General features: G+C 40.8%; 12 protein-coding genes across 12 annotated transcripts; 9 read left to right on the forward strand and 3 right to left on the reverse strand.

Moving 5' to 3' along the window:
• Window positions 1-290: 290 nt before the first annotated feature.
• On the forward strand, window positions 291-10,878 carry LOC105009882 (olfactory receptor 2AT4-like). The gene is made up of 6 exons (XM_020047892.3): window positions 291-437; window positions 922-974; window positions 1,874-2,095; window positions 2,473-2,589; window positions 2,963-3,160; window positions 10,596-10,878. Exons 1-6 carry the CDS (start codon window positions 291-293, stop codon window positions 10,849-10,851), a joined length of 993 nt encoding a protein of 330 aa, XP_019903451.1. The 3' UTR covers window positions 10,852-10,878.
• Window positions 10,879-14,821: 3,943 nt separating this feature from the next.
• LOC105009710 (olfactory receptor 2AT4-like) lies at window positions 14,822-20,930 on the forward strand. The gene is made up of 6 exons (XM_013140730.1): window positions 14,822-14,968; window positions 15,245-15,297; window positions 18,424-18,645; window positions 18,933-19,049; window positions 19,395-19,592; window positions 20,675-20,930. Exons 1-6 carry the CDS (start codon window positions 14,822-14,824, stop codon window positions 20,928-20,930), a joined length of 993 nt encoding a protein of 330 aa, XP_012996184.1.
• Window positions 20,931-29,534: 8,604 nt separating this feature from the next.
• LOC114839520 (olfactory receptor 146-like) lies at window positions 29,535-35,780 on the forward strand. Its single transcript, XM_029121112.1, has 6 exons — window positions 29,535-29,681; window positions 29,929-29,981; window positions 31,292-31,513; window positions 31,790-31,906; window positions 33,638-33,835; window positions 35,525-35,780. The coding sequence occupies exons 1-6, from the start codon at window positions 29,535-29,537 to the stop codon at window positions 35,778-35,780; spliced, it is 993 nt and encodes a 330-aa protein (XP_028976945.1).
• Window positions 35,781-49,511: 13,731 nt separating this feature from the next.
• Window positions 49,512-62,456, forward strand: LOC105028500 (olfactory receptor 2AT4-like). The gene is made up of 7 exons (XM_010901272.3): window positions 49,512-49,682; window positions 49,921-49,973; window positions 50,852-51,073; window positions 51,387-51,503; window positions 52,505-52,702; window positions 55,511-55,742; window positions 62,367-62,456. The coding sequence occupies exons 1-7, from the start codon at window positions 49,536-49,538 to the stop codon at window positions 62,454-62,456; spliced, it is 1,059 nt and encodes a 352-aa protein (XP_010899574.2). The 5' UTR covers window positions 49,512-49,535.
• A 5,563-nt stretch (window positions 62,457-68,019) lies between these two features.
• LOC109615930 (olfactory receptor 2AT4-like) lies at window positions 68,020-74,562 on the forward strand. Its single transcript, XM_029121110.2, has 8 exons — window positions 68,020-68,160; window positions 68,542-68,594; window positions 70,468-70,689; window positions 70,862-70,978; window positions 71,097-71,294; window positions 72,863-73,079; window positions 74,178-74,317; window positions 74,547-74,562. The coding sequence occupies exons 1-8, from the start codon at window positions 68,020-68,022 to the stop codon at window positions 74,560-74,562; spliced, it is 1,104 nt and encodes a 367-aa protein (XP_028976943.2).
• A 2,717-nt stretch (window positions 74,563-77,279) lies between these two features.
• On the forward strand, window positions 77,280-84,503 carry LOC105028502 (olfactory receptor 1500-like). The gene is made up of 7 exons (XM_034293018.1): window positions 77,280-77,426; window positions 77,575-77,627; window positions 77,825-78,046; window positions 78,422-78,538; window positions 79,201-79,398; window positions 79,762-79,993; window positions 84,135-84,503. Exons 1-7 carry the CDS (start codon window positions 77,280-77,282, stop codon window positions 84,501-84,503), a joined length of 1,338 nt encoding a protein of 445 aa, XP_034148909.1.
• Window positions 84,504-85,497: 994 nt separating this feature from the next.
• LOC105028503 (olfactory receptor 2AT4-like) lies at window positions 85,498-89,246 on the forward strand. The gene is made up of 6 exons (XM_013140733.4): window positions 85,498-85,644; window positions 86,103-86,155; window positions 87,417-87,638; window positions 87,937-88,053; window positions 88,170-88,367; window positions 88,991-89,246. Exons 1-6 carry the CDS (start codon window positions 85,498-85,500, stop codon window positions 89,244-89,246), a joined length of 993 nt encoding a protein of 330 aa, XP_012996187.2.
• A 3,395-nt stretch (window positions 89,247-92,641) lies between these two features.
• On the forward strand, window positions 92,642-99,136 carry LOC105028505 (olfactory receptor 2AT4-like). Its single transcript, XM_029121108.2, has 6 exons — window positions 92,642-92,788; window positions 93,424-93,476; window positions 96,706-96,927; window positions 97,387-97,503; window positions 97,621-97,818; window positions 98,881-99,136. Exons 1-6 carry the CDS (start codon window positions 92,642-92,644, stop codon window positions 99,134-99,136), a joined length of 993 nt encoding a protein of 330 aa, XP_028976941.2.
• A 5,011-nt stretch (window positions 99,137-104,147) lies between these two features.
• LOC114839519 (olfactory receptor 2AT4-like) lies at window positions 104,148-113,351 on the forward strand. The gene is made up of 6 exons (XM_029121111.2): window positions 104,148-104,294; window positions 104,851-104,903; window positions 108,948-109,169; window positions 109,682-109,798; window positions 109,915-110,112; window positions 113,096-113,351. The coding sequence occupies exons 1-6, from the start codon at window positions 104,148-104,150 to the stop codon at window positions 113,349-113,351; spliced, it is 993 nt and encodes a 330-aa protein (XP_028976944.2).
• A 3,274-nt stretch (window positions 113,352-116,625) lies between these two features.
• Window positions 116,626-119,104, reverse strand: LOC105028494 (cytochrome c oxidase assembly factor 4 homolog, mitochondrial). Its single transcript, XM_010901266.3, has 2 exons — window positions 118,999-119,104; window positions 116,626-117,498 (listed from the first exon to the last, which is right to left on the reverse strand). The coding sequence occupies exon 2, from the start codon at window positions 117,489-117,491 to the stop codon at window positions 117,234-117,236; it is 258 nt and encodes an 85-aa protein (XP_010899568.1). The 5' UTR covers window positions 117,492-117,498; window positions 118,999-119,104; the 3' UTR covers window positions 116,626-117,233.
• Window positions 119,105-126,499: 7,395 nt separating this feature from the next.
• or108-1 (odorant receptor, family D, subfamily 108, member 1) lies at window positions 126,500-127,459 on the reverse strand. The gene is given in 3 exon segments (XM_034293019.1): window positions 126,500-127,052; window positions 127,054-127,172; window positions 127,175-127,459. Coding segments are annotated over 3 exon segments (957 nt in total).
• Window positions 127,460-133,897: 6,438 nt separating this feature from the next.
• LOC105028507 (olfactory receptor 2AT4-like) lies at window positions 133,898-134,878 on the reverse strand. The gene has a single exon (XM_013140736.4). The coding sequence runs from the start codon at window positions 134,876-134,878 to the stop codon at window positions 133,898-133,900; it is 981 nt and encodes a 326-aa protein (XP_012996190.3).
• Window positions 134,879-143,532: the final 8,654 nt, after the last annotated feature.

The raw sequence follows: 143,532 nt of genomic DNA on the forward strand, positions 1-143,532 counted from the left end.
ACAACTGAGATGTTTACACCATTAGCTGCTGGATATGAATGTGAAACAAGCAACGTTGCTCAGGGCAACTGCATTGAATATAATATTATATAATATGCAATTTACCTTTATTATTTTTGTACCATTTTATTAAATGTTGAACTTCAATGATGCATTTATTATACTTTACGCAACCAGAGAATTAGTTTTAAGTATTGGATTGATTTATTAATGTGTATTGATGTATTAACGGATTTATGTATTTTCAAGCCTAATACCACCCAGAGGGAACTGATTCCACACCAGCCAGGATGAGTTCCCTGACCTCTAACCTTAGTCTGACAGAGAACATCACCACCATCATCCGACCCCCTTACTTCTACATCAGTGGATTCACAGGGATCCCACACATGAAATACTACTATGTCTTCCTCTCCCTGGTATACATCATCACTCTGGTTAGTCCACAGCTCTGGTCCAGGGATTAATGAGAGGACCAACCATAACGACTGGACCAACCATAGTTCAGTTAGCCATTGGTCCAGTTAATACCCTTGAAATGTTTTACTTCCTTATAACAACAACGCCTAAGTGTAGTGGAATATACAGCTCCGGAGAAAATTAAGTGAGCACTGCACCTTTTTCTTTCCTTTCCAAAAAAGTCGAAAAGGAAGGCTTTGAGTGAGGAACAGAAGGGTTAAAATTAAGAGACCACTGCAAACTGAATGCTTCCTCACTCAAAACCTTCCTTTTGCACTCATTTGGACAGGAAAGAAAAAGGTGCAGTGGTCTCTTTAATTTTTTCCAGAGCTTTATGTAGATATATATGAATATGTACTACCGGGGCGTTTTGGGGCCATAACTGCTTCTTGAAAAATATAATCCTTCTTGTGGATCAACAGCACATTAAGTATTTTAAATGTATGTGTGTGTTGGTTCTAGATGGGCAATACCTTCGTCATGTTTGTCATCTCCATGGACCGCAGTCTCCACAGGTAATTAGTTCTCTTTTAACCTGAGTATCTCCTTTGTTATGAAGATTAAGTCTTTAAACTTCACTGAATTTGAGAATGTGAGTCCGTATTGCTATACAGCATATTGCTTCATTTCTTCCAAGTATATAGAAACTCTATGTTTAGTTCAGTCCCAATATCTAACCTGAGAAACAGCAACACAGTAAAGGGTCTGGGAGCAGCACAGTCTCTCCTGCAGAGCAAATGTCTGGCTGGTGGTTCCGTCCAGACACCCCCCATCAGGTCAGGGATAATAACTGGTTTCCTTCTCAATGACACTTCAGAATGCAAAGTACTAGTAGGTCCAACGAGTTGCCTCATATACAATAATATAATGCTAATATCACAACAATATATGTTGTGACATTTTTCTGCATGTTAGAAACCAAAAAATAGAAATGGATTGAAGAAATCTATCTTTACCAAACTTACCTGTCAGTTTAGGACTGATCATGTACTTTGAGGAAATGTTAATGAAATGTATATTTTGTTGTGACCATATAAACGAATGGATGTGTTCTAGACAAATATGCCCATACCAACTATTGGATGATAAGCCCATCAGGAGTTCAGGTAAAACTTTTAAAGACATATTGAAATGTAATAGTGTGTTATCCCCTATCTCCATTGCCAAAAATGGAATGTGAAAATGCATTTTCAAATTTCATAGACAGACCTCATAGAAGATAAATCATGGTGAAAACACATATTTTATGTCTTAACATTAGATATGCTTTCCCTAAATGCACTGATTTGTGTTTCTGGGGTTGGATTAATGTCATTTTTCTGTCAGTGTAAGATGAAACTGTAGATATTCCTTCTAATAACATTGATCCAGCATTTCCCCGTAGTAATAATGAAGTTATATGTTTTCCTTACAGCCCCAAGTACATTGTAGTGTTCAACATGGCCCTTACAGATGTATCTGGGACCACAGCCTTGGTCCCCAAGCTCCTGGATATGTTCCTGTTCGACAGACAGTTCATCTCCTACAACCAATGTCTCACCAACCAATTCTTTGTCTTCATCTTCCACATCATGCAGTCCTTCAACCTCACCATCCTCTCCTATGACAGACTGGTGGCCATCTGCTGCCCACTCAGGTCTCAGATGATAAATGCAATGGAATAGTTACATTTAACTGAATTCAGTCTATGTTGATAATTGCCTCCAGTGGGATTAACAAAGTACTGTATTTTGAATTAAACATATTAACTGAGCATTTAGAAACACCACATGAATGAACTAAATCTTTCTCGTATTCCTGTTTTTATTGTTTGTTGTTGTAATGCAGGGCACCACTGTAAATGAGACCTCAGTCTCAGTTGGTTTTCCCTGTATAAATAAAATAAATCTAATAAAAGTAAGGATGTAATATTGACAGAGGCCTCAGTCCAATCATATGTGCACTACTACTATAGTAATTCACTCTGGATAGGAGCATCTGCAAAATATTTACCAGCTTTTTTTTCCACTACAGGTACCACATGTTAATAAGTAACAGGTCCATATTTCAGCTGACCGGTGCTGCCTGGGTGTTGGCTTTGTTAGTTGTTTTGATGGCTACTGGATTGATCACCCGCCTCTCCTTCTGTGGGTAAGTACCCCAGCGGCTTATTAGGTGGACCTGTGGCTGAAAGGTTACCAGTTTGAATCTCAGACTGGTGATGTGATAAAAAAAAATGTAGGATAAGACACACTCCTGTTCCTCCTGTTGTAACACACAGACAGAAACAGAGACCATGAGGTGACTTGAAGAAGAAAATCATTTTTGATTCCCAGGGGTGTGGTTTTGTTCCCTCAAAATAATAATAATTGCATTCATAATTAAAATTGTTATTATTATTTTGTTCCCTGAAAATAAAATATCATGCCTCAAATAACAGTTTTTAGGGACCATTTTGTATATATCTTAACTCGAGGCTCGGTGGAAAGTAATATTTTTATTATATTTTTGTCTTGTATTGTAGGTCTGTGGTGATCAACAGCTTCTTCTGTGACCATTATCCTCTGTACATTCTGGCAGCCCCCTGTTCTGACGTGCTCCCTAACCGTGTGATGTCAAACCTCCTCCCCTGTATAGTCCTCTATATTCCCATGATCTTCATCATAGCATCTTACATCTGTATCATCCATGCCCTCTTCACCATCACGCATCCCCAGGACAGGTGAGAAGGAATAATGATCTATGCTATCTACCTGTATTTAAGAAAATGTTATTCCCTTGAGACACAGGTCTAGTCTGGATCATGTTCATAATGATAAAATCATTAGTTTATGTTGCTAAACATTATGGTGAATTTGTTGGTAAATATACAAATATATTTACATAGAGAAAGACATTTTTAAAATAGTAGTAAATAGTGGCTATTCCATGTGAGAAATTGCCAAGAAATTCTTAGGGAGTTTTTCCTAGCCACTGAAATTCAACACTACTGTTGTTTGCTCCTTGAGGTTTAAGGCCGGGTGTCTCTGTAAAAGCACTTTGTGACAACTGCTGTTTTAAAAAGGGCTTTATAAATACATTTGATTGATTGATTGATTGAAGATCTTGTACAACGCTGTGTACTACTCCCTTCACAGAACAGCACAAACTGGCTCTAACCAAAACAGAAAGACGAATAGGAGGCCTCGGTGCACAACTGAGCAAAAGAACAAATACATTAGTGTCTAGTCCTCAACTGGCAGCATTATTAAATAGTTCCTGCAGAACACCAGTCTCAACCTCAACAGTCAAGAGGCGATTCTGGGATGCTGGAATCCTACAGTAGACAGAGTTGCAAAGAAAAAGCCATATATCAGACTGGCCAATAAAAGCAAAGATTTAGATGGGCAAAATAACACAGATGCTGGACAGAGGAAGATTGTGAAAGTGTCATGGACAGACAAATTTAAGTTTGAGCTGATCTGTTCACAAAGAAGAATATTCATGAGACGCAGACCAAGTTAAAAGATGCTGGAGGAGTTCTTGACGTCAGCTGTGAAAGCATGGTGGCGACAATGCGATAGTCTGGGGGTGCTTTGTTGGTGGCAAAGTGGGAGATTCCTACAGAATAAAAGGGATCTTGAAGAAGGAAGGCGATCATTCCATTTTGCGTCCAAATACTATGGACGGCACTTGATTGGAGCCAATTTCCTCCTACAACAGGACAATGACCCAAACAAAGCTCCAAAATATGCAATAACTATTTAGCGGTCAGCTGGTATTTTCTTTATAATGGAGTGGCCAGCACAGTCACTGGATTTCAACCCTATTGAGCTGTTCTATGAGCTGCTTGACTGTATGTTATGGTAAAATCCAATTTCTGGGAGATGCTTCAGGAAGCATGGGGTGAAATCTCTTCAATTTACCTCAAGTGTGTAATTGCTGCAAACTGAGGATTTTTCTACAATGTTTGAAGGACACAATTATTATTTCAATTAAAAATTATTAGTTGTAACCTTGTTAATGACTTTATTTCCTAAAAACGCTGCTACATTTCCTATTCAATTAAATTTCATGTATGTTTCCATGGAAAACAAGGAAATTGGTATGTGACCCAAACTTTTGAAGGGTAGTTCTATAGAGTACAGTGGGTATAGTAAATCACCACCCCTTTTCAAAATGTTCAGTTTTTGTTCAATCAATCAATCAAATCAAATTTATTTATAAAGCCATTTTTACAACAGCAGTTGTAAAAAAAAAAAAAAAAACCCGGCCTTAAACCCCAAGGAGCAAACAACAGTAGTGTTGAATTTCAGTGACTAGGAAAAACTCCCTAAGAAGGTCGAATTTTAGGAAGAAACCTAGAGAGGACCCAGGCTCAGTGGGGTGACCAGTCCTCTTCTGGCTGTGCCGGGTGAGCTATTAAGAGTCCAATTGGAATAATAAATACATTTCTCTGGGCTAAATCCAGAGTCTATTTGATTTTAGACTAGGTCAGAAGTATGACCAGGTGGACAAGGACAGGGACATCAACGGCCCCCCCAAACCAGGTAATCCCCCCAAACCAGGTATCCCCCAGCACAATAATATAGCAGCGTAACACCTTGGAACTGAGACTGGGGGGTCCGGTGACACTGTGGCCCTACCCGGGGGAGGCCCCGCACAGGGCCCAACAGGCAGGAAATCAATCCAACCACATTGCCAGGCATCAACCAAAGGGACCCCCACCAACCGCAACCCCCCTGAATGAGGGCCGAGTATTGCTAGCAGCGTACAGTCCAATTGCACAAGTGCGCAACAGAGAGTCAACAACAAGCCAGTGACTCTTCCCCCGAAAGGCATTGGAGGGAGGGCATCCCAGTGGCGACGAGAGCCCACCTGGCAAGACAGCATGGGTGGACAGTATCAAGCCTACTGGTCACCTTCACGCCCCCGGGCCAGGCTACACCTAATTATAAACCGTGCTGTAGAGATGAGTTTTTAGTAGACACTTGAAAGTTTGCACTGAGTTTGCATTTCTAACCCTAATTGGCAGATCATTCCACAGGAGTGGAGCTCTATGAGAAAAGGCCCTTACAGCTTGTTGCCTTACAGCCTGAAATGAAAACACATAAAATCTGATATTCAAACAGTATCCCAAAATTTTCAAGTGGATTCTTTTTATACATGAGTGGGACATGTCCCCCACACTTCTTGAAAATTGCATTTTGTCCCCCCCCCAACACAACTCTATTATATGAATACGATTTATTTTTCTTAATTCTCACTACGTTAGATGTAGTTCCCTACATAGGAACCTGCATTTGACATGTTGACCTAATGTGGGTCTTATAGATCAAACATTATCATCAGGTTCTTCAGGTTTCAATGTAGATCAAGCTGTTCATGTCATATTCTGTATTGTATTTAGCAGGATCAGATGGTGACCATGACAGGTAGTGATAGGCAAACGAGGCTTCATTAGCATTATTTTAGTAGCAGGATATTATGCTGGCAGCAATAAAAGCCATAATTGAAATTCATAAGGCAATATAGGGAATTTTGTGAGATTTTTAGATTTTCTTTCACTTCAAAATGACTTTCTTTTTACTTCCAGTTGTAAGGCAAACATTTTGGAAGGGGCTGATGACTTTCTATATTCTTTGTATATAAGCAATTTTACCCATCCCAGAATTTTAGAAAGACATAAGAAAATGTAAATAATTTGGTTAAAAAACCCTTTAATGATGATAACAATTTTGAGGACCGTGACGTCGCCCTGTATGGCGCAGCTGGGGTTGGCGTCCGTATGCGAGCGCCTGGTGGCCGGGCCTTTCCCCATGGGGTCCGGCCGGGTTCAACCCGAAGGAGCGACGTGGGGCTGCCTTCCCGTGGGCTCACCACCTGCAGGAGGGACCATAAGGGGTCGGTGCGTAGAGGACCGGGCGGCAGTCGAAGGCAGGGGCCTCGACAACCCGATCCCTGGACACGGAAACTAGTTCTAGGGACGTGGAACGTCACCTCGCAGGCGGGGAAGGAGCCTAAGATTGTGCGTGCGTTTGAGAGGTTCCGACTAGAGATTGTCGGGATCACCTCTACGCATGGCTTGGGCTCTGGAACCACACTCCTTGAGAGAGGATGGACTCTTCACCACTCTGGAGTTGCCCATGGTGAGAGGCGGCGGGCTGGTGTGGGTTTGCTTATAGCCCCCCAGCTCTGCCGCCATGTGTTGGAGTTTACCCCGATGAATGAGAGGGTCGTTTCCCTGCGCCTACGGGTCGGGGATGGGTCTCTTACTGTTGTTTGTGCCTACGGGCCGAGTACCCAACCTTCTTGGAGTCTCTGGGAGGGGTGCTGGAAACTGGGGACTCCATCGTTCTACTGGGGGACTTCAACACCCATGTGGGCAACGACAGTGACACCTGGAAGGCCGTGATTGGGAGGAAAGGCCCCCCTGATCTGAACCCGAGCGGTGTTCAGTTATTGGACATCTGTGCTAGTCACAGTTTGTCCATAACGAACACCATGTTCAAGCATAAGGGTTTCCATCAGTGCACGTGGCACCAGGACACCCTAGGCCGTAGGTCAATGATTGACTTTGTTGTCGTTTCATCTGACCTGTGGCCGTATGTCTTGGACACTCAGGTGAAGAGAGGGGCGGAGCTGTCAACTGATCACCACCTGGTGGTGAGTTGGATCCGATGGCGGGGGAGGAAGCTGGACACACTCGGCAGACCCAAGCGTACTGTAAGGGTCTGCTGGGAACGTCTGGCCGAGTCTCCTGTCAGAGAGATCTTTAACTCCCACCTCCGGCAGAGCTTCGACTGGATCCCGAGGGAGGCTGGAGATATTGAGTCCGAGTGGACCATGTTCTCCACCGCCATTGTCGAAGCGGCTGCTCTGAGCTGTGGCCGTAGAGGCGGCAATCCCCTAACTCTAACCGGAAGTAAGGGATGCCGTCAAGCTGAAGAAGGAGTCCTATCAGGCCTGGTTGGCTTGTGGGACTCCTGAGGCAGCTGAAGGGTACTGGCAGGCCAAGCGGACTGCAGCCCGGGTGGTTGTGGAGGTAAAAACTTGGGCCTGGGAGGAGTTCGGTGAGGCCATGGAGAAGGACTATCGGCTGGCCTCGAAGAGATTCTGACAAACCGTCCGGCGCCTCAGGAGAGGGAAACAGTGCCTTACCAACGCTGTTTACAGTGGAAGTGGGCAGCTGTTGACGGGCAGTGGAAGGAGTACTTCAAGGATCTCCTGAATCCCGGCATCACATCTACCGTTGAGGAAGCAGAGGCTGAGGGCTCAGAGGTGGACTCGTCCATCACCCGGGCTGAAGTCACTGAGGTAGTCAAGAAACTCCTCGATGGCAAGACACCGGGGGTGGATGAGATCCGCCCTGAGTACCTCAAGTCTCTGGATGTTGTGGGGCTGTCTAGGTTGACACGCCTCTGCAGCATCACGAGGCGGTTGGGGACAGTGCCTCTGGGATGGCAGACCGGGGTGGTGGTCCCTCTTTTTAAGAAGGGGGACCGGAGGGTGTGTTCCAACTACAGGGGAATCACACTTCTCAGCTTCCCCGGTAAAATCTATGCCAGGGTACTGGAGAGGAGAATACGGCCGATAGTAGAACCTTGGATTCAGGAGGAACAGTGTGGTTTTCGTCCGGGCCGTGGAACACTGGACCAGCTCTATACTCTCTACAGGGTGATGGAGGGTTCATGGGAGTTTGCCCAACCAATCCACATCTGTTTTGTGGATTTGGAGAAGGCATTCGACTGTGTCCCTCGTGGCATCCTGTCGAGGGTGCTTCGGGAGTATGGGGTCCGGGGTCCTTTGCTAAGGGCTGTCAGGTCCCTGTACAACCGAAGCAGGAGCTTGGTTCGCATTGCAGTAAGTCAGACTTGTTCCCGGTGCATGTTGGACTCCGGTTCTGTTCATAATTTTTATGTAAAGAATTTCTAGGTGCAGCCAGGGGCCGGAGGGTGTCAGGTTTGGGGACCACACGATTTCGTCTCTGCTCTTTGCGGATTATGTTGTCGTGTTGGCCCCTTTAAACCAGGACCTTCAGCATGCACTGGGATGATTTGCAGCAGAGTGTGAAGCGGTCGGGATGAAAATCAGTACCTCCAAATCCGAGGCCATGGTCCTCAGTCGGAAAAGGGTGGCTTGCCCACTTCAGGTTGGTGGAGAGTTCTTGCCTCAAGTGGAGGAGTTTAAGTATCTAGGGGTCTTGTTCACATGTGAGGGAAGAATGGAACGGGAGATTGACAGACGGATCGGTGCAGCTTCTGCAGTAATGCGGTCGATGTATCGGTCTGTTGTGGTGAAGAAAGTAAACCAGAAATCTAAGTTCCTACTCTCACCTATGGTCATGAGCTTTGGGTCATGACCGAAAGGACAAGATCCCGGATACAGGCGGCCGAAATTAGCTTTCTCCGCAGGGTGGCTGGGCGATCCCTTAGAAATAGGGTGAGAAGCTCGGTCACCCGGGAGGAGCTCAGAGTAGAGCCGCTGCTCCTCCACATCAAGAGGGGTCAGCTGAGGTGTCTTGGGCATCTGTTCCAGATGGCTCCTGAACGCCTTCGCAGGAAGGTGTTCCGGGCCCGTTCCAACGGGAGGAGACCCCGGGGAAGACCTAGGACACGCTGGAGGGACTATGTCTCCTGGCTGGCCTGGGAACGCCTCGGTGTCCCCCCGGAAGAGCTAGAGGAAGTGTCTAGGGAGAGGGAAGTCTGGGCATCTCTCCTTAGACTGCTGCCCCCGCGACCCGGCCCTGGATAAGAAGATGAATGAATTAATGAATTTGGAAAAATAAACATTGTCACAGAAGAAAACTTTCAATTTCAAATATATTTGTACCATACCATACCATCTTCTTCCGCTTATCCGGGGCCGGGTCACGGGGGCAGTAGTCTAAGCAGGTATAGCAGAGACATAGTCCCTCCAGCGTGTCCTAGGTCTTCCCCGGGGTCTCCTCAGCTCTTTCTTCACCATGACAGACCGATACATCGACTGCATTACTGCAGAAGCTGCACCGATCCGTCTGTCAATCTCCCGTTCCATCCTTCCCTCACTCGTGAACAAGACCCCTAGATACTTAAACTCCTCCACTTGAGGCAGGCACTCTCCACCAACCTGAAGTGGGCAAGCCACCCTTTTCCGACTGAGGACCATGGCCTCGGATTTGGAGGTACTGATTTTCATCCCCACCGCTTCACATTCGGCTGCACACCGTCCCAGCGCATGCTGAAGGTCCTGGTTAGAAGGGGCCAACACGACAACATCATCTGCAAAGAGCAGAGACGAAATTGTGTGGTCCCCAAACCTGACACCCTCCGGCCCCTGGCTGCACCTAGAAATTCTGTCCATAAAAATTACGAACAGAACCGGTGACAAAGGGCAGCCCTGCCGGAGTCCAACATGCACTGGGAACAAGTCTGACTTACTGCCGGCAATGCGTACCAAGCTCCTGCTTCGGTTGTACAGGGACCTGACAGCCCTTAGCAAAGGACCCATTCGACTGTGTCCCTCGCGGCATCTTGTGGAGGGTGCTTGGGGAATATGGGGTATATTCCCCAAGCACCCTCCACAAGATGCCGCGAGGGACACAGCTCCGAGTGGCCGCTTCGACAATGGCGGTGGAGAACATGGTCCACTCGGACTCAATATCTCCAGCCTCCCTCGGGATCCAGTAGAAGCTCTGCCGGAGGTGGGAGTTAAAGATCTCTCTGACAGGAGACTCGGCCAGACGTTCCCAGCAGACCCTTACAGTACGCTTGGGCCTGCCGAGTCTGTCCAGCTTCCTCCCCCGCCATCGGATCCAACTCACCACCAGGTGGTGATCAGTTGACAGCTCCGCCCCTCTCTTCACCCGAGTGTCCAAGACATTTTTTTATTCCTGGGATGAGTAATATTGCCAATATTCTTCATTTTCTGGTCTAATTTCTTTAGTTAATAAATGCACTTTTAACTGTTTTGCACTAGACCCCTGTCATTCCCACACACAATCTTCTGTATCCCCTATCTGCTAGCCAAAAAAAAGGCATCCCTACTGAGTGGTGCTTCTAATGGCATCACAGTACTGAAAGGAGTGATTATTTTGTTTTCTGATAAAAATGTTAAGAAATATTTATGCCAATAAACTGACTATACTGACATATTTCTATATATGTCTTTCTACCTCTCCCTTTTCTTCTCTGTTTCAGATACAGGGCCATAAAGACATGTACCGCCCATCTGATACTAGTGGCCATTTACTATCTGCCCGTTAATATCACCTACCTTTTTGTCTCCTTCATCCCCACCAACATACGGATTCTCAACCTCTCCCTGACCTCTGTGCTGCCTCCCATGCTCAACCCCATCATATACGTTCTGAAGACGGAGGAGTTCAAGGTATCGGCCAAGAGGTTCCTCAAAAGAGTAGCCCAGAGAGCTGTGGGTCCACTGATGATAACATGAAGAACCAAGTGTTGTCAAGTTTATTTAGATTCCCTATTTCTATCTCTCATTTATATATTATGCTTTTGACTCGTACTATATATACTGTATATATATATATATATACAGTGGGGAGAACAAGTATTTAATACACTGCCGATTTTGCAGGTTTTCCTACTTACAAAGCATGTAGAGGTCTGTAATTGTTATCACAGGTACACTTCAACTGTGAGAGATGGAATAAAAAATCCAGAAAATCACATTGTATGATTTTTAAATAATATATTTTTATTTTATTGCAAGACATAAGTATTTGATCCCCTACCAATCAGTAAGAATTCTGGCTTTCACAGACCTGTTCGGTTTTCTTTAAGAAGCCCTCCTGTTCTCCACTCATTACCTGTATTAACTGCACCTGTTTGAACTTGTTACCTTTATAAAAGACACCTGTCCGCACACTCAATCAAACAGACTCCAACCTTTCCACAATGGCCAAGAGCAGAGAGCTGTGTAAGGACATCAGGGATAAAATTGTAGACCTGCACAAGGCTAGGATGGGCTACAGGACAATATGCCCGCAGCTTGGTGAGAAGGCAACAACTGTTGGCGCAATTATTAGAAAATGGAAGAGGTTCAAGATGACGGTCAATCTCCCTCGGTCTGGGGCTCCATGCAAGATCTCACCTCGTGGGGCATCAGTGATCATGGGGAAGGTGAGGGATCAGCCCAGAACTACACGGCAGGACCTGGTCAATGACCTGAAGAGAGCTGGGACCACAGTCTCAAAGAAAACCATTAGTAACACACTATGCCGTCATGGATTAAAATCATGCAGCACACGCAAGGTCCCCCCGCTCAAGCCAGCACATGTCCAGGCCTGTCTGAAGTTTGTCAATGACCATCTGGATGATCCAGAGGAGGAATGGGAGAAGGTCATGTGGTCTGATGAGACAAAAAGAGCTTTTTGGTCTAAACTCCACTCACCGTGTTTGGGGGAAGAAGAAGGATGAGTACAACCCCAAGAACACCATCCCAACTGTGAAGCATGGTGGTGGAAACATCATTCTTTGGGGATGCTTTTCTGCAAAGGGGCCAGGACTATTGCACCGTATTGAGGGGAGGATGGATGGGGCCATGTATCGCAAGATCTTGGCCAACAACCTCCTTCCCTCAGTAAGAGCATTGAAGATGGGTCGTGGCTGGGTCTTCCAGCATGACAACGACCTGAAACACACAGTGGCTCCGTAAGAAGCATCTCAAGGTCCTGGAGTGGCCTAGCCAGTTTCCAGACCTGAACCCAATAGAAAATCTTTGGAGGGAGTTGAAAATCCGTATTGCCCAGCGACAGCCCTGAAACCTGAAGGATCTGGAGAAGGTTTGTATGGAGGAGTGGTCCAAAATCCCTGCTGCAGTGTGTGCAAACCTGGTCAAGAACTACAGGAAACACATGATCTCTGTATTTGCAAACAAAGGTTTCTGTACCAAATATTAAGTTCTGCTTTTCTGATCTATCAAATACTTATGTCATGCAATAAAATGGTAATTCATTACATAAAAATCATACAATGTGATTTTCTGGATTTTTGTCACTCACAGTTGAAGAGTACCTATGATAAAAATGACAGACTTCTACATGCTTTGTAAGTGGGAAAACCTGCAAAATCCCACTGTATATATAAATAGCTTCGTCATGTTTGTTAAAGTGGAAGTATATAACACCATGATAACGTATTGGAACGTATAGCATTATCTTCCTTTTACTACTAAAAAATATATGAATATCAGATAAAAGGATCCTTAGTGAACAAGAAATGTACTATGTTGATAATTATTTAATTTATTAACAACATTTTGCAACACCCAGTTCAACTGTGTGAAGACGTTGTTTCCCCCTTACACTCAGTAATAAAACAATTCCTGTAGCTGTACATTACTCTCCTTGCTGTTGAGAAACTCACTGTTATCTGTTTCTGGGGCGAGGGGATTGTTCAGTTCACAAATTCCTTAGAAATTATTTTTGTACTTATCTTACATTTATATTAAAAAATCTTACTCAAGTATTTTGTAGTGTGTTTAAAGGTAGTGAAATCTTACTAATGACTTAAAATAAATGTTCTTTTCATTGTAGAATTAAATAATTTCTGGTATTTTCTACTGCAGATTGATATTTAGTATTTTTCTTTTTATATAATAACAATCATTATTATTATTTTTAAATTCTTACGTTTTGCCGAAATACCACCAGTACATTAACTTTCCTACCCATTCTACACATTTCAATTCTTTCTATATTTTGGATTCATATTTTTCTTAATTCTTACTGTGTAGAAGAATTGCTCAGAATGATGGTATGTTATTTGGTTCATTTGATAAATAAAATATTTTTACATTGACAATGCCCGGCCTCATGTGGCCAGAGTGTGTAGGCAGTTCCTGGATGACCTGAATCCAATTGAGAACCTCTGGGACATTATGTATCGTTGCATCAAACACCGCCATGTAGTGCCACAGACTGTCCAGGAGCTCACTGATGCCCTGATCCAGGTCTAGGAGGACATCCCCCAAGAAACATTCCCCATCTCATTAGGAGCATGCCCAGACATCGTCCGGAGTACATACAGGCACGTGGGGGCCATACACACTACTGAGTCACATGATGAGTTGTCGTAATGAAATTCACGCAAGTTGGATCAGCCTGTGATTTCAATTGTTTACTCTTTTTTTTGGTGTGAGTTTAAATCCAGCCCTCTATTGGTTTGTGATTTTGGTTCCCATTGACTGTTGTTACATAATTTAGTTGTCAACAAATTACACAATGTACAATAAAGATTTTGATCTTTAATATATTTTGTTCATCAAGACTAGACGTGTGATTTAAGTGTTCCTTTAATTGTTTTTTAAGCATTTCATGACACAAGACTAGTTCTCGAGCAGCCTGTAGCACACAGCAGTTTTATCATGTGTTACAATAAAAAAAGGTGGGGTTTTATCCGAAAAATATAACTTTAATGGCTCACAGTAGGTGGCAATTGTAAAGTACTTTATTAATTAGGTCAAACTCTTTAATCTGTGTAAACTGGGAGTTTTCACAGCACAAACATGTTGAAAGCTTATGTAAGCAAGACATTTCGGTTTTTAATTTCCAGTATTTCCCATCAGAAGAGCAATGTTACCATATGTACAAAATGTAAAGTTTGTAGGTCAAACAAACATGGGCAGTTACAGAACATATGGGTGAATACTTTTGCAATTGCCAGCTATGAGTTGATGCTGCCATTATTTTTGATTTTTAAGTTATTCATAGTCACTGATTTCTGATTGACAAGTTGAAAAAATAAGAACAAGAATACATTTCTCAGTCATTCTGCCTGTGAAACTATAACGGGTGTCTTGATGAGTCATACATGTGACTTGTGTTGTACACAAACACAGTGGCCCAGAGGTGACATCCACCATTGGGGTACAGATATAATAGAGGAGGTGGTGTCAGAGCCAGCACCACTAGTTGGTCTTCAGTCCAACACACATCATCAGACTACTGAAGGTAGGACTGGTAAGACCAGGTAAGACACATTTAACACAGTATGTAGTTCTACCATGTAAGACTTTCTACTGTATTGTGGGTTCTTCAGGAGGGTGCATCAGTTTTACATTGTTAAGTACTGTATCATTAATTTGATTTCTTTAGAAACAAGTGACAACTGCAAGTTAAGAAAGTGCTTTACAAAATAAAATGTGATTACATAAATGTTAATATTCAAAGTGCTTTTAAACATTCATGCAGAAGAGATACTTAAATGTTGAACTTAAACAAAATACCTTGACATTGTTGATGTACAATATACACTTCAGGCTACTTTACACGACTTTAAAATTAGCTTGAAGTAATGTATCAGGGTTTTAATTTATTGATATGTAATGATGTATTATTGGATTCATGTTTTTTCATGCTTCTTATCAGCTGGAGAGAACTGATTAAACCCCAGTAAGGATGAATTCCCAGACCTCTAACCTTAGCCTGACAGAGAACATCACCACCATCATCCGACCCCCTTACTTCTACATCAGTGGATTCACAGGGATCCCCCACATGAAGTACTACTATGTCTTCCTCTCCCTCGTATACATCATCTCTCTGGTTAGTCAATTGGTTTGGTCAAGGGGTTAATAAGTAGATCTGCTCCAGTGGGATAACATGTGGTAAGCGTCCGCTAGTTGGTCCAGTTAATAAGCTTGAAAATGTTTTACTTTTATATAACATGCACACTTAAGTATATTCGAATGTATAAAGAATATGCATCTATACTTTTGTGCCAACTGTTTTGGGGCCATAACTGCTTTTGGAAATATGTAATACCTTTAGGGGATTAACAGTTCGTTAAGTGTTTAAAATGTATGTGTGTGTTGGTTCTAGATGGGCAATATCTTCGTCATGTTTGTCATCTACGTGGACCGCAGTCTCCACAGGTAATCAGTTTGCTTATATCCTGAGTAGCTTACTTGTTAAGAAGATGCCATGCGTCAAAATTCCCAAGAGACTTGCATCTTCTAATTCATTGGACGTGACAATGTGAATCTGTGGCAGTAATACAATACAGAATAATGCTAATTTTATCCATCCATTTGGTCGATGGCCAGATATTTGTACATATTTTCATGACACCTTCCAGATTCACCCCATCAGTTCAGGGCTCAATAAGACCTCTGTATCAAAAGTACTACTAGGGCCAGCAATTTGGCCTAATATTTGTTTACAGATTTCAAATGAAAAACTATAGATCTCAATCACTTCCTACCTTCACTGTGATTTTTGTTAAAAGGGTAATCTAACACAAATTACACATTCATATGATATGCAGTCAAATAATGCTAATATATCACAACAATATATGTTGCAATCTTTCTGCATGTTATAGTATGGTAGCAAACAAAAAGGTAATATTGATTGAAGACATCTGTTGAGTCTCATGTTGATTGCAAAAGCCATGCTGCAAAGCTCAAAATTTCAAATTTCTATGATATGCATTGTTTAATAATGGTAATATATCACAATAATATATGTTGTGACATTTTTCAGCATGCTGCAGTATTTTAGCAACCAAAAATGTAAATAGATTGAAGAAATTCACCCAGCATTGCTGTCTGTATGCAATCTCTGGATGGCAGAGTAAATGCATCCCTCAATGGATGGTGTGCTAAACCCGATTCCAAAAAAGTTGGGACACTGTACAATTGTGAATAAAAACAGAATGCAATGATGTGGAAGTTTCAAATTTCAATATTTTATTCGGAATTCAACATAGATGACATATCAAATGTTTAAACTGAGAAAATGTATCACTTTATTAAGGGAAAAATAAGTTGATTTAAAATTTCATGGCATTAACATATCTCAAAAAAGTTGGGACAAGGTCATGTTTACCAGATTGCAAACGTCTGGGGACTGAGGAGACAAGTTGTTCAAGTTTATGAATAGGAATGTTGTCCCATTCTTGTCTAATACAGGCTTCTAGTTGCTCAACTGTCTAAGATCTTCTTTGTCGTACTTTCCTCTTTATGATACGCCAAATGTTTTCTATGGGTGAAAGATCTGGACTGCAGGCTGGCCATTTCAGTACCCGGATCCTTCTTCTATGAAGCCATGACATTGTAATTGATGCAGTATGTGGTCTGGTATTGTCATGTTGGAAAATGCAAGGTCTTCCCTGAAAGAGACAACATCTGGATGGGAGCATATGTTATTCTAGAACTTGGATACAACTGTCAGCATTGATGGTGCCTTTCCAGATGTGTAGGCTGCCCATTGTGATGGTAATTCCATCGATCGACACTCTTAAAGGAGTAAGAAACAGAGACAAAATTCTCTGGGCACATTCAAACAGTTTATTAATTATTTGCAAAACACCATGCCACACTCACTCATGCAACCCCATACCATCAGAGATGCAGGCTTCTGAACTAAGCGCTGATAACAACTTGGGTTGTCCTTGTCCTCTTTAGTCCGGATGACATGGCGTCCCAGTTTTCCAAAATAAACTTCAAATTTTGATTAGTTTGACCACGAACACTGTTCCACTTTGCCACAGTCCATTTGAAATGAGCCCAGAGAAAACGGCTGCGCTTCTGGATCCTGTTTAGGTACAGCTTTTTTTTTTACGTATAGAGTTTTAGCCGGCAACGGTGAATGGCACAGTGGATTGTGTTCACCGACAATGTTTTCTGGAAGTATTCCTGAGCCCGTGTTGTGATTTCCATTACAGTATTATTCCTGTATGTGATGCAGTGCCGTCTGAGGGCCCGAAGATCACGGGCATCCAGTATGGTTTTCCGGCCTTGACCCTTACGCACAGAGATTGTTCCAGATTATCTGAATCTTTGGATGATATTCTGTATTGTAGATGATGATAACTTCTAACTCTTTGCCATTTTTCTCTGAGAAACTCCTTTCTGATATTGCTCCACTATTTTCGCCGCAGCATTGGGGGAATTTGTGATCCTCTGCCCATCTTGACTTCTGAGAGACACTGCCACTCTGAGAGGCTCTTTTTATACCCAATCATGTTGCCAATTGACATAATAAGTTGCAAGTTGGTCCTCCAGCTGTTCCTTATCTGTACATTTAACTTTTCCGGCCTCTTACTGCTACCTGTCCCAACTTTATTGGAATGTGTAACTCTCATGAAATCCAAAAAGAGCCAATATTTGGCATGACATTACAAAATGTCTCACTTTCAACATTTGATATGTTATCTATATTCTATTGTGAAAGCCCATCAGGATTTAAGGTAATTGTTTAAATGTGATAGTGTGTTATCCCCCATCTCTGTTCCCAAAAATGTAAAGTCAGGATGCATTTTCAAACTTCACGGACAGACCACATACAGTGGATATAAAAAGTCTACACACCCCTGTTAAAAAGCCAGGTTCTTGTGATGTAAAAGAATGAGACAAAGAAAAATCATGTCAGAACTTTTTCCACTTTTAATGTGACCCATAATGTAAACAATTCAATTAAAAAACAAACTGAAATCTTCAAGGGGGAAAAATGAAAAATATAAAATCTCACAATAACCTGGTTCCATAAGATTGCAGACACTTAAACTAAGATGTGCCATGCTAATAGACTCCTACCCAAAAAGACTGAGTGCTGTAATAAAATCAAAAGGTGCTTCAACAAAGTATTAGTTTAACCCTAAGTGGGTGTGTACACTTATGCAACCAGGTTATTTTATTTTTCCCCCTCGAATATTTCAGTTTTTTAATTGAATTGTTCACATTATGGGTCATATTTAAGGTGGAAATAGTTCTGACATGATTTCTCTTTGTCTCATTCTTTTACATCACAAGAACCTGGCATTTTAACAGGGGTGTGTAGACTTTTTATATCCACTGTAGATGTTTAATTATGGTGCAACAACATATTTGACCTCCTAATATAAGGTATTCTTTCCCAATGTAATGATTTGTGATTCTGGGGTCAGATTTATGTCCTGTGTGTGTGTCAATGTTTAATGAATCTACAGGTATTCATTCTAAAAACAATGATCCAACATTTCCCGAAAGTGATAATCATGTAATATGTTTTCCTTACAGCTCCAAGTACATTGTAGTGTTCAACCTGGCCCTTACAGATGTATGTGGGACCACAGCCTTGGTCCCCAAGCTCCTGGATATGTTCTTTTTCGATAGACAGTTCATCTCCTACGACCAATGCCTCACCAACCAATTCTTCGTCATCGTCTTCCTCTTCATGCAGTCCTTCAACCTCACCATCCTCTCCTATGACAGACTGGTGGCCATCTGCTGCCCACTCAGGTGTCAGATAATGCATCCAATCAAATAATTACATTTTATTGAATTAAATATGTTGATGCCCTCTTGTGGGATTTAAAAAGTACTGTATTTTGAATTTAACATATTTACTGAATAATTAAAAATACATTTCTTATAAATGGATTAACTAAATCGAATATAAGTAAGGATATCATTTTGACGGAGGACTCAATTCAATCCTATGTGAATATGTGCACTTAGTAGTTTAACTCCCTCTGGATAGGAGCATCTGCTAAATATTTAACAGCTTATCTCCTCTGTCCGTACAGGTACCACATGTTAGTAAGTCACAGGTCCATGTTTCAGCTGACTGGTGCTGCCTGGGTGTTTGCTGTGTTAATAGTGTTGATCCCTGTTGGATTCATCACAAGCCTCTCCTTCTGTAGGTAAGGTTACCGGTTAACTGGTGATGGGATGAAAACAAAATGAACAGAAAACACATTCCTGTTCCAAATGTGTCACGTTATTTGCAGTAGTTTGTTCGCTCAAAATACAATTTGAGGCCTTAAAATAATTATTTATTTCCTTCAAAATAGTATCTTGAGGCTTCAAAATAATTTAATAATATTTTGTTCCCTCAAAGAAATGAATAATTATTTTGTATGTAATTTTGATCATTATCATTTTTCTACTGAAAATGCATTTAAATAAGGATTCTCAGGGAAAATCATTCTACTGTCACCTGTCAACTCGGGGCTCACTGGAGAATAAACATATATTGTCTTGTGTAGGTCTGTGGTGATCAACAGCTACTTCTGTGACCATTATCCTCTGTACAGTCTGGCAGCCCCCTGTTCTGACGTGCTCCCTAACCGTGTGATGTCACACCTCATCCCCTGTATAGTCTTTTTTATTCCAATGATCTTCATCATAGCATCTTACATCTGTATCATCCATGCACTCTTCACCATCACACTTCCCCGGGACAGGTGAATAGGAGTACTGACCAATGCTATCTACCTGTATTGTTCATTTTCTTCACAATCCTTTTCACCAGACTTGATTAAGCCCATAAAATACTTTATTCTTAAACCATTTGAGCCTGTCTGAGCAGTGATAACATTATGGCACACTTCCAGACCAGATAAAGTTCATAATGATAAAAGACAAAAGACAAACAAAACAAAACAAATGAAAATGTCAAACAACATTGATTATGTTAAAACGTATTGTAACTTTAATGGTAAACATACAATCATATCTACATAGAGAAAGCAATAAAAAAAACAACTGTAGGATATTGCTGCATATTTTTTTTTTTGATTCTTTAGATTAGATTAGCAACACAAGGCATCACACATCCTTGTTTTCGAAACCAGAGCACAAGAGGTCAATTAGTGATGGCCAAACAAGGCTTCATTTGCATTATTTTAATAGCAGGATGTTATGCTGGCAGCACTCAGATTTTCTTTAACACAATAAAAGCAATCATCGAAATTCATAAAGCAATATAGTTAACAATATAGTCTGGAACAAAGAACAGACACGAACAATACTGGAACAGACATTAAACATAAAATGTACAGACTAGATTGCTAACTATATAGCCTTATATATTTCAATTATGGCTTTTATTTTGCAAAAGAAAATTTGAGTTAGCGCTGCTAGCATAATATCCTGCTGCTAGAAGAACGGTTATGAAGCCCCGTATGGCCATCCCTAGTGTCTGTACTGTATACAGTATAAGCAATATAATGACATGAAAACATAAATAATTTGAAAAAATAAACATATTTGCCACAGCCTCAAAACAAGTTTTAGTTTCAAATGTATTTACGTTTTCTTATGTCATTCACACAATTTATTCATTGAGTAATATTCTGCATATTCACTATTTATTTTTTGTACTTCTGGCATTCCCAAACACAATTTTCACAATGTCTGGTATCTGCTAGCCACAAACACATCCCTAATCAAAGGTGCTTCTCTTGACATCATCACAATAATGATAATTTTGTTTCACATTTTCTATATATCTCTTCCCTCCTCTCCCTCCACCTCTCTGTTTCAGACACAGGGCCATCAAGACATGTACCGCACACCTGATACTAGTGGCCATTTACCATCTGCCCGTTAATATCACCTACCTTTTTGTCTCATTCCTCCCCTCCAACATACGGATTCTCAACCTCTCCCTGACCTCTGTGCTGCCTCCCATGCTCAACCCCATCATATATGTTCTGAAGACGGAGGAGTTCAAGGTATCAGCCAAGAGGTTACTTAAAAGAGTAGCCCAGAGAGCTGTGGGTCCACTGATGTTAACATGAAGAACCAAATGTTGTCAAGTATAATTCACTGATTCGCTCTAACAGTAAAGGTTGCTTGCAATGCCAAGTCAAAGTAGCCAATCCATTTATTTATTCAAAGATCCATTTTTTTTATTTTTTTAAAGCTCAGTTTTTGTTGTCTTCTGTTGTATGAATACAAAGTAAATTTAATTTGCTATTTTACTTTCTGAATAAAAAGCTTAATTTTTCAAAAGAGTAGCCTAATTCACCGACTCATAGAACCTAAATGCTGAATGTTACTGCCAACACATGATAAATAAATTTAAGGAATACAACCATTCACTTTCTGAAACTAAAGACAAGTGCATGAGATGCTTTGCATATCATTGAATCAGAGAATTTGTTTATCTTGAAATAAAAATAAACATATTATTTCCTGCTGCATCTCTAAGTATGTCATTATAACAAGATAGTTATCTTGTCATAATGAGATAAGATAAACTGAGACATGCAGCACAAGGTTTTTTTTAAGTCTATTTTGTTATTTCGAGATACTACTGTACCTCATGCTGAGCTCAGTTTCTGTGGCCAACCACTCCGTTTCTGGTTCTCCATAATGCTTCTTTGTGCTTCTTCAGATGACCTTGGACAACATATCTTGAATCTCCAGTGTGCTGCCACATTTCTCCTTATGTTATTACATAACATATAACATTCTTTGACAAAATATAAACGATTCTCCGAAACATTACATTTTTGGGCAAAATAATATTTGTAAATCTACAAATGGCTCTTTTCTACTGACATACTAATGCAGAAGACAAAAAAAAGTATGACTAGTTTTGTGTAAAAACTGTAGGGTGCCTAAGACTTTTGTTGGGGTTGTCCATGTCAACTGAGGAAGAATGTATTTGCTGCAATAAATGGGATTATGGACATAATAGTCAAATCTAGCATATGATGACTGCATATATTTCATGGACCACAAAAGATTTAGCAGGATCAAGATGGTAAATTAGTTCACTCTATTGATTTGTGCCTTGTTTATTTCTAAGTCAACATCAGTGTAGTCTGGATGAGTACACTGATGCTGTGACTTCATACATCAGCCTCTGTGAGGACAGCTGCATAACAATTTCACAATGTTTGTGACTTCTCTGTTCTGTCCTCCAATTCACTCACTCGTCACACCGTAGGGTTGTGGATGAATGGATGATTTATTTTCTATAGCAATGGGACATGGAACAATGTGAATTACTTTGGTTTCTCAAGGGATAAAAGAGCTCTCCCACAGATATTCTCTCTGAAAATGGGATAGATTTCCCCACAGATTTCTAAGTTTAATCACTGTTTTAAATGATCATATAAGTGGTTATATGGTGGTTATATTTAATTCAATAATACAATGAAAATAAAAAAAGTTAGGTCACTATAAAAAAATAAAAAAATAATTGGACACTGACACAAGTTTTGTAATTTTGGCAGTGTATCAAAATATATTCAAGTTACAATTAAATAATAAATATGGCTTAAAGTGCAGTTAAATAATTAATAAGACTCTCAGCTTTAATTTAAGGGTAGTCACATCCAAATTGGAGGAAGGGTTTAGGAATTACAGCTCTTTAATATGTTGCCCCCCTTTTCAAGGGCACAAAAAGTAATAGGACAACTGACTCAAAAGCTGTTTCATGCGCAGGTGCGGGCCATTCCTTCATTATTTCTTCATCAATTAAGCAGGTGAAAGGTCTGGAGTTGATTCCAGGTGTGGCATTCACATTTGGAAGCTGTTACTGTGAACCCACAACATGTGGTCAAAGGAGCGCTTAATGCAAGTGGAACAAGCCATTCTGAGGCTGCAATAAATAAATAAAGTTCTGAAAGTTAGAAGGAACTTTAGAAGTGGCCAAATCAACAGTTTGGTAAATCCTGAGAAAAAAAGAACACACTGGTGAGCTCTGCAACACAAAAAGGACTGGACATCCACGGAAGACTACAGTGGTGGATGATCATAGGATCCTTTCCTTGGTAAAGAAAAACCTATTCACAACTTCCAGCCATGTGCAAAACACTCTTCAGGAGGTAGGCATATCATTATCCATGTCTACCATAAAGAGAAGACTTCACAAGAGCAAATACAGAGGGTTCACCACAAGGTGCAAATCATTCATAATCCTCCAGAATAGAAAGGCCAGATTTTGCCAAAAAATATCTAAAAAAGCCAACCCAGTGCTGGAACAACATATACAGTGGGGAGAACAAGTATTTGATACACTGCCAATTTTTCATACATACAAAGCATGTAGAGGTCTGTCATTTTTATCATAGGTACACTTCAACTGTCCACACACTCAATCAAACAGACTCCAACCTCTCCACAATGGCCAAGACCAGAGAGCTGTGTAAGGACATCAGGGATAAAATTGTAGACCTGCACAAGGCTGGGATGGGCTACAGGACAATAGGCAAGCAGCTTGGTGAGAAGGCAACAAATGTTGGCGCAAATGACCTGAAGAAAGCTGGGACCACAGTCTCAAAGAAAACCATTAGTAACACACAGGATTAAAATCATGCAGCGCACGCAAGGTCCCCCTGCTCAAGCCAGCGCATGTCCAGACCCCTCTGAAGTTTGCCAATGACCATCTGGATGATCCAGAGGAGGAATGGGAGAAGGTCATGTGGTCTGATAAAACAAAAATAGAGCTTTTTGGTCTAATCTCCACTCGCCGTGTTTGGAGGAAGAAGAAGGATGAGTACAACCCCAAGAACACCATCCCAACCTTGAAGCCTGGAGGTGGAAATATCATTCTTTGGGTATGCTTTTCTGCAAAGGGGACAGGACGACTGCACTGTATTGAGGGGAGGATGGATGGGGACATGTATTGCGAGATTTTGGCCAACAACCTCCTTCCCTAAGTAAGAGTGTTGAAGATGGGTCGTGAGTAAGAGCATTGAAGAACGACCCGAAACACACAGCCAAGGCAACTAAGGAGTGGCTCTGTAAAAAGCATCTCAAGGTCCTGGAGTTGCCTAGCCAGTCTCCAGACATGAACCCAATAGAAAATCTTTAGAGGGAGCTGAAAGTCTGTATTGCCCAGCGACAGCCCTGAAACCTGAAGGATCTGGAGAAGGTCTGTATGGAGGAGAGGGCCAAAATCCCTGCTGCAGTGTGTGCAAACCTGGTCAAGAACTACAGGAAGCGTATGATCTCTGTAATTGCAAACAAAAGTTTCTGTACCAAATATTAAGTTCTGCTTTTTCGATGTATCAAATACTTATGTCATGCAATATAATGCAAATTAATTACTTAAGAATCATACAATGTGATTTTCTGGATTTATTTTTTAGATTCCGTCACTCACAGTTGAAGAGTACCTATGATAAAAATTACAGACTTCTAAATGCTTTGTAAGTGGGAAAACCTGCAAATTCGGCAGTGTATCAAATACTTGTTCTCCCCACTGTATGGTCTGATCAGATTGAGCTAATATCTGCAAAATTCATTGGATGGCACTTCACTTTACAGATGGACAATGACACACAACAAACTGCAAAAGCAACCCAGGAGATTTTTAAGGCAAAGAAGTGAAATATTCTGTAATAGCTGAGTCAATTACCAAATCTCAACCCAGTTGAGCATGCATTTCACTTGCTGAAGACGAAACTGAAGTCAGAAAGACCCACGAACAAACAACAACTGAAGACAGCTGCAGTAAAGGCCTGGAAAAGCATCACAAAGGAGGATCCCAGCATTTGGTTATGCATTCCAGACTTTTAGCAGTCATTGCCTGCAAAGGATTCTTGACACAGTATAAAAAAAGAACATTTTATTTATGATTGTGTTAATTTGTCCAATTAAATTTGAGGCTCTGAAAAAGATTTCAATTCCTAAATGCATCCATCCATCCATCATCTTCCGCTTATCCGGGGCCGGGTCGCGGGGGCACCTGTCTAAGCAGGGATGCCCAGACTTCCCTCTCCCCAGACACTTCCTCCAGCTCTTCCGGGGGGACACCGAGGCGTTCCCAGGCCAGCCGGGAGACATAGTCCCTCCAGCGTGTCCTAGGTCTTCCCCGGGGTCTCCTCCCGGTGGGACGGGACCGGAACACCTTCCCGGGAAGGCGTTCAGGAGGCATCCGAAACAGATGCCCAAGCCACCTCAGCTGACCACTCTCGATGTGGAGGAGCAGCGGCTCTACTCTGAGCTCCTCCCGGGTGACCGAGCCTCTCACCCTATCTCTAAGGGATCGCCCAGCCACCCTGCGGAGAAAGCTGATTTCGGCCGCCTGTACCCGGGATCTTGTCCTTTCGGTCATGACCCAAAGCTCATGACCATAGGTGAGAGTAGGAACGTAGATTGACTGGTAAATCGAGAGCTTCGCCTTGCGGCTCAGCTCTTTCTTCACCACGACAGACCGATACATCGACTGCATTACTGCAGAAGCTGCACCGATCCGTCTGTCAATCTCCCGTTCCATCCTTCCCTCACTCGTGAACAAGACCCCTAGATACTTAAACTCCTCCACTTGAGGCAGGCACTCTCCACCAACCTGAAGTGGGCAAGCCACCCTTTTCCGACTGAGGACCATGGCCTCGGATTTGGAGGTACTGATTTTCATCCCCACCGCTTCACATTCGGCTGCACACCGTCCCAGCGCATGCTGAAGGTCCTGGTTAGAAGGGGCCAACACGACAACATCATCTGCAAAGAGCAGAGACGAAATTGTGTGGTCCCCAAACCTGACACCCTCCGGCCCCTGGCTGCGCCTAGAAATTCTGTCCATAAAAATTACGAACAGAACCGGTGACAAAGGGCAGCCCTGCCGGAGTCCAACATGCACTGGGAACAAGTCTGACTTACTGCCGGCAATGCGGACCAAGCTCCTGCTTCGGTTGTACAGGGACCTGACAGCCCTTAGCAAAGGACCCAGGACCCCATATTCCCCAAGCACCCTCCACAAGATGCCGCGAGGGACACAGTCGAATGCCTTCTCCAAATCCACAAAACACATGTGGATTGGTTGGGTAAACTCCCATGAACCCTCCAACACCCCGTAGAGGGTATAGAGCTGGTCCGGTGTTCCACGGCCCGGACGAAAACCACACTGTTCCTCCTGAATCCGAGGTTCTACTATCGGCCGTATTCTCCTCTCCAGAACCCTGGCATAGACTTTCCCGGGGAGGCTGAGAAGTGTGATCCCCCTATAGTTGGAACACACCCTCCGGTCCCCCTTCTTAAAAAGAGGGACCACCACCCCGGTCTGCCATCCCAGAGGCACTGTCCCCGACTGCCACGCGATGTTGCACAGGCGTGTCAGCCAAGACAGCCCCACAACATCCAACATGGAAGGAGTACTTCGAGGATCTCCTCTCCTCAATTCCTAAATGTTTCATACAATATTTTTGTTCAACCCCATGATTTAAAGCTGAAAGTCTGCACTTCAACTGTATCTTGGTTGCCTGTAAAGAATTCTCAACAAAGTATTAAAAATTAACATTTTATTTATGATTGTGTTAATATTTCCAATTACATTTGAGCCCTTGAAAGGGGATGTTTATGAAAATTGTAGCAATTCCTTAACGTTTCATAGGAAACTTTTGTTCAACACCTTGAATTAAAACTGAATGCCTGCACTTTAATTGCATCTCAGTTGTTTTATTTCAAATCCATTTTGATGGAGTACAGAGCCAAAATAATGAATATTGTGTCAGTGTCCAAATATTTCCGGACATAACTGTACATAATCTCAAGATGTCTAATTCATACACTGAATCAGATTGAACTACCATCATTCATTTTAGTTTAATAAAAACACACAAAATGGGCCTGTAAAGACTAAAAGTCACATTCTACCAGTAAAAAAAGAGTGCGCACGTTAATTCTTCAACTAGGAACCAGGCTAACAAGCTAGCTGATGCCCATGAACAAATAAAACAAGCAATAAATTACACGCTGCAATGGGACATGGAACAATGTGGATTACTTTGGTTTCTAAAGGGATAAAAGAGCGGTCCTACAAAAGACATTTTCAGTTCCAACGGTGCAGTACTTAGCTAGCATGGAACATACAGTATGGAAATGTAGGATTCTTAAGATCTAGAAACCATCAAAGAATCACATATTTGAAGCCAAATTAGCTCCATTGTTACCAGCATCAAATCTCTAATGTATGACAGAAATGTGAATCAATGAAAAACAATTTTATGACCGTATTTTATCCCAAGACCGTGCAACTCAAGTCAACCACAGACATTCTCTCTGAATATGCAGTAGATTTCCCAGAATTACACATTTTAGATATTAGCTCTAATAAACAATTTAAGCACCTTAATTGGCCAGGATGATCGCAGATAACCCATTTTATGCCACCATTTTACAGATCCTACAGGTGCTGGTCATATAATTAGAATATCATCAAAAAGTTGATTTATTTCAGTAATTCCATTCAAAAAGTGAAACTTGTATAATGTATACATTCATTCCACACAGACTGATATATTTCAATTGTTTATTTCTTTTAATTGTGATGATTATAACTGACAACTAATGAAAACCACAAATTCAGTATCTCAGTAAATTAGAATATGGTGAAAAGGTTCAAAATCGAAGACACCTGGTGCCACACTCTAATCAGCTAATTAACTCAAAACACCTGCAATGGCCTTAAAATGGTCTCTCAGTCTAGCTCTGTAGGCAACACAATCATGGGAAAGACTACTGACTTGACTGCTGTCCAAAAGACGACCACTGATACCTTGCACAAGGAGGGCAAGACACAAAAGGTCATAGCTAAAGAGGCTGGCTGTTCACAGAACTCTGTGTCCAAGCACATTAATAGAGAGGTGAAGGGAAGGAAAAGATGTGGTAGAAAAAAGTGTACAAGCAATAGGGATAACTGCACCCTGGAGAGGATTGTGATACAAAACCCATTCAAAAATGTGGGGGAGATTCACAAAGAATGGACAGCAGCTGGAGTCAGTGCCTCAAGAACCATCACGCACAGACGTATGCAAGACATGGGTTTCAGCTCTCGCATTCCTTGTGTCAAGCCACTCTTGAACAAGACACAGCGTCAGAAGTGTCTCGCCTGGGCTGAAGACAAAAAGGACTGGACTGCTGCTGAGTTATGTTCTCTGATGAAAGTACATTTTGCATTTCCTTTGGAAATCAAGGTCCCAGAGTCTGGAGGAAGAGAGGAGAGGCACAGAAACCATGTTGCTTGAAGTCCAGTGTAAAGTTTCCACAGTCAGTGATGGTTTGGGGTGCCATGTCATCTGCTGGTGTTGGTCCACTGTTTTAGACCCCTTCATGCTTCCTGCTGCTGACCAACTTTATGGAGATGCAGATTTCATTTTCCAACAGGACTTGGCACCTGCACACAGTGCCAAAGCTACCAGTACCTGCACACAGTGCCAAAGCTACCAGTACCTGGTTTAAGGACCATGTTATCCCTGTTCTTAATTGGCCAGCAAACTTGCCTGACCTTAATCCTATAGAAAATCTATGGGATATTGTGAAGAGGAAGATGCGATACGCCAGACCCAACAATGCAGAAGAGCTGAAGGCCACTATCAGAGCAACCTGGGCTCTCATAACACCTGAGCCGTGCCACAGACTGATCAACTCCATGCCACGCTGCATTGCCTTCAGGCAAAAGGAGCCCCAACTAAGTATTGAGTGCTGTACCTGCTCATACTTTTCATGTTTATACTTTTCAGTTGGCCAACATTTCTAAAAATATTTTTTTGGTGAGTGGTCTTAAGTAATATTCTAATTTTCTGAGATAATGAATTTGGGATTTTCATTAGTTGTCAGTTATAATCATCACAATTAAAAGAAATAAACATTGGAAATATATCAGTCTGTGTGTAATGAATGAATATAAAAGTTTCATTTTTTGAATGGAATTACTGAAATAAATCAACTTTTTGATGATATTCTAATTTTATGACCAGCACCTGTATATACATTGTTACATGCAACATGTAAGGTATCTAGTGCAAACATGCAGTTATGGTACACGGGGAAGAATGCTTCTAAAAGTGCCAGCTATGATTTAAGAAGATGAAATCAATTTTGATCAAGTTACTCATTGCCTCTTATTCCTGTGTGATGAAAGAAAATGTTTAAATACATTTCTCAGTGATTCTGCCTGTGAACCCATAGGTTTTCCTGACGAGCCCACATACAAATAAATTAAATGACGTGTTGTACACAGATACTGTGCCCCAAGGGTGACATTCTACTAAGAATACATCATTGGGTTGCAACTATAATAGAGGAGGTGATGCCAGACCCAGGACCACAAGTTGGTCTACAGTCCAACACACATCATCAGACTACTGAAGACAGACTGTGGTAAGACCAGGTAAGACACATTTAACACAGTATGTAAATTCTACCATCTAGGATTTTCTACTGTATTGTTGGTTCATCAGGTAGCAGTTTACCTAATGGGGGGAAATAATGTTAGGTTAACATTAATATTTAATGTACAATTAATTTGATATCTATAAAAGCACTTTGTGACAACTGATAGTGTAGCAAGTCCTTAATTAAATGTGAATAAATACGTTTTGATATTCAAACAGTTATTTTTTACAAGATCATGAATCTTTTTTTAAATCAATACACCACCAGCCAGGATGACTTTCCTGAACTCTAACCTTAACCTGACAGAGAACATCACCACCATCATCCGACCCCCTTACTTCTACATCAGTGGATTCACAGGGATCCCCAACATGGAGTACTACTATGTCTTCCTCTTCCTCGTGTACATCATCTCTCTGGTTAGTCCACAGCTCTGGTCCAGTGGGTTAACATGTGGCCAGCTTCAGCTATTTGGTCCAGATAATAAGCTTGAAAACATTTTAATTTATTTTAACAAGCACATCAAAGTGTAGTAGAATATATAGTGTGCATGTATATTTATTATAGTGCCATTTCAGGCCATGACTGCTTTTTGAAAAACGTAATACTCTTTTGGGGAACAAGACTTTATTAAGAATTTAAAATTGATGTGTGTGTTGGTTCTAGATGGGCAATGCCATCGTCATGTTTGTCATCTTCATGGACCGCAGTCTCCACAGGTAATCATTAATCTTATATCCTGAGTAGCTCCCTTGTTAAGAAAAAAACAGGCTTGTGGATTAGAAAATCCAAAAGAAGCCTGAGTCTTCTAATTCCATTGGATGTGAGAATGTGAATCACTAATACTATACAGGATAATGCTTCCTTAATTCATCCGTATATTTAGAAATCTTACATTTAGTTCAGTCCCAATACCCAACCTGAGAAACAGCAACACACTAGAGAGTCTGGGAGCAGCAGTGTCTCCTGCAGAGCAAATGTCTGGCTACTGGTTCTCCCTCCAGACCTGGCAATCTGACTGCTTCTTAATGACACTTCTGAATCCAAAGTACTAGCAGGTCCAGCAAGTAAGCCGCAGCTTTTAATTTTTTTAACTACAGATCTTCATGATATTCTATTAGTTCTGTGATTATTGTTGCGGTAAATTCTCTGATTATCCCCCCACATTCCTATGATACGCATAGTTAAAAAATGCTGATATACCACAGCAGTAAATGATGACATTTTTCTGCATGTTGTAGTATGTTAGAAACCAAAAAGTGAAATGGACTGAAGAAATCGGTTGTGTCCTGTGTTGACTTCAAAACCCTCAGCAAAGCTCTCTCTAGAAATGTTTCCCTCAGTGGATGGTAAACCATTAGTAAAAAGCAATACAAAGTCAATATTAGCATGCTATATAGTCAGACAATTGTACATTTGCTTGACCAAAATTCATTGTAAATTTAGGGGTGACCATGTACTTTGAGGAAATTTAATGAAAGTTAAGTTGAAAAAGAAAATTTTGAGTGAGGAACAGAAGCGTTCCATTTGCAGTGGTCTCTTAATTTTAACTCTTCTGTTCCTCACTCAAAACCTTTCTTTTCAACTTTTTTGGAAAGTAAAGAAAAAGGTGCAGTGGTCTCTTAATTTTTTCCAGAGCTGTATATTTTGTTCTGAAAATATGAAGGGATGTGTTATAGACAAGTATGCCATTACTATCTATTGGCTGATTTAACAATCTGGAGTTCAGGTAATTGTTTTAGAGGCGTAATGAAATGTGGTAGTGTTATCCCCCATCTCCATTCCTAAAAATAAAAAGTGAGGATGCATTTTCAGATTTCATGAAGCTTAATCATGGTGAAACAACATATTTTACCTACCAACATATTTTTAATACAACAGGCTCTTCCCAATGCACTGATTTGTGTTTCTGGGGACGGATTAATGTCCTGTGTCTGTCAGTGTATAATGAAACAACAGGTAATTATTCTAATAACATTGAATCAACATTTCCCCATAGTGATAATCAAGTAATATGTTTTCTATACAGCCCAAAGTACATCGCTGTCTTCAACCTGGCCTTCACAGATGTGTGTGAGACCACAGCCTTGGTCCCCAAGCTCCTGGATATGTTCCTTTTCGGCAGACAGTTAATTTCCTACGACCAATGTCTCACCAACCTATTCTTCGTCATCATCTTCCTATTACTGCAGTCCTTCAACCTCACCATCCTCTCCTATGACAGACTGGTGGCCATCTGCTGCCCACTCAGGTTTATAGATACAATAAATCATTTGTAAATTGAATTCAGTATGTTGATAATGACCTCTTGTTGAATTTACAAATTACTGTATTTTGAATGAAACATATTTACTTAATATTTTAAAACACATTTCTTGTAAATGGATGAACTAAATCTAATATAAGTAAGTATATAGACAGAGGACTCAACTCAATCCTAAGCGATTGTGTGCCCTTACTAGGTTTACTCACTCTGGATAAGAGCATCTGCTAAATATTTAACAGCTTATTTCCTCTGTCCACACAGGTACCACATGTTAGTGAGTCACAGGTCCATGTTTCAGCTGACCGGTGCTGCCTGGGCATTGGCTTTGTTAGTTGTTTTGATCTATGTTGGATTAATCACCCGCCTCTCCTTCTGTGGGTAAGTATCCCATTGGTTAATTAAATGGAACTTTAGCCAAAAGGTGACCGGTTTAATCTCAGACCAGTGATTGGATGAAACAATTTTACATAAGACACACTCCTGTTCTTTATAACACATTTCATATGAAGCCTACTTGGAGAAGAAAAATAACACTGGACATTAAAATCATTGTATATTGATATAAATAAATAAATAAAATAGTGTGATTTAGCAGTCACTCTGATTTTGGATACACTACCCCTAGTCACATACTGAGCACACTAACAGACAGGGCTCAAGGGATAGACCCAGGTGCAGACACAGGTGAGCAGGTCCGATGCTGTTTATTAGGAGGGGAGAGGCAAAGGAGGTCAGAGACAGGCAGAGATTCGGTACACTGGAACTCTGGATCGACGGGCTTACGAGACAGACGGGCTGCAGGCAGGAACGTGGTCGGGGACAGGCAGAGGTTCGGAACACGGGAACACTGGAGACAATACAGGGAGAAGATAGGAGAAACTCAAGGACTCTTGGAAAAGCACAAGACGAACTGGCACAGGAACAAGGGAAGGATAAAATGCTCAGGGGATGATGGGATGATGAGAGGCCCCAAAGACACCACAGGAGGAAGGCATCAGGGCGCAACACTAACGTCGGTGGCTTCCCTCAAGTATTGCGGATTGTTGCATTGGTCCGGCAAGGATACTTCCATCCAGAGCATAATGTTAAAATTAAGTTGGTTACCACCAATAGTATTACATCTACAGTGATTTCTCTGATATTAAAAAAGTTGGCCATGTTATCTCCGGCTGTAAGAACACAACCTGGAGGCAGAGGTATGGTCCCAGTTGCTGAGTGTGCAAAGGTAGATTTAATAAACAAATCCAGAGGCAGGCAATAGACTTGGTCAGGAGAACAGGCAGTGGTCGATACACAGGTAATCCAGGTAAGAACAGGGCAACAGTACCAAAGGAGCAAGCTAAAGACAGACTGTCCTATACAAATAAACAGGTAGGCACATGGAAAAGCACAGGCATAAACACAGAAAGACTAGGTAAACTCAAATACACCAAAGACAGGCTAGGGTCAAACGGGTAGATAGCAAACTCAGTTTTAGAAAGGGCTTAGTATGTTGTATGCTATGAACAATACCTCACACAGAAAGGAGTACCACCTTTCTTTGCCTGCCCCAGCAGGAAGAAACTCACTGAGGGTAAGCACTTCAATGCAGCGCTGGTGTTTTCTCACGCAAGCATTATGATTGGGGCATTAATGTTAGCTAAATAGCATGTAACATTATGTATTGCTCACCGATCGCAATAAAAACAACCTTTCTGAAACACTTTTGAACCAGACGGGAGCTAGTTTAAAAGTGTGTCAGTTATGTTTATTACTATAGATAAAATATATATATAATGTCACATGTTACTTAGCTAACTTTAATGCCCCTGGGATTCATAAATGCTGGTGTGAATGAGCAGCGGCTCTTCATCGAAGACCAGATTGATGTGTGATGTCACTTTCACGTGCACTCTATCCCTTCAATCCTGTTATTTGCAGTATTTTGTTCCATCAAAAACATTACATTCCCGCAAAGTAGTATTTTGAAGATTATTTTGAATCTTTGGAGCCACCAAGAAATGAAGTAAATGAAATAAATGACTCAAATAAGGATTCTCAGGGAAAACTGTTTCTTCATGTCAACTTGGGACTCAGCGGACTGTACAATTATATTGTCTTGTGTTTTAGGTCTGTGGTGATCAACAGCTACTTCTGTGACCATTATCCTCTGTACATTCTGGCAGCCCCCTGTTCTGACGTGCTCCCTAACCGTGTGATGTCAAACCTCATCCCCTGTTTAATCCTCTATATTCCCATGATCTTCATCATAGCATCTTACATCTGTATCATCCATGCACTCTTCACCATCACACATCCCCAGGACAGGTGAGAAGGAATAATGATCTGTGCTGTCTACCTGTATTTACTTGTATTCACAAATGTTATCCCCTACCTTTTCACAAGAGTTGATTAACCCCACAAAATCATTCATTTAAAACATTTGAGCCTGTCTGAGCAGTATTTATCTAGTACCTTTAAGGGTAAAACTACAATAATGTATGCACAAAGAATACAAAAAGATTGAAGATTATTGCTGGCTTATTGTTTACTTGTCCTTCAGCTATTCAACAGTTGTATTGGCTGTGTGCTTTGGGTCACTGTCGTATTGAAATGTGCCAGGACTTTGAAATAGCTTCTCATTTTCATATTTCTGGTCAAGTTCTGCAGGTTCTCCTCAAGAATCTGTCAGTATTTTGCACTGTCCTTTCCCGTTTTATCCTAACATGTGCTCCAGTCCCTACTGAAAAGAAATAACCCCACAACAAGATGCTGACAACCACTTGCTTTACTGTAGGCCTGGTGTTCTTTGTGTGGTAAAATGTATTGGGTTTTTACCAGACTTTTGTTTTGTGTTCAGGCCAAAAAGTTCAACTTTGGTCTCATCTCACCACACCTCTTGCCACTTGGCCAAGGAATCTACAATATGCTTTTGGAAAAGCTTAAAGGAGACTTGATGCTGCCTTTTTTGAGGAGATTTCTTTTCTTGCCACCCTTCCATAGAGGTCTGATTTGTGGAACACTTGCAATATTTTGGGCATGTGAACTATTGGCCAGTCTTTACCATAAAGGCCTGAAGTTCCTTCCAAATCACCATTGGCCTCTTGGTAGCCTTTCTGATCAGTCTCCTCCTTGCCCGTTCATCTAGTTATGTGGGATGGCCTGATTTGTGAAAAGTCTAGGTGGTTCCATACACCTTCCACTTCTTACCAACGATCTTAACTGTACTGCAACAAATAGACAAAGCCTTTGCCATCTTTTTATATTCATCCCCTGACGAGTCTTTCCACAACTTTATCTTTTGAGAAGAGCCCATAGTAGATTCTTTGCTTTGAATTGCACTACCTAGGAGTGGAGTCCTCTATGAACAACTTCTTTCTTTCTAAACTAATCACTAGTTAGTACAATTGATCACAAATCAAACAAAGTGGCTTCCATTTGTGATCTGAATGGGGGTTGGTTATATTTCAATAATTCTAAGGGGGTGTGTTCACTCATCCAAATAGGGTTTTTTACTGTTTTTATTCTACTCAATTTTCAGATTTCTTTTTTGGTTACTTGGATCTGGGTTAGTGTGTGTAAATAAACCTGGAAAAATCAGATTTTGTGTTTTCATTTCAGGCCGTAAGATAACAAAAGGTTAACATTTTGTAGATAAGCAATATTACCCATCCTAGGATTTTAGAATTACATATGAAAACATACATAATTGCCACAGTCTCAAGATAAGTTTCCATTTCAAATGTTGTTCCCAATTCCTGGGTAATATTGCTGATATTGTTCATTATTTATCTACCTTCCTCGGTTACTAAGTTCACCACTATTTTTGGCACTGGACCTCTGATATTTCCATTCACTATTGTTGTGTCAATTATCAGCTAGCCACAAACACATCATTAATCCGTGGTGCTTATATTGGCATAACAAGTTGTGAATATTTTGTTTGAGATATTTTCCAATAAACTAACTCTTCTGACACATTTTCTATGTACCCTGTCCTCTACATCACTCTTTCAGATACAAGGCCATAAAGACATGCACCTCACACCTGATACTAGTGGCAATTTTTTATCTACCCATTAATATCACCTACATTTTCGTGTCCTACATCCCTGCCAACATACGGATCATCAACCTCTCCCTGACCTCTGTGCTGCCTCCCATGCTCAACCCTATCATATACGTTCTGAAGACGGAGGAGTTCAAGGAATCAGCCAAGAGCCTCCTTAAAAGTGTAGTCAAGAGAGCCGTGGGTTCACTAACGTTTACATGAATAATGTGTTTTCAAGTTTATATTCATTTTTTTATTTATATTCACTTTTTCTAGCTCTCTTATTTATTATGCTTTTAACTCGTACTGTATATGTAATGCTACCACTTAAGCAGAAGCATACAGCACCATGAGAAAGTATTTGAACGTATCAGATGTTTTTCCTTTGACTATCTGAATGTTATCAGATCAATGTTATCAGATTAATCAAAACCTGTTCGTACTGTATCTTACGCTGATATTGATATTTTTAACTCAAATAATTATTTTCATTTTATAATGAAAATGTTTCCAGCATGTTCTACTGCAGGTTGATATTTTGGAATTGTTTTTTTTTCATTGACTGATTAATTCTTCTTAGATAAACAAAGTTCAAACGGACATTTCTCAATTATTTTCTTATTTTCTTTATTGCAAACACTACTCAAAAATCTTTTGACAAATTTGACCATAAAATATTGTCAAAGAATTCTTGACAAATCTTGATGCATTTTTTTTTTAACATGAGTAGATCCAGTGGATATGAAAAGTTTACACACCCCTTTTAAAATGCCAGGTGTTGTGATGTAGAACAATTTGACAAAGATGAATCATGAACTTTTTCCACCTTTTATGTGACCTATAACAGGCACAATTCAATTGAAAAACAAACTGACATCTGTGAGGGGGAAAATAAAAAACTCACAATAACCTGGCTGCATAAGTGTGCACACCCTCTTATAACTGGGGATGTGGCTGTGTTCAGAATTAACCAATCACATTCAAACTCATGTTAAATAGAAGTTATTACACACCTGCCATCATTTAAAGTGACTCTGATTAATCACAAATAAAGTTAAGCTGTTCTAGTAGGATTTTTCTGACATTTCCTTAGTTGCATCTCAGAGCAAAAGAGTTTCCAAAGCATCAGAGGTGGCCCGCTGGCTATCCTTTAATGTCTGTAAATCTACAAACTTGGTACAGTACTGTATGTGTTGGTGTTGGCAACGTCAACAGAGGAACAACGTACAGTTAGGTCTGGAAATATCTGGACACTGACACAATTTTCATAATTTTGAACAACCCAGATACAGTTGAAGTGCAGACTTTCAGCTTTAAATCATGGGGTTGAACAAAAATATTGTATGAAACATTTAGTAATTGCAATCATTTTCAGGGCCTCAAATGTAATTGGACAATCATAAATAAAATGTTAATTTTTAATACTGTGTCAAGAATCCTTTGCAGGTAATGACTGCTAGAAGTCTGGAACGCATAACCAAATAGTTTCCTCCTTTGTGATGCTTTGCCAGGCCTTTACTACTGCTGTCTTCAGTTGTTGTTTGTTTGTGTGTCTTTCTGCCTTAAGTTTTGTCTTCAGCAAATTAAATACATGCTTGATTGGGTTGAAATCAGGTGACTGACTCGGCCATTACAGAATATTCCACTTTGTTGCCTTAAAAACTCCACAAATATGTCTTGGTGACACTAGCAAACTTGAAGCAGACGTCTTCGCTAGCAGTTGTAGTGTTAAACTAACATTGAAAAACCTTCAAGTTTTTAAACAAAATTAGACCAGGTAATCTACAAAAATACCTACAGCACCCGCAAGAAAAACAATTACAGACATACGATGCATGCACATTGCCTCACATGAAGCGCATATCATCCACCTTTTTTGGAGCTGAACATCGCACAAGTTGGCGATTGGATTTCAACATCGCAATTTTGATTACATTTCGATTATTTGTGCAGCCCTATTATACACTTCAGAAATAATCCGGCTGCTTCTGTCTTCTGTCACATCATCAAAAAACACTAGTGACCCAGTGCCATTGGAAGCCAGGAAAGGATCCTTTGATCATCCAACACTGTTTTGTTCTGTGGACTTCCAGTCCTCTTTGAATTCCAGAGCTCACCAGTGCATTCTTTTTTTCTCAGAATGTACCAAACTGTTGATTTGGCCACTCCTTGTGTTCCTGCTAGTTCTCTGAGGGATAATTTTTGGCGATCAGGTCAATTACCGTACCGCATATTCCGTTTATTACAAAAGCTTTTGGAGACAAGGGTCGCCGCACAATGTCTAAGGATCAACAGTCAAAACATCATTTTATACTTCCACTACGCCCAAAAGATAGAGGCGTTAAGTTACAAAGCAAGTGTGCCATTGGCCCAATCCCAGTTCTATTCTTTATAGGATAACTGCAAGTATCCCCTTGCCCCCCTTGTGGTTTCTGTCTTGCCTGTCAGACTATGTGTGTGTGTCTCTAACCTGTGTCCTGTTTCTCAAAAGACAGACATACTAAATCTTTCTCTCCCCGGCAACCGCTTGAACAGTGTTTCCTATTCTCCTACTTGCTCCTTCAGTTTCAGCTCATTACAAACATTTAATATTTTGTTTCATTGGTTACAACAGCTTATAACAGTTCACTAACTTATACAATCAATACATCTACATTGGTTACAACAGCTTACAACAGTTCACTAACTCATACAATCACTACATCTACAATTCCCCCTTTTGATCTCTCCCCAGAGAGATCACCCCTATTCGCCAAGCTCCAGTTCTCCCGGGTCATGCTGCTCCAGTAGAGGCATCAGCATCCCTGATGGCGGTCCTGGAGCCTTCTCAATGGCTGTAGAGATCACTCTCATGGCAAGCCCTCTTATGCATGGGATACAACAACACCCACAAGTAACCATTATAGCACCAAATGTAGCAAGCGATAAAAGAACAGACATTATCAAACATCTCCACTGGCCGAACATCGAGATCATCCATTCCTCCAGCGGATTATCTATCCCAGAATGCTCATATGTGACCCCTTGACATAGTCCAATTCAATCCCCCAAATTTCCTCAAACAGGTGTCCTCAGGTGGGGTCGCAAACCTCTTCGCTGGGGGAATGAAGACCCGATGCCAACCTGGGAAACCTGTAACAACATACAACACACATCATTATTCCACCAATTCCCATATACCATTTAATTCTACTATCATCTCCCCAGACCATTCTCTGTAACCCTGTCATCTTGGTACGAGTGGTATGAGCCACTCAGTGTCCTATACCCCCTTTTGTTACAGTATTCTTCAGTTCTTTCCCCTAAGAGTCTATTCCCCTGACGCCGTCCTTTAACTCCTTCACTCGCTCGTGGTCCCGCCGTGTCCTGGGATCCGCTCCTGGCACCGGTCCGGCTGGTGTTGGTCCTTCTTCCGTCCACACTGGGGAAAGCTCCTCCTTCCCGGTTTGGATGAGGTCCGTTAGCGACCTTCCTGGCTCCTGCGCTGGTGTACACTGGCTCCAATGGTACCACGTCTCTCCTTTGTCCCTCAGGCGGAACGCATGACTCGTTCTCTCCACCACCTGATGAGGACCCGTCCACCTTGGCTCCGACCACTTTCGCTTGATGAACTTCAGCAACACCCACTCCGCCTGGGGCAGGTTCTGGTCCAGCGGGTGCAGGTCCCTCCGTTCTCCAACTCTATTGGTGAATTCTGAAACGAGAGCTCGCAATTCATCAAAATACACTTTATGGTCTTTGGGCCACTTTTCCCCTTCCGGGACCGCAGGCCCCGCGGCTGGTCCTGGAAACTGTCTCCCCGTCAGCAGCTCGTATGGGGTGAACCCAGTGGTCTGATTTAACGAGCATCGAATCGTCATGAGTGCCAGTGGCAGTGCATCCACCCAGTTCAATTTAGTCTGTGCACATATCTTAGCCAACTTGTTTTTTAAGTTTTGGTTCAAGCTTTCTACCTTTCTCTGGGACTGTGGATGGTACACAGTGCCAAAAGCATGTTCTAGGCCCAATAAGCTCTCTACCTTCTGTAAATCACTGTTCTTAAAGTGAGTCCCATTATCTGACCTAATTTTCTCTGGGAAGCCGTGTCTGGGAATGTACTGGTTCACTAAACACTTGATCACTGTCTGACTGTCCTCCCTTCTTGCCGGCCAGGCTTCTGGCCACCCTGTGAACATGTCCACACACACTAACATGTAGCGGCACCCCCGTACTGTTTCCCCCATGTCCGTGTAGTCTATCACTATCTCTTGTCCAGGTCTCGTCGTCATGGGGAACGCCCCCATCTCAGGTTTGATCGTCGGTTTTGGGTTGTGGTGTGTGCAGATGGTGCATGTCTTAGTGTAGTTACGTACCATGTCTACCATAAACGGGTGCCACCAATGGCACAAGTTCCTCAACATCTGTGCTGGCCCTACATGGCCCAACCCGTGGGCTTCTGTAAATTTATCTCCCCGCATGGCTGGTGGAAGTATTACTCTACCGTCTGGCCCCTCTCCAGAGCCCGCTCGTCTCTGTTGCTCGTCTCTGTTGCTCGTCTCTGTTGCCAAATTGTTTTCTCTTGTGGGGAAGCCCCCTTTTGATGTCTCACTAGCCCGTCTCTCTCAGGGCCTTCTCCCCACCCCACTTCCTCTTCTGCTCTTACCACCATCACTCGCGGAGTGTACCCTGCTGCCTGTTTTGCTGCTGTGTCTGCCGCTTGATTTCCCTGAGCTAGTACACTATTTGAATTATCGTGTCCTTTGCATTTTATGATGGCTACCTTTTTGGGCAGGTCTAGGGCCTGTTATGGAAATTTTGAACTAAGGTACATTTGAGAAATGTCTGTCTTTCTATTGGCTGGTATGTAAATCTTTACTTTGATTGTGACACACATGTCTGTATAATATCAGAGGATTATTAGGTATTTGGGCCATGTCCTCCTGCCTAGACAAAGAAGGGTGTCAGTCCTTTCTGTTCTTTAGGAACGTAGGAGAGAGGGATCTGGTATATGTCTTAGGGGTCATTCTTGATTGGTCACAATGGGTTGTGGGGTTAATCATCTGCCGACCTGGAGGTTGTCTAGATGCTTTAAGTTTCCCTTAAGGGTTGAGAAAGTTAACCACATGAGGGAAGACACCATGTCCCTTGTGTCAAGCCCAGGACATGTGATAGAACAAAGGGCATGTGTTTGATTGACTTGAGACCGATGGGCAACAACTTACCACACCCCTTTTTCTATGTAATAAATATGGATTGTTCATGTATGGAGTTAGAGACACCTCAGACGATTATGTGTGTGTAAGCGGTTGACGTGTCTCTCATAATAGTCTCTGTGCATAATAGTTAATAAAACGGTTATAATGTACAAAGATCATTTTGTCTCTGTGTCCCTTACCCTGAGTGTCGATACATTGGAATTTCCATCACAGGCCTCAGCTAGTTCTCTCATCTCTGCCTCGTGTTTAATCGGTTTGTCTCCTGCTGTTCTAAACCCCGCTTTTAACCACTGTCCTAGCTCCACGTGCCCTGTGCCTACTGCGTAGGCCGAATCTGTGTAAATGTTTACTCTCGTTCCCTGGGCCAGTCTGAGGGCCTCTATCAGTGCTCTCACTTCTGCTTTCTGGGCTGATTGCATCCCCTGGAGCCTCTCTGCTTTCAGCGTGACTAAACCCTCTGGTGTTAGCCCGTCTTGTTCGTGTCTGAAACTGCACCCATCAGTGAAGAGGTCCTCTGCCCCTGGGAGGGGTTCTGCCTCCAGATCGGTTTGGGTCTTACTCTCCCTCACTACCTCTTGCGCGCACTCATGTGGTAGCCCCGTCCCCATTCGGTCTGCAATATTTATTCCTTCATGTGTGAAAATCAAATTTGGAGCCCCGAGAATTTTGCTTAGGTGTTGTTGCCTGAGGGAAGTCATAGTGAACATCTGTGAATTTACATACGCCACTACACTGTGTGTTGTGAGTATCTGAAGGTGATGCCCCATCACTATGTGTGCGCATTTTTTAATGAGTCTCGCTACCCTCGCTGCATGCTGTGTGCAGGTGGGGTGCCTTTTTCCGGTTTTGTCAAATCCTACGCTTATGTACATAAGGATGTTCCTATCTCCCCCTTTTTTCTGAAACACGACCCCGTTCATGACTTGTCCTCTTTCAGAAACATCTAGAAAAAAGGGTTTTGTGTAGTCGGGTATGGCCAGATCAGCTGCGGTGGCTAGTTATTGTTTCAGCAAAATGAAGGCCTGGTCGGCCGTGCAAGTCCAATTGAGAGTGGCTTTAAGTTTACGTATTTCCTGCTCCTTAACTAGCGCCCTAAGTGGCTCTGTGAGCCCTGAATAGTTTGGGATGTAGTTGCGACTGTACCCCGTGAGCCCCAGGAATGATAGCATTTCCTGAACTGTAGTGGGTTTAGGATGGTGGAGGATGGTTGTGCGGTGAGCTGGGGAAAGCCCCGCTCCCTTCTGCCCAGAAAGGAGACCTGCGTCCTTACCAGCTGTAGCTTTTCTTTTGACACCTTGAACCCTTTCTCTGTGTTGGGTTCAGTTCACCAAACTTCTATATAGTCTAATTTGTCTAATGAGAAAGAACCACACCAAGAGTCAGAAAGACGTTTTAGAAGTCACTTCTGCAGAAGGGAGAGAGCCGTTGATCTCCACTGAGCCAGGAACGAGCCTGCCTGTAGGATTCAACTCAGCCACTCACACTTCTCCATGGGTGGACTCGTTTTTATTTAGAAGCACAGCGTTCAGTAGTCATAACACACATGTCCTTTTCCTCTTGGTTATCTCTAGTTGTTATTGCATACTGGAACATCTTGTTATTGCTCAAAGGTTGTACTGTCTCTGAGCGTTATAGGTAGGAAGCATGTTGTTTCATATCTGACAGTAATGAAAACCACATAACTGTTTCAATTGGAACATGTTATTCTAGGCTTATACTGAACATAATTTAGATAGATTGGTGAAAGCTTTCACAATGATTGAGACAGATCCTATATGAAACATTAACTTCTTACACTCTGCCAGTCTGGTGAGGACCGTCATTGTAGCTTGGATGCAGGCGGCCACCGTCGGGGCCGCCAGCAGCAGATCATCTACGTACTGGACCAAAGTTAACCCTGTCGGCAGGCAGCATCCCTGCAGCGCTTCTCTCAGTACCTGGTTGAATATGCCAGGGGAAAACGCGAATCCCTGTGGTAGTCTTGTGTATCGCCATAGCCAACCCCTATGTGTGAAAGAAAAAATATCACGAAGTTCCTCTGCTAGTGGGAGACAGAAAAAAGTGTTAGCCAGGTCAATACAGGTGAACCATTTTTGACCCGGGGTCAAATTAGTGAGTGCTACATACGGGTTAGGTACCGGTATAGTGGGTGTGAGTAAAATGTTGTTAATAGCTCTGAGATCATGGGCCATACGGTATTTCCCTGTCCCTTTCTTTTCTACCGGGAGGATAGACGTGTTCCACGCGGAACCTGACTCCTCCAACACTCCTGTGGGCCACAAACCATTCAATGTCACATCCAACCCTTTTCCCTCCCATGATCCCGAGTTATCTCCCTTCGCTCTAAATATACCCAATCCGTCCCTGGTGCCTCTAACCGATACGTCTTACAGCTGGGTGAGTACCATACGTTTGGTGCCTGAGTGAGTGTCCAATCAGTGCATTCGACCGCCCTTTTAACCATGGGCCCCAGGTATTTTTCTTGGTGTTTAGGATGCAGGGCCAGTGACACATGCTGGACGGACTCCTCCGCCATCATGTACCACTGATCCTGCTCCTCTGTCAACTGTACATCTGCCGCTACCCCTTCAGGGCCTACATATATGAATTTAGACCCGACCTGCCACGTGTCCCCACACACTACATCCCCAAACCCCTCTCTATACACCTCATCGCCCTGCCGATCATAAAATAGGGTTACATGTGGGGGGTCTGGCGGAGGAAAGTACGGCTCGAGGAAGGAGATCCACGGCCTCCACTTGAAGTACTGGGACAAAATACCCTGTTTGTCCGGCTTTTCCGGTGTCAATAGTCCCCCAGTATATCTCTGCTATTTCACCCTTCACCGGTTGTACCAGGTACTGCCCTTTGCGTGTGGTTTCAGGTCCGCACACCACCGATGTCCCGTCTGGTAACCTGACAGTTAGTCCATCTGGAGAACATAAGATATTAGCCCCCAGTTTTATCAACAAGTCTCTCCCCAATAAGTTCACTGGTGTGTTTGTCGACACCACATACGGATGGCTGAGGGCCTGTTTACCCAGTATCGTTTTAAGAGGAAATGTCACTGGCAAAGTCTGTCCCACTCCTTCAAACCCCACAACTTCCACTGTCTTGGAGGATAGTAGTCCTGTGACGGGAGGGGCGGTGATGGTGGAAAAAGTGGCACCTGTGTCAACCAGAAAGGGGAAGTCCTTCCCGTCGACATTCAGAGACAGCATAGGGTCTGCCCTTCCTCCGCTGTCCCCTCCCCTCCCTGTAGACCGTCATGCCTGGTCCCACCCTCCCTCATAAGAGAGTGGGTATTGTCCAGGTGCACTAGGTGGTGGGACGGCATGTGGGTTGGGAACTGGAGCTGCCCCTTCGTTTGGGTATCCTCTGCCCCTTGCAGTGTTCTGTGGGCACTCTCTGGACCAGTGGTTCGGGTCACCACACATAAAGCAGACTCCGTATGGGACTTGGGCTCCCGGAGCCCCTCTGCCTCTACCCCGCCCCCTCCCCCTACCATAACCTCCCCTCGGAGTCCCTGATCGATAGGGCGCGGTGAATGCCCCCCGGCCACTGTGAGGTTGGGGTGCCTATGTGGGAACAGGGTATAAATCGGGTGTTTCTTTTTCCCTTCATTGAACCTCACTTTGGCTTCACCCAGCTGTAAGCGCAACAGGTTCTCTTTCAGTTCCTGTATCTGTTTGTCTTTCTCTGTCTCCTCATCTTTAGCCCTCTGTAAATTATGCACTATGTGTCTTTCCCATACGTGTGATTCACTACCCGGCAAGTCAGGATTTGCCATCATTGCCTCTTTTATTTTCTCTGGAAGTCCCTCTAAGACCGCCCTTCTAAACCACTCCTGCTGCAGACCCCCCTTCCCCGGGTGGTGCCCTGTATGTTTGGCCCATGTTTCTTTACATACTTCTAGATACTGTCTAGGGTGTTGCTCTTTTTTCCAAGGTATCTTGGGCATCGGGGCCCCAGCGGGCAAGGGAAATCGTTCCCTCAGGGCCATGGCTATGCGCCCGACCACCTGACTGAAAGGGGTGTTGTCAGGGCTCCGCCTAGTGGCGGCCCCTTTTTCTATCTCAGTCATAGCCTGGGCGGACACGGCTTGGGCGGCTACTGCCCTCCAGTCCCCCAGTGCCAACATTTGACCAGCTGTGAGTTTATCAAATTGTGACAACCATAGTCCACCTCCCTCTCCCATCGGGGGTAATTTATCTACCAGTGCCTGTACGTCTCCCAGCCCCAATGGTTTATATCGTGGTTCGCCGCCTCCCACTCTAAAGAGAGGCAGCTGAAACCCAGCACAACCAGCTTCCCTTGCTTGTGACCGCGTATACATTTTATTTTGAGTCTTTTGAATTGATTCTACTGCGTCATGGTGTAGTTTATGTTCTGGTGGGGGCGTACGCGGCAGAGGGTATACGTCTACGTCTCCCTTACTCCCATCTCCACTACTGTCTGCGTCGGGGTCTTCATCTGAGTCAGTCCATCTCCCTACTGCATTGCCTGTGAGTACCACCCGTCCTCTATGTGAATTTCCTTTGTTCTGCCTAGTTCTGGTCCTTCTCACTGTGTCACTATCGTCCGACCCCGACTTTAAGTCCTCACCTAACCTGCCTTTAGTACGGCCTGACCTTCTCTTTATGACCCCTGTAATCCCATCCTGTTTATTCTTTCCTAGTTGTCTCCCCTTCTCGCTCCTCTCATCGTATATCCCGTACTCTCTCACTGCCCTTGCCTTGAACGGTTTCACCTCCCCCTCAGTGTCTGTCTCGCTCCCTGACTCTGCCTTCCTACTCAACTTTCTCTTATCTTGCTTTCCTGTGACTTGAGTTATGGGCTTGCTGTTTTGTGTGTCTAAAGACAATATACCACTCTCTAAACGTAACACTGGATATAATGGTGCACGCTCTGTACCAAGCACCAAGTCATCTTCATATGCTGGGGGTTCTATCTCTCCTCCCTTTTTCTCCTCCTTAATTTTCTGTCCCTTTTTCTCTTTGTTCAAATGGTCTACGCCCTGACACCATACTGCTAATTTACATGATTCTTTTCTGTGCTTTTCCCATTCCTTCTCCTTTTCTCTATATCTCCCTCTCTTGACCAAATTTGCTATTTCCTTCTTGTCTCTAACTCTATCTCGATTTTTAGAACAATCCTTCTCCTTATTCCACAAAATAACATGTAATGGTCTCCTTTCCTCCATCCTTAATCCTGCCTCACTCACCACTTGTCGCAATTTCTCTTCTATCCCTTCTTTTTCTTTCTGAATTGGGTCCATCCTGCCTACAACCGTCATTACATTTGCCACCTGTATCCCCAATTGTTTCCACTTTCCCGTACCTGGACCCCACCCATCGTCATCAACTTCTCTCTCAAACTCCCCGTCCATTTCAACCTGACGTATGTTACTTTGAGTCCCAGACTCAGAATAATTAACAAATGATTAACGGGTCCCTGACCCAACACTTTTGGGACTTGAACCCAGTTCTCTTATAAAAAATTCGGGGAGTTCCAAACTCCCTGGGCCTCTAACCCAGCTGAACTTTTACACACAATAAGTATTTCGAGGTGCCCCTAAGTCCTCGGGCCTCTAACCCGATTGGTTGCCAAGACTCTAACTCGCAACTCTCCACCGTACCCGTCGGGAAGTGGCGTAGGGTAGTCAACCCCAGAACGATTTACGGGCCTCTAACCCAACTTACAGTGAGACTCTAACTCACACACCGTTAACGGGCCTCTAACCCGACTTACAGTGAGACTCTAACTCACAGACCGTTCCTCTGACCCCCTGAATTCAAACCAGTCCCACTACGTTTTTCACAGGTCCACAATTTAGTTCACAGCCAATATGCAGATTTAGATATAACAGGCTCTGCTAACCTTTATCATGAGCCGGCTCGGAACCTGTGAATCTCGCGTAGGTTGTCTGGACCAGATCGAATTCCTTCTCCTTTTTCCAATCCCGGATGAGCCCCCAAAATTGTTGAAGTCTAACACTTCCCCGAGTTGGTTTGTTGGAAAGGAGAATAAAACACCAGGAGTCAGGTCAATTACCATACCGCATATTCCGTTTATTACAAAAGCTTTTGGAGACAAGTGTCGCCGCACAATGTCTAAGGATCAACAGTCAAAACATCATTTTATACTTCCACTACGCCCAAAAGATAGAGTCGTTAAATTCACAAAGCAAGTGTGCTATTGGTCCAGTTCCAGTTCTATTCCTTATAAGGATAAACGCAAACATCTTCTTGTCCCCTTGTGGTTTCTGTCTTGCCTGTCAGACTATGTGTGTGTGTCTCTAACCTGTGTCCTGTTTCTCAAAAGACAGACATACTAAATATTTCTCTCCCCGGCAACCGCTTGAACAGGGTTTCCTATTCTCCTACTTGCTCCTTCAGTTTCCGCTCATATTACAAACATTTAATATTTTGTTTCATTAGTTACAACAGCTTATAACAGTTCACTAACTTATACAATCAATACATCTACATTGGTTACAACAGCTTACAACAGTTCACTAACTCATACAATCACTACATCTACACTACCTATCCTTGACTCAACTCGCTTAATGGGGAACAGTTCTTTACTGGGTTTAATGAACAGCCGTGTCCGTAGATGGCGCACACACATAGTCTGACAGACAAGACAGAAACCAGAAGGGGGCAAGAAGATGTTTGCATTATCCTTATAAGGTAGAGAATTGGAAGTGGGCCAATGGCACACTTGCTTTGCTAACTTGACGCCTCTATCTTTTGGCCGTAGTTGAAGTATAAAATGCTGTTTTGACTATTGATGCTTAGACATTGTGCGGCGACACTTGTCTCCAAAAGCTTTTGTAATAAACGAAATATGCGGTACGGTAATTGACCTGACTCCTGGTGTTTTATTCTCCTTTCCAACAAACCAACTCGGGGAAGTGTTGACTTCAACAGTACCGTCTTGCTCCCAGGTTCAGTTTGACAGTATCATAACGCCTGCGTTTTGCCCTGTTTGTCAGCTGCTGCTCCATACAGCTAATTGAAAGCATTTCAGAGATCTGTTGAGCAACAGACTGATTTTGGATAACACTAGATTTAGGGGTAGCTTACTATTTATTCTTGCTTATTAGTAGTCAGTTTGAATCGCTAGCCAGGGAGGGATTGCTTTCTTACAAAAGAGGCATTCAAACCTTGCTAGAAGGAGCAAGATACACAGGTAGGTGTTGTCGCAAGAATAATGTTTGAAAGACAACCTCTGTATCTTCACGTCTTATGTAAAACATTTCACAGATATATTTTCTTAACACTTTATAACAAAATAATTCATGAAGAAACTAGGAATAAAGAGGCAGCCCCACAGCATGATGCTAACACCACCATGTTTGACGTTAGGTGCTGTGTTGGATGATGAGCCGTGTTGGCTTTTTGGAATTCAGGCGAAAATGTTCTAGCTTGGTCTCATCTGACCGTTTCACATCTCCCTACATGGCGTTCGGCATTTTGAATGTCTTCGTGCAAAACTTACATGGGTTTGGAGTTTTTTGGGGAAATTGCGTCATCCTACCCCGCAGTGGAGCTTGTGTAAAATATGTGCAGTGGTTGTATTGTGCAATATGAGTGGACAGTTCCTGTCAGAAATTCCTACAGCTCATATCAACTTGGCTTCACAGGTGGCTAGCACTGTGTCGCTGCCTTTACACACAGGCCTTCCATTAACATTTCTACTCACACCTTCAACAAGACCTCTAACACTAATGAGTTCACCATTAACTGCTAGTCTGTCAATGAATATATGCTATATTCACAGTAAGATTGATCGTTTTTGTTGTACCGAAAATTGTAATGAAAATTATACATGCAGTACAATAAGCCAAGGCAATTTCTTTAATCTGTGTTAACTGGGATCTTCCACAGTGTGAGGTCTGGGAAGTGCCCTGTTTCCCTTCGTGCCTTGAATGTAGCCTATCCCTTCCCCATTATCGTTTACACCTGTGTCTCGTTCAACCCCTATATGAGTTTTGTGTTTGCTGTCAGTCTGTGTTTGCTGTGAAATCATTACAAAAGGTGGATTGCTTATTTAAGAAACACATTTCAGTTTTTTATTTCCTGTCAAGTATTTCCCATCAAGACTTCTTTTACAATACATGAAAAACATCTCTAGGTCAAACATGTGCAATTATGGTACATAGGGAAGCATGCTTTTATGAAAGTGCCAGCTATAAGAAGATGACATCGTTTTTGATCAAGTTACTAATGCCTTCTGATTTCTGTGTGATGACAGAAAAAAAAAAAAAAAATCTCAGTGATTCTGCCTGTGAACCCATGTGTTTTCCTGATGAGTCCACATGCATATAAATTAGATGACGTGATGTACACAGATACGGTGGCCCAGAGGGGACATCCTACTAGGGACACACACTTGGGTTGCAGGTATAATTGAGGAGGTGGTGTCAGAGCAGGAACACAACTTGGTTTAGAGTCCAACACACATCATCATACTACTGAAGACACTGTGGTAAGACCAGCTAAGACACATTTGATACAGTATGTAGATCTACCATGCAAGACATTGTACTTTATTGTCGGTTCATCAGGTAGCAGTTTACCTAATGGAGAAACATAAAGGCAACATTAGTTTCACATTATTATTTCTTGTACGATTAATTTGATATGTAAAAAAGCACTTTGTGACAACTTATAATCTAGCAAGTCCTTAATAAAATAAATGTTGATATTCAATTATTAATTTTTTACAAGATCATGTATCTTTTATTTTTTTAAACAGTCCACCAACTGCCAGGATGACATTCCTGACCTCTGACCTTAGCCTGACAGAGAACATCACCAACATCATCCGACCCCCTTACTTCTACCTCAGTGGATTCACAGGAATCCCCCACATGGAGTACTACTATGTCTTCCTTTCCCTCGTATACATCATCTCTCTGGTTAGTTCTGGACCAGTGGGTTAACATGAGGTTAGCTTCAGCTAGTTGGTCCAGATAATTAGCTTGGAAATATTTTACTTTATTGTAACATGCACTTCAAGTGTAGTACAATATATATACAGTGTGTATATTTACTATAGTGTCATTTCAGGACATAACTGCTTCTTGAAAAACGTATTACTTTTTTGGGATCAGCAGTACATGAAGTATTTAATGTTGATGTGTGTGTTGGTTCTAGATTGGCAATGCCGCCGTCATGTTTGTCATCTTCATGGACCGCAGTCTACACAGGTAATTAGTTCTCTTATCCTGAGTAGCTCACTTGTTAAGAAGATGCAGTTTCTAATGACATGGTTGTGGATTAAAATGTCCAAAAACAGCCTGAGGCTTCTAATTTCATTGAATTTGAGTGTGAATGAGTATGTTGACAACAACGGCCAAGCTCTCAATCTAGGCAACATCTTGATGGTTAAGTAATTTTTTCCGTCAGTAGATGGTATGCCATTAGTAAACGAACCAATACAAAGTTAATTTTAGCATGTGATATACAGTGGATATAAAAAGTCTACACACCCCTGTGAAAATGCCAGTTTCTTGTGATGTACAAGAATGAGACAAAGATAAATCATGTCAGAACTTTTTCCACCTTTAATGTGACCTATAACGTGAACAATTCAACTGAAAAACTAACTGAAATCTTTGAGGGGGAAAAATGTTAAATAAAAAACTCACAATAAACTGGTTGCGTAAGTGTGCACACCCTCTTATAACTGGGGATGTGGCTTTGTTCAGAATTAACCAATCACACTCAAACAAATTTCAGCTGTTCTAGGAGGATTTTCCTGACATTTTCTTAATTGCTTTACTTGTTTTAAAGGCGTTATGAAATGTGATAGTGTGTTATCCCTCATCATCATCTCTAAAAATTAAACATGAGGATGCATTATCAGATTTCATAAACAGATGACAGAAGTTAAATTATGGTGAAACAACATATTTTACCTCTGAATATACAACAGGCTTTCCCCAGATGTACTGATTTGTGTTTCTGGGGACGGATTCATGTCATGTGTCTCTCAGTGTATGATGAAACTATATGTATTTTTTTTTTATCACATTGAATCAACATTTCCCCATAGTAATAATAAAGTTATATGTTTTCCTTACAGCCCCAAGTACATTGTAGTGTTCAACCTGGCCCTTACAGATGTCTGTGAGACCACAGCCTTGGTCCCCAAGCTCCTGGATATGTTCCTTTTCGGCAGACAGTTCATTTCCTACAACCAATGTCTCACCAACCTTTTCTTCGTCTTCGTCTTCCTCTTCATGCAGTCCTTCAACCTCACCATCCTCTCCTATGACAGACTGGTGGCCATCTGCTGCCCACTCAGGTTTCAGATAATAAATCCACTGAAATAATTACATTTAAATGAATTCAATATGTGAGGGTTAGGGTTAGGAAATGGTAATTACCTCTTGGGGGATTTACAAAATACTGTATTTTGAATTAAACATATTTACTGAATAATTAAAAAGAAAATTCTTATAAATGGATGAACTAAATCTAATATAAGTTGGGATATAATATCGACAGAGGACTCCATTCAATCCTATGTGAATATGTGCACTTACTAGTTTAACTCACTCTGGATAAGAGCATCTGCTAAATATTTAACAGCTTATATTTAACCACTGTCCATACAGGTACCACAAGTTAGTGAGTCACAGGTCCATGTTTCAGCTGACCGGTGCTGCCTGGGCGTTTGCTGTGTTAATTATTTTGATCCCTGTTGGATTCATCACACGCCTTTCCTTCTGTGGGTAAGTATCCCAGCGGTTAATGAGATGGAACAGTTGAACATTGGATGAAAATTTATAACATAAGACACACTCCTGTTCCTTGTAACACATGTCATACGGAGCCCCTGAGGGTACTCTGAGAAGAGAAAAAAAAGCATTGGACATTAATGTCATTGTATAGTGATAAAAATGTGATATAAATAAAATAATGTGATTTACATAGCAGTCACCCTGATATTGGATACACTACCCCTAGTCACATACTGAGCACACTAACTTTAGTGGCTTCCCTCAAGTACTGCGGACTGTTGCATTGGTCCAGCATGTATACTTCCATCCAGAGCATATTGTTAAAATTAAATGAGTTACCACCAATAGTATTGGATCTTCTCCGATATTACATTTTTTATCTCTGACAGTGACATCCTAACACAGCTGTCGTTGTAAACTTTTTTGGCTGCCCCAGCAAAAAGAAACAGAGGTAAGCACGTCAATGCAGCGCTGGTGTTCTCTCACTCAAGCATTATGATTCCCAGGGGTATTAACGTTAGCTACATAGAATGTAACGTTATATATTGCTCACCGATCGCAATAAACACAACCTTTCTTAAACACTTTTTAAGCACTAGTTATAATGTGTGTCAGTTATGTTTATTACAATTGGTAAACAATATATAATGTCATATGCTACTTAGCTAACGTTAATGCCCCTGGGATTCATAAATGCTGGTGTGAATGAGCAGCGGCACTTCATCGAAGACCAGATTGATGTGAGACATCACTTTCACATGAACTCTATCCCTTCTATCCTGTTATTTGCTGTATTTTGTTCCCTCAGAATACATTCAATTCCTGCAAAGTGGTATTTTGAAGGTTATTTTGAAGCTTTGGGGCAGCCAAGAAATGAATAATGAATTTCTTTTTTTCCATGAAAATACATTTTCATGGCTCAAACAAGAATTGTTTCTTCATGTCAACTTGGCACTCAGTGGACTGTACAATTATATTGTCTTGGGTTTTAGGTCTGTGGTGATCAACAGCTACTTCTGTGACCATTATCCTCTGTACAGTCTGGCAGCTCCCTGTTCTGACGTGCTCCCTAACCGTGTGTTGTCACAGCTCATCCCCTTTATAGTCTTCTATATTCCCATGATCTTCATCATAGCATCTTACATCTGTATCATCCATGCACTCTTCACCATCACACTTCCTGGGGACAGGTGAGAAGAAATACTGATCTATGCCATCTACCTGTATGAATGTTATCCCCTAACTTTTCATGAGAGTTGATTAACACCTAAAATGTATTAATTTTAAACCATTTGAGCCTGTCTGTGCAGTATTTACCTTTTGGCGCACTTCTAGCCCAGATGAAGTCATAATGATAAAAGACACAGACAAACAAAACAACTGGAAATGAGAAGCAACAATGATTGTGTTAGCATAAAACATACAGTAACTTTATTGGTAAAACTACAATCACTTCTAGAAGAATACAGTTTTTAAAAATATAGTAGAATATTGCTGGCTATTTTTAGAATAAAGTTTACTTGACCTTCGGCTACTGTACAGTTGTATAGGTAGTGTGGCAATTTCTTTCTGGTAGGGGGCTGCAGGTTCCCCTCATGAATCTGTTGGTTTTTGCACTGTCAATTTGCCCGATCATCTAGTTTTGCAGAATGACCTGGTCTAGGGGATACAAGGTCTGGGGGATGCCATATGCCTTCCACTTCTTAATAATGGTCTTAACTTTACTCCAACAAATATTTTTATATTGCAAAGGCTTTGAGCCTTTCCACAACTTTATCTTGTTGATCTTAAGAAAGTACCTTTCCGCCCATAGTGGATCCTTTGCTTTGAATTGCACTACTTAGCAGTGGAGTCCTCTATGAAGGTGACTAATCACTAGTCACAACAACTGATCACAAATGGAAGCCAATTAGCATGATTTGTGTTCTGGATGGAGGTTGGTTATATCTCAGCAAGTTTGCAATTGGAATTCTGAGGGGGTGTGTTCTCTTATCCAAATAGGGTGTTTTATAGTTTTTATTCTACTGAATTTTCAGGTTCCTTTTTTTGGTCACTTAGATGTGGGTTACTGTGTGTAAATATACCTGGGAAAAGTCATATTTTATGTGTTTTCATTTCAGGCTGTAAGGTACAATAACAAAAGGTGAACATTTTGTACATAAGCAATATTACCCATCCCAGGATTTTAGAATTACATACAAACCTGATTCCAAAAAAGTTGGGACACTGTACAATTGTGAATAAAAACAGAATGCAATGATGTGGAAGTTTCTAATTTCAATAATTTATTCAGAATACAACATAGATGACATATCAAATGTTTAAACTGAGAAAATGTATCACTTTAAGGGAAAAATAAGTTGATTTTAAATTTCATGGCATCAACACATCTCAAAAAAGTTGGGACAAGGCCATGTTTACCACTGTGTGGCATCCCCTCTTCTTTTTATAACAGACTGCAAACGTCTGGGGACTGAGGAGACAAGTTGCTCATGTTTATGAATAGGAATGTTGTCCCATTCTTGTCTAATACAGGCTTCTAGTTGCTCAACTGTCTTAGATCTTTTTTGTTGCGCCTTCCTCTTTATGATGCGCCAAATGTTTTCTATGGGTGAAAGATCTGGACTGCAGACTGGCCATTTCAGTACCCGGATCCTTCTTCTATGCAGCCATGACATTGTAATTGATGCAGTATGTGGTCTGGCATTGTCATGTTGGAAAATGCAAGGTCTTCCCTGAAAGAGACAACGTCTGGATGGGAGCATATGTTGTTCTAGAACTTGGATATAACTGTCAGCATTGATGGTGCCTTTCCAGATGTGTAGGCTGCCCATGCCACACGCACTCATGCAACTCCATACCATCAGAGATGCAGGCTTCTGAAATGAGCGCTGATAACAACTTGGGTTGTCCTTGTCCTCTTTAGTCCGGATGACATGGCGTCCCAGTTTTCCAAAATGATGCCTGCGCTTCTGGATCCTGTTTAGATACGGCTTCCTTTTTGACCTTTAGAGTTTTAGCCGGCAACGGCTCGTGGCACGGTGGATTGTGTTCACCGACAATGTTTTCTGGAAGTATTCCTGAGCCCATGTTGTGATTTGCATTACAGTATCATTCCTATATGTGATGCAATGCCATCTGAGGGCCCGAAGATCACGGGCATCCAGTATGGTTTTCCGGCCTTGACCCTTACGCACAGAGATTGTTCCAGATTCTCTGAATCTTTGGATGATATTGTGCACTGTAGATGATGATAATTTCAAACTCTTTGCAATTTCTCTCTGAGGATCTCCTTTCTGATATTGCCGCTCTGAGAGGCTCTTTTTATACCCAATCATGTTGCCAATTGACATAATAAGTAGCAAATTGGTCCTCCAGCTGTTCCTTATCTGTACATTTAACTTTTCCAGCCTCTTATTGCTACCTGCCCCAACTTTTTTGGAATGTGTAGCTCTCATCAAATCCAAAATGAGCCAATATTTGGCATGACATTACAAAATTTCTCACTTTCAACATTCGATATGTTATCTTTATTCTATTATGAATTAAATATAAGTTCATGAGATTTGTAGAATATTCCATTCCTCACAATTTGTTCAGTGTCCCAACTTTTTTGGAATCGGGGTTTCTAAGAAAACATAAATAATTTAACAAAATAAACATAACTGCCACAGTTACAAGATAAGTTTCCTTTTCAGATGTTGTCAATCAATTCCTGGGTAATATTGCTGATATTGTTCATTATTTTTCTAACTTACTAAATTCACCACTATCTTTAGCACTGGACCTCTGGCATTCCCACACACCATGTTGTGTCGAATATCTGCTAGCCACAAACACATCGCTACTCAGTGGTGCTTCTATTGGCATCATAACAATATTGAAGGGTTTGATTATTTTGTTTGAGATAAAAATGTTAGGAAATATATATCCTAATAAACTTAATAAGTATTTTTTATGTATCTCTTTCCAACCTGTTGTCTGCATCTCTATTTCAGACACAGAGCCATAAAGACATGCACCTCACACCTGATACTAGTGGCAATTTTCTATCTACCCATTAATATCACCTACATTTTCGTCCTCTTCATCCCCACCAACATACGGATTCTCAACCTCTCCCTGACCTCTGTGCTGCCTCCCATGCTCAACCCCATCATATATGTTCTGAAGACGGAGGAGTTCAAGGTGTCAGCCAAGAAGCTCCTCAGAAGAGTAGCCAAGAGAGCCGTGGGTCCACTGATGTTAACATGAATAATTAAGTGTTATTTTGTTATTCACTATTTCTATCTATTATTTATTATAATTTTGACTCATACTGTATATGTAATGCTACCATTTACGTGAAAGCATACAGCGCCATGAGAAAGTATTTGAACAAATCAGATTTTCTTCCTTTCACTATTTGAATGTTAACAGAAATTTAACCAAAACCTAATAGCAGATAGGGACCCTATGTGGATGATTATTTAATATATTTAACAGAATTATTCTGCACTCAATTTCACTGTGTAAAGCCTTAATTGCCCCTATACACTCAGTTAATAGGGGCAACAAAAATTGGATTGTTCAGTACATATTCCTTTTACGATTTCTGTTCTTATCTATATTTAATCCTCAAATAATTATTTTCATCTCAGAATTAAAATGTTTCTAGAACGTTCTATTGCAGGTTGATATTTTGGAATTGTTTTTATTATCGTGTTTCCATGTACATTGACTGATTCATTTTTCTGTCAGGTCCTGGCTATGCCCCTAGCCATCTCTGCGCTGAGCTCGGGGCATAGCCAGGACAGGACAGGAGGTGGCTCCTCTAGCCACCTCCAATCCTTTTGGTCTCCCCAATTGGAGGCAGGTGTTGGTCATTGCCTCCAATTGGGGACCCTATTTAAGTCCTTTGATTTTGCCATGCTGGTGTGGTTCATTTTGGTTTTCCTGTGTATCTCTGCGCCTGTGTCCTTCCACACTCCAGCACGTGACATTTTCTTAGATAAACAGAAAGCAAACAGATATTTTTCAATTATTTACTTATTTCCTTTTTTGCAAACAAAAACCATTTACATGAAAATTATTTCTGTCATTTCTAAAGCTGGATACCCATCGCAGGCCAGGGCCTAGCAGGTATAGTTCTGGTAAAGTCCACATGTTTTCCAGAAATCCCCCATTAGATCCTGTGATTTCTTTAGTGGGAGAAATATAGGATGAACTTTTCCACCTTACCCTTCTAGCCACTGTACTATGCAAAGCAAGACTTTAAATAAGGTATTATGGTGTATATATACAGTTTTGCTCAAAAGGTTGCATACCCTTGGAGAATTGGTAATATACATACCATTTGTACACATGAGTGAGCGGGCAAAACATGTCTTTTATTTCTTATGGGATTGACATTCAACTGTATGTCATAACAGAATGGCACAATCATAAAGCAAAATCAATAAAACAAATGCCCTGTTTAAAAGTCCACATACCCTTAGTTCTTGATATTGTGTATTGCCCCCTTCAGCATCAATGACAGCGTGCAGTCTTTAGTAATAGTTGTCTATGCAGGTGGTATAGCTGCCCATTCATCTTGGCAAAATGCCTCCAGGTCATGCAAAGAATTCGGGGCCTCTTTGGTCATCTTGCATGAACCGCATGTTTGAGATCTTCCCAGAGTTGCTTGATGATATTAAGGTCAGGAGACTGTGATGGTAACTCCAGAACCTTCACATTTTTCTGCTGTAACTACTGGAGGGTGAACTTGGCCTTGTGCTTAGGGTCATTGTCATGCTGGAAAGTCCAAGAGCGTCCCCATACGCAGCTTTTGTGCAGAAGAATAAAAATGGTCTGCCAGTAACTTGTGATAACATGCTGCATTCATCTTGCCATGAATGTTTACTAGATTCCATGTGCCTTTAGAGCTCACACACCCAGAAATATTAGTGAGTCACCACCATGCTTCACAGTTGGGATGGTATTCTTTTCACTATAGGCCTTGTTGACCCCTCTCCAAACATAATGCAATGTTTGTAACCATATAGCTCTATTTTGGTCTTGTCACACCAAAATTACAATGTGCCAGAAGCTATGAGGCATGTCAAAATGTTGTTTTAACCAGGATTTTTTGTCGCATTGGCGCAGTAGAGACTTATTTCTGGCAACTCGAACATGCAGCTCATTTTTGTTCAAGTATCATTGTATTGTGCTCCTTGAAACAACCACACTCCTGAGGTTACTGTGGGTTTTTCTTTGTATCCCGAACAAATCTTCTGGTAGTTTTGGCTGAAATCTTACTTGGTCTACCTGACCTTGGATTGGTATGTGTCACGTCCTGGCTTTGCCCCTAGCCATCTCTGCACTGGGCTGGGGCCATAGTCAGGACAGGACGGAAGGTGGTACCTCTAGCCACCTCCAATCCTTTTGGTCTCCCCAATTGGAGGCAGGTTTTGGTTTTGTCTCTCCTTTGGATACCCCACGTCACTGGTTGCTGCTTTTGTTTTGTCTTCCCTTTTTTTGATTAAAACATGGATTACACCCTCCATTTTGACTCTGCGCCTGTGTCGTACCACAACCTCATCCGTGACAGTATGAAGAGATGCCAGAATTTTCCACTTCTTTATAAGTGATTGAACAGTATTGACTGACATTAGCAAGGCTTTGGATATCTTTTTATATCCTTTTCCATCTTTATAAAGTTCCATTACCTTGTTACATAGGTCTTGACAGTTCTTTTCTGCTCCCCATGGCTCAGTATCTAGCCTGCTCAGTGTATCCATGTGAGAGCTAACAAACTCATTGGCTATTAATAGACAGACACTAATTGGAATTTAAATCATGGATCGTGTTGCACCGGTAGAGGTAAAGAAAACTATGAGCAAACAGAAAACACCATGGAGAACCACCATGATGGTAAGCACCCTGAAAAGATAATGTAGGAAAGGAGAATGTAAGTGGAGGAAAATGAAGCTTCAAATCCACTATGACATCTATAAAAGAAATATTGGTAGATTCAACAATGAGTTATATAAGGCGAGACAGCAACATTTATCAGGTATGATCAACAAGAATATCAACAATGCCTTTTTTTTTGCTTTTTGCCATGGTCGACAAGCTTACAAACCCCCAAAAGCAGGTACTGTAGCATCAGAACTCATGTCCACTGTGAAATGTAATGAACTTGTGTTTCTTTACTGACATTTTTTTAAGTATTAGACAGACCACCAGAATTACAGTCTAACCACCAAGACATAACTTTGTTATAATGTCGCAATTTAATACAATTGATCAATAATCCCTACATCTTAAAGCTTCCCCATGTTGTCTCGACACACTGCCATCAGACTCAAATATTTTTTTTAACCATGGACATACAGCAAATAGTTAATAGCTGTCTGTAATCAGGCATTTTCCCAACGTCTCTAAAAACAGCTGCCTTTAAGCCCCTGTCTTCAATCAACTCAGCAATTTTGTGAACTCAAGTGGTCTCTTAGACAGTTCTTAATAGACTCTGTGCACCGCTTTCCGCTTTTGTCTAGAAGTCGGTATTGCAGTTTCCGGTTTACTTACTAATACTCATCCGCATTAGTAAATACCTAAACTCACAATAAGATGAGTGATGCTGTTGTACGGGGAAAAAATAAATATAATGTACGTGACTCATTTAAGTTTCAAGGTGCAAGTGGGGCATCATTTTAATCAGGAAAATGTCCTCTTTTTAATAAAATATGGCTTGCGCCATTCAATGACTTCAAACTAGACTAGATTAGAAATTGTCAGAAAAGGCGATTTTTTTTTAAAATATACTTCCACATAACGTTTAAGCGCAATGAATACCATATTGGTCCAGATGTTTACTTCCTATGCCAGTTGTTATTTTTCAGTTTCGTTGTGAAATGAGGTTACAGTAGTAAAAGAGGAGACCTTCTTAATTCAGGTTAGAAGAGGCTGAACGAAGGTTTGTTTCAATTCACTTGCTATGGGGACGCGCTAGCGTTCCAGCTCAGCCAGCGTTCTTTTGCCAATTTTTATGCATTCTATTGTCCTGCCTAATACTACACTAAAAAGGAACAAGTCGCTAACTAGATTAGCCGATAGCCGGGCGGTACACCACAGTAAACTACTCACCCTCGTTGTTGTGCAGATAACTTGATATGTAGAGTTTGAATCCCTTGTTCCGCTTGCTTGTTGGACCAGGGGACCAGGCATCAACAATTCGATGGACATCACTAATGCTTCTTTTAGGCAGGTCTTGGAGACATTTACTAAAAACTTACATTTTGGGTGACGCGGGTGATCGTAAACTGGAAAATGATATACCAACATCTGGCTAAAGCGGAAGTTCGTCCATATGCTTGTGCACAGAGCCTATTGGTTCAGATCTTAACTAGATGGCTGGAGTTACTTTGACACCATTGGCAATCATGAATCTGATAGGGTGGCTATGACATGCAGAGTTCCCCAGGGATCAGTTCTCGGACTGCTTCTGTTCAATCTCTACATGCTACCTCTGGGCCACATTCTACAGAACAACAACATTAACTACTATAGCTATGCCGATGATACTCAAATATATCTCTCGAACCGTATGACAACAGCTCAATAGACTCACTGTGTTACTGTATAGAGCTCATAAATACCTGGATGAACCAAAACCGAGATTATTGTGTTTGGCAAAAAAAATACTAGTATTAGTAAAGAGCTGGATTCTCAGGCCCTAAAAAAGTGCCTAATCTTTGTGTTCTGATAGACTCAGACCTCACATTTAACAGTAATATCAAAGTGGTCACCAAAACAGCATTCTACCATTTTAAAAAGACCAAGAGAACTCACCCACGCTTTTATCTGTAGTAGGGTTGGCTACTGTACTGGCTTCTGAACTGGACTCCCCAAAAAGACAAAAGAAGCTACATCTCATTCAGAATGCTGCTGCTAGAATGTTAACCAGGACCAAGAGAACAAAGCACATCACTCCAGTTCATATCTTTGCATTGGCTTCCAGTCAGTTACAGAATACATTTTAAAGTGGTGCTTTTAGTTAATAAATCACTAAATGGTTTAGGCCTTGAATACATTTCTGATATGTTTGAATAATATAAACCGACCAGGGCTCTTAGATCCATGAACACAGGTCAGCTAATAGAGCCCAGAGTCCAAACTAAACATGGTCAAGCTGCATTTAACAGTTATGCTGCACTCAACTGGAATAAACTACCAGAAGATCTTAGACGTGCCCCAAGCGTATCCATTTTTAAATATAGGTGAAAAACACTTCTCTTTTCACATGCCTATGGCTGAGCTGAGCAACTTTTTTTCATTTAAATTCTGTTCTGTTTTTATTGTATTTCTATTTTATTATTCTATATTTTATTATTATGATGTTGTTTTGATGTTTTAATTTGAGTATTTGTTTTTATGCTATTGTATTTTTAAATGTTTTCTTTTTCTTTGTAAATCACATTGAATTGCTTCGATGTATGAATTGTGCTATATAAATAAACTTGCTTGCTTGCTAGTTTTTTCCAAAATTACTTAGACATTTTTCATTCATGATTTCTTTTGGTTTCTGACTTCTTTAAAATAATTTTACATACACCCAATAATTACTAACCAAAGGAAAACACATATGACTCAGCAAAAATGAATGACATCATGACAAAAAAACAATGCGACTGAGCATAGAAAACATTTTTGACTCAATGGGAGCCCAACCAGACAATAATTAAACATTACAAAGCAAAATAAATATGTGACGTGAAAGTAAAAAAGCAGCTTAGCTATGCATTAAAAAACCTTTGTGACTGGCACTGGAGAGGGCTATTGGGAGCGTCCCCCGAGTGGCATTCACAAAAAAGGAATTTGGTGAACATTAATTAAATTGACGATACATCATGGAAACTGTGCAACATCTTTAGCTGTCCAGCTGCTGCTTTGATCCTGTGCCTAAAAAACAATGTGTTTAGCTGTTTGGCAGTAGATCTACTGCAAATAGTTAACAGCATTTTCCCAAAGGCACTGAAAATGGCAGTCATAAATAAATGTGTAGCCTAGACCCTTGTGTAGTCAGCAACTACAGACCTCAATTAAATTGAGTCTTTATAAGAAAACATTTGATTAAACTATTTAGTGATTGCTTAAATGTTTACTTTGACACTTACCAATTGTGATTTTGAAACCCACCACAGCCCATATTAAAGTTGTAAATAACATGAATCTAAACACTGATTCTAGTAAAATGTAAATTCTAGTGTTACTGTACTGGATCTTGGTGTGGCATTCAAACACAGTTGATCACACAATACTACTAGAAAGACTGGGTTGGTCTTAATGATTTGGTCTTAAAGTCTTATTTAGAAGACAGGGAATACTTTCTCTCCATAGGCAACTATGTTTCAGAGAGAATACACATTACATGTGTAGTTCTGCAAGGCTCTAGCCTGGGTCTCTTTTATTCAATATTTATATGCTACCGTTAACCCAAATCATACAAATCAATAATATTGCTTATCACAATTTTGAAGATGACACCCACTTCTATATAGCTCTCATCTACTGACTATGGTCCCATAGACTCACTCTTAACTCACAGTCTCTTAAGACTAAAACGCAATTTGAAAGTCTTGGGGTAAATATGGATTCTGATATGAATTTCAATACCCACATAAAATTATCAAAAAAATCATTATATTCTCACCTTAAAAACCTAGCTATATTTAAAGGATTCATGTCCAGACAAGATCTAGAAAAAAACGCACCCACACTTATCTCCAGTATATTGGACTACAGTAATGAAAAACAGTAATGAAATGCAGCTCATTCAGAAATAGATACTGCTACTCTTCTATAAATCATTAAATGGTCCTGTGCCCATTGTAGGTGGTTTCGGGTGGTTTCGGCAGTGGACGGGTCAGCATGGGCACCCTGACTGGTCTGAGGCTACACAGCCGCATACGCAACAAATTGTGATGCACTGTGTTCTGACACCTATCAGTACCAGCATTAACTTTTTTGTCTGACGGATCAGACCACACGGGCCACACTCCCATGTGCATCAATGAGCCTTGACCACCCATGACCTGGGCTCTGAGCTTAGCACGGACATTACCATTCATCCTGGGCTTTTGGTTTGGGAAAAACCTGAAATTGACCCTCGGGATGACATCATCGATGTATTTGGAGATACAGCTCCAAAAGAATTAAGAAACCACTGCAAATTATCAGTTTCTTTGGTTTTACTTTTCATAGGTATGTGTTTGAGTAAAATGAACATTTTTATTCTATAAACTACTGACAGCATTACTCCCAAATTCCAAATAAAAATATTGTCATTTAGAGTATTTATTTGTAGAAAACAACAACTGGTCAAAATAACCCCAAAAATATGCATTGTGTTCAGACCTCAAATAATGCAAAGAAAACAAATTCATATTCATATTCAACAACAAAATATTAATGTTTTAACTTAGAAATAGTTCAGAAATCAATATTTGGTGTAGTAACCCTGATTTTTTATCACAGCTTTCATGCGTCTTGGCATGCTCTCCAACAGTCTGTAACACTGTTGGGTGACTTTATGCCACTCCTGGCAAAAGCTTGGCTTTGTTTGATTTCTTGTGACCATCCATCATCCTCTTGATTAAATTCCAGAGGTTTTCAATGGGGTTCAGGTCTGGAGATTGGGCTGGCCATGACAGGGTCTTGATTTGGTGATCCTCCACCCACACCTTGATTAAACTGGATGTGTGGCATGGAGCATTGTCCTGCTGTAATAAACAATTCTCAGAGTTGGGGAACTTTGTCAGAGTAGAAGGAAGCAGGTGTTCTTCAAGGATAACCTTGTACTTGGCTTGATTCATGCGTCCTTCACAAAGACAAATCTGCCCGATTCCAGCCTTGCTGAAGCATCCCCAGATCATCACCGATCCTCCACCAAATTTCACAGTGGGTGTGAGACACTGTGGCTTATAGGCCTCTGCAGGTCTCCGTCTAAACATTAGATGACCAGGTGTTGGGCAAAGCAGCAAAATTGACTCGTCAGAAAATACCATACCATACCATCTTCTTCCGCTTATCCGGGGCCGGGTCGCGGGGGCAGCAGTCTAAGCAGGGATGCCCAGACTTCCCTCTCCCCAGACACTTCCTCCGGCTCTTCCGGGGGGACACCGAGGCGTTCCCAGGCCAGCCGGGAGCCATAGTCCCTCCAGCGTGTCCTAGGTCTTCCCCGGGGTCTCCTCCCGGTGGGACGGGACCGGAACACCTTCCCAGGAAGGCGTTCCGGAGGCATCCGAAACAGATGCCCAAGCCACCTCAGCTGACCCCTCTCGATGTGGAGGAGCAGCGGCTCTACTCTGAGCTCCTCCCGGGTGACCGAGCTTCTCACCCTATCTCTGAGGGATTGCCCAGCCACCCTGCGGAGAAAGCTCATTTCGGCCGCCTGTATCCGGGATCTTGTCCTTTCGGTCATGACCCAAAGCTCATGACCATAGGTTAGAGTAGGAACGTAGATTGACCGGTAAATCGAGAGCTTCGCCTTGCGGCTCAGCTCTTTCTTCACCACGACAGACCGATACATCAACCGCATTACTGCAGAAGCTGCACCAATCCGTCTGTCAATCTCCCGTTCCTTCCTTCCCTCACTCGTGAACAGGACCCCTAGATACTTAAACTCCTCCACTTGAGGCAGGCACTCTCCACCAACCTGAAGTGGGCAAGCCACCCTTTTCCGACTGAGGACCATGGCCTCGGATTTGGAGGTACTGATTTTCATCCCCACCGCTTCACACTCGGCGGCAAACCGTCCAAGTGCATGCTGAAGGTCCTGGCTTGAAGGGGAAAAGATCGTCAGAAAAGATTACCTTAATCCATTCCTTTTGCAAACTTTAGTCTGGCTCTTCTTCGCTTCTCATTGATGAATTACTTTTTTCTATCTTTGCACGACTTCAGCCCTGCCCCTAGGAGCTTGTTTCGAAAGGTCCTCGTTGTGCACTTCACCCCAGCTTCTGTTTGCCATTCTTTTTGTAGGTCACTTGATGTCATCCTATGGTTGTTCAGTGACATTCAATGAGTTGATGGTCATCTCGGTCAGTGGTCATTTTCACCCTTTGCCAGTCTGTAGCTTTGTTGTCCCCAATGTCTGTTGCTTGACCTTGTTCTTATGAACCGCCGTCCTTTACATTTTCAGGATGGAAGCAACCTGACGCACACTGTATCCCTCTGCCATTAAAGCCAGAATTTAACCTTTCTTTTCCTCTCTCAAAGCTTTTCTTTTCAACTCTTTTGTCATGTTGAATAGTCATTTTTATTCAAAATAACTTTGAGGTATTTCTTGCACTGTTTTTGCCATCCAGCTGATCCTATTGCAAGAGCACAGTGATGACCACAGCTGTGGTTTTTATACATTTCCTCGTTAAATTAGATATGGTTCAGGTAATCACCTAATCAGTACCTCATTATGTAACATTGCAAGGGAGGCGGAGGCAAATGCAGAGTTAAGAAGGAGCTTTTAACCAATCACATTCAAACTCCTGTTAAATAGAAGTCATTACACACCTGCCATTATTTAAAGTGATTCTGATTAACCACAAAGTTCAGCTGTTCTAGTAGGATTTTCCTGACATTTTCTTAGTTGCATCTCAGAGCAAAAGCCATGGTCCGCAGAGAGCTTCCAAAGCATCAGAGGGATCTCATTGTTGAAAGATATCAGTCAGGAGAAAGGTACAAAATAATTTCCAAGCATTAGATATACCATGGAAACCAGTGAAGACAGTCATCATCAAGTGGAGAAAATATGGCACAACAGAGACATTACCAAGAACTGGACATCCCTCCAAAACGTATGAAAAGATAAGAAGAGAACTGGTTAGGGAGGCTTCCAAGAGGCCTACAGCAACATTAAAGGAACTGCAGGAATATCTGGCAAGTACTGGCTGTGTGCTACATGTGAAAACAATCTCCCGTATTCTTTATATGAATGGGCTATGGGGTAGGGTGGCAAGACGGAAGCTTTTTCTTACAAAGAAAAACATCCGAGGCCAGCTGAAATTTGCAAAAACAAACATCAAGTCTCCCAAAAGCATGTGGGAAAATGTGTTATGGTCTGATGAAACCAAGGTTGAACCTTTTGGCCATAATTCCAAAAGGTATGTTTGGCGCCAAAACAACACTGCACATCACCCAATGAACACCATACCAACAGTGAAGCATGGTGGTGGCAGAATCATGCTTTGGGGCTGTTATTCTTCAGCTGGAACCGGGGCCTTAGTCAGGGTGGAGGGAATTATGAACAGTTTCAAATACCAGGCAATTTTGGCACAACACCTTCAGGCGTCCGTTAGAAAGCTGAAGAGGAAGTTCACCTTTCAGCATGACAATGACCCAAAGCACTCATCCAAATCCACAAAAGCATGGCTTCACCAGAAGAAGATTAACGTTTTGGAATGGCCCAGCCAGAGCCCAGACCTGAATTCAATTGAACATCTGTGGGGTGATCTGAAGAGGGCTGTGCACAGGAGATGTCCTAGCAATCGGACAGATTTGGAGCGTTTTTGCAAAGAAGAATGGGCAAATATTGCCACGTCAAGATGTGCCATGCTAATAGACTCCTACCCAAAAAGACTGAGTGCTGTAATAAAATCTAAAGGTGCTTCGACAAAGTATTAGTTTAAGGGTGTGCACAGTTATGCAACCAGGTTATTTTTCAACCTCAAAGATTTCAGTTTGTTTTTCAATTGAATTGTTCACATTATAGGTCACATTAAAGGGGGAAAAAGTTTTTCTTTGTCTCATTCTTTTACATCACAAGAACCTGGCATTTTAACAGGGGTGTGTAGACTTTTTATATCCACTGTAATTGTGTTTGTTGTTACTGAGACTGTTACGATTGTTGTTTTGCGTGATATTGATGGTCTTTTTGAGAATGAAGCATAATCTTGTTTTTGACATCGGTTTACACGGTCTCTGACCAGAAATGAGTTTGATAGTAAGGATACGACAAATATAATACAGATGAATTCCAGCTCTGTCGTTGAAGTGATTGTATGATTAAGATCAAATTTGATGGTATGCACATTTCATGAAGGAGGGCCAATGACTCCAAAAAGTTGGATCTGTTCCGAATTGAAGTTTGCAAAATAAGGGCCTACCCACCTCTTATTTGAAGAAAAAAAAGAATGTAAACAACAAAAAAGCTGCAAACCCCATGACAAACAGATCCATTCCCCAAAGAACACTGGAAATAAAAAAATTTACCGTACCCATTTGTATCTGAAATACCCATTCAGTAACGACAGTAGAAAGAGAAGAAATCTTGGCATGGGAAATATTGGTAATAGATCATACACGCAATGCAATAAACCAAGGCAATGTCTTTAATCTGTGTTAACTGGGATCTTCCACAGCACAAAAGCTTGAATGCTTATTCAAGCAACACATTGTATTATCCATCATAAGACATCAGTATTTCCCATCATAAGACCAATTTTACGATACATACAAAACATCAAGTCTCTAGGTCAAATGCGAGCAGTTATGGTACATGCTTAGGTAAGTACCACCTATGAGTGACAAAAAAGGCCTTTCTTTTTGACCAAGTTACATTTGGCCTCTGGTTTCTGGGTGATGAAAAAACAAAACAAAGAAATAGATTTCATATTGCTTGTGAACGCGTGACAGTTGTCTTGACAATTATATATACAAACATATTACATCATCATAAACACATCTTACAGTACTAGAGTTGACCTGTGTTATGTGTTGAGACCCGAAGGGTTATACTGAACAGGAGGATCAAGGACTACATTGTGTCGTAAACAAATATGGTGGCCCAAGGGTAACATTCTACCAGGGACGCACCATTGGGTTGCAGGTATAATAGAGGAGGTGGTGTCAGACCCAGGACCACAAGTTGGTCTTTAGTCCAACAGACATCATCACACTACTGAAGACAGACTGTGGTAAGACCAGGTAAGACACATTTAACACACAGTGTGTAGTTCTAAAGCCAACATCAGCTTTACACTGTGATTTCTTCATTTATGAATATTATATTCAAACTGTTTTTTAACATGATCATATAAGTTCCTTTATGTATACACTTATGTATGCATATATATATATAAAGATATATCTACAAATATATATATATATCTGTGCAGTGCAGTGGTCTCTTAATTTTTTCCGGAGCTGTATATATATATATATATATATATATATATATATATATATATATATATACATATCCTTTTTATGAATTTTCTTTAGAAATCGTTCTCTTTTTTAATTAGAGCTGTTTACTTCTTTTTGGCATTGGGTATTGAAAGTGAGTATGTAACTTGCATTTACTCTTATATATACATTAATTGTTTCTTTTTCACATTATTCATTTGTTGAGCTTGAATAATTGCAAAAAAGGAATAAGCATTTGGGAATTAATTAATGTTTTATTTTATTCATTTGTAATAATGTATAATTGGATCATGTATTTTCACAGTTTATTTCCAGCCTTAGAGAACTGATAACACCACCAGTCAGGATGAGTACCCTGACCGCTAACCTGACAGAGAACATCACCACCATCATCCGACCCCCTTACTTCTACATCAGTGGATTCACAGGGATCCCCAACATGAAGTACTACTATGTCTTCCTCTGTTTTGTATACATCATCTCTCTGGTTAGTCCATAGCTTTGGTTCAGTGGTCAATAATTCGCTCTGACCTAGGGGGTTCCCATTTGCAGTTAATTAACTTGAAAAGATTTAACTTTAATAGATAAAACCCTCTTTTCCCATACTAATCAATAACCTAATACTACCTAATATATCATACTGTCATTTCTGCAAAGTGTCTAGCCCATCGCATTTACCCCGAATTCCAGTCATGATTCCTTAGGGACCAGGCAATTGTACCAAGCTATTGTGACACTGGGAACTGCCAGAACATAATCATTCAGTGTCCCAAAAAAGCCACTGCTGGAACTGATTCTTGAAAATCCTAATACATTACTTTTAGGATTTACACTACATTAAGTATTAAATGTGTGTGTCTGGATTTAGATGGGCAATTCCTTCGTCATGTTTGTCATCTACGTGGACCGCAGTCTCCACAGGTATTTACCTCTCTTATATCCTGAATTATTTACTTGTTTAGCAGATGTCATTTCTTATAATGACAGGGTTACGGGTTGAAATTCGCACAAGGGGGCATCTTATAAATCAAATGAATGTGAAAAATGTGAACATCAGTGGCAATGATACTATACAGCATAACGCTATGGTTATTGGACAATTTATGTGGAAATTCTACATTTAGTTCAGTCACAATACCCATCCTGACAACACACAAGTGTGTCTGGGAGTAGCACAGTGTCTGCTGCAGAGCAAATCTCTGACTGCTGGTTCATTCCAGACTCCCCCCATGATTTCAATGATTCTGACAGATTATCTGACTGCTTCTCAATAAGACTTCTGAATTAAAGGTAATCCAATGGGCTAATCTACAGTTGGTACAGTAGATTACTTATTATAATGTGCAGTATGATTTCCTACATTTTAATACAATATTGATAAGTAAAACCTGAGTAATTCTGTGTACATAGTTATGTGCTGAGTTAGCATCACTTTTCCTGGATAACATTTTTTCCCACTAAATGTTTTGTTAAAATAATTCTGCTGTTGTAGTTTAATTATCTTGTCTTTCAATTGAATTGCAGTGTTGTCACCCATTAACACCCATTGTGTTTAAGTGACTGAGAAATTGCCCCTCGTTCATGAAACCTCAGAAAATATCTCAGATTTAAGCATAGGAAGAGACATATTATAATTTCCAATGGTGATTCATGAAACTGTCGCAGATCTGGTCGAAATATGCGTAGATGTCATTGCAGATAAAAAATAATCAGATAAAGCCGTGGATGCGAGTACAACCTGAGCTAATCAAGATGCCAGCCACTGCAACTAGCGACCATTTATGATCTCCAAGTATGTCGATGATATAGGCCTGACTGACTTAGGAAACGCAAATCAAAGCAGGTTTATTTTTCGAACGCACTGAATACACAAAGGCAATTCATACATTGCAATCGCGTAAACAACAGAAATAAAGAGACAGAAAATGCAGAATAAAGTGAAATAAAAAAATAATACGGTAGCAATATTATTTATTCCACTTTACGGTAGTGATACAATAATTAATACTGTGCTACGTTTGTATGTGTTATATTCCCAATCATCATGTTTTATAACCTATAATTCTAATTGTGGTTACAGAGGCTGTTACGATTGTTGTTTTTCATGATGATTGCTAATTAAGCATTATCTATCGTTTATAGGGTCTCCGATCAGACGTGAGTTTAATTGTAAGAATACGATAAAGATAATATTGATGAATACCAGTTCTGTTGGTGAAATTATCATACGATGATTTTAAGATCAAATTTGATCGTACGCAAATTTCATGAATGAGGGCCATTAGTATTGCATTCATAACTGTTTGGTCCTTTGGATTTAAAAAGTAAAATCTCAATCAAATATGATGTCATATTTAGTTTTATCACTCATAAATGTTATCAAATTTCCCGTCATGCTTTAGTGCACGTTCATTTTTAGAATAGTTTCATAAATGTTTCTACATATGCTGTATTATGAGTGATTAATTAATATAACGTTATGTTATAAATGACATACATTTTGTTTATTTAATGTAATTTAATGTAATTTAGATTTATTGCACTCATTACTGGAACAGGTCTGACACCTTAATGAGAAACACTAGTAGGGTTATATACTGGTCTACAGTTGGTAGTTTGTAAATTAAAGATCAAAATCTGAAGATAATGGTTTTATGCTTTTACCCATGTGGTGTTGTTAAAATCCCATGTCAGTCAATGAGTGACGAAACTAGGTCTTCATTTATTGTACAAACAGACCAGCAACATTTTCCTTGGGCAACGATAATGACATGATCTTATAATTACCTTACAGCCCCAAGTACATCGCTGTGTTCAACCTGGCCTTCACAGATATGTGTGAGAGCACAGCCCTGGTCCCCAATCTACTCGATACATTCCTGTTCGGCAGACAGTTCATCTCCTACAACCAATGTCTCGCCAACCTATTCTTTGTCGTCATCTTCCTCTTCATGCAGTCCTTCAACCTCATCATCCTCTCCTATGACAGACTGGTGGCCATCTGCCTCCCGCTCAGGTTTTAGAGTTCCTACATAGCACAACGTTAAGTTTAATTGAATATATCTTCAAAATGACCCCTTCATATGGTACATGAAATGTATGATAATTTCGATAGACTCCTCATGCTAACTCACTCTGGATAGGAGCAACTGATGAATATTTCCATCTTATTTCCTCCGTCCACACAGGTACCACATGTTAGTGAGTCACAGGTCCATGTTTCAGCTGACCGGTGCTGCCTGGGTGTTCGCTGTGTTAATTCTGTTGATCGCTGTGGGATTAATCACCCGCCTCTCCTTCTGTAGGTAGGTAGCCCTATGGCTAATTAGAAGCACTTTTAGCCAAAAAGTGAACAAAAGTAAGCAGATGACGTGTGTTCACAGTGACGTATGGACTGGACATTTGTACTGTCTTGTATTGCAGGTCTGTGGTGATCAACAGCTACTTCTGTGACCATTATCCTCTGTACAGTCTGGCTGCACCCTGTTCTGATGTGCTCCCTAATCTTGTGATGTCAAACCTCATCGCATGTGTAATCTTCTATATTCCCATGGTTGTCATTGTCGCATCTTACATCTGCATCATCCACACCCTCTTCACCATCACACTTCCCAAGGACAGGTGAGAATTACTTTTACCAGATCAGCACAGTGTTGGGGGCAATGTATTAAAGTAATACAATTGCTTTTTGCTGTAACAAGTGATATAGCACAGTTTTAGTAATAATACAGTGACTCCCGAATGTGACTCCCGAATTCACACTGAAAAATAAAATCTAGAAATGTTATTAAATTAATGATAAATACAAAAATTTAAATAACTGATTGCACGTCTTCATGCCCTTTAGTCACCTGGTAGGGTAGTGGCATATTTGGGTACATTTCTACCAGATATGCACATCAGGACACAATACTTTTTCTTCATTCTTCTTTCATGTTGGATGGGAACTTCGGTGAACAGCATTTTTCAACTCTTTACAGATCTTGTATAGAATCGTTCATTCTAAAATATTTACCTTTTTGTTTATAAGTCACTCCAGTTTGGCTTTGGCTGCATGTTTGGCATGATTGTACTGGTGGAAGAATAATCTCCCAAGACCCAAATCTTTTTCAGACTTTAGCAGGATCTCTTCCTGGATTTCTATGTTCTTTGCTTCATCCATTTTCCCCCCACGGCAAGGCCGTAACCATGGAGTCAACATTGGGGGGGACCAAATCAGCCGAGTTTTCTTCAGCAATCTCTGTCAGATTGGATAGGGTGTGATGGTAAATTGCAATCTTCTGGTCTCCCCACAGATGTGTTCTATGGGGATCAAGTCCAAGCTTTAGCTGGGCCACTCAAAGACATTCACAGACTTGTCCCAAAGTCAGGCCAGCGTTGCATTGGCTGTGCGCTTCAAGTTGTTGACGTTTTGAATGATGAATCTTTGCCTGAATCTGAGGTCCTCTGTGATCTGGATCATGTTTTCTTTTAGTACATCTTTGTATTTTGCTCCATTCATCATTCCCTCAATCCTGACCAGTCTCCCGATCCCTGCTGCATTACTCAGATGATTAACGGTCCCTTGTTTTGATTAGATCTAGAGCTTGGCATAACCGTTCCCTTTTGGGCTCTGCAGACATGCAAACCTGTTTCTTCCTGCTCTGAGTCTATCAGGCGGAGTGTCAGAGTTGTCCTTCAGACAGGTTCTCTAATCTCTGCAGAGAAACTCTGTGAGGTGTATGAAGAATTCCATGAACCTTATGACTTGGTTTTTGCTTTGATTATGCTCTGTGTACTGTGTGAATAAATGTGTCATTTCAGTGATGTCCAATACATTTCATTTTGTTGGGAATATTGTATAATTATCATGTAAATTATATCAATTGGAACAAATTACTAAAACCATGTAGATTTTTAATCCCCTGCTGATTTTGGACATTTGCCCACTGACAAAGAAATGGTCAGTCTATAGTTTTAATGGTAGGTTTATTTGAACAGTGAGAGATGAAAAACAACAACAAAATCCAGAAGAAAGCATGTCAAAAATGTTATAAATTGATTTGCATTTTAATGAGAGAAATAAGTATTTGATCCCCTCTTCAGTGTCATCAAAGACGTCTACCAAAAACAATGTACTTCTTTTATTTAGTGTACCCTCAATATTTTGTATATCTCTTGCCATCTCTCCCTCTATCTCTCTCTTTCAGGCACAGGGCCATCAAGACATGCACCTCACACCTGATACTAGTGGCCATATACTACCTGCCCATTAATATCACCTACATTTTCGTCTACATGATACCACTCAACATACGGATGATCAACCTCTCCCTGACCTCTGCACTGCCTCCCATGCTCAACCCCATTATTTATGTTCTGAAGACAGAGGAATTCATGGTATCAGCCAAGAGGATGCTTAAAAGAGTAACGCATAGAAACGTGGGTCCACTGACATCAACTTGAAGAAGCAGGCTTTGTCAAGTTTATTCATTTCTCACTGTTTGTATCTTTCTTTGACTTGTTTACTTTCCTTATATACAGTAACAGTCAAAGGTTTGGACGCTCACCTACTCATTCAAGGGTATTTCTGTACTTTGTTCGACATTGTAGAGTATAGCAACAACAAAGTGTCAAACATATCCAAATACATTTCATATTGTAGATTCTTAAAAGTAGCCACCATTTGCCTTAATCACTGCTTTGCACACTGTGAATTCTCTCAACCAGGTTCATGAGGTAGTCCCCTGGAAAGCATTTCATTTAACAGATGTGCCTTTAAAAGGTGGAATTTCTGTCCTCCTTATTGCCCTTGAGCCAATCAGTTTTGTTGTGACAAGATAGGGATGGTATGCAAACAACCATCATGTCTGTACTGTAGTAGCCAATATTATGGCAAGATTAACTCGAACAACCGAAGAAAAACAGTCTATCATTACTTGACATTAAGGTCAGTCAATCCAGAAATATGAAAGAACATTGAACGTTTCTTCAGGTGCAATTGCAAAAACCAGGAAAACTAGGAATGCTACAAGAAAGGAAGAACCAGAGTTGCCTTTGCTGCAGAGAATACGTTTATGACTGCACCTCAGATGTCATGGTGCGGTGAGCAGAAGCGCCACCGTGCCATAGTTTCTCAGTTCCCATACCTCAACAAACACATGTTTCCAATCTTCCACACCAGGTCCCAATTTGTATCGTTTGTATGTGTATATATGTTTCCCCTCTGCGCCCCACATTGTGGATCATTGTCGCTGTTGCTGTCTGTTTGTTAATCGGTGAGTGTTGTTTAATGTACTGTTTGAATGTTAATTGTTAAGATGCATGTTGCGCACTTTTATTTCATTCAGTCATTAGTATTGTTTTCTGTTCGTGTTTGGTTTGTTTGTTGTTTAATAAAACCAACGAACGTGATATCTGCCTGCGCCTGGTTCCCTCCAACACTACACCACGACGAGTCGTTACAGAATGATCCACCGCAACTGGAGCCAGCAGGCAGTCTCTCCAGAGAGGGTGTATACCTAGAGGGGCGATTGGGGGTCTGACTCCCTCTCCTCCGATGACGACGAAGCTGTCTACAAGAGAGTGGAGGAGGATCCCCTTGAGGAGCAAGGCTGGGGGTTGCCCCAAGACGGGTTCGGGGTGCCGCTGTGGGGTATGGACCAGTACGGAGTGGTCAAGCCCCTCACCAAAGAACAAGGGGAGCTGGTGAAGGGTCTCCTGCAGGACTTGCAGGAGGCAGGAAGGACAGGACGCAAGCGAGGCCGGAGGAAGAAGAGGGCGAGGTGCCAACGCTCGGTCCGAGGTCCCCCCAGGGACATTTTAGGGGGGGGCTGAGTGGGTGCCCGAGTGATGCGCCCCCTCTATGTCCGGTGCCTCCTCGACCCCGTGCAGGCTGGCCAGGCTGTAGGCTGGCCATTAGGCGCGCACCACTTCCTGCTCCGCGGCCTTCCGCTGCCCCGGTCCCTGCGCCACGGCGTTGCATTGGAGCAGCAGCCAGCGCCTCCTACCTGCCAGCAGCGGCAGCCAGCACCCCCTACATGCCAGGAGCGGCATCCCGTGCCTCCCGAGTTCGGGGAGGAGTGGCCTCTGCCGCCGGAGGCCGAGGAGGAGTGGCCTCTGCCGCCGGAGGCCGAGGAGGAGTGGCCCTCACCGCCTGAGCTTGCCAGGGTTTGGCCGCCACTGCCCTCTCCTGTCCCGGCCGCCCCGGCGCCCTCTCCTGTCCCGGCCGCCCCGGCGCCCTCTCCTGTCCCAGCCGCCCCGGCGCCCTCTCCTGTCCCGGCCCCTCCTTCGGCTCTTCCGGCTACCGACCCACCGTCGGCTCTTCCGGCTACCGACCCACCGTCGCCGCTCCCGGCCTCTGACCCTCCGCCGGCTACCAACCCACTGTGGTGCGGTGAGCAGCAGCGCCACCGTGCCATAGTTTCTCAGTTCCCATACCACACAAACACATCCCGGACTGTCACATGTTTCCAATCTTCCACACCAGGTCCCAATTTGTATCGTTTGTATGTGTATATGTTTCCCCTCTGCGCCCCACATTGTGGATCATTGTTGCTGTCGCTGTCATTGTTGCTGTTTGTTTTTTAATCGGTGAGTGTTGTTTAATGTACTGTTTAAATGTTAATTGTTAAGATGCATGTTGTGCACTTATTTCATTCAGTCATTAGTATTGTTTTCCGTTCGTGTTTGGTTTGTTTGTTTTTTAATAAAACCAACGAATGTGATATCTGCCTGCGCCTGGTTCCCTCCAACACTACACCACGACGAGTCGTTACAGCAGGGTTCAAATAACATACACATATCAACATCAGCTGTTCAGAGGAGACTGAGTGAATCAGGCCTTCATGATCAAATTGCTGCATAGAAACCACTACTGAAGGACACCAAAAAGAAGAGACTTTCTTGGGCCAAGAAACACGAGAAATTGACATTGAGTCCACATTCTTGTTTTTTTTTTTGTTCCAAGCTATAATATATGGCCAAAAGTATGTGATCCCCGACCATCACACCTATATGAGCTTGTTGGACATCCCATTTCAAAACCTTGGGCATTGAAATGGAGTTGGCCCCCGCTTTGCAATATCTATAACAGACGTCACTCTCTTCTAGGAAGGCTTTCCACAAGACTTTGGAGTGTCTCTGTGGGAATTTGTGACCATTCAACCAAAAGAGCATTTGTGAGGTCTGGCATGAGAAGGTCTGATGTTGAATGAGAAGGCCTGGCTCACTTTGTGATTCTGCTTATACCATTTAAGCAGAAGCATATAGCGCCATGAGAATGTATTTGAAAATATATTTCTTTCAGATTTAATTTACTTCAAATGTTGACAGATCTTTAACCAGAAACAAAATATCGGAAAAAGGTATCCTTAGTGAACAATTAACATAATGACACAACACCCAATTCCACTATGTTAAGAAGCAGTTGCCCCCTTACCCTCAGTAAATGGTTTTGACACCAGTGACAGTGGCCTGTTTGTCAACCTTTGTTAATTTACTTTTTCTCACCATTATGATAGCAATATACTACTTCCAGCAGTACAATACTGTCCAAATAATGCTCAAGAGGGTTTTTACAATACTGCTTTTATTCAGACAGAGGGTTTGTAAGTAATCAACAGAAGTTTGAACACCTGTAGGAATTGTTAGTATCGACTTGCAAGGGCTAATTTACTTCTATTGCTGCAGAACAGCTGTACGTTTTAACCCATTACTCACCAATTAAAGTAAATTTGAAAATGAAATGTACATAATGTTTCTGTTTTTGGTAACCTTAACCTTTTTTTTAAATCTCTGTCAATTTACCACTTACCTTCGTACCATTTCAGGTTATTCACTGAACTTGCTTGCTTTTAAATAAAAAATGTTGTCTACTACAAAGCAGGTTTGACTATTCTAAATAACAATTTCATTTTTTTTGAAGGATAGTTTTGCAATTGGCCTGGCTTAATTTACATAACAATCAAAAACAGATAAAGAATAAACCACAAAGAATAAAAAAGAAACATGTACCAAGTCAGAACTTATGTCTCTAAGCTGCTTATTAACTAATTAGTCTTGTTTGCTCAATCCAGCGACATCTTCAAGTACAGGGCCCCACAGGGGACATTCTGTTACAAATTCACTGCAGTGTTGCAGGTATAATAGAACTGGTCTCATATCTAGCCCCAACAGTTGGTCTTCTGTACAACACATCACATAGACTCATCAAGACTAAATGTTTGGAAGCAGTTTTTGGTAAAACCCGGTAAGACCAAGTTTGACTTTAACACGGTATGTCGTTTTTCTATGTAATATTGTATGATAGGTTAGTCACCAGTCAGTTTATCAGAATGGAGAATATGTAAATGGAGAATATCAAATGCACATTTAATTTGATATTCCAAAAAATCATCATATACGTGTCTTCCTGTTTTTAATATTCATTTATTCTTTATAATTTTTGTTTAAATTTGTTGAACTTGGATAACTGTCTTATAAATATTGATGCATCAATTATACTTATAACAAGGGAGTAAGCATGAAATATAACACGGTATCTTTCTATTTTTAGTAATGTATTAACGGATAATGTATCTCCACAGATTTCCTGCCAGTGTGAACTGATAACCACCACCAGTAAGGATGACGTCCCTGACATCTAACTTTAACCTGACAGAGAACATCACCACCATCATCCGACCCCCTTATTTCTACATCAGTGGATTCACAGGGATCCCCCACATCAAGTACTACTATGTCTTCCTCTCCCTCGTATACATCATCTCTCTGGTTAGTCCATAGCTCATTTCCAGGGGTTCATAATTATATGGCCAGCATAATTTAGTTGTACCAGATAAGGAGCATACTTTTTGACTGCTGAAAAATGTTTTGTGACAGTACACACTTTGAAAATATGTCATATCTCCATTTGGTCTAGATGGGTAATACCTTTGTCATGTTTGTCATCTACCTACACCATAATCTCCACAGGTAATCAGTTCTCTTACATTCAGAGATGACTTGTTAAGAGCTTGCTGTTTGTAATTCATCAAAATCATTTTTATTGACTGTGGGTTGGAATTCCAACACAGAGTCTTTGTCTGCTAAATAACTTTCATGCAAAAATGTAGATCTCAGTGGTATAATTCCATCCATATTGTTCTATCCATTTTCATTTTACTTTTCAGACCCAAGTACATCGCTGTCTTCAACCTGGCCTTCACCGATGTATGTGAGACCACAGCCTTGGTCCCCAAGCTCCTGGATATGTTCCTGTTCGGCAGACAGTTCATCTCCTATGGCCAATGTCTTACCAACCTATTCTTTGTCTTCGTCTTCCTCTTCATGCAGTCCTTTAACCTCATCGTCCTTGCCTATGACAGACTGGTGGCCATCTGCCTCCCACTCAGGTCTCTGTTTTAGGGCACGTGATGAACATTGGAAATAAAGACACCAAATAGACATAGCAAGGGCAGTATTGAATGAATAGTAGGGACCAGATTTGTGCATTTATTCATTATAATATCAGAGCATGTCCATAATATATCTGCAGTGATAGTGGAATGATTGTGTTTCACAACATTTTCACCAGAAATAATGTTACATTTGCGATCAAGTGAATTTGGTAGCATAAAAACGCACATCCTAAAATGCTGAGTTTCTTCTAGTCAACAGAAGGTGAGCACTGACTACCACTGACTAACGTAACTCACTCTGGATAACAACGCCTGCTAAATGACATGGAAATATACATATCTGACAGCTTATCTCCACTGTCTGCACAGGTACCACACGTTGGTGAGTAACAGGTCCATGTTTCAGTTGATTGGTGCTGCCTGGGTGTTCGCTGTGTTCATTCTTTTGATCCCTGTTGGATTCATCACACGCCTCTCCTTCTGTGGGTAAGTACCCCAGCTGCTAATTAGGGGTGGACCTGTTGCTAAAGGTTACCAGCTTCAAGTTTCAAGGTTTATTTGTCAAGTGCACCGAACAACACCGCTTCATCCCACATAATGAAATTCTTGTGACAAGGCACCCGGCAACTACATAGTGAGAGTCAAGAAGAATATGTAAGCAAAAATATAGCCAGGCAAAAATAAATTACACAACAACACACATAACACTGTGCACTAGCAGCAGTTTAAAAAAGAGTACTGAAAAACTAGCAGCAATCTGGGTAGTATTATTGAACATTATGTATGGCAAGTGTGGCAGTAATATACATAACAATGTATAGTAGTAGCAATCTGGTAGAATTATGGAATATGATTGATACATATGAGTGTAATAAGCTTATGAATGGTGGCATAGCACACTACAACTATGTAGTGAGAATTAAGAAGAAAAATACATGCACAGCAAAAATATACCCAGAAGATAAAGCAATAATATACATAGCATTGTACACCAGCAGTAGTACTGTAAACCAGCAGCAATATTGGTAGTGGTATTGAAATTATAGATATGGCAAATATGGCAATAATGTACATAACAATGACACATTTAATTTACACTAGACACATTTAATATATGGAAAGTCAATTTGTATTTTCTTGTATTGCAGGTCTGTGGTGATCAACAGCTACTTCTGTGACCACGGCCCCCTGTACCGTCTGGCAGCTCCCTGTTCTGATATACTCCCTAACCTTGTAATGTCATACCTTGACCCCTGTTTGGTGTTCTATATTCCCACAGTCTTAATCATAGCATCTTACATCTGTATCATCCACGCCCTCTTCACCATCACACTTCCCCAGGACAGGTAAGAAGGAATACTTAGAGTGCCAAAAACAGTGCATTTCTAAAGTATTTAAAGTATTCAAAATCCTTGAATTTGTTCAAATTGTATTGTGTTATGGACATTATTTATAATATTACAAAAACAACATATCAAATGTTGAAACTGAGAAATGTTATTGTTTTTGGAAGAACTGTCACAAAACAGTCTAATGTCACAAAACAAGCTGTTTCAATTTCAAATTCGACATAGTTACAGTCTCTTATGTTATCCTCAAATCTTGGGATGGATCATATTTATTATATTCTAAATGATGTTGTTATTAATTATAATAATTAATAGTATTATTTGTATCTTGAATCTATTTCATCCCCTCTTCTTTCTCAGGCACAGGGCCATAAAGACATGCACCTCTCATCTGATACTAGTAACCATATTCTATCTGCCCATTAATATCACCTACCTTCTCTTCAGCTACATACCGACTAACGTGAGGATCATCAACCTTTCTTTGACCTCAGTGCTGACACCCATGCTCAACCCCATCATATACGTTCTGAAGACGGAGGAGTTCAAGGAATCTGCAAAGAAGCTGATCAGAAGTGTAGCTCAGAGAGCTGTGGGTCCAGTGAAGTCAACAAGTTAAAATGTTGTGAATTTAATTATATATTACACTGTCTTATAACTTAATTTAATCAGTTAGTAACACATTATTTTCACAGTAACATATTTTCAATAAAATTTAAGATAAAAACACATTCTTACATACACAACCATTTGAAAGTTTGGGGTCATTGAAAAATATCCTTGTTTTCAAAAGAAAAGCACATTGTTTGTTCATTAAAATAACATCAAATTGATCATAAATACAGTGTAGACATTTGTAAATGTTGTAAATGACCATTGTAGCTGGAAATCGCAAATTTTGATGAAATATCTATATGGGCATACAGAGGCCCATTATTAGCAACAATCAGTCCTGTGTTCCAATGCAACCTGCAAGTCTGCAAGTCTCATTGGAATACGTAGACTATTTTACATAAATCCATGGCACCCAATTTTGTATAAAATGTTACATTACATTGTGTTACATTACAATGCGCTACCAAAACATACACTAACCTAAAGGATTATTAAGAACACCTGTTCAATTTCTCATTAATGCAATTATCTAATCAACCAATCACATGGCAGTTGCTTCAATGCATTTAGGGGTGTGGTCCTGGTCAAGACAATCTCCTGAACTCCAAACTGAATGTCAGAATGGGAAAGAAATGGGCTACAACAGCAGAAGACCCCACCGGGTACCACTCATCTCCACTACAAATAGGAAAAAGAGGCTATAATTTGCATGAGCTCACCAAAATTGGACAGTTGAAGACAGAAAGAATGTTGCCTGGTCTGATGAGTCTCGATTTCTGTTGAGACATTCAGATGGTGGAGTCAGAATTTGGCGTAAACAGAATGAGAACATGGATCCATCATGCCTTGTTACCACTGTGCAGGCTGGTGGTGGTGGTGTAATGGTGTGGGGGATGTTTTCTTGGCACACTTTAGGCCCCTTAGTGCCAATTGGGCATCGTTTAAATGCCACGGCCTACCTGAGCATTGTTTCTAACCATGTCCATCCCTTTATGACCACCATGTACCCATCCTCTGATGGCTACTTCCAGCAGGATAATGCACCATGTCACAAAGCTCGAATCATTTCAAATTGGTTTCTTGAACATGACAATGAGTTCACTGTACTGAAATGGCCCCCACAGTCACCAGATCTCAACCCAATAGAGCATCTTTGGGATGTGGTGGAACGGGAGCTTCGTGCCCTGGATGTGCATCCCACAAATCTCCATCAACTGCAAGGTGCTATCCTATCAATATGGGCCAACATTTCTAAAGAATGCTTTCAGCACCTTGTTGAATCAATGCCACATAGAATTAAGGCAGTTCTGAAGGCGAAAGGGGGTCAAACACAGTATTAGTATGGTGTTCCTAATAATCCTTTAGGTGAGTGTATAATACATCACGAATTGGCTGAAACGCAACATATGTTATGGTTGCTATTAAAACGTAGTATTTGTTACGAACGCTACACAAACGTATCAAATGTTACAAATTGTATGAAAAAGTATGATATGTAACGAACGCTACTGAAACATATCATACATTACGAATTTGCACAAAATATCCATGCCGTGTTTCAAACCGGCAACACACAGCTCCATACAGGGATAACGGATTTGGAAGAACCAATAATGGCCTTACCAAGGTATTTAGTAAATGCTTTTTAATGGTACAGTAAACGTTAGGTTTCATAACACTGAGGCTAAAGTTTGCGTTAAGGTTAGGAATCACAGCACTGGGGTTAAGGTTAGGATTAAGGTTTGGGATAAGGTTAGAAAACGAAGAAGGTTAGGTGAAGGTTTGGTTAGGGTTAGATATCACAGCACTGGGGTTAAGGTTCGGATTTGGTTGAAGGTTAGGTATAACAGCACTGGGATTAAGGTTATGGTCAATGTTCAGGATATGGTTAGAAAGAAAATAACTTCATCATACTGTCCTTGTAACACCACTACTCACCACCCCTAAAGTTACTTCTGCTTTGGAGCAGAAGAATGCGGGTTTGAAACAGCCTGCCAATTGCTATTTTTTATATGGATTATTACTCTAATGTAACTTCACCTAACAAAATTTATCTTACGAATCCAGTTGTCAAAGATTTATGTACAAGAGTCTACATATTCTAATGAGACCAGGTTGTGCAATGGCATGTTCTGTTTGCTAAGTTTATCATCCAAATTCATAATTTTAAAAGGCTAATTTGATCATTAGAAAACACTTTAGTGATTGTTAGCATGGCTGAAAAATGTTATGCTGATTAAATAAGCAATTAAGCAGGCCTTCATTAGACTAGTATCATCAGCATCAGTGTTTGTAGGTTCGATTACAGGCTCAAAATGTCCAGAAACAAATAACTTCCTCTGGAAACTCATCAGTCAGTTCTTGTTCTGAGAATAGGAAGAGGCGTGGGTGGCTCCGATGCCCAACTGAGCAAGAGGGAAAATATATTAGTGTCAAGTTTGAGAAACAGATGCCTCACAGGTCCTCAAATGACAGCTTCATTAAGTAAAGGGTGTGGACGTTACCTGAACGTCTTAAAATAGTTAATCTACATAAAAGGCCTTGAAGAGGTGATGCAGAAAATAATGAGTGGTTTGTGAACGCATATTACCTCTGGTCGCAAGCAGAGGAACCACGATTTCAGTCAGAATGTTAGATGTCAGCAAGACACTCGTGACCGTTGGCAGCTTTTCTCCCAGCACCGTTGTTTATGAGGTAGATAGCTAGCAAGTACCAAGCTAGGGAATTTATCTAGTTACATAGTCGACATTGGCTGTGAAACTTTCCCATGTACCATGGGAAAGTGAAAATTGTATCAGAAGTTGTTAGGCAACAGACAGAAACTTTGCTTTGACGTTGAAATCTGTTCAAGGGAAAGAAAAAAAAGGCCATTGTGATTTTTGCAAGAAGTCTCAAACTTGACACTATGGGAAATATACATCTGTGGAATCCCATATAAAGTGTGAGAAACACAAAAACAACAAAGACACTGTGAAAAGGCTCCAACAAACGCCTGGCATTTCTCAGTTCTGTTTGGTCATGTCACAGATGACAGTGCCAGTACAGTACTACAGACAGTTTTCCCCCCTCTATTCACATAGCTCAGCATTCATAGTCTTGCTGGCTGAGCTACTGTACGATCAGATCTGTCTGCAAGATGAAACAGTTCAACACAAATTTATAAAGCCTTTTTTCATCAGCAGATGTCACAAAGTGCTTTTACAAAACATCCAGCCTGTTCCACAGTTCCACATGTTCTCTTTGTGTGTTAGTTGTCTCAGGATTTCACAGCTGTCTGGTAAATGGTCATAGAATGTTGACAACTAACTCACCATACCTAGAAGTCTGTACTCCTTTGACATATGTCGGTCTTGGCATGTCTTTCAGTGCTCTATCCTTTTCTGGGTGAATTTTCAGTCCATCTGCTGTGAGTAAATGGCCAATGTAAGGAACTTGCCCCTTCCTCAGTCTGAACTTGTCTGCATGCAACTAAATATTTTTGTCTCTGCAGCGGGTCATGAACTGCTGCAGTTTCTTGTTGTGGTCTTGGTGTGCTGTGGTCTGAATTCAATGATAAATAGAAGAATGGGTGTCAAAAACGTATTGGACTGCTTGCACAAAAGGTGAATTATTTCCGCGTTCTGTTCACATTTATTGTGAAACAATGCATATTTGTATAAGAAAAGGGTTTGCATAAAACATGTGTTGGAAAAAATTATCCGTATGGTTGTGTTATGCTCAGAATTCAATTATATATAGAAAAAATCAGATTTTGCTTATGAAATTATTTACTTCATTGTGCATTTTAACTCAAATACAACTATAAGTAAATTTTCATGCATGCTTATATTAGCTGAGGTTCTTTAGAATCATTTGATACCAAATACACGATGATCCATAAACAGTACACATTGTTTATAAGCCCAAATAAGGAAAAAACACTCAGGTCCCTTAATGGCTGTTATTTTTTATTCCATCTTCCATTGATCTTCCACTCAATCAATCAGTCAAATGTATTCATAAAGCCATTTTTACATCAGCAGATGTCACAAAGTGCTTTTACAAAACACCTGGCATTAAACCCCAAGGAGCAAACAACAGTAGTGTTGAGTTTCAGTGGCTAGGAAAAACTCCCTAAGATCCTCGCCACCTCCCACCTCTGCTCCGGCGCCCTGTCCTGCCTCAGGGGTGGAGCCTTCTTCCTCTGTCTAAGTGCCCCTTCCTGCTCCGGTGGCGGAACTTCCACCTGTCCTCACGTCCCTTCCTGCTCCGAGGGGCAGATACTTCACTGGTCCCAGCGTCCCTTCCTGCTCTTGGGGCAGAGCCTCCTCCTGACCCAGCGCCGCTTCAAGTTCCGGGGCCAGAGCTGCCACCTGGTGCCCACCTTCCCCCCCTCGAGTGTTCCAGTCTTGCGGTCAAGAGCCCGCGCCTTGGGGGGGTACTGTCAGGTCCTGGCTTGGGTGCCTCTAGGCATCTCTATGCCCCCGGGTGCCACAGCCAAGGCCTAACCATGGGGCTGCCTCTAGGCATCTCTGCGCTTCTGGTTTCTGTTCTTCCCAGTCAGTCAGCTGCACCTTGTTGTCTCTGATTGAGGACCCCTAGTTAAGTTGCTCTGGTTTTGCTTTAGTTTGTGGTTCATTATTTGTGCCTTTTGCCTCCGTTTTCGGTTGTGCCTCGACTTCAGTTTCTTTTGAGAAAGAAGAACATTAAAAGGATGCTTATCTTCGACTCTGCGCCTGTGTCCTGCTTCTATGACCATGACCAAATTAGATAATGAATGGCATGTGGCAAATTAGATAATGAATGGCATGAAAACATCTGGACACACAACTATTTAGTTAACATGTTTACTTTGCTCAGTCTCCACATCATACACATTCACGGTGGCCCAGAGGGAACATCCTCTCAGAATTTCATCACTGGGTTGCAGGTATAATATAGAGGTGGTTTCAGAGCCAGCACCAGTAGTTGGTCTTCAGTCCAACACACATCAGACTACTGAAGACGGATTGTGGTAAGACCAGGCAAAACACATTTAACACAGTATGTAGTTCTACCGTGCAAGATTTTCTACTGTTTTGTTGGTCCATCAGGTAGCAGTTCACCTTATGGAGGGTACATAAAGGCAACATTTGCGTTACAGTGCTATTAATTGCATCATACATTTAATATTAAAACTATTTTAAATAGTTTTTATTTTCCATTTTAAATAATGTATTTATATTATTATAAAAATTTTCTCATCTAAATTTAGTGATTTATAACTTTGTCTGGTATTCAATTCAATAACATTATATACTTACAGTAATGCCATATTTTAAAGCCTTTTTGAATCTAATCTTTTGAATTTGATGAATGCCATGGTGTTATTGAGACATCACTTATATTTTCACATCGAGAGCAAGCATGATGTAATGTCTCTGTTTATTTGTAATGTAATAAATGGATAATATATTTCTACAGATTTCCAGCTAGAGAGAACTGATAACACCACCAGTCAGAATGACTACTCTGACCTCTGACCTTAGCCTAACAGAGAACATCACCACCATCATCCGACCCCCTTACTTCTACATCAGTGGATTCACAGGGATCCCCCACATGAAGTACTACTATGTCTTCCTCTCCCTGGTATACATCATCTCTCTGGTTAGTCCACAGCTCTGGTCCGGGGGTTAATAAGTATCTCTGGTCCAGGGGTTAATAAGTAGCTCTGGTCCAGGGGTTAATAAGTATCTCTGGTCCAGGGGTTAATAAGTAGCTCTGGTCCAGGGGGTTAACATGGGCAGCGTTCGCAATTTTTTTTCCAGTTATGAGCTTAAACATTGTTCACGTTATTATAAAATGGAAAATATTGTTATTTCTACCTAAGAACATCAGAATAACCTGATATAACAGTGTCATTTCAAATAAGTGTTTCCTCTACAGCCGGTGGAATCACAGTTAATGTCAGCCTAAGATATTTTGCTTTGAGATGGATGGATGTGCACAAGGAAATATCAACTACGCCCCTCAAAATGACAGGGCTGCACCTTTTTGTGGGAAGAAATTAGTACATTTTGTCGGATTTCAATATTGTATTCAAAATGTGTCTGTTTTTGGTCTAGATGGGCAATACCTTCATCATGATCGTCATCTATGTGGATCAGAGTCTCCACAGGTAACCAGACCTCTTATAACCTGTCTTGGTCGCTTGAAAACATCATGGCATCTGTAATAACAGTGTTGTGGGTTACAATTCTCAACTGCAAGACATTCTGTGTAGCAGCATGTAAATCACAGTTGGAATAATAATGTCCAGTGTAATGCATATTTTCCAATTCAAACTGACAACCAACAACACACAAGAGGTGGAGAGCAAATCTCTGGCTGCTGTTTTTTCTCCCAGATTCCCCCCATCAATTCAAGGATACTAACAGGTTGTCTGACTGCTTCTCAATTAGACTCCTGAATTTAAAATACTTGTAGGTCAAGTGGGCTGGTTTGTGGTTGGTAGATTACAGATCTGTAGATTTTATTTTTTACCTTTTAACTTTTTTATTCAATTTTGTTATGTTCTGTCTCAGTAAAAACAGAGGACTTAATTTAACTATTCCTTGATTATAGTACTCAGCAAGGGTTCAATGAGTTTCATGGTTAATTTAAGTTCAAAAGGTTTATTAGTCATTTGCAATAGCAAGTTATGGCAATGAAATGCTTGGTTTTCCTACTACCGACAGTGGAGTTAAAAGTTACAAAATGAACAGCAATTATAATATAAAAATAAGAAGATAACAAGATAACACAAACTATCAATAATAACACTATACAAAAAACATGCATCAATAATACCTATACAACTGGATATGGAACACGGACTTGGCTGTGAAGCTGGACCAGACCTGGAAGTCTTTGGTGACATCTTCCTGGCTGAACTCAAACCAAGCACATCCCAACTACAAACATAAGCATCGTTCTGATGTCTTTCTTCAAGAATCTCACAGCTGGGTTATGTTAAAATGTTAATCAAAATCTACCCTTTCTTGTCGGTTGACATTTGTGCTGATTTGGAAATTGATGTGCAAATCCCATTGGAATACATTACTTCCACAACCTACATTCAGACTATTTGACATGGTTTGGATGAAAATCTTCATTAACCTGAAGCATCTTACATAAATAAAACATTAATTGAGATTTCAATTTGACCAAACATGTATTAATAACAACCATGTCCAGTCACTAACAAATACAGTGACGGGTGACAACTCTATGACTAACCTGAAGAACAAGGTTTTCTGGGAATTTTCCTCTCTGACAGCAGAGTGAATTTAACACAAAAATATAGTGGGCCCAAAACTAACTCTGCAGTTTTTACTCTGTGTGATTTAACTGAGTGGAAAACCCTGAAGTGATTATCATGTCATCATTTTACTTTACAGCCCCAAGTACATTGCAGTGTTGAACCTGGCATTCACGGACATATGCGAGACCACAGCCTTGGTCCCCAAGGTCCTGGATATGTTCCTGTTCGGCAGACAGTTCATCTCCTACGACCAATGCCTCACCAACCTATTTTTCGTCTTTGTCTTCCTCACCATGCAGTCCTTCAACCTCACCATCCTCTCCTATGACAGACTGGTGGCCATCTGCTGTCCACTCAGGTGTCAGATTATATAATGAAATAACATTTTATTGAAGTTGATGTATAATATACAGCTCTGGAAAAAATTATGTCTAGCTAGTCTTGGGTACTGTATCAAAAAACCTACCTCTACCCAGACGACCCCCGTCATGGGTTTGTTTGCCCTTTTTAGACGTTAGGGCACTGTATAAACAAATCAGTTGTAGATTTGAATGAATCTCAGATTAAGTGTGCATTCACTACTTTAAGTCAGTCTGGATAAGTGTTGGCTGTATTACGTTTAAATATTTAACAGCTGATTTCCTCTGTCCATACAGGTACCACATGTTAGTGAGTCACAGATCCATGTTTCAGCTGACCGGTGCTGCCTGGGCGTTTGCTGTGTTCATTATTTTGATCCTTGTTGGATTCATCACACGCCTCTCCTTCTGTGGGTAAGTACCCCAGCGGCTACTGAGGTGGACCTGTAGCTGAAGGGTTGCTGGTTCAAATCCCAGACAGGTGTAGATGGAGCACATAGACTGTGAATTTGGATTTTCTTGTATTGTAGGTCTGTGGTGATCAACAGCTACTTCTGTGACCATTATCCTCTGTTCAGTCTGGCAGCCCCCTGTTCTGATGTACTTCCTAACGATGTGATGTCATACCTTGACCCTGTAGTAGTCCTCTATATTCCCATGGTCTTCATCATAGCATCTTACGTCTGTATCATCCACGCCCTCTTCACCATCACACTTCCCAAGGACAGGTGAGGAGGAATACGGTCAAAGCCATACAGTGTTGGGGGTAGCACATTAAAGTAATATTATAATTTTTTGGCAGGTAATATAGTAGTGTTCTAATTTTGGTAATAATTTTAGTAACTGATCAAAGATATTTCTGTTTCTTCCTTCCGTTTTTCCCTGGCCAAATGTTTTTCGAATATTGTTCTTTTTGGGAAACATTGGGTTTTGGGAAATATTTCACATATCTTTTACATATTGTTGTAACACCATCATCTGCATCCAGTACCAACAAGCCACCAACACATCCCTACTAAGTTGTGAAAATTATAGGAAAAGGTTAGGAAGTCATACAAAGCATGTACCTAATGAATAATAATGTATATCCATTTTCATGCACTGTCCTTCTCCCTCTTTCTTCCAATCTCTCTCTCTCTCTCTCTCTCTCTCTCTCTCTCTCTCAATTCAATTCAATTCAACTTTATTAGCATGACAGTTATTACAACCATATTGCCAAAGTTAGAAGTACAGTAGGAAGGAGTCTACATGGTAGCAGCCCCATTTAAGGCCATTTAAGGTCAAGAACAATAACCAGCATTGTCAGAAACCAGCATTGTCTCTCTCTCTCTCTCTCTCTCTCTGTTTTCAGAATCAGAGCCATGAAGACCTGCACATCTCATCTTATACTAGTGGCCATATTCTACCTGCCTATTAACATCACGTATATATTCAGCTCATTCATACCCACCAACATACGTATCATCAACCTCTCCCTGACCTCTGTTCTGCCTCCCATGCTGAACCCCATCATATACGTTCTGAAGACAGAGGAGTTCAAGGAATCATCCAAGAGGCTCCTCAAAAGAGTTGCTCAGAGAACTGTGGGTCCGGTCAAATCAACATAATACATTCAGTGTTTTGAAGTTTATATTAATTGTTTTTCAAGTTTATTTTTCTCTATTTCACTGGAATGTTTGATTTAATACAAATCTGCAATAGGAAAATTATGATCACCTACACTACCATTCAAATGTTTGGTGTCACTAAGAAATGTCCATGTTTTCCATGAAAACATACATGAGTTTGAATTAGAAACTGAGCAAAATGAATGGGAAATAATCTGAAGAGCTTCCCGAAGTACCTCCCACAAGGATTGGCTTGATGGGCACTTTTTACATACCATACACTCAAGCTGCTCCCACAGGAGCTCAATAAAATTGAAATCCAGTGACTCCATTATACACAGAATACCAGCTAACTGCTTTGTCCCTAAATAGTTCTTGCTTAGTTTGGAGCTGTACTTTAGGTCATTTTTCTGTTGTAGGAAGAAATTGGCCCCAATCATGCGCCGTCCACACTGTATGGCATGATGTTGCAAAATTGAGTGATAGCCTTCAAGATCCCCTTACCCTAGCCTTCAAATCTCCCACAAAACCACCACCAAAGCACCCCCACCCCATCACATTGTCTCCACCATCCTTGAAAGATGGGGTCAAGGACTCCTTCAGGAAATTTTCATTTGGTCTGCGCTTAGGGAATGTCTTTCGTTGTGATCTGAACTCCTCAAAGTTTGATTTGTCTGTTTATAAAAAAATAATATAATATTTCACTATCCAGTGTCTGTTCGTTTGCCCAACTTAATCTTTTCTTTTTATTGGCCAGACTGAGATATGGCTTTTTCTTTGCAACTCTGCCTAGAAGGCCAGCATCCCGAAGTTGCCTCTTCACTGTTGAAGTTCAGACTGGTGCTTTGTGGGTACAATTTAATGAAGCTGCCAGTTGAGGACCTGTGAGGCATCTATTTCTCAAACTAGACTCTAATGTGTTTGTGGAGTAGCCTCCCAATCCACTTTCTATTCTGCTTAGAGCTAGTTTGCCCTGTTCTGTGAAGTAAGTAGTACACAGAGTTGTACAAGATCTTTAGTTCCGTGGAAATTTCTCGCATTAAATAGTCTTAATTTCACCAAATAAGAATAGAATGAAGAGTTTCAGAAGAAGGTTCTTTGCCATTTTGAGCTTACAATTGAACCCAAAAATGATGATGCTCCAGATACTCAAGTAGTCTTTAATCAGCACAAACGTTTCCAGCTGTGCTAGCATGATCAGTTAACCTTTTAAAATTGGATTGGCAAACAGAATGTGCCATTGGGACACAGGAATGATAGTTGCCTCTAAACGCCTATGTAGATATTTCATTGAAAATCAGCTGTTTCCTGCCACAATAGTCATTTACAAAAATAATATCAACACTGTATTTCTGATATATTTGATGTTATTTAATGGAAATAATGTGCTTTTCTTTCAAAAACAAAGACATTTCTAACTCCCCTCAATCTTCTGAACGGTAGTGTAAGTGAAAAGAAAATGTACATTTTTGTCTATGTACGTTTAAAGCCATAGAGAGAGTATCATATCTTAGTGCCTAATACAAATCCGATGTGTTCATTTATGAAGTGTTTGTAGTTTAATCAAACTTTGTTTAATCTTACGTAGTCCCATGCTTCTGACATGGGCTTTAGCAGATATGTATTTCCATTAATCTTAGTGTGTTACCTTGTAACAACATATTAAAAAACAGTGAAAATAATTAAGACACAAACTTTATCTGAAATTTTTTACATCAATAAATCTGATAATGCACAGAATAACAAACAAGTTCCTGCTGGTCAGTCCTACCACTTCTTTTTGCTTCAGGCTGTGTTTACTAGATTAATTAAAAGCCAGTAACATCTGGTAAACGGTGTAATGGCTACATTGCATGCGCTTGTAAGACTCTCGGTTTCACCTTTTGCTGCTTGCCTTGTCAGCCATGATGTCTTTCCCCTGTGCAGGCCCAACAGACATTTAACACCGTTAAGCTCCCTGATTCAGTTGGAATAAGACACCCGGGAAAGCAAAACCTTTTGTTGTTCTCTCCCAGTAATCACAATAAGCAGACAGAGAAGAACAAGATGCCAGACTAGAATGAGAACAAGAAACCAGACTAGAACAAGAAGCCAGGCAAAAATGAGAACGAGAAGCCAGACTAGAACAACAATAATATGCAGCCAAACAAGAAACAATGGCAAGCATGTTAGAATGACATTCAATAACGGAAAGCTTTAATCAGAAGCATTTAAATGTAGACGTGTCATTGAACATCTTTAAGAGTTAGACCTTAGAACAGCTGCCTCATCCCTCCTTTTCCACTCCACTGCTTTTTGCTCTGTTTGAGTGTCTGACCACGTGCCTAAAATGGACACCTGAAATCTGGATTGTGGTTAATGCTTGAAAAGTGTATGCTTTTTTTGACGGTTTAAAACCCATCCAGGGTCATTTTTGATTTGAGTGAAGGGGAGTTGAGGAGGTCAGGGGTTAGAGGGCTACTAGAGATGTGAATTTTACACACACACACACACACTTTTGCTATGGGCTTCTGCTAAATGATGTACACTTTAATGTTCTGATTCAAAGCCAGACAAGAAACTGTCAACAGAAAACTGGTGTTTTACTGTCACTCTGTGGCTAATGTTTGCTACTACCTGTGGGACTGAGCAATAATGGCTCATGTTGAACTACAGAAATGATACATTTGTTTGACAGAAGTTTAAAAAAGAGGAATAAATTAAACTAAGCAATCAATTTTATTACATCAAACTAGTGGGCCCAGTAACCCTGACAATGCATGACCTGAACACACCATCTCAAACTCTCTTGGCAGAGGGAAAGTCCTCTCACATTTTCATCATTGGGTTGCAGGTATAATAGAGGAGGTGGTGTCAGACCCAGGACCAAAAGTTGGTCTTCAGTCCAACACACATCATCAGACTTCTGAAGACAGACTGTGGTAAGGCCAGGTAAGACACATTTAACACAGTATGTAGTTCTACCATGCAAGATTTTATTCTGTTTTGTGGGTTTACCAGGTAGCAGTTTATTAGAGGGAACATAAAGGCAGCATTTGCATTACACTGCTATTAACTGCATCATTCATTTTATATTTAAACTATATTAAGTAATTATATTTTTCATTTTTAAGAATGCATTTAAAATCTAATATTTTCTCATATTTGAATTTAGTGGTTTATTACTTTTTGTCTGGTATTACATTCAATAACACTATATACTTACAGTAATGCATTATTTTAACCCCTTTTTGTATCTAATCTGTTGAATTAGATTAATGACATGGCATTATACTTTTCACATCAAGAGAGCAAGCATGATGTAATGTCTCTATTAATTTGTAATAATGTAATTAAGGGAAAATGTTTTTCTACATATAACCAGCCAGAAAGAACAGAAATCACCACCAGTCAGAATGACTACCCTGACCTCTAACCTTAGTCTGACAGAGAACACCACCACCATCATCCGACCCCCTTACTTCTACATCAGTGGATTCACAGGGATCCCCAACATGAAGTACTACTATGTCTTCCTCTCCCTTGTATACATCATCTCTCTGGTTAGTCCACAGCTCTAGTCCGGGGGTTAATAAGTATCTCTGGTCCAGGGGTTAATAAGAATCACTGGTTCAGTGGGTTAATAAGTATCTCTGGTCTAGGGGTTAATAAGTATCTTTGGTCCAGCGGTTAATAAGTAGCTCTGGTCCAGAGGGTTAACATGTGGCCAGCGTCCAGTAAATGAGCTTAAACACTGTTCACGTTATTATAAAATGGAAACGTGTGTGTTATTTGTACCTAAAAACATAAGAATAACCTAATATACTAGTGTCATTTCAGATACGTTTTTCTTCTACAGCCTTTGGCTTAGGTCTTCCACCCTCCCCTGGGGACCCCCCAGCCATTCCATCTATTAGATGTAACCCAGAGCTAGCACAACTGAATCAACTTTTTAACTAATTAACAAGCCCTTAACTGTTGAATCAGGTGAGATATATCAGGGTAAAAACTAAACTGTGAGATGGCTGGAGGGTCCCCAGGAGAGGGTTGAAGACCTATGGAATCACACATAGTTATTGTCACCCTAAAATATTTTGCTTTGAGATGGTTGATGTCCTCAAGGAAATCTCGTAATATTAGTACATTTTGTCAGATTTTAAGATTGTATTCAAAATGTGTGTGTCGATTTTGGGTCTAGATGGGCAATACCTTCATCATGATCGTGATCTATGTGGATCAGAGTCTCCACAGGTAATCAGACCTCTTATAAACTGTCTTGTTCACTTGATAACATCATGGCATATGTAATAAAAGTGTTGTGGGTTGTAATTCTCAACTGCAATACATTCTGGATAGCAACCTGACAATCAACAACACACAAGAGGGTCTGCTGGAGAGCAAAACTCTGGCTGCTGTTTTTTCTCCCAGATTGCCCCCATCAATTCAAAGATACTAACAGGGTACCTGACAGCATAAATCTGTTGCTGATATTTGTTGGTGACAGAGACATTATTGTTGCATTCATACCTTTTTGGTCCTATGGCTTTAACATTATACCATGCATATCTCATAAAGCCTCTTGCTACTCTAATGCAGGGTCTAAAACTCATACACATCAATTAAATCCAAGCTCATCACATCGCCCTGCATTCTCAATTGTTTTTGCCGGACTGCGCAGGCAGAGCCGAATGTCTCTTACTGAGTGACTGACTGACTGACTACCTCTTGTTAAATAGCACAGTGGTTAGAGATGCGGAGTTCCATTTGGGTGAGCAGTGTTTGATTCGCGCCTCGCGCAACATTAGGTTTAGGATTTGTATTAGGATTTGTTCAGGATAGACAAAAACCTTGCTGACTTCAAGCTTCAATAGCTACAGTGGATATTATAAGTCTACAGACCTGTGTTTAAATGCCAGGTTCTTGTGATGTAAAAGAATGAAACAAAGATAAATCATTTCAGAACCTTTAATGTGAACTATGACATGAACAATTTAATTGAAAAACAAACTGAAATCTTTGAGGGGGAAAAATAAAAAAAACTCACAATAACCTGGTTGCATAAGTGTGCACACCCTTAAACTAATACTTTGTTGAAGCACCTTTTGATTTTATTACAGCACTCAGTCCTTTTGGGTAGGAGTCTATTAGCATGGCACATTGGTTTCATCAGACCATAACATATTTTCCCATGTGCTTTTGGGGGACTTGACGTTTGTTTTTGCAAACTTCAGCCGGGCTTGGAAGTTTTTCTTTGTAAGAATAGGCTTCCGTCTCCCTGACTTTCCTCTGATGCTTTGGAAGCTCTCTGCAGACCATGGCTTTTGCTCTGAGATGCAACTAAGAAAACATCAGGGAAATCCTTCTAGAACAGCTGAACTTTATTTGTGATTAATCAGAGTAACTTTAAATGATGGTAGGTGTGTAATTACTTCTATTTAACATGAGTTTGAATGTGATTGGTTAATTCTGAACACAGCCACATCTCCAGTTATTAGAGGGTGTGCACACTTATGCAACCAGGTTATTGTAAGGTCATGACATGATTAATCTTTGTCTCCTTCTTTTACATCACAAAAACCTGGCATTTTAACAGGGGTATGTAGACTTTTTATATCCGCTGTACATTATATAGTAAGCCTAAAAGAAACATTTTCACAGTTATATTGCTACTATTTCTGGTGGATTTTCGAAGAAAAGATCTGTGTATGCTATTTGGGGTGATATACAGCTCCGGAAAAAATTAAGAGACCACTGCACCTTTCTCTTTACTTTCCAAAAAAGTCAAAAAGGACGGTTTTGAGTGAGGAACAGAATGGTAAAAATAAAGTGAGTATTGAAAATTGAGCGCTTCTGTTCCTCACTCAAAGCTTTTCTTTTCATCGTCTTTGGAAAGGAAAGAAAAAGGTGCAGTGGACTCTTCATGTTTTCCCGAGCTGTAGATTACAGACCCTTGTGTGGTAAAAGAGGATGTGTTTCCGTTAATAAACATTCTGTTGCCCAAAAATGGAATAGCTTGGATAAATGTTGCATTTAGGGATGATATGGAGATGGATTGACTAACAGTGAGCCCTGTGGTCTAGTGGGATCGTCCCTGACCTTCAATATTTAGGCTCTGATTCAATTATCCTCTTACACATTCAAATTTTTTGTCTCTCAGAAATATTTATCCACAATGTTCAGCCACCACACAACAATATACAGTATAACCACTCTGTAATACATTGAATCTCATATACCTAAGAGTCATTTTTTATTGGTTTCTAAAGAAATGAACCAGCCATCAAGTGATTGAAGTCATTGTTTTCATTATAGGTACTCTATAGCTTCTAGCTATCCAACTACAGTTATCTTTGTACAAGAGTAAAGATTGTTGTCCATGTTATTTCAGCAAAAATGTGATGGCTGAGGTAAAAGTTGCATTCCTGATGTCTAAATAGCATGATGGTTAAAGACATAGTCTGCCACATAGAAAACCACGGTTTGAAACCAGCCATGAACAGCAAAATTCGCAGGCCGGCCAAACTAGGCCTGCTTGGTTCCTTTTCTGGTTTTACATGTGTATTTTTTTTGTGGTTACAAACTTAAAAAAGTCTACTAGTGGTTAATTAACAAAACTCTACTAAACCGTAAGTGAAGTACAAATTCTTAAAACATTTAATATTTAATATGAACAATTTGGACCGTTTTATTGAAATAAATGTGCATATTTAGTGCCTAAAGCTTTGGACCTATAAAACCTTCTCCATCCTAGCAGTCAGTCTGATTACAGTACTCAGCAAGGGTTCAATGAGTTTAATGGCTACATACCCTGCTCATTGCACTATTGTCTCATCAGTCTTACTATGTTATTGTTTTGGTTTATTATGTGTATTTATGTGTACTGTATATTGCAGTCGGTGACTCTTTTTGAGTGTCCTTTGTTTACGTTTTTTTATGAGTAAGGACATCATGAGCCTGTACAATCCAGAGTCAAATTCCTCATGTGTTTACATATGAAACAAACTTATCTGTGAAAACAAAAACAATGGTGCATGATAAGGCCCAACAGCTGTGTAGTAACCGGTAGCCCCACCTCTCATTATATATAAAACCAGCACAGGGGAACTAGGGGAACTCCTCGGTTGGCCTGACTGCAACACGGAGGAGGAGGAGAACCCCTACCGTCCCCTGCGGCACACCGGGCCAACACAGCGGCTCCTGTCCCTCCGCAAGGCTGTCCCTTTACATTAAAAAAACATTACTTGAGATCTTAACAGGACCAAATATGTATTAATCCCAAACCATGTCTCAGTCGCTAACAAATACAGTGATGGGTGACAACTCTTTGATTAACCTGAAGAACAATGCATTCCAGGAAATGTTCATCTCTGACAGCAGGGTGAATTTAACACAAAAATGTACTGGGCCCAAAACTAACACTGATTGAACTGAGCAGCAAATAACCCTGTAGTGATTATCATGTCCTCATTTTACTTTACAGCCCCAAGTACATTGCAGTGTTGAACCTGGCATTCACAGACATATGCGAGACCACAGCCTTGGTCCCCAAGGTCCTGGATATGTTCCTGTTTGGCAGACAGTTCATCTCCTATGACCAATGCCTCGCCAACCTATTCTTCGTCTTCATATTCCTCTTCATGCAGTCCTTCAACCTCACCATCCTCTCCTATGACAGACTGGTGGCCATCTGCCTCCCGCTCAGGTGTCAGATAATATTATGAAATACTATTTTACTGAATTTTACTGAACATGCATAATTGCCCTTTGTGGGATTAATACATTATTTTCAGCTGATTGACTGAACATCTAAAAACAACTAATTTGTTAATTGTAAGGTAAGTAAATAATCATGACTGAAGGCTCAACACCTGCATTATAGTATTTACACAGTCTCTCGTTTTCCAATGGTAAACTCAGCTCACAGTCTAGTCTTGGGTACTGTATCAAAAACCTACAGCTTCTGCCCAGACGACCTCTGCCATGGGTTTGTTTGCGCTTTTCAGAATAAGTTTGTGGACATGGGAGGATTATGTGAATTAGGGCACTGTATAAACAAAGCAGTTGTCGATTTGAATGAATCTCAGATTAAATGTGCATTCACATTTAAATCAGTCTGGATAAGTGTTGGCTACGTTTAAATATTTAACCTCTGTCCATACAGGTACCACATGTTAGTGAGTCACAGGTCCATGTTTCAGCTGATTGGTGCTGCCTGGGCATTTGCTGTGTTAATTCTTTTGATCCCTGTTGGATTCATCACACGCCTCTCCTTCTGTGGGTAAGTATCCCATTGGCTGCTGAGGCGGACCTTGTAGCTGAAGGGTTGCTGGTTTAAATCCCAGACAGGTGTAGATGGAGCACATGGACTGTGAATTTGTATTTTCTTGTGTTGTAGGTCTGTGGTGATCAACAGCTACTTCTGTGACCATTATCCTCTGTTCAGTCTGGCAGCCCCCTGTTCTGATGTACTTCCTAACGATGTGATGTCATACCTTGACCCTGTAGTAGTCCTCTACATTCCCATGGTCTTCATCATAGCATCTTACGTCTGTATCATCCACGCCCTCTTCACCATCACACTTCCCAAGGACAGGTGAGGAGGAATACGGTCAAAGCCATACAGTGTTGGGGGTAACACGTTTATTAAAGAAGCATTATAATCTTTTGGCTTAACAGGTAATATAGTAGCGTTCTAATTCTTGTAATAATTTTACAGATACTGATCAAAGATCTTTTCTGTTTCTTCCTTACATTCTTGACTGCCCAGATATTGTTCATCCATTAACTTCTCTTTGTCAGACATAGTCCAGAGGTTATTTGTGCAAAGTGCTTCACACATTTGGGTGGAGGTGTCTGGTAACCAGATTACTATGCATTATTCTACATACAAACAGATGTGTACCATGTTTATTCATGTGCTGTTAATGCTATCTATCAGGTCGAAAAGCAACAGATTTATATGGTGGATGTAAAATGCAAATGTAGAGCGGTTAAAAAGACTTCATCGAAATTCAGCTGCAAACACTATTTGCATATTACAGTCAAAGCATTACAAGGTTTCATCCAGAGCTTGATTTACAGGGTGATTGGCGGGGGTTTGAACCCCCTAATTAATACATTTATATATCGTTCTTAGCTGTAATAATTAATACTACAATATATTTACCATATTCATGAATTAAAGTGCAAATGACAGCCTGTATCCTGCAGATTCCATAAAAAAAAAAAAAATTAGAAATGCTACTTTTCCTATTCTACTGTATCTCTTAAATTCAACACGCCCAAGCCTATTGCCAATTGCCAATTGTGCATGGAAACTTCCTAATCTGGCAACAATGCCCCTGTTGTAGTACCTTTGGGTGTGCCTTTTACCAATATGCATATGGTCTCATGATTTTCCCCATCAAAGCATAATATTTTGAGTAACAACCTCCAACACTGGCCATACATATACACATATTTTGTATGAATCAAAAGGTTTCGGGAAATATTTAATATAATTTTTCATATTGTTTCAACACATCCTAAAATTTTAGGAAGTGAAAAACAACATGTACCTAATATAATGAATAATTATTTATCTCCACATCATACGCTCTCCTTCTCCCACTTTCTCCCAATCTCTCTCTTTCTCTCTCTCTCTCTTTGTTATCAGAATCAGAGCCATGAAGACCTGCACATCTCATCTTATACTAGTGGCCATATTCTACCTGCCTATTAACATCACGTATATTTTCAGCTCATTCATACCCACCAACATACGTATCATCAACCTCTCTCTGACCTCTGTTCTGCCTCCCATGCTGAACCCCATCATATACGTTCTGAAGACGGAGGAGTTCAAGGAATCATCCAAGAGGCTCCTCAAAAGTGTTGCTCAGAGAACTGTGGGTCCGGTCAAATTAGCATAATACATTCAGTGTTTTGAAGTTTATATTAATTGTTTATCAAGTTTATTTTTCTCTATTTCACTGGAAAGTTTGATTTAATGCATGTACATAATATGTAGTGTATCTGCAATAGGAAAATTACGATCACCTACACTACCAGTCAAATGTTTGTTGTCACTAAGAAATGTCATTGTTTTCCATGAAAACATACACAAGTTTAAATAAGAAACAGAGCAAAATGAATGGGAAATACAATCATAGACAAGAAACAATGATTTTTTTTATTGAAATGATAGTGTCCTTCAAACTTTGCTTTTCTCAAAGAATCTCAAAGAATCCTCCAATTACAGCCTTGGTGACCTCTGGCATTTTAGTTGTCAATGTGTTGAGATAATCTGAAGAGCTTCCCGAAAGTACCTCCCACAAGGACTGGCTTGATGGGCACTTTTTACATATCATACACTCAAGCTGCTCCCACAGGAGCTCAATAAAATTGAAATCCAGTGACTCCATTATACACAGAATACCAGCTAACTGCTTTGTCCCTAAATAGTTCTTGCTTAGTTTGGAGCTGTACTTTAGGTCATTTTTCTGTTGTAGGAAGAAATTGGCCCCAATCATGCACCATCCACAATGTATGGCATGGCGTTGCAAAATTGAGTGATAGCCTTCAAGATCCCCTTACCCTAGCCTTCAAATCTCCCACTTAACTACCACCAAAGCACCCCCACCCCATCACATTGCCTCCACCATCCTTGAAAAATGGCGTCAAGGACTGCTTCAGGAAATTCTAATTTGGTCTGCGCTTAGGGAATGTCCTTCTTTGTGATCCGAAAACATTTTTCATATCTTCAGCTATCCAGTGTCTGTTCTTTTGCCCAACTTAATATTTTATTTTTATTGGTGAGACTGAGATATGGCTTTTTATTTGCAACTCTGCCTAGAAGGCCTGCATCCCGAAGTCACCTCTTCACTGTTGAAGTTCAGACTGGTGCTTTGTGGGTACTATTTAATGAAGCTGCCAGTTGAGGACCTGTGAGGCATGTATTTCTCAAACTAGACTCTAATGTGTTTGTGAAGTGGCCACCCATTCCACTTTCAATTCTACTTAGAGCTAGTTTGCGCTGTTGTGTGAAGAGAGTAGTACACAGCGTTTTACAAGATATTTAGTTTATTGGAAATTTCTCGCATGAAATAGTCTTAATTTCTCAGAATAAGAATAGAATGAAGAGTTTCAGAAGAAAGTTCTTTGCCATTTTGAGCTTACAATTGAGGCCACAATTGCTGATGCTCCAGATACTCAAGTAGTCTTTAATCAGCACAAACTTTTCCAGCTGTGCTAACATGATCAGTTAGCCTTTTAAAATTATGAACTTGGATTGACAAACAGAATGTGCCATTGGGACACAGGCGTGAAAGTCCCAATGAACAAGAAGCCTTAAGTAATTTTATTTTTCATTTTTAAGAATGCATTTAAAATCGAATACTTTCTCATATTTGAATTTAGTGGCTTATTACTTTTTGTCTGGTAATACATTCAATAACATTATAAACTTACAGAAATGCACTATTCTACAGTAATGCAATATTTTAAACCCTTTTTGTATCTAATCTGTTGAATTAGATTAATGACATGGCATTATTCTTTTCACATCAAGAGAGCAAGCATGATGTAATGTCTCTATTAATTTGTAATAATGTAATTGGTTGGTGGAGAGTGCCTGCCTCAAGTGGAGGAGTTTAAGTATCTAGGGGTCTTGTTCACGAGTGAGGGAAGGATGGAACGGGAGATTGACAGACGGATCGGTGCAGCTTCTGCAGTAATGCGGTCGATGTATCGGTCTGTCGTGGTGAAGAAAGAGCTGAGCCGCAAGGCGAAGCTCTCGATTTACCGGTCAATCTACGTTCCTACTCTCACCTATGGTCATGAGCTTTGGGTCATGACCGAAAGGACAAGATCCCGGATACAGGCGGCCGAAATGAGCTTTCTCCGCAGGGTGGCTGGGCGTTCCCTTAGAGATAGGGTGAGAAGCTCGGTCACCCGGGAGGAGCTCGGAGTAGAGCCGCTGCTCCTCCACATCGAGAGGGGTCAGCTGAGGTGGCTTGGGCATCTGTTTCGGATGCCTCCGGAACGCCTTCCAGGGAAGGTGTTCCGGTCCCGTCCCACCGGGAGGAGACCCCGGGGAAGACCTAGGACACGCTGGAGGGACTATGTCTCCCGGCTGGCCTGGGAACGCCTCGGTGTCCCCCCGGAAGAGCTGGAGGAAGTGTCTGGGGAGAGAGAAGTCTGGGCATCCCTGCTTAGACTGCTGCCCCCGCGACCCGGCCCCGGATGAAGCGGAAGAAGATGATGATGATGATGATAATGTAATTAAGGGAAAATATTTTTCTACAAATTATAACCAGCCAGAAAGAACAGAAATCACCAACAGTCAGGATGACTACCCTGACCTCTAACCTTAGTCTGACACAGAACACCACCACCATCATCCGACCCCCTTACTTCTACATCAGTGGATTCATAGGGATCCCCCACATGAAGTACTACTATGTCTTCCTCTCCCTTGTATACATCATCTCTCTGGTTAGTCCACAGCTCTGGTCCGGGGTTAATAAGTATCTCTGGTCCAGTGGGTTAATAAGTATATCTGGTCCAGGGGTTAATAAGTATCACTGGTCCAGTGGGTTAATAAGTATCTCTGGTCCAGGGGTTAATAAGTATCACTGGTCCAGTGGGTTAATAAATATCTCTGGTCCAGGGGTTAATAAGAATCACTGGTCCAGTGGGTTAATAAGTATCTCTGGTCCAGGGGTTAATAAGTATCACTGGTAGAGTGGGTTAATAAGTATCTCTGGTCCAGGGGTTAATAAGTATCACTGGTCAAGGGGTAAATAAGTTGCCTCTATATGCCTATGTAGATATTTCATTGAAAATCAGCTGTTTCCCGCTACAATAGTCATTTACAAAAATAATAATATCTACACTGTATTTCTGATTCATTTGATGTTATTTAATGTAAATAATGTGCTTTTCTTTCAAAACAAAAAGACATTACTAACTGCCCTCAATCTTCTGAACGGTAGTGTAAGTGAAAAGAAAATGTTAATTTTTGTCTATGTACGTTTAAAGTAATAGAGAAAGTATCATATCTTAGTGCCTAATACAAATCCGATGTGTTCATTTATGAAGTGTTTGTAGTTTAATCAAACTTTGTTTCATCTCATGTAGTCCCATGCTTCTGACGAGGGCTTTAGCAGAAACAAATCTCAGTGTGTTACCTTGCAACAACATATTAAAAAACACTAAAAATAATTAAGCCCCAAACATTATCTGAACATTTTTACATCAATAAATCTGATAATGCACAGAATAACAAACAAGATCCAGCTGGTCAGTCCTACCACTTCTTTTTGCTTCTGGCTGTGTTTACTAGATTCACTAAAAGCCAGTAACATCTGGTAAACCGTGTAATATGGTTACATTGCGTGCGCTAGTAAGACTCTCAGTTTCACCTTTTGCTGCTTGCCTTGTCAGCCATGATGTCTTTCCCCTGTGCAGGCCCAACAGACATTTAACACCGTTAAGCTCCCTGATTCAGTTGGATTAAGACACCCGGGAAAGCAGAACCTTTTGTTGTTCTCTCCCAGTAATCACAATAAGCAGACAGAGAAGAACAAGATGCCAGACTAGAATGAGAACAAGAAACCAGATTAGAACAAGAAGCCAGGCAAAAATGAGAACGAGAAGCCAGACTAGAACAACAATAATATGCAGCCAAACAAGAAACAATGGCAAGCATGTTAGAATGACATTCAATAACGGAAAGCTTTAATCAGAAGCATTTAAATGTAGACGTGTCATTGAACATCTTTAAGAGTTAGACCTTAGAACAGCTGCCTCATACCTCCTTTTCCACTCCACTGCTTTTTGCTCTGTTTGAGTGTCTGACCACGTGCCTAAAATGGACACCTGAAATCTGGATTGTGGTTAATGCTTGAAAAGTGTATGCTTTTTTTGACGGTTTAAAACCCATCCAGGATCATTTTTGATTTGAGTGAAGGGGAGTTGAGGAGGTCAGGGGTTAGAGGGCTACTAGAGATGTGAATTTTACACACACACACACACTTTTGCTATGGGCTTCTGCTAAATGATGTACACTTTAATGTTCTGATTTAAAGCCAGACAAGAAACTGTCATCAACAGAAAACTGGTGTTTTACTGTCACTCTGTGGCTAATGTTTGCTACTACCTGTGGGACTGAGCAATAATGGCTCATGTTGAACTACAGAAATGGTAAATTTGTTTGACAGAAGTTTAAAAAAGAGGAATAAATTAAACTAAGCAATCAATTTTATTACATCAAACTAGTGGGCCCTGTAACCCTGACAATGTGTGACCTGAACACACCGTCTCAAACTCTCTTGGCAGAGGGAAAGTCCTCTCACATTTTCATCATTGGGTTGCAGGTATAATAGAGGAGGTGGTGTCAGACCCAGGACCAAAAGTTGGTCTTCAGTCCAACACACATCATCAGACTTCTGAAGACAGACTGTGGTAAGGCCAGGTAAGACACATTTAACACAGTATGTAGTTCTACCATGCAAGATTTTATTCTGTTTTGTGGGTTTACCAGGTAGCAGTTTATTAGAGGGAACATAAAGGCAGCATTTGCATTACACTGCTATTAACTGCATCATTCATTTTATATTTAAACTATATTAAGTAATTATATTTTTCATTTTTAAGAATGCATTTAAAATCTAATATTTTCTCATATTTGAATTTAGTATTTTATTACTTTTTGTCTGGTAATACATTCAATAACACTATATACTTACAGTAATGCATTATTTTAACCCCTTTTTGTATCTAATCTGTTGAATTAGATTAATGACATGGCATTATACTATTCACATCAAGAGAGCAAGCATGATGTAATGTTTCTATTAATTTGTAATAATGTAATTAAGGGAAAATATTTTTCTACAAATTATAACCAGCCAGAAAGAACAGAAATCACCACCAGTCAGGATGACTGCCCTGACCTCTAACCTTAGTCTGACACAGAACACCACCACCATCATCCGACCCCCTTACTTCTACATCAGTGGATTCACAGGGATCCCCCACATGAAGTACTACTATGTCTTTCTCTCCCTTGTATACATCATCTCTCTGGTTAGTCCACAGCTCTGGTCCGGGGGTTAATAAGTATCACTGGTCCAGTGGGTTAATAAGTAGCTCTGGTCCAGGGGGTTAACATGTGGCCAGCGTCCAGTAAATGAGCTTAAACACTGTTCACGTTATTATAAAATGGAAACGTGTGTTATTTGTACCTAAGAACATAAGAATAACCTAATATACTAGTGTCATTTCAGATACATTTTTTTTCTACAGCCTTTGGCTTAGGACTTCCACCCTCCCCTGGGGACCCCCCAGCCATTCCATCTATTAGATGTAACCCAGAGCTAGCACACCTGAATCAACTTTTTAACTAATTAACAAGCCCTTACCTGTTGAATCAGGTGAGATATTTCAGGGCAAAAACTAAACTGTGAGATGGCTGGAGGGTCCCCAGGAGAGGGTTGAAGACCTATGGAATCACACGTAGTTATTGTTACCCTAAAATATTTTGCTTTGAGATGGTTGATGTCCTCAAGGAAATCTCATAATATTAGTACATTTTGTCAGATTTCAAGATTGTATTCAAAATGTGTGTCCATTTTGGGTCTAGATGGGCAATACCTTCATCATGATCGTGATCTATGTGGATCAGAGTCTCCACAGGTAATCAGACCTTTTATAAACTGTCTTGTTCGCTTGATAACATCATGGCATATGTAATAAAAGTGTTGTGGGTTGCAATTCTCAACTGCAAGACATTCTGGATAGCAGTATGTAAATCACAGTTGCAATAATAATATACAGGGTTATGCTATATTTTCAAATTCAACCTGACAACCAACAACACACAAGAGGGTCTGCTGGAGAGCAAATCTCTGGCTGCTGTTTTTTCTCCCAGATTGCCCCCATCAATTCAAAGATACTAACAGGTTACCTGACTGCATAAATCTGTTGCTGATATTTGTTGGTGACAGAGACATTATTGTTGCATTCATACCTTTTTGGTCCTATGGCTTTAACATAATACCATGCATATCTCATAAAGCCTCTTGCTACTCTAATGCAGGGTCTAAAACTCATACACATCAATTAAATCCAAGCTCATCACATCGCCCTGCATTCTCAATTGTTTTTGCTGGACCGCGCAGGCGGAGCCGAATGTCTCTTACTGAGTGACTGACTCACTGACTACCTCTTGTTAAATAGCACAGTGGTTAGAGATGCGGACTTCCATTCAGGCGAGCAGTGTTTGATTTGCGCCTCGCGCAACAATAGGATTAGGATTTATATTAGGACATAGGCCTAATATCCGAACAACATGACGTTTTTATTAAAAACTACAGGACCACAAAAAACACTAAGAAGTTGCATGATGTTCTATTAAATCATCTTTATTAGCATCTAACATTTTAGAGATTGAATAGACAAAACCGAAATAAAATGCTCGTAGGCTATAGGCTACTGACTAACTTCACACAAAAATACAGAGCTGTCTATAACTATTTTTGATCTTGTGACCATTGATTTATCTATTTTATTCAGTCAGCCTTATTTGTAGCCTATAGGTCTTATACATATTAACAATAATTTGATTTAATTTCAGATATTTCCAAACCCAACGCAGCACAAACAAAAATTTTAACGGCACAAACCAGCACAAACAGAGCACAAACAATCAAGACTATTTTGGGTGAATATGGAGCATGTGGGGGGGCTGGTGACGTCATCGTCTATAATTCAATGTCTAATATTTTAAAACCCAACGCAGCACAAATGAAACTTTTACCGGCACAAACCAGCACAAACGAACAAGACTATTTTGGGTGAATTTGGAGCATGTGGGGGGAAATAATATCTAAAAAACCGAAGCAGCACAAACAAAATGTTTTACAGCACAAACAGAGCACAAACGATTGAGCATAGTTTGACGACATTTTGCGTTGAGGGGGGGGGGCAACTTCACGCAGGTGTGGCCGCAGCCGCCAGCTCCTCCCGCTGCTCATTGGCCGCAGCCGACCAGCTCCTCCTGCTGCCCTGTTTTCGCCACAGCCGACCAGCTCCTCCTGCTGCCCTGTTTTCGCCGCAGCCGACCAGCTCCTCCTGCTGCCCTGTTTTCACCGCAGCCGACCAGCTCCTCCTGCTGCCCTGTTTTCGCCGCAGCCGACCAGCTCCGCCCGCTGACCTGTTTTCGCCGTTGCTGCCAGCTCCTCCCGCTGCCCTGTTTTCGCCGCCGCCCGAGCCCGCCGTGGACTGGCCGCTGCCGCCCGAGCCCGCCGTGGACCCTCGACCGGCTCCTGCCCCTCGGCCGGCTCTCCTGGCTCCTGCCCCTACGCCGCCAGAGCCCGCCGTGGACCCTTGGCCGGCTCCTGACCCACGGCTGGCTCTCCCGTCTCCTGCCCCTTGGCCGGCTCCTGACCCTCCGCCGGCTCCGCCTCCCCGGCCTGTACCGGCGGCTCTGGGTGCTGAGCCTCCACCTGTCCGAGTGTCATCGTCCCGGTCTTGCAGTCGGGAGACAGCGCCTTTGGGGGGGTGGGGTACTGTTACGTCCTGGCTATGCCCCTAGCCATCTCTGCGCTGGGCTCGGGGCATAGTCAAGACAGGGCAGGAGGTGGGCACCTCTAGCCACCTCCAACCCTGTTAGTCTCCCCAATTGGAGGGAGGTGTCGGTCGTTGCCTCCAATTGGGGACGCTATTTAAGTTCCTGGTTTTACCACACCAGTGAGGTTCATTTTGGTTTTTGTTCCTGTATAGGATAGCCCACGTCACTGGCTGCTGCTTTTGTTTTGTTTTATTTTGAATAAACATGGATCACACCCTTTTCCTTGACTCTGCGCCTGTGTCCTTCTCCTACCACAACCTAACACGTGACACAGCCATGGACAGAAAAATTCACGCCTTCTAATCGCAGGCCGGCCGAACTAGGCCTGCTTGGTTCCTTTTCTGGTTTTACACGTTGTTTTTTTTGTGGTTACAAACTTATAAAAAGTCTACTAGTGGTTAAGAAAAGTCTTCTAAAAATGTAAGTGAAGTACAATTTATTAAAATATTTAATATGAACTATTTGGACCGTTTTATTGAAATAATAGTGCATATTAAGTGCCTAAAGCTTTGGACCTATAAAACCTTCTCCATCCTAGCAGTCAGTCTGATTACAGTACTCAGGAAGGGTTCAATGAGTTTCATGGCTACATACCCTGCTCATTACACTATTGTCTCATCAGTCTTACTATGTTATTGTTTTGGTTTATTATGTGTATTTATGTGTACTGTATATTACAGTCGGTGACTCTTGTTGAGTGTCCTTTGTTTAAGTTTTTTTGTGAGTAAGGACATCATGAGCCTGTATAATCCAGAGTCAAATTCCTCATATGTTTACACATACCTGGTGAATAAAGCTGATTCTGATAGCTAATTTGTCCAGTGAAACTTTAAGAAATGTAGGTAAACTTCATTCATTTTGAGATGGAAGGAGGTGCCACTATGGGGAATATAAATGAAACAAATCTGTGAAAACAAAAACAGTGGTGCATGATAAGGCCCAACGGCTGTGTAGTAACCGGTAGCCCCACCTCTCATTATATATAAAACCAGCATACATTTTCCAGTGATTTCAGAACCACCTTTCACTGCAACTCAAACTGTATGTGTCCCAAGAAGAGTTGCGCAGCAGATCCTTATTAAGGGAATAACGGTTATGTACGTACTCGAGGTTCCCTTTGGTTTGGTCACATTATTCCCAATATGGGATATGGTGCCGCTATGGCAGAGAGACCCAATACATGAGTGACGAGGCCAACCTGTCCAAAAGCAAGGAGGCCAGAAAATCAACCTGTCCCCGCAGGGGAGGGCATTATTCCACTAAGCTGACAGCACCAAGCTAGGGATGGTGACATGAACTAAGCACGAGAACAGCCCTGCCAAGAGTCAAAGGCCTGTCACTTATATGAATAGAGAGTCCAGGCCATTGAAGAACTCCAAAAAAAACGTGTGTAACCAAGGAGCCCATTTCATCATATCGCAGAAACGCTATACCCTCCTACTGAGAGTGGCTGGGCACAGCTGGCGACGGGTCACATGAGCCGGTATAGTCCTGAACAGGAGCAGCATGCTCCAGACCGAGACACACCAGACACCTAGTGAGGAGCCCTAATCCCAACCAAGGACTGGCAGGGATTTGGGACAAGGACTTGACTGTGAAGCTGGACCAGACCTGGAAGTCTTTGGTGACATCTTCCTGGCTGAACTCAAACCAAGCACATCCCAAATACAAACATTTGCATATGGTTCTGACGCCTTTCTTCAAGAAACTCACAGCTGGGTTAGGTTAAGAATGTTTTTTAAAATGCTACACTTTCTATGCTGATTTGGAAATTGATGTGTAAATCCCATTAGAATCACTTGCACAACCTGCGTTCAGACCTGCACAAACAACCTGAAGCATCTTACATAAATAAAACATTACCTGAGATCTTAACAGGACCAAATATGTATTAATCCCAAACCATGTCTCAGTCACTAACAAATACAGTGATGTGACAACTCTTTGATTAACCTGAAGAACAGGAAATGTTCATCTCTGACAGCAGAGTGAATTTAACACAAAAATGTACTGGGCCCAAAACTAACACTGCGGTTTTTACTTTGTGTGATTGAACTGAGCATCAAACAACCCTGTAGTGATTATCATGTCCTCATTTTACTTTACAGCCCCAAGTACATTGCAGTGTTGAACCTGGCATTCACAGACATATGTGAGACCACAGCCTTGGTCCCCAAGGTCCTGGACATGTTCCTGTTCGACAGACAGTTCATCTCCTATGACCAATGCCTCGCCAACCTATTCTTTGTCTTCATATTCCTCTTCATGCAGTCCTTCAACCTCACCATCCTCTCCTATGACAGACTGGTGGCCATCTGCCTCCCGCTCAGGTGTCAGATAATATAATGAAATACTATTTTACTGAATATGTTAAACATGCATAATTGCCCCTTGTGGGATATAAAATAAAAAAGATATATATTTTCAACTGATTGACTGAACATCTAAAAACAACTCCACATCACAAATAAAATAATTAATTAATTGTAAGGTAAGTAAATAATCATGACTGAAGGCTCAACACCTACATTATAGTATTTACACAGTCTCTCCTTTTCCAATGGTAAACTCAGCTCACAGTCTAGTCTTGGGTAGTCTTGGGTACTGTATCAAAAACCTACAGCTTCTACCCAGACGACCTCTGCCATGGGTTTGTTTGCGCTTTTAAGAATAAGTTTGTGGACACGAGAGGATTATGTGAATTAGGGCACTGTACAAACAAAGCAGTTGTCGATTTGAATGAATCTCAGATTAAATGTGCATTCACATTTAAATCAGTCTGGATAAGTGTTGGCTATATTATGTTTAAATATTTAACAGCTTATTTTCTCTGTCCATACAGGTACCACATGTTAGTGAGTCACAGGTCCATGTTTCAGCTGACCGGTGCTGCCTGGGCATTTGCTGTGTTAATTCTTTTGATCCCTGTTGGATTCATCACCCGCCTCTCCTTCTGTGGGTAAGTATCCCATCGGCTGCTGAGGCGGACCTTGTAACTGAAGGTTGCTGGTTTAAATCCCAGACAGGTGTAGATGGAGCACATGGACTGTAATTTTGTATAATCTTGTTTTGTAGGTCTGTGGTGATCAAGAGCTACTTCTGTGACCATTATCCTCTGTACAGTCTGGCAGCCCCCTGTTCTGATGTGCTCCCTAACGATGTGATGTCATACCTTGATCCTGTAGTAGTCCTCTTCATTCCCATGGTCTTCATCATAGCATCTTATGTCTGTATCATCCACGCCCTCTTCACCATCACACTTCCCAAGGACAGGTGAGGAGGAATACGGTCAAAGCCATAAAGTGTTGGGGTTAACACGTTTATTAAAGAAGCATTATAATCTTTTGGCTTAATAGGTAATATAGGAGTGTTCTAATTCTTGTAATAATTTTACAGTTACTGATCAAAGATCTTTTCTGTTTCTTCTTTACGTTCTTGCCTTCCCAGATATTGTTCATCCATTAACTTCTCTTAGTCAGACATAGTCCAGAGGTTATTTGGGCAATGTGCTTCACACATTTGGGTGGAGGTGTCTGGTAACCAGATTACTATGCATTATTTGGTGGATGTAAAATGCAAATGTAGAGCGGTTAAAAAAACTGCATAGAAATTCAGCTGCAAACACTAGTTGCATATTACAGTCAAAGCATTACAAGGTTTCATCCAGAGTTTGAATTACAGGGTGATTGGGGGGGTTGACCCCCCTAATTAAGACCCCCCAAAACAGGTGAAAACAACAGGTCAGGGGGGTCTATACATTTATATATAGTTATTAGCTGTAATAATTTATATTACAATATATTTACCATATTCATGAATGAAAGAATCTTGTAATAGAATTTCAGACACCCCTAAAGTGCACCATACCATTTATTTGTATTTCTAGTACAATTACACAAAGTGCTTTACACACTATAAAAACAGAAATACATTTAAAAAAAAATACATATTTAAATTAACAACATACATGACTTTATAAAAAGTAAAGGAAGTTAAAAGAATAAACTAAATATAAAATCACAATGATAAAACATTTGTAAAAGCCATGTTATAAAAATGAGTTTTAGGTAAGATTTAAAAGAATGCACTGACGTAGCAACTTTAGTTTTCAGTCTAGACTCTGGGACAGCCAGAAGTCCTTTTTCATCTGATCTGAGAGGCCTGGTGGTGCAGTATGGGTTGAGCATGTCACTAATGTAATCAGGTGCCACACCAGGTAGTGCCTTAAAAGTGATATACTTAGAATAAAAAAATCTAAAAAAAAATCTGAAATTCATTGGTAACCAATGTAGAGCTGCCAACACTGGGGTTATATGAGACCTTGATTTAGTCCTTTTAAGAGGTCAGCCAGCTGAAATCTGTATTCTAATTGTAAACAAATCATTGCAGTAGTCTAGAAAGATGAAATCGAAGCCCAGACATCCCAAATCTCCTGGAAGTTCCGGGAGTCTCCTGAATTTTAGACGTGTCTCCCTGAGGCCTGCAAATTCTAGGGGGGTGTATGGGGTGTAAGGAGCCGGTGAAGACACCTCCCTAAAATGGGTTTGTGCAGGTTGGGATGTCTGAAAGTCTGTATCATTTCTATTATACTGCCATAGAGTGAACATTTCTGTGTATCGCCAACCTTATGTTGAATGAAAGAATGAATGTCTTCACAGTTTCAGTTTACCTGTTGTAGTGGGAGGGGGGCTTTAATTAAATACACACAAAAGACACGAGTGGCGTACCGCAAATTCCTGACAAAAGTTGAACAGCTTTTGTGCTGATAATGTGTTGTGATGCCCCCTCTCTCCCTTCAAGTGAGTCCATTGGTTAAGCTAGCGTATTTAAAAGTAATTTATACTGGCTTAAACTGCATGAAAATGTAACAATAGCAAATTGTTAATGTGTTCCTAAGTGTTGCCATTGTTTATGGTCGGCAAAACCTGACATTACTTCTGTCAAATCTGTCTGAGATTTCCCCTCATTTGAGTATTTTCTGACTCACTGTGAGCCTATGGATGGCATTTCAGGCTAGGGTTGTCTACTAAAACCTCTGTGGTCAATTAAGGTAAGACTGATTTAATAGAATAATTTGCATTAGGCTACTTTGAAGACTGAAACAGTAGCCTAGCTACTACTTAAACGCAGAGACCACCCAAAAGTCTGTCAAATTTGTCAGATGTTTTCTTACCTTGAAAATAGTATAAGTAAGGAAACAGCTGACACATTTAGATTATTGGGTGGTCTATGCTTGACACATTTAGATTATTGGGTGGTCTATGCTTGACACATTTAGATTATTGGGTGGTCTATGCTTGACACATTTAGATTATTGGGTGGTCTATGCATTTAATGCTATTCAGGCACAGGCCTAGATGCTGTATGGGAATAAGACATCTGCCTACCTCTTCGGCATGTTGATAGTGTCTTTGGTTCTATTAGTGTGGGTTTGTGTTTGAGCAGAAATGGTCTGCTGTTGTAGTATGTATCAAACTTGCTGGCAGTTTTGCACTAGAAAACTTTGTTGGTGACCCGTGACTACAAAGGTTGTGTGGTTTGTGCCCCATGAGCTGGTGTAATGGATTGGATTTATTATAATCTACAAACTACAGACATTACGTTGATTAAGGAAGATACTGTAAGGATTGGAAGACTTAAGTTCAATGAAGCACAAACCTGTGCTGTACCTTTTACACCCTGGAGAAACTGTTGACCAGTAATCAGTAATGAATGACCTAGAGCACTGGTTGCCAAACGTTTTCGGTAAATGTACCAGAAGCTGAATATTGCTCAGTAGTGATTACCTTTGAACAAGGTTGCCATATTCGATTTACAGTAAACTGCAAATGACAGCCTGAATCCTGCAGATTTCATTAAAAAAACTGTAGAAATGCTACTTTTCCTTTACTACTGTATCTCTTAAAATCAACCCACCCAAGCCTATTTTTGCCTGCACAGAACAATAGCCAACTGTGCATGGAAACCTCCTAATCTGGCAACAATGTCCTTGTAGTACCTCCTGATTTTCACAATCAAAGCATAATATTTTGTGTAACAACCTCCAACACTGGCCATACATACACACAAATTTTGTTTAAATCAAAAGGTTTTGGGAAATATATATATATTTTTTTCATATTGTTGCAACCCCATCCTAAAATTTTAGGAAGTGATAAAAAGCATGTACCTAATATAATGAATAATTATTTATCTCCACATCATACGCTCTCCTCCCTCTTTCTCCCAATCTCTCTCTCTCTCTCTTTGTTATCAGAATCAGAGCCATGAAGACCTGCACATCTCATCTTATACTAGTGGCCATATTCTACCTGCCTATTAACATCACATATATTTGCTTCTCCTTCATACCCACCAACATACGTATCATCAACCTCTCCCTGACCTCTGTGCTGCCTCCAATGCTGAACCCCATCATATACGTTCTGAAGACGGAGGAGTTCAAGGAATCATCCAAGAGGCTCCTCAAAAGAGTTGCTCAGAGAACTGTGGGTCCGGTCAAATCAACATAATACATTCAGTGTTTTGTAGTTTATATTAATTGATTTTCAAGTTAATATCACTGGAATTCTTGATTTAATGCATGTACATAATCTACAGTGTATCTGCAATAGGAAAATGCTGATGTCTTACACTACTGTTCAAATGTTTTGGGTCACTTAGAAATGTCCTTGTTTTCCATGAAAACATACATGAAATTATTTTGAATTGGAAATACAGCAAAATGAATAGGAAATACAGTCACTGACATGGTTATAATGATTTTCCAATTGAAATAATAATTGTGTCCTTCAAACTTTGCTTTAGTCAAAGAATGCTACATTTGCAGCAATTGCAGAGACTTGCAGACCTTTCTAGGTCGATTTGTTGTGATAATCTGAAGAGATTTCCCCCCATGCTTCCTGAAGCACCTCCCATAATGATTGGCTTGATGCACACTTTTTACGTACCATAAGTTCAAGCTGCTCCCAGAACAGCTCAATAAGGTTGGGATCTTGTGACTGTGCTGGCCACTCCATTAAAGACAGAATACAAGCTAACAGCTTCTTTCCTAAATAGTTCCTGCTTAATTTGGAGCTGTGCTTTGGGTCATTGTCCTGTTGTAGGAGGAAATTGTCTCCAATCAAGCGTTGTATGGAGCAGCAAAATTGACAGGGTATGGCGTAGCAAAATTGAGTGGTAGCCTTCAAGATCCCTTTACCCTGTATAGATCTCCCACTTAACCACCACCAAAGCACCCCCAGACCATCACATTGCCTTCACCAAGCACTCTTCCAGCACATTTTCATTTGGTCTGCGTCTCACAAATGTTCTTCTTTGTGATTCGAACACCTCTGTCCGTAAAGCTTTTTTCCATTATTCCTCTATCCAGTGTCTGTGTTTGTTTTCCCGTCTTAATCTTTTGTTTTTATTGAGCAGTCTGTGATATGGCTTTTTCTTTGCAACTCTGGCTAGAATGCCAGCATGCCGGAGGCGCCTCTTCACTGATGACGTTCAGACTGGCGTTTTATAGGTACTACTTAATGAAGCTGCCAGTTGAGGAGCTGTCAGGTGTCTATTTCTCAAACTAGACACTAATGTATTTGTCCTCTTGCTCAGTTGTGCACCACTTTTCTGGTTAGAGCTTGTTTGCATTGTTCTTTGAAGGGAGTAGTACACAGTGCGTTTTACAAGATCTTCAGTTTCTTGGAAATGTCTTGCATGGAATAGCCTTCATGTCTCAGAATAAGAATAGACTGAGGAGTTTGTTCTTTATTTCTGGCCATTATGAGCTTGTAATTGAATCCACAATTGGTGATGCTCCAAATACTGAACTAGTCTAAAGAAGTTTTATTGCTTCATTAATCAGCACAAACATTTTCAGGTAACATAATTGCATAAGGGTTTTGCAGTGATCAATTACCCTTTAAAATGATAAACTTGGATTAGCAATCAGAACGTGCCATTGGAACACAGGAGTGATTGTTGCTGATTTGACGCTTATGTAGATATTCCAATGAAAATCTGCTGTTTCCAGCTATAGTAGTCATTTACAACATTAACAATATCTATACTGTATTTCTGATCAATCTGATGTCATTTAATGGAAAGAAATGTGCTTTTCTTTCAAAAACAAGGACATTTCTAAGTGACCTCAAACTTTAGAATGGTATTGTAAGTGAAAAGAAAATTCCCATTTTTGTTCAGGTACGTTTAAAGCCATAGAGACAGTATGATCATTTAATGCCGGATACAAATCGATTTATGAAGTGTTGGTAGTGTAATCACACTTTGTTCCATCTTATGTAGTCACATACATCTGACATGGGCTTTAACTGAAACTTCTTTCCATGAATCTCAGTGTGTTACCTAGCAACAGTAAAAATAATGAACCCCCAAACATTCTCTGAAAAAGTTTACATCAAGAAATCTGATAATGGCCAGAATAACAAACACAAGATCCAGCTGGTCTGTCCTACCACTTCTTTTTGCTTCTGGCTGTGTTTACTAGATTCACTAAAAGCCAGTAACATCTGGTAAACCATGTAATATGGTTACATTGCCTGCGCTAGTAAGACTCTCGGTTTCACCTTTTGCTGCTTGCCTTGTCAGCCATGATGTCTTTCCCCTGTGCAGGCCCAACAGACATTTAACACCGTTAAGCTCCCTGATTCAGTTGGATTAAGACACCCGACCAGAATAAAAAGAATATGCTGCCAAACAATGGCAAGCATTTTAGAATGACATTCGATATCTGAAAGCTTTAATTAAAAGCATTTAAAATTAGACGTGTCATTAAACAGCTTTATGAGTTAGACCTTAGAACAGCAGTGTCTGACCACCTGCCTAAAATGGCCACCTGAAATCTGGTCTTGTGGTTAAAGCTCGGAAGTGTATGCCTTTGACATTATGAAACATTTAAAGCCATTTTTGACAGTTTAAAACACTAACTGAGCAGTTAAAGTTGCCTTCGCAAAAGGATAGCTACATACTATACTGAGCACAAATATGTCACTTGAGGAAGTGCTTCTGATTTACAAATGTGGTTGTTGGTTTCAAGCATAGGTGAGATAATTTCAATACCATCAATAAGTGCAATGCCATGAGTCTACCCATCCAGGTATCACATCCTATCCAATGCCATTTATGGGGCTACCCATTCAGGTATCACATCCCATCCATTCCATCCAGGCATCACAACCCATCCAGGCATAACAACCCATCCAGGTATCACATCCCATCCAGGCATCACATGCCATCCAATGTAATTTATGGGCCTACCTAAGTATCACAACCCATCCAGGGTAATTTACGGGCCTACCCATCCTGTTATCACAACACATCCAGGGTCATTTACAGGCCTACCCATCCAGTTATCAGAACACATCCAGGGTCATTTACAGGCCTACCCATCCAGTTATCACAACAAATCCAGGGTCATTTAAGGGCCTACCCATCCAGTTATCACAACACATCCAGGGTCATTTAAGGGCCTACCCATCCAGTTATCACAACACATCCAGGGTCATTTAAGGGCCTACACATCCAGGCGTTTTTTATTTGAGTGAAGGAGAGCTGGATGTCAGGGTTTGGAGGGCACACACAGACCTTTGCTATGGGCTTCTGCTAAATTATGTAAATTAAAAATGTTCTCATTAAAAGCCAAACAAGAAACTATCATAAACAGAAAACTGGGGTTATACTGTCACTCTGTGGCTAAAGTTTGCTACTACGTGTGGGACAGGCCCATGTTAAACTACAGAAATGGTGAGTATGTTTGACTGAAGTTTAAAAAAGAGGAATAAATGAAACTAAACAATCCATTTTATTACATATACCTAAATAAGAGCCTAGTAACCCTGCCAATGCATGATCTGAAGACCCCATCTCACACTCTCTTGGCACGCACATACTGACCCCCAAAAATCTATGCATCTTACACAGGTAGCTGGACATTTCCATGTTGTGCTGTACAGACACACAAGTTGCTGGATTCAAGATTAAGACATTGACATCTACCACAGTCCAGATGCAGGAGGGAAAAACTGAGTACTGGGACAGAAGTCAGTAACTACTGGATTTCCTTGCTCCAGAAGTGATCTCTCAGTAATCATTAGCTCCGTCACAGCCATGATCCCTGAGGGATCCATCTGAAGCTTGTGGCTCCCAACACCCGGGACACAGGTACAATGTTTAAGGGCATAGTCTTACACGCAGTGCTGTAGTAATTATTCCAAACCGTTACATTTTGCACTGAGAAACAAGTTACAACGGGACAAATTCAGGTCGGTCCCCCGCTGTTTGGTTCCGTTTGGATCCTTGTTTATGCAGATATACAGAGACCGGATAGTCGCGCCAGTCCACGTCACCCTTCAGTCACACTAGGTGTTGCGGACAGTTGACTGGCCAGCGCTTTAAGCTGACTGTGTAGGCGGGGCATTAGCCTGTTTCATCAGCTGCTCCTTCCGGGCCTTTTGAAAGGTCGCCATACAGTCTTTGAAGGTCTGCACTTGACCCTGGCACCTCCTCCAGTCCTGGTGCTCGGCCATGCAATCCTGGACGGCGTAGTGCAGCTCCCCGCAGCCTGTCCTGCTGATCATCTGGTCCACAGGGTCCTCCTCCTGGTCAGCACCGGGGCGTTGGCTGCGGTCGTGTGGTGAAGGGGTAGACATTTTCACTCTGGTGGCGAGAGAAACACAGGGATGATTCGGCAGAGGATGTGGTGAATGAAATGTAATGACACTTCGGCCAAGGGTGGTCGATGGTCTGAGCTGCGGCCTGTGGTGCACGTGTACTGCCGCAGTTTGAATTCAAATCCTGCAAATACTGCCGCAGATTCTCAATGAGACAGAGAACAAGACTGTCACAGAGCCACTATAGGATATTCTCCTTTTTGTCCTTGAGCTACTCTAATATGGTTTTGGCCTTGTGCTTGGGATCATTGTCCAGCTGCTATTTTCTTCCCAAGCTTCAGTCTTGTTGTGGACTAAGGCAGTTACTCTTGCAGTTTTCTATGTATTTGGCACCATCCATACTTACATTACAATTTCCTTCAAACAAGATGGCTATTGGTTGCCGATGAGAAGCATCTCCACAATCTAATCTATGAATTTGTATTAATATCTCTAACTTCTGTAGACGTGGAATTTTCATCCAGAAAAAGTATTACATCTATAAAATATCTTTATTAGATATTAATAGAGGGCATTTAGCTAATTTTGTCCAACAATGACCATTGATTCTGTTCCAGTAGGTTTTCCTTTGCAAATGGTTTCACAATGGTGTGTAAAAATAAGTATATATAGGGACACAGATACAATGTTTAAGGGCATAGTCTTACACGCAATGCTGTAGTAATTATTCCAAACCGTTACATTTTGCACTGAGAAACGAGTTACAACGGGACAAATTCAGGTCGGTCCCTCGCTGTTTGGTTCCGTTTGGATCCTGGTTTATATATTGCAGTATATAATATAATGGATGTTACTGTTTATGTATTTTTACAAATCACAAGTTAGGAAAGCAGGAAATCCCTGCTTGAAGGACACAAGGAAAATGTAATTGAACTCATTCAGTTTATCTTTCTGTTAATATTTTGGGTTAAAACTTACTCAACATAGTCAGCAAGCTTAATGTTAGGTTTGTCCCTTGATACCGGGGAGAATGCTTTGCCACCTAGCAAAAATGCTTTGCCACCCAAAAATCGTTTGGGGAAGATGCTTCCTAATACTGTAACTAATTACTGTTGGGAATGTGGCTCTCCTGCCTTCAACTGCAAACGCGATCAAAGGTCTAGTTTATTAATTGATGTGATCACTAAGCTACAAAGAATGTGTAACTGCAGTGCACTAAAAGCTTTCGAATTTGATTGACAGCTGTGTATTTTGCTGTTATATAGCCTCAGTAAACTATGCATGGTAAAATAATTTACTTTCCAACACGTTGGTTCTAGCGCCTGACCGGTTGTGAACATAAAAGGTTATTGGATTGGCTTTAGACCAGGACAGGCACCTACTGACGCGTCATATGCAGTCATATGCTGAAATCGTATTGCAGCTGTGCAAGTTAGTCACAAAAAACGTAGCTAACTCGTTGGCTAGCTGACAAGGTACCCAAACCAAACATACAATAGGAAAAACAGACAATTTCGGACATCATTCGGGTACATTATAAAGGTACCTGTAACTTATATCTTTGAAATCCTTGAGTCATCGAGCATTCACAATAAGCCCATGAATTTCACAACACGGGGAATGTCGTTGGACGGACAGGTGGTGTTTCATTTATACGTGCACGGCGTACTCTGGACTAGCATTACGTTTGTTCCGCGCAGCAGTATTTTATTAATCTGTTCATTACACTTTCAAAGTCAATCCTGATTTAAACCACAAATAATGTTTAAGTAGATAACGCTGTTCATCGGTCAGTGGGAAATTCTAAAATCACATTCTAAGATTTTCTCAAATATCCTACTGTGTGAAATGCTTTTCTTTTTTTAACACTGGAGGGCAGTATTTTGTTATTTATTACAAATTCATGCTCTCCAAAAACCTTACGTACTGTAAATGAGTTAAAACAGGCTAAATAACCATGACAAAACAGACACTGTACTGAATAGGTATGATAGTAGCATCAATTAACAGATGTAACAGATTAGGTCAATGTAAGTAGCACCAATTAAGAACTTCAACAGGGAGGAGCTTCAAGAATGTATATATAATGAAGGATAAAAATAATTGAAGGATAAAATGTCACCCTATTTCTTGGAAGTATGTGGTATCCAATTTGTAGTTACTATCCAACTCCCCAACTGGTACAGGAGTGGGATAGCTTGGGGCATGCATCCTAAAACATGTGTATCGCTCTACTCTGGTTAGGAAGTCATCCAAACCTGATCAGCTGTTGACTTCAGACAGCCACCCGGCCAGAACCACCCTCCCCTAACCTGAACTGTGCTGAGGCAATTGTGCACCACCTAATAGACCTCCCAGTCACAGCCGGCTGGCTGTGCGACAACCTGCAATCAGAGCTGTCCCCTCGGGCAGAAGGCTGAGGTCTATCAGAACCAAAACCTCTCACAACAAGAACAGTTTCTTTCCTACAGCATTAGGCCTTATGAACATTTACCCGGAGCCAAACTGATTTTAGCCCGCTCCCCAAATAAACACACAACCCTGAACTGGACAAATGTATTACCCCTTCCCAAATACACACACAACCTTTGACTGGACAAATCTATAATCCCTCATCAAATAAACACACAACCCTCAACTGGACGAATCTTGCACCTTGAATATTTTATTAGTAATTTATTAATGCTCAGTCCATTGTTTTTGTGCTCGGTCCACTGTTCTTATTATGGTTTTATTTCCCTTATTCTTTTTTATTAATTGTTGCACCAACAGCCAGAACAAATTCCTTGTTTGTTGTGAAACCTAGCAATAAAACTCTTTCTGATTCTGATCAAAAAGAGATCTAGTTGCTTGTATGCACTTAAATCAAAGTACTAAACCTGCTCGGCCAATCTGTAAATGAACAAAATACTAACAAAGGTTTCTGAAAAATTACATTAACATTATATTTGATATATAAGTTCATTTATATAATAAGTTCTATTATTTACATTTCAACAAGCCATGTTCTAAAAATTCCACCTCATCAAATGTAAGCTAGGGCCCCTGAGAAATCATTTCATAAACCCAGCTGATTTCTTATTGTTGTACACAGACGCCGTCTTGAAGATTTCGTCCTTATAAACCCTCACAGGGACACATTGCGCCGTTTGTGTCCTTGCAGTTTAATTACTGACTGACTGAGACTGTAAACAAAGCACTGATAGCTACTGTAAATAGAGGGATTAGATTTATTGTCTCATGACGCCTCAGGTTGTTATCAGGACATGCTGTAGGACCCTGATATTGTTATGTATGTTCCTTGTGTCCTGGAAGCAGTGACGGTCCCACTCCATTAGGGTGCCAGGGGCAAGAGCCCAACCTTGTATATATAATGCCCATCATTATATTATATACTGTAAGTAACTGATAATGCTAAATAATTTGTATGAATTGGTTATAAATGTGTATACACATTTGTTATATATATATATATATATATATATATATATATATATATTTACAGTATCTCATAAAAGTGAGTACACCCCTCACATTTTTGTAAATATTTGATCATATCTTTTCATGTGACAACACAGAAGAAATGACACTTTGCTACAATGTAAAATAGTGAGTGTACAGCTTGTAAAACACTGTAAATTTGCTGTCAAAATAATTAAACACACAGTGAAAATGTCAAAATTTGGTGTCATCGCTCTCACACTCCCTCATACTGGTCACTGGAAGTTCAACATGGCACCTCATGCCAAAGAACTCTCTGAGGATCTGAAAAAAAATATTGTTGCTCTAAATAAACAGGCCTCGCCATGGTCGACCAAAGAAGTTGAGTGCACATGCTCAGCGTCATATCCAGAGGTTGTCTTTGGGAAATTGACGTAAGAGTGCTGCCAGCATTGCTGCAGAGGTTGAAGGGTGGGGGGTCAGCCTGTCAGTGCTCAAACCATACGCCGCACACTGAATCAAATTGGTCTGCATGGCTGTCGTCCCAGAAGGAAGCCTCTTCTAAAGATGATGCAAAAGAAAGCCCGCAAACAGTTTGCTGAAGACAAGCAAGACATGGATTACTGGAACCATGTCCTGTGGTGTGAATAGACCAAGATAAACTTATTGGTTCAAATGGTGTCAAGTGTGTGTGGTGGCAACCAGGTAAGGAGTACAAAGTGTGTCTTGCCTACAGTCAAGCATGGTGGTGGGAGTGTCATGGTCTGGGGCTGCATGAGTGCTGCAGGCACTGGGGAGCTACAGTTCATTGAGGGAACCATGAATGCCAACATGTACTGTGACATACTGAAGCAGAGCATGATCCCCTCCCTTCTGAGACTGGGACCCAGGGCAATATTCCAACATGATAACAACCCCAAACACACCTCCAAGATGACCACTGCCTTGCTAAAGAAGCTGTGGTTAAAGGTGATGGACTGGCCAAGCATTTCTCCAGACCTAAACCCGATTGAGCACCTCTGGGGCATCCTCAAATGGAAGGTGGAGCAGTGCAAGGTCTCTTACATCCACCAGCTCTGTGATGTCGTCATGGAGGAGTGGAAGAGGACTCCAGTGTCAACCTGTGAAGCTCTGGTGAACTACATGCCCAAGAGGGTTAAGGCAGTGCTGGAAAATAATGGTGGCCACACAAAACATTGACACTGCACATGCCGACTTGACCATTAAACTTGCACCTTTAACCTTTCCCTCATTGCACATTTATAACTGCCACTGTACTTGCATTTTTCAATTATCACATACACGTCTACCTCGGGAACCTCATTGCTGTTATGCCTGCATTTCAGTTGCACATGCTACCCTACTCCTTCAATTTGCCTCGATTGCAAATTCAGAATGCCATTGAGAATCACCATATATGCTTAATACCTGTACATTTGCTATAAATATGTGCATTTTCACTTATGGGTGTACTCACTTTTGTTGCCAGTTTAGACATTAATGGCTGTGTGTTGTGTTATTTTGAGGGGACAGCAAATTTACACAGTTATACCAGCTGTACACTCACTACTTTACATTGTAGCCAAGTGTCATTTCTTCAGTGTTGTCACATGAAAAGATATAATCAAATATTTACAAAAATGTGAGGGGTGTACTAACTTCTGTGAGATACTGTGTATAAATATATACTTCTCTGGCCTTTCTCATGTTGATGGATGACTAATGGATTACAGTCTGTGTGTCACTTCAAATGTATACCCCGGGGAATCAGGTTGCCATGGGTGACCACTTAAGAGGTCACAAAGACTCAGATAAACATAAAAAATGACATTAATAATGTTACCCAGGGGTGCAAATTGTTGTGGCGCGCGTTTTTGAGGGACACTAATATTTCTTGATGACAATAAACTAAAGATTTCACACAATTTAAGCGATAACAGCTTTGTGTCTTGTTGGGTGTGCCTCCACCAGCTTTACACACCTGGATCTGTGCAGGTTCTCCCACTCCTTACAAACCCTCTCAAGCTCTTTTACACTGGATGGGGAGCATTGGTGAACTGCAATCTTCAAGTCTCCTCACAGTTTTCCCGTGGGGTTCTGGGCTTTGGCTTGGGCAAGAATTGACATTCATGGACTTGTCCTAAAGCCACTCCATTGTTGCCTAGGTTGTGTGCTTGGGGTTGTTGTTGTGCTCAAAGATGAATCTTCACCCTTGGTCTGAGGTCCTTTTCTCTATAGATGAGATGTTTAAGGACTTCTCTGTATTTTGTTCCATTCACCTTTCCCTCAATCCTAAACATGTTTCACCATAAGAATGGTATAAGCAAGGTATTACCTTGTTTTTGTAGTTTAATTCAGTTAATAAGATGATATTGGTGTTATTCAGATCATATAATCGTTTTGCTCATGAGTCCAGACGACATGTCATATGTGTGATACTCAGCATTGGTTTCTGTTATAGCGGCCATATTAGGTTCACCTCCTCGACCAATGTCCTTATTGTCTGGTTTCTTACAGTGTCCTCCATAAGTATTGAGACGGTCAAGTCAAAAATTATATTTTTGCTGTGCAATCAAGGTATATGAAAATACAATGAAAAGATGAATAGGAGGCAAACATACAGAATTTCACCTTTTATTTCTGTCCGTTTTACCAAGTCAGAATAACAGAGGTTTGTCAGAGGTCCACCCCACCATTTGGTGCATGTTGTGCTGGGAACAATCTGTCATCCAACACAAAGCCAGGGATGTGGTGAGGTTTTGAGCGAGAGGGTAATTGGCACACTGACTGCAGGATTGTCAACTGAAGCTGTTGCCAAATAATTTAATGTTAATGTTCCTACCATAAGCGACATTCAAATTCACAATCACAGACAAGATGTAACTACCTAAGCCCATGATTTCAACATCTGTGTCTTCTAACTTTTCCCAGGTAGTTGCAGTAAATGAGAATGTCTCAGTCAACTTACCTGGTAAGACTAGGTAAAAAAATGAGTGAATGTTAATTTGTCACAAAACATGATTATAATGACACCAATATGTGTTTATTTATTACCAATAGGTTGTTTATTTAAGGTGTTTCATATTTGGATTGCAGCTCAAGGTGCATTAAAGATGAGGAATTCATAATTTGATATATTGAGGACATATGGATTAAAGAACAGCACATGATCAACCAGTAAGCCTTAACCTCTATAAACACACAGAAAATGTAATCTTACAGAAACTGTATGCATTAATCATTATGTCAATTAATGAATAGACACCCTGTACAAATTATGATTTAAGAAAACGAGATATGAATGGTGATCAAACTGTATACTGTAAATTGATTTGCAGATGATGTACACACAGTATAGTGCAGGGTCTCTGCCTTGGGGGAGATTACAGTTTTAGTGCAGTATGTGGAAGCTGTTCAATTTTTAACACACTGAGAGTGTTTTTATGGGTCTGTTGGTAATGATCTGTTTTCATACTTGCAAAATAAACAGGCTGCCAGCGGAAATGGAGTGTGCGTCATGAGCTTTATGCCCAGGCTCTGCGATCTGCAGCCTTCAGCGAATGTAAATCATTGAGACAAACAGAGCCAGCAGCAGCATTCTGTTGTAAAGGACCAGGGTATTTTGTGTGCACCTGAGTATATAGGCATTTCCAGCATCCATTTGAAGCAAAATGTAATTTCCGGAACATATAGATGCCCCCATGTCGAACAAACAAATTGTCTGTATGCATGAATACTATCTCACCAACATTTGGTTCTATTACACTTGTGAGGTTCTGTTGCAAATCTCTATACCACAATGCCTGAATGATGTGTAGACAAGGGCTTTGATATTGAATTTTGAAGTGTGATACTAAATTGAGCAATAGGTTACAAAGACACATTTAAAATCCTCGTTTAAAGCCCCCATGAAGTATAATTTAAAGTATTATTTTTTTTTAAATCTCTGTCAGTGTCTTAATTAAATAAACTCTCAATGTCTCTACTGGTTCCCCGCCATCACGCATCACTCCTCCATGCCAACCTATCTAACCACGCCCCTCATCACCCGAATATTCATCACCTGTGTTTGATTATCACCTGTCCCTTGGTTACCCTTTATATTCCATTCTGTTCATAGTTCCTTGTGAGGTACTGTTCGTTCACGACTTTACAATGGCCTCCAGGTTCCTACTCCCAGTGTTGTTTTTGCCTAAGTGTATCAGACCTTCGCTATCCTTGTTCATTTTGACCTCGACTCTGCCTAGCCCTTCTTGTACTGTTGCTTCCACTTACTGCTCGTCTGTATACCGACTTATAGCCCTGCTTTGGGACCCTGTCTCTGGATTGGGGACTGTGTGCATTTCTTATTAAATTGGATACCCATCCTGGGTTTATGTACTCGTGACATACACTCACCTAAAGGATTATTAGGCCGGTCGGAGTATTTCACAATCTGCTCAGTTACTGGGATTTTCACGCACAACCATTTCTAGGGTTTACAAAGAATGGTGTGAAAAGGGAAAAACATCCAGTATGCGGCAGTCCTGTGGGCAAAAATGCCTTGTTGATGCTAGAGGTCAGAGGAGAATGGGCCGACTGATTCAAGCTGATAGAAGAGCAACTTTGACTGAAATAACCACTCGTTACAACCAAGGTATGCAGTAAAGCATTTGTGAAGCCACAACACGCACAACCTTGAGGCGGATGGGCTACAACAGCAGAAGACCCCACTGGGTACCACTCATCTCCACTACAAATAGGAAAAAGAGGCTACAATTTGCACGAGCTCACCAAAATTGGACAGTTGAAGACTGGAAGAATGTTGCCTGGTCTGATGAGTCTCGATTTCTGTTGAGATATTCAGATGGTAGAGTCAGAATTTGGCATAAACAGAATGAGAACATGGATCCATCATGCCTTGTTACCACTTTGCAGGCTGGTGGTGGTGGTGTAATGGTGTGGGGGATGTTTTCTTGGCACACTTTAAGCCCCTTAGTGCCAATTGGGCTTCGTTTGAATGCCACGGCCTACCTGAGCATTGTTTCTGACCATGTCCATCCCTTTATGACCACCATGTACCCATCCTCTGATGGCTACTTCCAGCAGGATATGCACCATGTCACAAAGCTTGAATCATTTCAAATTGGTTTCTTGAACATGACAATGAGTTCGCTGTACTGAAATGGCCCTCACAGTCACCAGATCTCAACCCAATAGAGCATCTTTGGGATGTGGTGGAATGGGAGCTTCGTGCCCTGGATGTGCATCCCACAAATCTCCATCAACTGCAAGATGCTATCCTATCAATATGGGCCAACATTTCTAAAGAATGCTTTCAGCACCTTGTTGAATCAATGCCACATAGAATTAAGGCAGTTCTGAAGGCGAAAGGGGGTCAACACAGTATTAGTATGGTGTTCCTAATAATCCTTTAGGTGGGGGGACACTCCATATTCTTTTCACATATCTGTATGCATAAATAATGAATATGAGCTTCCCTTGACGGAAAGTCACCAAAACCTGAAACTCACCAGTTTTCTGACACTTTTTACAGATTAGTTACATGCATCTTCTTTCCCTATTCCAAACCCTGGATCATGATACGCAGAAACCTTACCTGAAGATCAGGTGTCAACTGCTTGAACTTTAACTCTAAAAAGGATTGCTACAACTTTGCTCTTGATCTCTTTAGTTTTCAGAGAATAGACGATAGGGTTGAGACAGGGCGGGGTACAGGTAGCTAACGATAGTCTGAGCACACGCAGGTCGGGGTCAATTTTGACTTTTGCCAGTAACCCGACCAGGAAAATAGTTAGCATTGGGATGAAGGTTATGGCCACGAGAATGATGTGCTCTGTGCATGTGGCCAGTGCTTTCACGCGACTCTCCATACTTTTCATCCTGTACACAGCGATTAGAATACTGACATAGGACAGAATAATAAATGACAATGGGCCATTAAGAAAAAGTATGCTCAGGGCTGAAGCCATGGCCCATTGCAGGGTGTTGTCATTACACGCTAGCCTAAACACTGGTGCGTAATCACAGAAATAGCTGTAGACATTAACGGAATTGCAGTAGGACAACCAAGTCATGATTGATGTGGAGAATATCTGCAAACTGAGACAGAAGGTCCACAGGCAACCGAGAATACACAACATTCTTGTCATGGTGTTGACAAATGGCAACCAAACGGTCGAAGGAGAGTATAGTGATGGCGCACGTTTCCATAGACATAAAAGCATAGAAAACATACATCTGGATGATGCACAGATTTTACGGCTCAAAATTGTCTTTAGCAAGAGAAACGTTTTTAGCATCCCGGGGATAATGCACGTGTTCAGCAGCAGATCAACCACCGCTAGGTTGCCCACAGCCATGAACTTGGGGTTGTGGAGGCGATGGTCCACCGTTATTATATAGATCAACATGGTGTTGAAGAGGACTGTCACCACGTGAACAAAGGCGAGGAAGATAAAGTAGAGGTTGGCGAAGGGCAGTGTGGTGAAGCCGATGATGTAGAAGCCTGGTGGGTGGATCAGAGTGGAGGAGTCGTTCCATCTGGCTTGTCGAAGGAATCTCATGGTTGTGCTCCTGGTTAATCCATGCACGCACACACAGAAAAGAGTTAGAAATGTGTGGATTATAATGACTCATCAATAAGTCATGAATAGTAGCACAATCATGTCTAGAGGTTTAAAATGTGATTTAAAGCCATTTACCTATTTCCTAATGTTGTCTCCTAAACCCTATAGCCCTGGGCAACATACCGTGCACGTTTATGAAGTTCCAGAGGAGTATTGTAGTGATGGTCTCGGTTTGTCCGTTTGGCTGTGTTTCACAGCAAATTGGTTGCAGGTTTTGTCAGAGAATGTCCCATCCTACAACACCAACAGCTGCATCTTTGCACATATTTAAGTCCACAACTGTCCCCTGGAGATGTCATTAACATGGCAAATATACTCTCCAAGTTATGGAAGTTACTGTCTTCTGGTTAATATAGCTTACAATAATTGATCCGTGGAGAACCCAATAAAATGGAATAATTAGTCACAGATTTGTCTTTGAAGACAACACATAATAAACACAATAAAGCCTCATTTGTTGTCTAATTTAGCTGTTGTTTTCAGTAGATAATGAGAAAAAAATAGATTATTTCCCAAGGTGGGGTTGTCTGTAATCCCATGTAAAGTTGCCCAATTTTGATTTCTAATATAGTGAGGAGAGGATATTCGGAATCCTCCCACAAATATTTCTATAAAAGACTTATGTGTGAGAATATAACATATTCACTAAGAATTTGTTTTTCTACCATTATCCTCTTGAACAAATTGTCTGTGAACACATTGATGCCGAATACAACGCTAACGGAAATGAATTTGTTGTTGTTTGCAAAACAAAAGTCAATTGATTGAAGCACCTCTAGTCACTGAACTAATTTGGGGACAGGAAACAATCACTGCTAGTAGTAGCCGGTAGTAGCCTGCTGCAAGAGTAGACAGCCGGGAGTGCTGTGGTTTGTAGAGATCGTGGCCATTCCTAAATGTGAGGACGCATTGTTGCAAGCAGCAAGGCTGGAGTTAGGCCACCCTCTGTTGGCTTGGCTCCTGAGAGGGACAGGTTAGTGCGTGGTGCCCTACCAGCTGATGTTATCAGCACAATACATTGTGCTTGGGCTGTGTCTACTTCTAAGGTGTATGCAGGGAAACTTAACTTTTTATCACAGTGGTGTGGAAGTCTTTCTATGGACCCAATGAGGTAGGAGTGATTCACTCTGTATGCAAGGGACAAGGGCAAAAACCAATTTTGGATGGCTGTGATTTGCGGGTGCCCTCAGGCGGCATCGCATTAAAAAACAATTCTGTAGTGGACATCACTGCATGGGCTCAGGAACACCTCCGAAAACCATTGTCTGTAAACATAGTACGTCGCTGCATCAGGTTGTTATCAGCGCACCATGCAAGTTTGAACTACCATGCAAAGAAGAAGCCATATATAAACAATATCCAGAACCACCGCTGCCTTCTCTGGGTTTTGATGGACTGAGGCATAATGGAAAACTGTCCTGTGTTCTGACAAATCAGAATTAGAAATTATTTTTGGGATTTATGGATGCTGCATCTTCTGGACTAAAGTAGAGAGGGACCATCCAGCTTGTATTCAGGGCACAGTTCAAAAGCCAGCATCCATGATGGTATGGGGGTGCATTGGGCACATGGCATGGGTGACTTGCACAACTGTGAAGCCACCATTAATGCTGAACAATATATACAGGTTTCGGAGCAACATATGCTTCCATACAGACTACGTCTTTTTCAGGGAAGGCCTTGCTTATTTCAACAATACAATGCCAAACCACATTCTGCATGTATTGCAATATCATGGCTCCATAGTAAAAGAGTCTAGGTGCTAAACTGTGCTGCCTGCAGACCAGACCTGTCACCCACTGAAAACATTTGGCGCATTATGAAACGAGAAATATGACGAAGGATACACCAAACTGTTGAGCAGATGAAATCCTATATGAAGCAACAATGGGAATACATTTTAAATACTTTCAAAATTAAAGCAATTGGTCATCTCAGTTTCCAAACACTTGGTATTCTTAAAAGAAGAGGTGATTTTTCCAAAAACTAAATGTCTCAGTTTCATTAATTGATTTGTTGTCTTTGTACTATTAGATTAGATTCAACTTTATTGTCACTGAACAGTGCAAGTACAGTACAACAACATGGAGTTTGCATCTAACCAGAAGTGCAAATACAGGAGTGCAGAAAAATGTATATGTATATGTATAAAGGTGTGCAATTAATGCAAATGCATTACATATGGCAATTCTAAATGGCTAGTGGAAAATTCACAAATTCACAGAAAATGTACAGGTATTAAGTGTAATTGGCAATTCTCAATGTCGTTCCGAATTTGCAATCGAAGCAAATTGAAGGATTAGGGTAGCATGTGCAACTGAAATGCAGGGATAACAGCAATGAGGTTCCCGAGGTAGACGTGTATGTGATAATTGAAAAATGCAAGTGGCAGTTATAAATGTGCAATGAGGGAAAGGTTAAAGGTGCAAGTTTAATGGGCAAGTCGGCATGTGCAAATTAAATGCAGGAATAGCAACAATGTGAACTGGAAAATCTTTTCAGACTTGTCCAGAAGTGCAGAGGGAGTGTAAAGTTAGTGATGGGGAGTCACAGAGTTCAGCAGGGTTACAGCAGATGGAAAGAAACTGATCCTGAGCCTGCTGGTTCAAGAACGGAGAGACCTAGACCGCCTGCCTGATGTGAGGAGGGCAAACTGTTTGTGAGTGGGAAGGGTCTCTGGTGATGCCATGTGCCCTATGCAGACACCACTTGCACTGGAGGTCTACAATGGCAGGGAGCTGGATACCCGTGATATGCTGGGCGTTTTTCACCACCCGTTGCAGGGCTTTCCAGTCAGCTACAGAGCAACTACCAAACCACACTGTGGTACAGTTAGTCAGAATGTTCTCGATTGTGCAGCAGTAGAAGTTCACAAGGATCTTAAAACTGTGTACAGGAATGTAGTTAAGGGTGAAGAGGGAGTACAGGAGGGGGCTCAGCACCCAGCCTTGTGGAACACCAGTGTTCAGGATCAGGGTGGAGGAGTTGAATTTGTGTGAATTTGTCTGACCTCCAGTGCAAGCAACGTCTGATTATGGTAGTTTTCAGTTGTTGCAGGTATGTGTTTACCTCAAACCTCACTGCTGCTATCCCTGCATTTCAGGTGCACATACACATTGTACATTCAATTTGCCTTCATTGCATATTTAGAATTCCCATTGTACTTTGATTTTACAGTTGTTACATACAGGTGCTTGTCATAAAATTTGAATACCATAAGAAATGTGATTTATTTCAGTAATTCCATTCAAAAAGTGAAACTTGTATAATGTATACATTCATTCCACACAGACTGATATATTTCAAGTGTTTATATCTTTTAATTTTGGTGATTATAACTGACAACTAATGAAAACCCCAAATTCAGTATCTCAGAAAATTTGAATATAGTGAATAGGTTCAATATTGAAGACACCTGGTGCCAGTCTCTAATCAGCTAATTAACTCAAAACATCTGCAAAGGCCTTTAAATGGTCTCTCAGTCTAGTTATGTAGGCTACACAATAATGGGGAAGACTGCTGACTTGACAGCTTTCCAAAAGACGACCACTGACACCTTGCACAAGGAGGGCAAGACACAAAAGGTCATAGCTAAAGAGACTGGTTGTTCACAGAGCTCTGTGTCCAAACACATTAATAGAGAGGCGAAGGGAAGGAAAAGATGTGGTAGAAAAAATCCTCACCCTGGAAAGGATTGTGAAACAAAACCCATTCAAAAATGTGGGGGAGATTCACAAAGAGTGGACTGCAGCTGGAGTCAGTGCTTCAAGAACCATCAAGCACAGACCAATGCAAGAGATGGGTTTCAGCTGTCACATTCCTTGTGTCAAGCCACTCTTGAATACGACACAATATCAGAAGCGTCTCGCCTGGGCTAAAGACAAAAAGGACTGGACTGCTGCTGAGTTATGTTCTCTGATGAAAGTCAATTTTGCATTTCCTTTGGAAATCAAGGTCCCAGAGTCTGGAGGAAGAGAGGAGAGGCACAGAATCCACATTGCTTGAAGTCCAGTGTAAAGTTTCCACAGTCAGCGATGGTTTGCCATGTCATCTGCTGGTGTTGGTCCACTGTGTATTCTGAGGTCCACGGTCAACCCAGCCATCTACCAGGAGGTTTTAGAGCACTTCATGCTTCCTGCTGCTGACCAACTTTATGGAGATGCAGATTTCATTTTCCAACAGGACTTGGCACCTGCACACAGTGCCAAAGCTACCAGTACCTGGTTTAAAGACCATGGTATCCCTGTTCTTAATTGGTCAGCAAACTCGCCTGACCTTAACCCTATAGAAAATCTATGGGGTATTGTGAAGATGAAGATGCGATACGCCAGACCCAACAATGCAGAAGAGCTGAAGGCCACTATCAGAGCAACCTGGGCTCTCATAACACCTGAGCAGTGCCACAGATGGATCGACTCCATGCCACACCGCATTGCTGCAGTACTTCAGGCAAAAGGAGCCCAAACAAAGTATTGAGTGCTGTACATGCTCATACTTTTCAGTTGGCCAACATTTCTAAAAAAATTTTTTTTGTATTGGTCTTACGTAATATTCACATTTTCTGAGATACTGAATTTGGGATTTTCATTAGTTGTCAGTTATAATCATCACAATTAAAATAAATAAACATTTGAAATATATCAGTCTGTATGTAATGAATTAATATAATATACAAGTTTCACTTTTTGAATGGAATTACTGAAATAAATCAACTTTTTGATGATATTCTACCTCGGGGACCTCATTGCTGCTATCTCTGCATCCCGGTTGCACATGCTACCTTACCCTTGAATTTGTCTCGATTGCACCTTTAGAATGTCATTTAGAAGTGCCATTTGTACCCACACAACTGTTTATCCCACTTGTAACATATACTTTACTTAATACTTGTACCTTTTCTGCCCTCTTCTACTTGCACTTCTGGTTAGATGCTAACTGCTTTGTACTGTTCTTGTTCAATGACCATAAAGTTGAATCTAATCAAATATAATATTATTAAAAAGGCAATGATATTAAGAAGTACCTTATCTATCTTGTGATGAAAGAAACTCATTGGGAAATACAATATATTATTATGAAATATCATACAATTATTTTGAAATAATATATTTAATTAAATATATTAATTATATATTCATGTATTTTATTTTGAATCTTTTAGTCTTTTATATAGACAAGAAACACTGGTGATTAGAAGCCTGCAATGTAGACAGATAATGGTAAGTCCTTTAGTAGTTAATTAATATATTTTGATAATAAAGCCCTACATATTTTAATCCATTGAAGTTGGCAAGTAAAGAAACAGTAGTCAAACACATTGAAATATTGCTTATCAGAGCACAGTGAGACAGACAGAGATTAGGCAGGATGTGAGGGTGAGGCAGGTTGCACTGTAAGAGAGAGAGAGGAAAAGAGAGAGATTATACAAGTAGACAGACAGCCTATCCAAGCATTTAGACAGACACAAAAAAGCCCTTAATGTGACTTATCCTATTGACATAATCTACTCAATATAATTTGTTTTGATTTATTTTATAGATTTCCTATGTGATACTTTTATAATATGAAGCTAAATGCAAATATTCGTGGTTATAGGATTCGTATATTACAGTCAGCATTTAACTAGGGATAAAATAAGTGCAGGAACTGACAAATCACACATGAGACTGTGTTCATCAAAATGTATGTGTTAATATGGCTTGCGTAAAAATGAACAAGAATGCTGCTTGCTTAAAATTACAAGTCAAGCACTGATTACAATTATGTACAGTTATAAATTGTCACATTTATCTATATATATCTATATATCTACACTCGTACAGAGTTTACAATATATATTTGCAGTGCAGATGATATGATATAATAAACATGAATGTGATTAAACAGATAACACATTTCAATACAAACTTTTTCAAATCGTATTTTGGGTGCAATTGATATCCAAAATAACTATTTTGGGAGAAATGGCCTGGTGTGGATTTTGTGTAATTTATCAAACATTGCACTTGGCTGTCACTATTAATATACCTGTATGAAAAGAAATCCAGTGGTAAAGTAAAACAATGTGACAGGTTTTTATCATTGATTGTGTGTTGTAACTCAATCACCCGGTGGCATTTGTTGTTGACCCACCCATGCTTACCACTACGTCACATGACATTGTGGTTAAGGGTTAAGGTTAGAGGTAAGGATCAATTGTAGAAAGACTATCCTCCATAAGGGTCTCAAACATACTTTAAACAACTTAGGAGGATGATTTCTAAAAATTGCAACCTTCTATAAAGGACACGAGAATTTACTTTTGATTAATAGTGCTCCATTCCTGATTAAAACCTCTGGATATGAAAACGGTATCAAAAACATATACCAATGAGATCAGATGTTAACTGCTTGAACTTTAACTCTCCAAAGGATTGCTACAACTTTGCTCTTGATCTCTTTAGTTTTCAGAGAATAGACGATAGGGTTGAGACAGGGCAGGGTGCAGGTAGCCAACGATAGGCTGAGCACACGCAGGTCGGGGTCAATTTTGACTTTTGCCAGTAACCCGACCAGGAAAATAGTTAGCATTGGGATGAAGGTTATGGCCACGAGAATGATGTGCTCTGTGCATGTGGCCAGTGCTTTCACGCGACTCTCCATACTTTTCATCCTGTACACAGCGATTAGAATACTGACATAGGACAGAATAATAAATGACAATGGGCCAGTAAGAAAAAGTATGCTCAGGACTGAAGCCATGGCCCATTGCAGGGTGTTGTCATTACACGCTAGCCTAAACACTGGTGCGTAATCACAGAAATAGCTGTAGACATTAACGGAATTGCAGTAGGACAACCAAGTCATGATTGATGTGGAGAATGTTGGCACGCCGAGACAGACAGTCCACAGGCAACCGAGAATACACAACATTTTCTTCATGGTGTTGATGGTACATTGCCTGAGAGGGAAACAAATGGCCACTAAGCGATCATAGGCGAGCACCGCGATAGCACTCAGTTCCAAACAAATACAAGCATAGGTAACATACATCTGGAGCATACAGAAATTATACGGCACAAAATTGTCCTTAGTGAGAAACGTCTTTAGCATCCCGGGGATAATGCACGTGTTCAGCAGCAGATCAACCACCGCTAGGTTGCCCACAGCCATGAACTTGGGGTTGTGGAGGCGATGGTCCACCGTTATTATATAGATCAACATGGTGTTGAAGAGGACTGTCACCACGTAAACGAAGGCGAGGAAGATGAAGTAGAAGTTGGCGAAGGGCAGTGTGGTGAAGCCGATGATGTAGAACCCTGGTGGGTGGATCAGAGTGGAGGAGTCGTTCCATCTGGCTTGTTGAAGGAATCTCATGGTTGTGCTGGCTCCGTGGGCTGGTGGGTCTTCCATGCATGCATTCGCCCCGTCGATGTGGAATGTAAAGGAAAGAGATTAAGAAACGTGGATTGTATTGATTTATCAGTTATCTAAAATCTAAAATATTGTGTTCACTTATTGACTTTCTGATTTAATTGCAATTTTACTTTGCTTTAATTGCCATCTGGTGAAGACAAAACAACCACATATAGCCTGTAAATTGTTTTCAGAGTTTAATATAGACACTTTAAAGCAAGTATAATTCTGTTCTACTCTATAGCCTTGGCTTACCTACGGGGCACAGTGATACGAGAAACCTGGAGTCGATGGTTTGTCAGTTGGCTGTGTTTCACAACAGTATTGAGGTAGGTTTTGTCAGAGAATGCTTCTTGCTACAACACCAACACCTGCATCTCTACTCCTCTGTCTGCTCTATGTATATATGTCTCTAACTGTCCCCTAGAGATGTCATTAAAATGGCAAACAAACTCTCCAAGTTATGGAAGTTGCTGTTTTCTGGTTAAGATATCTCATCCAACTGATCCATGGAGAATACAACAAATTGGAATCATTAGCCAAGTTTTTCTCTTTGAAGAAAATACATGAATAATACCACAAACATTGACTTCTAGGCTAGATTAACCATTGTCATTGGTAAATATTGAGTAAAAACATATTCCAACATCTGCTAACTAACTTGTTTTTCTACCATTCCCCTTTTTATCTAGTTGTTGTTTTCAGGCCTGCTACTCTGATACTGTCCACAGCCTGTCGGTGGTGTTGGTTTTGCCAGAGCCCAGGAGTTGTGTGTGAACGGGGAGTAAAGCAGAGGGCCAAGAACACACCCCTGGGGGGCATTAGTTTTAAAAATCAGAAAAGGAGGACATGCTTTTGATCTCACAGACCCAAATAAATGAATGAATGAATAAAAATGTAAAATGTAATTTAAAAAGTATTCCTTGAGGGTGTGAGATCAACATGAGTTAGAAGGTGGTAGAGGTTGGTGTGAACTCAAGTGAGCAGCATGATAAGTACCAGATCAAGATCAGTACATGCCTCAAAATTGACTGCCTCCAGTCAGTTGAGAGTTGCTGAAAATAATGCAGGGCTTCAATCATAATTTGAATATCATGAAAGTGGTGAGAAGACAAGGTAAAGGTTAAACATTGCTGAACTATACTACCGTTTAAAAGTTTGGGGTCACTTTGAAATGTCCTAGTTTTCCATGAAAACATGCATGAAATGAGTTTGAATATAATTTCATGAAGCTAAGAGTTAAGGACCTGCGAGCCATTTGTTTCTCAAACTAGACACCATGTGACACATTTTCTAGAAACAGATCTTGTACAATGCTGATGCTCCAGATATTCAACTAGGCTAAAGAAGGCCAGTTTCATAGCATCTTTAATCAGCACAAATGTTTTCTGCTGTGCTAACAATCGCAAAAGTGTTTTGCAATGATCAATCAGCCTTTTAAAACTATAAACTTGGTTTAGCAAACAGAACATGCCATTGGAACACAGGAGTGATGGTTGCTCATAATGGGCCTCTTTACATCTACAGTGGGGAGAACAAGTATTTGATACACTGCTGATTTTGCAGGTTTTCCTACCTACAAAGCATGTAGAGGTCTGTCATTTTTATCATAGGTACACTTCAACTGTGAGAGACGGAATCAAAAAAAAAATCCAGAAAATCACATTGTATGATATTTAAAGAATGAATTTACATTTTATTGCATGACATAAGTATTTGATCTACAACCAGCAAGAATTCCGGCTCTCACAGACCTGTTAGTTTTCTTTAAGAAGCCCTCCTGTTCTCCACTCATTACCTTTATTAACTGCACCTGTTTGAACTCTCAATCAATTAAGCAGACAAAAAAGACCAGAGTGCTGTGTAATCAGGGATAAAATTCTAGACCTGCACAAGACTGGGATAGGCTACAGGACAATAGGCAAGCAGCTTGGTGAGAAGGCAACAACTGTTGGCGCAATTATTAGAAAATGGGAGAAGTTCAAGATGACGGTCAATCTCCCTCGGTCTGGGGCTCCATGCAAGATCTCACCTCATGGGGCATCAATGATCCTGAGGAAGGTGTGGGATCAGCCCAGAACTACACAGCAGGACCTGGTCAATGATTTGAAGAGACCTGGAACCAGTCTCAAAGAAAACAATTAGTAACACACTACGCCGTCGTGGATTAAAATCCGGCAACGCATGGATGGGGCCATGTATCGTGAGATCTTGGCCAACAACCTCCTTCCCTCAGTAAGAGCATTGAAGATGGGTCATGGCTGGGTCTTCCAGCATGACAACGACCCGAAACACACACCCAGGGCAACTAAGGAGTGGCTCCGTAAGAAGCTTCTCAAGGTCCTGGAGTGGCCTAGCCAGTTTCCAGACCTGAACCCAATAGAAAATCTTTGGAGGGAGTTGAAAATCCGTATTGAAACCTGAAGGATCTGGAGAAGGTCTGTATGGAGGAGTGGGCCAAAATCCTTGCTGCAGTGTGTGAAAACCTGGTCAAGAACTAAAGGAAACATATGATCTCTGTAATTGCAAACAAAGGTTCCTGTACCAAATATTAAGTTCTGCTTTTCTGATGTATCAAATACGTATGTCATGCAATAAAATGCAAATTACTTTTAAAAAAGTAATTTTTTTTATTCCGTCACTCACAGTTGAAGAGTACCTATGATAAAAATTACAGACTTCTACATGCTTTGTAAGTGGGAAAACCTGCAAAATCGACAGTGTACCAAATACTTGTTCTCCTCTACTGTATGTAGATATTCCATTAGAAATCTGCCATTTGCATCTACAATTGTCATTAACAACATCAGCAATTGTTTCAAAAACAAGGACATTTCTATGCAGCCCAAAACTTTTTAACAGGAGTGCATAGCCTATTTCACCAAAAAGGAATTTGATGTATCTTTCTGAAATGACCTTTTACATTTTACATGCAAATTATGATCAGTGCACATAAATAAAATGTTGCCAATGCACAACAACACATTTTGTTTACACAAACCACAACAGACTGTTATATCTAGTGATTAAATACCAAATAGATCTCTTAAAATTTAGGCGTTACCTTAAAGAGTAGAAAGATTTGTTTTTTTGACTGAATAAAGATTTTATTATCACTAAGAACTAGCTTCTGTAGCCACAAATCCTGACTTGGAATTTATTTCTTTTTGATTTTAACTCATGGTTAGACATGAGGCTAACAATGTGGTTAAGGCAAGGATTATGGTTAAAGAGAAAATAACTGTAGAAGATAATTTTAGTAATAGGTAGGGTTTGTGTCTTTGTTTTTCGAAATATAATCGGGACTATTGTCTAAATTATACTATCAGGGCTTGGCTATATGAAGAAAGTGCTAAAATAGTAAAATAGTCATCAGATTTACTTTGAGGTGGCTGGCAATGTTGTCATTAGCTAGGAAAGTTGGTGAAAATGTCTAGCAATACTAACGTTAACTCGATCAAATTGGATGTATTCCCCACATATTGTATTGCTTCTAAAGTAAATCGGACATCATCAGAATTAATTGAAAAACAAAAGGGTTTTCAGTTAATTTTGTGCCTTCTATAGAAATGGTATCAAGCACTGTACTTGATATACAAAACCTTCATCAGCGCCCATTGAGGATGAACAGAGTAGAAGGCTCAGCTGGATGTTGGCCTCAAAACATTTAAAACACTATTATGATGAAATATGCGACCCGTGAATACAGCTCATACTGTTTAAGAATACTGGACTGTTTGATAACGGAGTGCATCGTCAGCCTCCCCTCCTGGGGCCTGAAGGACACTCAAGCCTTAATGACAGACACCTGGGGCCTGTGTGTGTGTGTGTGTGCGTGTGTGTGTGTGTGTGTGTCAATGTGCCTGTGGTGGCAAAGAAGGTGTGAAATGAGGCAACTGTTCTGAGGGAGCGAAGGAAGAGCGAGATAATTAGAAAGGGAGGGGGCGTGAGTGGAAAGATACTCAAGAGAAAGTGCTAGAGAAATGGTGTGTGTGTGTGTGTGTGTGTCTGCTTGTGTTTGTGAAAGAGGGAGTGAGACCATAACACTTAATCTGCTGTGATCAGGAACCTATACAATGAACCGGACAGAAACTGGACATTGATAAAATCTTTGTTATTTGGCTCTGTATTCCAACACTTTGAAATTCTACATAAAAAGATATGATAATTTGTAAATGTACAAATACAGTTAACATTCCTAGCATTGAGAAACATTGTTTATGTGCCTTAACCCTCCACTACATCTGCATTGTCTTATCTTCAGCATGTGAAATGCAGGCACAATTTGATTCAGGTTGCGTCATTGACATAGCCTTTCCACTTCTTGACCCTGAAAAACTCCTTGGTACCTATGGCAGAGCTTTGGGGTCATTCTCCGGCTGCATGATGAAACACCTTCCAATGAGTTTAGATTAGCATTTCTGAGCATGCTAGGTGTTTCTGTGCTCATTGGAATTTGTTCCACTGTTGTCCTCAGTAGGTACTTCATCAGTGAAGGACTGTTGTACTGTAGTGCTTTCCTCACTGTGTTCACTGTGACCGTATTGCTTTCCTCACTGTGTTCACTGTGACCGTATCGCTTTCCTCACTGTGTTCACTGTGACCGTATCGCTTTCCTCACTGTGTTCACTGTAAACGCAGTACTTATTTTACTGTATTCACTGAAACCATAGTGCTTTCTTCACTGTGTTCACTGTAACCGTAGGGCTTTCTTCACTGTTCAGTGTAACCGTAGGGCTTTCTTCACTGTTCAGTGTAACCGTAGCGCTTTGGGCTTTCTCCCCAAAAAATATTTACATAATGTACTATGTAGCTCAAATACTTTTGTGAACTATAGTAAATGAACATATACATACATATTCTGATTCTAAACGCGAATTTAACTTCTAACCCAAAACAAACATGAATCTGTGAAACACAGTTTTGGAACTGTGTTCTTTTGAAGCTGAAGAATTTAACATAGGCTAACTAATCTTGTAGAACCCCCTATTATCGGCAGATCCAACAGCAATTTAAAAAAAAACATTTTTAAGTAGCATGTCATTAATGATCATTTTTGAAATTTCAGGGGAAATATTAATATTTTCAGTAGTTGGTTAGTTACGTAGCTAAAAAATACGAACCCCTATTATCGGCCACCGTCCCCAATTATTGACCACGTATTTTATTGAATTACATTATAATTGCTTTTTATTTGTATTACAGATCGTGGTCTTCTCTGAATTCTACTAGAAAAGCTACCATAAAGAAAAAAAGTTTTTGATATTACATGACATCTGGGCTGTTGCGCGAACTTGACTAAAACAGTTTCCATACATGAAATATTTTAAATCTCCAAAAGATGTTTTAACCTCCATACACTTCTATAAAAAGGTTGGAGGGCTAGCTGAAAGTGTATATTGATTAGCAAAATGTACTGTTGCTTTCCAGTGCATTTACATTTTGAACATGAGGATTTACTTCTCTGACCACTAGAAATGTCAGAAAAGGGGGTGGATGAGTAGGGAGACGTTAGCTACTATTTTCAGAAGAGAGCTTGCATCAGATGAGCGAGTTATGTTCATAGCATAAAACTCAACCGAACATGCTGCCAAATAAACACAATTCTATAGATTCTTTATACAATTTGTAAGAAGTTTAAGATGCCATGGAACGGCTGATGAAAAGAAATTATCACAGAGAAAATATTTTGACTGATCTATTGATTTATTTTGGGGTGGCTAATTCATATTTTAGGAGCTAAAGCCCCCCCAAAATAGGCCTAGCGACGTCCCTGCTTTCTTCACAGTGTTTACTGCAACCGTAGTGGTTTCTTCACTGTGTTCACTGTTATTCTAATGCTTTCTTCATTGTGTACAATGTAATTATAGTGCTTTCTTCACTGTGTACACTGATACCATAGTACTTTCTTCGCTGTGTTCCCTGTAACCGTAGTAGGATGTTAGATGTTAGACTGTTATATGTTTGTATATAACAGTAAGTTTCAGGTTAACTTGCTGCAGTTGAGAATCTAATGCACAAAGGTTTGGTTTTTTTGTGTTGTGCCTTTTGCATTGTTTATTGATTTGTTAATTGTGTATGGATTCCCCCTAACACGCACGCGGGCACTTCAACCGCCAACAGCTGACTCAAAGCTGTGTTTAATGATCAGTGTCAAAGCTCCTGTTGATTCTCACCCCCCAGGGTCAATCGGCCAATCCTCTTTATCCTCACTGAGGCATAGATCCAATCACTGTCAGACCCTGCAGCAGCACCCCGACCGCAGCACACAGGCCTGGTTGGCAGTCTGGTCTCTAGTGTTCAAAGCACGGTCCAGGCTTTGCGATCGCCCCTGGTTGAGCCTACCGCAAATCTGCACGTTTGAGAGAAAGAGATGAGGGAAGACAGTGAGGAAGAGAGAGATAAAGTGGTGCTCATTAGTTTGCATTCAGTGGCAGAAACTGTGAGATTTTGGCATTGATTTTGAAAATATGACTGATTTGCATACTAAAGGTATGCAAACTCTTGAACAGGGGTCAGTAAAAAAGAAATCTTTGCTGCCATGTTTTGTTTTTTGATTGTGCCATTCTGTTATGATTTAGAGTTGAACGTGAATCTGATAAGAAATAAAAGACATGCTTTGCCTGCTCACTCATGTTTTCTTTACAAATAGTACATAAAGCTCCGGAAAAAATTAAGAGACCACTGCACCTTTTTCTTTCCTTTCCAAGAAAGTTGAAAAGGAAGGTTTTGAGTGAGGAACAGAAGCGTTAAATTTGCAGTGGTCTCTTAATTTTAACCCTTCTGTTCCTCACTCAAAACCTTCCTTTTCAACTTTCTGACTATTTTGGAAAGGAAAGAAAAAGGTGCAGTGGTCTCTTAATTTCTTCCAGAGCTGTATATTATCAATTCTCCAAGGATTTGCAAACTTTTGAGCACAACTGTAGATGTTTACTCTAGTGTATTAGCCTTGGCCAGGTTCCTGTCCCGATCAAGACTTTTGACCGCACCTCAGCATAGGGTTTAACACTAGCCTGGTTCCCAGAGGGAGAAAACACAAAGGGTCACACCACCTGGAATGAGAATATTGATACGATGGATCATAATTGATTACTTAATATTCCTTAATACCTCATCTTCTCTCTGTATATTTCTCTCACAGGAAGATCAATTTGTTGACATTTATTTACCTTCATCTTCTTTATGTTCCACCATGAATAGAGTATTGTACAGATTTAATTTTTTGCAAATGTTAGCCAAAGATAGAAAGTACCAGACAAACATTGCATTGCAGTCATTTGATAAAACAATTTTGGACCTAAAAAGTAATTATCCTCATCTAGGAGTATCTAGTAACGGCAACAGATAGATATTATGAAGACAACATAAAAACCTACACAATTTCTGTGTATAACATAATAACAAATATTGTTAGGTTCTGTTTGTTTAAATGAATGTATAATTACAGAGGTTGTTACTAACATGCAAACAAACAACAGGGTTATAGGAACTAACTAAGAATAACAACCTCTGTCCCCTGACAACTCTACACATTATTTTCTCCTAAACAACAAACATGCACATGTGTCAGAAATCCCTAACCCGAAAAAAAAGTATCTAATTTCTACCGTTGTGACTTCCCGTTCTAATTACTCATTGTTTTGTAATGTTATCCTCAGGGAAGGCCTGGTAATGATAACCTTGCCTGTAAACAAACAACCTCTTTTAGTGTTCTTAAATCTGAGCTAATTAATCTCATCTGGCTACAGAAAAGGGTCCCTGAGAAAGTAAATTAAAGAAGATGGACGAGTTGGACGGAGGAACTAGGGGGAGTGGTGGAAGGAGAGATGGAGAGAGGGGGAAAAGTGAAGGGGGAGGATTAGTGACCGGCGGCAGATTCGATGCTCCTAGTCAGTCACGCAAAAGAGATGTGCCACCGCCCTGCATGTGGTCTGTCCTTTGAGGCGCTCTGCTGTGGCACTGTAACAGCACATCTCCCCAGACCACTGCCTGGCGACAGAACCGTGGACGACATCACTGAGTCTGCTCGGTGGGGCCTCGCTGGGGCGTGTATATTTGTGTGCACTTGAGGACACCGCACATGCAGGCGCGCGCACAATACTGTACGAGCGCACAGGGAAACTTAATGACCTAATTTACTTTAATGAGCAGTAATTATAAAAGGAAACACAAAACCACACACACACACAGACACATATTAGCACACACACATGCGCACACTTCACACAGCAAACGTAATGACTCTGATAACCTTGAGGAAGACCTGTCATTAACCTTCCCTAGTCAGGAATAATAACCTTCCCTGTGTCCAACAGTCAAGAATCATTATACCATTTACAGGAATATTAACCTTCCCTCTGACCAACAGTCATTATGAATGATCCCTTAGAGACATTAACCTTCCCTCTGTCTAACAGTCAGAAATCATGAACCATTCACACACAGTCTAACAGTCAGGAATCATGAACCATTTACACATATATTAACCTTCCCTCTGTCCAACAGTCAGGAATCATGAACCATTCACACACAGTCTAACAGTCAGGAATCATGAACCATTCACACATATATTAACCTTCCCTCTGTCCAACAGTCAGGAATCATGAACCATTCAC

Source organism: Esox lucius, chromosome 7 (genome assembly GCF_011004845.1).
Source record: "Esox lucius isolate fEsoLuc1 chromosome 7, fEsoLuc1.pri, whole genome shotgun sequence".
Taxonomy (NCBI): Eukaryota; Metazoa; Chordata; class Actinopteri; order Esociformes; family Esocidae; genus Esox; species Esox lucius.

What these genes read in the sequence shown, in the direction of transcription:
- LOC105028507 (XM_013140736.4), bottom strand. Translation starts at nt 134,878, where the DNA reads ATGAGATTCCTTCAACAAGCCAGATGGAACGACTCCTCCACTCTGATC.
- LOC105028503 (XM_013140733.4), top strand. Translation starts at nt 85,498, where the DNA reads ATGACTACTCTGACCTCTGACCTTAGCCTAACAGAGAACATCACCACC. An exon ending in ACACGCCTCTCCTTCTGTGG is followed by an intron (nt 88,054 to 88,169) that starts GTAAGTACCCCA and finishes CTTGTATTGTAG; the next exon opens with GTCTGTGGTGATCAACAGCT. An exon ending in ATCACACTTCCCAAGGACAG is followed by an intron (nt 88,368 to 88,990) that starts GTGAGGAGGAAT and finishes CTCTGTTTTCAG; the next exon opens with AATCAGAGCCATGAAGACCT.
- LOC114839520 (XM_029121112.1), top strand. Translation starts at nt 29,535, where the DNA reads ATGACTTTCCTGAACTCTAACCTTAACCTGACAGAGAACATCACCACC. An exon ending in ATGGACCGCAGTCTCCACAG is followed by an intron (nt 29,982 to 31,291) that starts GTAATCATTAAT and finishes TTTTCTATACAG; the next exon opens with CCCAAAGTACATCGCTGTCT. An exon ending in ATCACACATCCCCAGGACAG is followed by an intron (nt 33,836 to 35,524) that starts GTGAGAAGGAAT and finishes TCACTCTTTCAG; the next exon opens with ATACAAGGCCATAAAGACAT.
- LOC114839519 (XM_029121111.2), top strand. Translation starts at nt 104,148, where the DNA reads ATGACTGCCCTGACCTCTAACCTTAGTCTGACACAGAACACCACCACC. An exon ending in GCCATCTGCCTCCCGCTCAG is followed by an intron (nt 109,170 to 109,681) that starts GTGTCAGATAAT and finishes CTGTCCATACAG; the next exon opens with GTACCACATGTTAGTGAGTC. An exon ending in ACCCGCCTCTCCTTCTGTGG is followed by an intron (nt 109,799 to 109,914) that starts GTAAGTATCCCA and finishes CTTGTTTTGTAG; the next exon opens with GTCTGTGGTGATCAAGAGCT.
- LOC105009710 (XM_013140730.1), top strand. Translation starts at nt 14,822, where the DNA reads ATGAATTCCCAGACCTCTAACCTTAGCCTGACAGAGAACATCACCACC. An exon ending in GTGGACCGCAGTCTCCACAG is followed by an intron (nt 15,298 to 18,423) that starts GTAATCAGTTTG and finishes TTTTCCTTACAG; the next exon opens with CTCCAAGTACATTGTAGTGT. An exon ending in ACAAGCCTCTCCTTCTGTAG is followed by an intron (nt 19,050 to 19,394) that starts GTAAGGTTACCG and finishes TGTCTTGTGTAG; the next exon opens with GTCTGTGGTGATCAACAGCT.
- LOC105028500 (XM_010901272.3), top strand. Translation starts at nt 49,536, where the DNA reads ATGACATTCCTGACCTCTGACCTTAGCCTGACAGAGAACATCACCAAC. An exon ending in TCGTATACATCATCTCTCTG is followed by an intron (nt 49,683 to 49,920) that starts GTTAGTTCTGGA and finishes TGTTGGTTCTAG; the next exon opens with ATTGGCAATGCCGCCGTCAT. An exon ending in GCCATCTGCTGCCCACTCAG is followed by an intron (nt 51,074 to 51,386) that starts GTTTCAGATAAT and finishes CTGTCCATACAG; the next exon opens with GTACCACAAGTTAGTGAGTC.
- LOC109615930 (XM_029121110.2), top strand. Translation starts at nt 68,020, where the DNA reads ATGAGTACCCTGACCGCTAACCTGACAGAGAACATCACCACCATCATC. An exon ending in ACCCGCCTCTCCTTCTGTAG is followed by an intron (nt 70,979 to 71,096) that starts GTAGGTAGCCCT and finishes CTTGTATTGCAG; the next exon opens with GTCTGTGGTGATCAACAGCT. An exon ending in CCAAGAGGATGCTTAAAAGA is followed by an intron (nt 73,080 to 74,177) that starts GTAACGCATAGA and finishes GTGTATACCTAG; the next exon opens with AGGGGCGATTGGGGGTCTGA.
- LOC105028505 (XM_029121108.2), top strand. Translation starts at nt 92,642, where the DNA reads ATGACTACCCTGACCTCTAACCTTAGTCTGACAGAGAACACCACCACC. An exon ending in ACACGCCTCTCCTTCTGTGG is followed by an intron (nt 97,504 to 97,620) that starts GTAAGTATCCCA and finishes CTTGTGTTGTAG; the next exon opens with GTCTGTGGTGATCAACAGCT. An exon ending in ATCACACTTCCCAAGGACAG is followed by an intron (nt 97,819 to 98,880) that starts GTGAGGAGGAAT and finishes CTTTGTTATCAG; the next exon opens with AATCAGAGCCATGAAGACCT.
- LOC105028502 (XM_034293018.1), top strand. Translation starts at nt 77,280, where the DNA reads ATGACGTCCCTGACATCTAACTTTAACCTGACAGAGAACATCACCACC. An exon ending in TCGTATACATCATCTCTCTG is followed by an intron (nt 77,427 to 77,574) that starts GTTAGTCCATAG and finishes CATTTGGTCTAG; the next exon opens with ATGGGTAATACCTTTGTCAT. An exon ending in CTACACCATAATCTCCACAG is followed by an intron (nt 77,628 to 77,824) that starts GTAATCAGTTCT and finishes TTTACTTTTCAG; the next exon opens with ACCCAAGTACATCGCTGTCT.
- LOC105028494 (XM_010901266.3), bottom strand. Translation starts at nt 117,491, where the DNA reads ATGTCTACCCCTTCACCACACGACCGCAGCCAACGCCCCGGTGCTGAC.
- LOC105009882 (XM_020047892.3), top strand. Translation starts at nt 291, where the DNA reads ATGAGTTCCCTGACCTCTAACCTTAGTCTGACAGAGAACATCACCACC. An exon ending in GCCATCTGCTGCCCACTCAG is followed by an intron (nt 2,096 to 2,472) that starts GTCTCAGATGAT and finishes TTTCCACTACAG; the next exon opens with GTACCACATGTTAATAAGTA. An exon ending in ACCCGCCTCTCCTTCTGTGG is followed by an intron (nt 2,590 to 2,962) that starts GTAAGTACCCCA and finishes CTTGTATTGTAG; the next exon opens with GTCTGTGGTGATCAACAGCT.